Here is a 107,410-nt window from a genome sequence, read left to right on the forward strand (position 1 = left end):
CCATAGGAAAATCACCCACACCTAATCGCCCCACTACTTCAAAAACTCGTCCAACTTTCTAAAAAAAGGACCCACTATTGTTTACCAATTCGCCCCACTTATGAAAATTGCAAATAGGTATGATAACATGTCCTCTTATGAAAAGGGCTAAATCCTGCTGAAATACGGTCTGTCAACTGGCCCCACTCATGATAAATACATAAAAAAGATGCAACCCCGTTGTATATCTTTGTTCCTGCCCACGTCAAAACCTTTGAAAACCTAAGCGAAGTGCTATTGAATCAAATTGCTGTTAAAAACTTGCAATAAAGTTATATATAACAGTGGCGGATCCAGAAATTTTCATATTAAGTGGGGGCCCACTGACTGACCTAAGAGGAGGCCCGCTCCAGTCACGCTTCAGTGATTCCCTATATAAGCAACCATTTTTTTTCCCAAAAAGCCCCCCCCCCTAAATCCACCTCTGTATAAATGTTAATCACGCATCAATTGTATGATTAACTTATGATAATAAATAATAATAATAAATAAGCTTTACTTAGAGTCGGCATGGTATATAAAACATAGACAAACATAAGCTCTAATGAGCTTTTAACCGACATATGAGACATTATTTAAGAATTTTAACCGACATATGAGACATTATTTAAGAATTGAATGCTTCTTTTTGTAAATTTATTGGGGTGTAAAGGGGTTGACCGAAGTACATTTTGTATGAAACGCGGTCAACCGGCTTTTACAACCCTATAAAGTTACAAAAAGAAGCATTCAATGCTTATAATTACATTTTTTAGCTAGGATTATAAAAACACGATTTTCATGAAGTTAAATTTTTAAATTCACCTGTGCACTTTGTTGTGGGACCTCGTGTCATCATAAATGAAATGTTATTGTCTCATGCAACTGCTTACGGAATAACATGTGATGTGCAATTAGCCAATCAGAATAACGTATTATAATGAAACATACATCTAATGTAATTATTTAACAATACAACATTTATAACAATACAACATATAATATATTACACATGCAATAAATATCGCAGCACAAAAATGAAGCACTGAAAGCAGAATATAAGCATAAGCTAGGTATTAAGGCTAAAAGCATATAAGTGTAAACTAGGCATAAAAGCTGGTAAAAATGCATAGCATAAAATTTGAAAAAATGGGATATGATCTAGATGGTAAATATTTGCATAATATACAAACTAAAAGTCTGCACAAACTGTGCACTTACAGTCATTTCCATTCCATGACTTTAAAATATTTTTGAACTGACTAAAATTAGCATTTTTTTTCTAAAATCATCAGGTAGATCATTCCATATCCGGACCCTAGGTATATCTACAATATTAGAATATCTAAAATTATATTTACAGTCTTTCAATACAACTAAATCATGTAAGCATGGTGGTGACAATTTATATAGAATTTTAAAACACTCAATAGCCATGTTACGCATACGTCTTATGTTCAGTGATGGAACCTTTGCTCGTAAAAGTAGTTCATCATATGAACTAACATAGTCTTCATATATAAATCGTAAAGCCCTTTCATGAATTTTTTCCAATTTGGTGGTGTTATTTTTGTTGCAAGAATGCCATGCCAAAGGACAAAAATTAAAATTAGATAAAATAAATTTGTGGAAAATGGTCAATTTATTCAATTTAGTAACCGAAGGTAGCAGCCAATGCGCTTTAAAACATTCAGTTGTTGGGATGCTTTACGACAAATATGTTTAATGTGGTGATTAAAATTAAGTTGATAGTCAATATCAATACAGAAATTTAAAGTTTGACAATTTCATCACAGGATATTTGCTGACTGTATATTAAAAACAGGCTTTTTTCAAATGTTTTATGATACAATTAACAGGTTTCTTTTTAATTGTTATACAAATAACTAAGCTTACAAGTATAAAGTTATTCTCCAATAATAATACGAAAATGTATTTGCAATTATATTTTAAGAATGTTAAAAAAGTTTAATAAATTTCGGGGTTTTTTTGTATTCTGTGTACATGGTGTAGATCAGGTAGATTACATAAATCAAATATTTCATTTAAGTGCGGCTAGTTGGTAGACCTGAAAATTGTATATAGGAGTAGATTTTTTTCCTTTTTTCAATAAATGGGGCGAGATGGCAGGGGAAAAAAATAACTGGATTTAACCCTTTTCACAAGTGAGGCGATTTTTTTTTAAAAATGGGGCGAGATGACAGGGGAAAAATTAACTGAATTTAACCCTTTTCACAAGTGAGACGATTTTTTTTTAAAGTGGGGCGAGTTGGTTAACCAGGTTGGGGCGATTTTTTTATTTTTTTAATAGAGGGGCGAGTTTGTGAAAAGAGGGGGGATTTGGTGTGGGTCGATTTGTCCTCCTTCCGTACAAAACGAAAACTTAGGGCAATTTTTGTACATAAATAATACCGTTTGTTTTGTAGTTTGAATTGTTTTACATTGTCATTTCGGGGCCTTTTATAGCTGACTATGCGGTATTGGCTTTACGCTTTGCTCATTAATGAAAGCCGTACGGTGACCTTTATAAATAGTTGTTAATTTCTGTGTCATTTGGTCTCTTGTGGAGAATTGTCTCATTGGTAATCATACCACATATTTTTTTTATACATACATTAATTTCTGTTGAACATTGCACGTTCGAAAACGGGACAACAAATTTCTTATCAAACAAACTTGTTTTTCGACTGATATAAAGAGCTAAAGCCGGTTTTGGAGAACGTTGGAACGTGAAACGAGCTAGGACCATAAAAATTCATGAAAACCAGACAAACTTTAATATCAATCTATAGTCTATCTGAGACTACTATAACACACTACTACTAACTACTATGTTATAGTAGTCTCAGAGTCTATGGAGCCAAAAATATTATGACGCGTATAAAATTATAATCCTGGTACTTTTGATAACTATTTACACCACTGGGTCGATGCCACTGCTGGTGGACGTTTACGGTCCCCGAGGGTATCACCAACCGTGCCAGTAGTCAGCACTTCGGACATGAATATCAATTATATGGTCATTTTTATAAATTTTCTGTTTACAAGACTTTGAATTTTTCGAAAAACTAAGGATTTTCTTACCCCAGGAGTAGATTACCTTAGCCGTGTTTGGCACAACTTTTTGGAATTTTGGGTCCTCAATGCTCCTCGACTTTGTATTTGTTTTGGCTGTTTAACTATTTTGATCTGAGCGTCACTGATTAGTCTTATGTAGACGAAACGCGCGTCTGGCGTATAAAATTATAATCCTGGTACTTTTGATAACTATTATGAAATAAATAAACAAATATTGCACACACGATGCATAGAAATCTAGCTATTGATAGCATCTATTCTGTGAATGTTGAATATATATTGAAACGTATATATTATATGCAAATTTTTCAAAAGTGATGCCGACATTAAAGAATCAAGTGTTATATTCGAACATAATTATGTAGACTTTTTAAGAGAAATATATATTTTGAACCTTATTTGGCTATAGGTAATAGGAATCTGAGAATTCAGATGACAAAATTCAGAATTAGTAATCATGATTTAGAAATAGAGAGAGGCAGATACAGGGGACTTCAGGCAATGGATAGAATTTGTAATCTTTGTAAAAAAAGAAGTGGAAGATGAACTCCATTTTTTACTTAAATGTTCATCTTTGGAATTTGAGAGAGTTTCCATTATTTCCAACACAGTTAAAAGTTACAAAAACTTTCACAATTTAGACTATCAATCACAATTTATTTGGCTAATGTATTGTAATAGAAAAATGTAGTTTATTTTATTTCATATGGTTTATTAGTTAATGTATGCGGGTTCTACTTTGTAAACTATTTTACATAAAATTATTGTTTAAATGTTCTATACATTTTTCAAGCGTAGGATACTTCAAATATGTCAAATAAGCACTTTTATAAACTATCGAACTTGTCTGGACAATGAGACTTCAGCAGTTACCAAATTATATATATGTCTAGTAAAGTTATAAAGAACATCTTAAAAGTTCGGACAACGGTCAAGCGACGTCAGCAACTTTATTTGTGTATTATACATTTTGTCGATAACTCATAAACCATACATTCTTTTGTTTGTTACAGTCAGTTAACGGTTACTAGGACATTCAGAACTTAGTATATAAACTGATCAAGCCGCTATAATATCAATAGCGTGTTTCTTGATATTCTAGGTGTCAGTCGATCCCGGTCTGCCTCTATATCGGCAGCAATGCCATGTACCATCCTTGGCATTGTCACAGCTAGTTTCCCCCCACATCATGTAAAGACCCAGAACCAGCTCTCACAGATGTAGTTCGTCTGTTGAGAGTCTGTCGGGAATCAACACAACGGCTAATTCCACAATTTAGGAAATATCCATATACCATTCACATGGATAGTAATGTCTTCCAATTTCTTGTTATAATATATGGTGGAGGACCCGGGCATATATAAACAATCCATATTCCATTCACATCGTTGTAATGAGACAAATACTTTTTGTTATAATAAATGTCCAATGAAGATAGTCACATTTTTAATCAAGTAAGCAATTTAATTAATAATTTAAATGTTGTTCGAAAACAACTACTAGAAACTTAGTTAGTTCATATATTTTACTGTAAAAAGACAGAGGCATAATTTAAAAATTTAGATATATATAAAGCTTCTCATTTTAAATGTAGGATCATGAAAGCACCAGGGGAAAAACCAGAATATTTAGATTTAGTTTCCTATATTCATTTTTTTTAGGATCGCTGTATTTGTCAAGTTGAAACATGATACATTTTATGAATACACATTAGTGTGTCTTTCTAGTCTTTTAGTTGTAATCATTGATTTAATTGTATTCAAATAATTGTAATCATTTTGTAATCATTGTACCAAATTTAACTTGTGATTATTCTGCCTGTAATGGGCGTCTTTAATTGACACTAAAAATATTTGATTTGATTTATATTCAGTTCATGTCTGCAGTGGCAGCACCTTTCTGGTCACCAAAAAGCAAGGCACTGGTTTCGGAACGCTCGTTAACCAGTATACGTTGTTGGGTGTTACTTTTTGTTTCAAAACTGATAGGATATATTTTTTTTAATTTTAATCAGAAGGTCGATTTTTTTTATGGTTTCGTATGCTTTCAATTGCTAATGTGTATTATATAATTGTTTAAAGAATTTGTTTTATCAATATATATATATTTATTCTCGTAAACCAAAGTACAATGGTACAGAGACATATACAAATAAATTAACATAGTATAAATTTTAAATACAAATGTAAAAATAGAGACATAAAGTGATTACCCAGGAGATTCTAGGCATTTAATAATAATTCTTCTAAACTTGCACAAATTATTTAGTTCAGACGGGTTGCTACTATTCATGAGACCTTGAAATTTTAGAATATTTGGTCTGTTTATAAAAGGTTTCTTTAGTAGCAATTGTCTACTATCGTCTATTGCTGAGCATTCTAAAATGTAATGGAACTCGTCGCCAATATCACCGTTATTGCACAAAGTACAAATACGATTTTCTCTCTGAATGTTTTGCCATCTACCAATTTCGATAGGATTTTTTGTGTTCAAAGTTCTAAATCTACAAAAAGAAGCAATGTTTTTGTCATCTAAAATATCAAAGTAAGTTTCGAAATTTAAACTATTTTTGAATAACTTATAATTTAGAGCTTTTGGAGAATTCTGTACAGTAGCATACCATGTCTGTCTGAACTGGTCAGTTAGTCTTAATTTAACAGTATCATACAACCAGTTTTTACTTATAAAATATTTAGTGTTCCATATATTTGATAGTCCACAATTATCAAGCACAGATTTTACATTCTTGAACCAAGCTATATTTCCATTATAACTACCAGTAACAAGATTGTATAGAATAACAGGAAGTTTCTTATTTTCCCCAGTTACAAGCTTTTCCCAATAACTTATAGTACGTAATTTAATAAAAATATCCAATGGGAATCGGCCAAGTTCCCCATATATCATAAAATCAGGCGTGGACTTTTTAAGATTAAGCAGTAATTTACAAAATTTTAGATGAACACGTTCTATAACAGAGGTGTTACCCATTCCCCAGACTTCACACCCGTATAATAATATAGGCTTAACTACTTTATCAAATAGTTCTAGCTGGCTTTTATTATCTAAATTATGTAATCTCCCCTTTTTCAGAATATCGTACATAGCCCTTGTTGCTTTATCAGCTTGTGCCTTTTTTGCTTTTGTGAAACTTCCTGTTCTAGAAAATAATACACCAAGATATGTAAATTCTTCAACAATTTCTAACACAATATCAGCATATTTAAAACTAACATTTTGTAGTGGTCTACCTTTTGAAAAAATTACTATTTTGCTTTTTGGGATATTGACTTTTAATTTCCATGTATCACAATATTCCTTTAAAGCGTCTAATTGTTTTTGTAGATCTGCTTGTGTTTCTGACATAAGTACAGTGTCGTCTGCGTACAATACAACAAACAGTTTTAAATACATATTTAGCTCATTCTCTATCTGATCTGATAAAGATTTCAAACCGCTTATATTTTTGTTCTGAAAAAAGCTTTCTAAATCATTTAGATAAATAGAAAAAAGTATGGGAGATAAATTTTCTCCCTGTCTTACACCTACATTACATGGAAAGTAGTCTGAATATTCTCCATCACTGAAAATTCGTGATTTCACATTTTTATACATATTAAATATAGTGTTATACATCTTCCCATTCACTGTATGTAAAATGAGTTTTGACCAAAGACCAGATCTCCAAACTGTATCGAAAGCTTTAGCAAAATCAATAAAAGCACAAAAAAGTTTTTTCTTTTTTTGTCTCAGTAATTCAAATAAAATATGCAGAGTAAATATGCTGTCTATAGTGGAATAACCCTTTCTGAAACCAAACTGGTTTTCATTTAACAACAAATATTCTTCCAAAAAATTACTCAATCTTAAATTCAAAATTGACGTAAAAAGTTTACCCATACAGCTTAATATAGTTATAGGTCTGTAGTTTTGGGGATCTGACTGGTCACCTTTGTTTTTATAAAAAGGTATAACATTACCAACAAGCCAAAGTTCAGGCACTTTTCCAGTATCAATTACAATATTGAACAGTTTAACATAGATTGGCATGAAAATCTGAGAGGTGCTCTTGATATATTCATTTATGATGAAGTCATCGCCACAAGCTTTGCCATTTTTAAGATTTTTGATGCATTTAAAAATTTTCATTTTCCGTAATAGAACTGTTTAATAACGAATTAAGTTCGTTATTTTCATCTATAATAGTTTCTTCACCAGCGTCAGGATCTGACGAATTTAAATTTTTGAAAAATTCGAAAAGTATATCAACAGGAATATTATTCCTTTTTTTCTCTTTAAACGAGTTCAATATCTTCCAAAATTCTTTAGAATTACTATTTTTTAAAACATTCATCTTTTTTCTCATGGCTTTTTTATGCTTATTAATAGAAATGTTCATTTGCCTCTTATATTCACGTTCTGTATTCTTCATCTCCTCTCTTTTTAAACATGTTTTATTGCATTTATATCTTCTTTTTGCTATTCGAAAGCACCGCCTTTTTTCCCAACATATTTTGCCAAACCAAGGTTTAATAACTTTTTTTCGACATTTCTTTTCATGTCGTTTATATGTAAAAGATCCAAACACCTTTTCGGCTGAATCAAGCATTAAACCATTTACAGATTCAACTATTTTATTAATATTTTCTTGAGCCAGTATACTGGTATTCAACATAGTTAAATCATTATTTAATTGATCGATTTTATTTCTATCGATATTTCTCAAAAATTCGGCTTCTTTTTCACAATCCCATTTTTTGAAGCCCTTTCTTTCATGGCATGTAAAATCGTTTATTAAAATGTCATCGCATTCGACGATGTTATCAATCGACTTTGAAGACTAGCTTACAGTTCAGAGGCGAATGAACATCGGAAAAAAGAGCAGAAAAATCAAGTACAGACATATTTACAATACATGATAACAAATTATATGTACAAATAAAATAGTCAACCACACTTGACTGGCGACATGTAAATAAGCCTTCTTTATCACCTTCAACCCTACCGTTTAAAATAAACAGATTGTTATTTCTACACATTTCTAAAAGTAGATTGCCATAGTGGTTTTTTGTCTTGTCGCAACTATTTCTAAAACGTGACATATGAAACTTGTGTAAATTATTTGAAAAATCAATATTAAAATTATCTGATGTGTCATGATTGGTATTTGTTATTTCATAGAAGTCTAAATTGGCAGCAGTTCTGCTGTTAAAATCACCAGTAAGCAAAATAGACTCATGGTTTGCTGAAAATTTTAGAAATTCTTGTTCAAGTATATTTATTGAATCTGGTACCTTATAGGTAGAATTTTCGGGTGGTATGTACACTGTACCAATCATAACATCTTGTTCTGTTTTTAAAAAATGTTTTAAAGACGTTTTTTAGCGACTGTAAAAGATTAATCAATTTTAATATGCACGTTTTATATAAATGGATTAAAGAAGACATATTTGAGATTTCTTATTTAAGTGCATGCATGTTTCCATATTTGTTCTATTCTAATTTTGCTCTTAATTACGGCCGGCAAAATAGCAAAACTCTTTATGATTCGCTATTTTTTCCGGAGCCGGCAAAATAGCCCCTAAGAGGCTATTTTGTCAGAGCCGGCAAAAAAGCCACTACCTTTTTTAATATTAGTCTCTAATTCGTATAAGTCAGGAAAACTCGAAAAGAATTTTTGAAAGCAAAGCCAAAAAGCTACCAGATACGTTTTTTGAAGGGAATATCCATTTGATTTTCTTGAATGGCGGATATGTAAACAATACTTTTTTTACCCCAATGTCACGGTCCACATAAAAAATTATATCATAGTGCGAGTAGGGTATCCGTGTACTACGGACATTAGGTTTAGTATCAACTTTACTAAATACTATTTCTAGGCTTATCAATAAATACTAAAATACTATATATAGCCGATAGCCCAGCAATACTGGTCGACCCCGTATTTTATTAAAGTATAAATATAACATATATATACACAATATACATGAAGCATAAGTATCAATGCACTATGAATAAACTTTCATAAGGAATTCATTAGAAAAAACAGTAAATTGTGTTAAAAAATATGGGTTAGATGTCATCAACGATCCCGCCGGCCAGGAAAAACCAACAAAAACGAGTTACCTCGGTTCAAACTCAATTTAAACTGCAGTCAAAAGACAACATTTTAAATAAAGTGGAAAATTTTGGAAACCTGTGTCCAAACCCAAATGCTCGGAAGACCGTCTCGAGAGGTTCACTTGGACTGTATATAACTGATAATAAATCAAGTAACTTTATAGTAAAATATAAATCCCTACTAAATACAAATTAGAATAACAATTCAATTGAAAATGAAATTAATTTCACTGTTGTCCAGTCTGATGCTTGGCTAGAAGTGACCAACAAGGGAAAATATTCCCGCTAAATATCAGTATCACGTGATACATGTATGTATATACGTGTACATAAGTACCCGTATCAATAGTATTCACTAGTACCGTTATTACAATAATTTCCTACTATACTATCGAACCGTTGGAAATTATAATTATTATTTTGTACAATCAATTAGGTATCTAAAACAAAGACTTTCCTATATTCTAAAAACTTTATTTTAATGGACGAATTGAAGTATTCAGAAAATATATCATCACATTTAACATGTTTAATTACTAACAAAACAGAAATGGCTTGATTCATTCTTTTTTATTTTCACATTTTTTTACATATCCAAGATTGGGGTCAAAACTCTAAGAGGTCGGATAATTTCCCCTGTAATTTATCAAAGAAGGGACAATTTGTGCTGTAAAAATAAAATTTACGATCAAAACAAGAAATATAAATGTTGTCGTTCAAAACATTTTTTTTTATATATGTGGAAAGAGGGAAGGGGGGGGGGGGTTTGTCTGGAAAATTAGTTTATTTTGATGTTGTAATTTATATAACTTTTTTCCTTAGAAAATAAATTTTAATATACCAAGTGAAACATCACTAAATTGTATCTATAAAAGTGCTTAAAAGCCACATTTATTCTCAAAGTCACCTTGGCTCCAGTGGAGCGAAGACTGACTGTTAAAGAGAGATTATTTTAAAGAAAGTCTTCAAATCTCATGCATATTTTCGCACTGACTGTCTGACGGATTGACGGATTGACGGAGGAATGGACTGATGATTTGACGGAATAATTGAGATTGATTGATTGATTGATTGATTGATTGATTGACTCCGTAGAGCTTTTTGTCGACATTCATTAACAATTACAATATCAGAACATCGGATTTAAATGAGATTGTAACAATAACAACACAACATGTCGCATATAAGACATACAAACTTTAAATACTTTCCCCCTTTCTGTTCTAAATTTTATTCGTTTTGTGCGCTCTAAACAAAGAAATTCGTAATTTGGTTCAAGAGGGAGTCATTATTTTACATATAAGTAAATAAGCTTTAAAATGACTATTCAAATCGTTCATACACTTTTGAGAAACTAATATGAATCAAATACTATTTATAAATCATCATATATAGTTTTTTGGATTAGTTACTGTGAGTTAACTTGAAAAACGCACACACAGTTAATCGATATGAACACAGCTCCCTTTACAAACAATTTACGTCACTACGAACGTCACTCATTCATAAACATAAGCAGGTGCGTGAGAGTAAACATTCACTTTGACAGATAAAAAAAACATCTGCTTTCAGCTACATTTTTAAATACATACAAGAACAGAGAAAGTTTTTTATTGTGATATGGTAAATATTGTACATTTGTTGGTGTTTATACCAGCAATATGTTACGGCGGAACTCAAGTTTCAAAACCGTTCTCATTTTTTGAATTTGGAAATCATGACTTTCACAGCCTTCGACGTGTACTAAAGGCAGCGCACGAAAATGCTCCGGACATAAGCAAAGAATACAGTTTAAAGAAAAAATCTGTGAACGGGTTAGACCTTGCAGTTATAGAATTTTCCAAAACCCCAGGAAAACATATACCAGGTAAGATTATATTTATATATTTATAGTAATGAGGGTGGTAATGGGGATACCTTCAAGACAAACAACTATAAAAGAATTGGCAAATGATGTTAATGGTAATTTTTGTTACATGGCAAATTATAAAATGTACACTTTCTTTTCGTCATATAAAAACCAATAGACCACTTTCGAGTTCATCCGTCACCGGAAAAAACTCGTCAATTATACGCGCCTTTATCACCATCATTTGTGCGTTTAGGGGCATCGTCACTTCCCTTCAATGTTGAGCGAGTGGTTGGAAAACTATAATTCTATATTGTACGAATTATTCGGCAAATTGAATTCTCGAAATTGACAATCAACACTGCTGTCATTAGGGAATTGTCAGTAAGTACCTACAGAGCAACCATTATTTCTAGTTTATCCTGCACAAAGACGATCACTAACACGCTTGTTGAACGTAAATAGTGCAGGGATACAGGCGACCCCCTCTATCTGGTAAATGACGTCATAAAGGTGTGCATAATTGACGAGTTTTTGCCGGTGACGGATGAACTCGAAAGTGGTCTATTGATATTGACGAATCATGTTAATTTGTTGCCAAAAAAATAAGTAACAATAATTATTTGATACCTCTGATGAACCAAGTTAAGGATATTTTGACGAATCACAGTAAAATCTTAACCAATTTGGCGCTAATGGTTACGTAGCTGAAAATGACTGTTTGACGGGAAAGAGCACTTAATTAATAGTTACCCTCAGTGATTTGTATGAATATGCTGTGGACATAAATGAACTCTTGCTTTAACAACAACAGTAGAGAGAACTCCATTGAGTAATTGACTGTGCACAAGAGTATACATATCTTTTACAAAAAATCATCCTACAACAGTTCACAAGCTATATACTAGTTTGCCCGCAATTTTGCGGGTGTGTTCTAGTAATCATTGATAATCATTATTACAGAGCAGAATGTTGCTACACAGAAATGGAAAGTTGTCAATTAGAAAATTTAAATCATCTAAAGCTTAATACTCTATGAAGCCTCATTTTCAATTTCTAGCTGTAATCTGAGACTACTCAGCTGTAAATCAAGATAAATTGACTTCACTGCATGGTATATCATTTATTTTAAGCTCAATTGGATACATGTAGATATCCCTGTGATCAATATACATGAAGTCTCCAAACTTTAAAGTAAAAGGATCTCATCTTATAAGGGTAACAAACATGTTGTTAAAGTTAGAAGCAAGCTTCTTTAAATTTTTAAAATCTCCGGTATAATAGATATAAGTAGATGTGTTATGAATGTTAATGAGAGAACTCTCCATCCAAGTGACAATTTGTATAAGTTATCAGTAACAATTCTACATGTAGATCAAAAACGATCTTCAACACAGAGACTTCGCTCACACCCAAGAATGAAGTCTGCTTCATAAAAATAAAGAAACAAGTTAGCAACAATAGGAATAGTTTGTTTCTGTAGGAATGTTGATTGCCTGTTGGAAATTAAAACATATCATAAAAAAATATCGTGTCTTTCCCTTTAGCTGAAAACCTCTATCTTCCAACGTTAAAATCTTATATATAATCAGTTTTTAAGAAAAAAATTAACCAAAAGTTATCTTTTTTCAACAATTTTTTGTCCCAAAATATATCCCTCATCAGTCATGTCAGTATTTGGTAAATAAATTGAATACAGAAAGTGTAAGCTATTATGTAAGAGCACAGTTGAAGATGAACTACATTTTCTTTTAAAATGTCCTGTTTTAAAAGATGCAAGATCTTAACATCTGTTTATCTTAAATTCAAATTAAAAAAATTTCAAGGTTTTATATTTGATAAAATGAAAATTATTTGAATTCTTTCATCTGAAGATTTGTTAACTACTTCAAACTTATCTAAATTGTTGCACTCCCTTTTTGAAGAACAAAAGAATCTTCTAAAAAATCTCAATTTAGCTTGAAAATAAATAGAAACAATTGATCAGGAGTTGTTTCTTACATAAGGTTAGTTCTATAAATTGAGTGACATGATTAATAAATGTATACAGTTCACAGTGGCTTCCAAAATCACTTAATGTTTTGTCAATGACATTGTTTATTACAATATTACTTCAATGTTGAAATGTGTATACATTGTACATGTTTTTGTTTAAATGTGTATACATTGTACATGTTTTTGTTTAAATGTGTATACATTGTACATGTTTTTGTTTAAATGTGTATACATTGTACATGTTTTTGTTGAGATGTGTATACATTGTATTTGTTTTTGTTTAAATGTGTATACATTGTACATGTTTTTGTTTAAATGTGTATACATTGTACATGTTTTTGTTTAGATGTGTATACATTGTACATGGTTTTTTTTTAAATGTGTATACATTGTACATGTTTTTGTTTAAATGTGTAAACATTGTACATGTTTTTGTTTAAATGTTCTTTAATCACTGAAACTAATCATTCTAATCATTATTGCTTTATTTTGTAATTCCTTTGATTGTATATAGTTTAAATTTTGGTCACCATGATTGGTTGATAAAAGACATGTATTTCGTATATTTTTTTGTAACATGCATGTACATCATTTTACATGTCTGTATAATACTGATGATATTGTAAAATTATTTCTTCATGTACTCACTTGTCTCAGTGTGTATATATGTTTTTTGATAAATCAAGCAAATTAGCCAAACAAACATGTATTTTTGTCCCATCTGATGAGTTAAGCCTTTTTTAACTGATTGTTATAGTTCGTTCTTATGTTGTACTGTTATACCACTGTCCCAGGTTAGGGGAGGGTTGGGATCCCACTAACATGTTTAACCCTGCCACATTATTTATGTATGTACCTGTCCCAAGTCAGGAGCCTGTAATTCAGTGGTTGTCTTTTGTTTATGTGTCACATATTTGTTTTTCTTTCATTTTTTTACATAAATAAGGCCGTTAGTTTTCTCGTTTGAAATGTGTTACATTGTCTTATGGGGGCCTTTTATACCTGACTATGTGGTATGGGCTTTGCTCATTGTTGAAGGCCGTACGGTGACCTATAGTTGTTAATGTTTGTCATTTTGGTCTTTTGTGGATTATTTAAGTTGTCTCATTGGCAATCATACCACATCTTCTTTTTTATACATGTATGAATAGGAATTTGACGGCCCCATGTATTTCAGGCAACTTATTACAGTTTTTTGACATACATGTATATATCCCATATCTCATTTTATTCATACATTTGCATTCACAAGAAGTATTACATGTACTACTCTTGGTAGAATAACTGAATACAGGGTTTAATTTTGTTGCTATTTTGTAGGGGTACCAGAGTTTAAGTATGTTGGTAATATGCATGGAAATGAAGTGGTTGGGCGAGAAGTATTACTTGCCTTGGTATCATTACTGAGTGAGAACAAAGACAATGATCCTAGAATTAGTTGGCTAATTGAACATACTCGTATTCATATCATGCCTTCAATGAACCCAGATGGTTACGAGACAGCCAATGGGTTGGAAAGAGATGAGGTAAATATAAAATTAATTAATATTATCACAGGATATGGTAAAATAGGTTGCATTTAAGTGTTGGACATTGGACATTGCAAAGCAAATTTATTTTTGAATAGCCAGGCTTTTATATATGACTATACACCATAGGTTTTGCTCATTGTTAAAACCCATACTGTAACCAATTAACTAGGATTGCCCAAGTCTATGTCATTTGAACTCTGATTATCAGATACATGGTAGTCTATGGCAATCAAACCAAATCAGTTGTTAAAGAGTTTGCTTTTCAGATTGACACTAATCACAATAAAATCACCTTACAAAGGACAAAACATACATCTTTTGATACATGTACATTGTATTAAGTGTTGTGTCTGTCTCTGAACTTTTGGATGTCTTTAACAACATGTATGATACAGATACTTGGTAAAATAATGATAATATTTGCCTATTTCTGGTTCGGCTAATGTAACATGTAGATAATTTGGTTTGTCTGTTTCAAAGTTCAATGTCAAGTTTTCAATCTGAGATGAAATCAATATACATGTACCCCATACTTAATGACACAAATGTTTAAACACCCTGTCTGGTCTGGTAGCTATTGAAAAAGGCAAATGAATATATGCTGATTCATTTTGTATGTTTTAACTTGGAATAAAAGATGATATTGTTTAAATGTCTGTGAGACAGCAACCTACCAATACAAAAGCATGTTTGGGATATATTGTATACATGTATATATATATATATATAATATGTGTAAACATTACGCTTGCCATAGTATGAATAAAAAGATGATGATGTAGAAATAAACATTGGAACAGTCATTATATATAAGTCACAACACAAGTTTATCAAAATATAGTCATGTACAGGTCATATTGACCTCAATGCTGGACAACGTCACAAGTCTTGAGTACTTGTTTTTGCTACGTAAATGTTAGATAAGAGAAATATAGTATATGTTGTCTAGCTAATCAAGAGAAAACCTTTCAACTACATGCTATGTCTTTGTGTAGGCATATAGTAGATTATTTTAAGCCATGGCACTAATATATCGTCATTAAATTAAATGTACCAAAGACATTAGATGGCAGTAAAGTTCAATTATCCCTAACCAAATAATAACATTGTATCATTTTAATAGCAAAGAAATTTAATGGTAATTGATTATAACCTAAAGATCATAGAACATGTAGAGAGAGAAAGATGGTAAATCATTATATATTGTGTATTTTAAAAAAAAAGTACATAAAGATACTTCCCTACTGTGACAGAAATGTCAATAAACATCACCAGAGCAGTCTAAAACATCAATGTGTAAAATTGTAAACGCCTCAATCATATCTATTTTAAGAGCAAATTGTTGTTGAAAATAAATTTTTAATAAAGAGCTGTTTTCGAAGCTATTGTAAGGGTGAAGCAATATTTTAGATTTTAGGTTTTAAGAGGACAAATTTTTCATTTATAATACAGTTTTCATATTCCTATCCTTTTGAACTGGCCAAAAAAAAAATCAACCGCAACATTTTTGTCAAATAATAACAAATTTGTTATGCCTGCCTCGATGTCTGAATCCTACATAATCTAAAACTAGAATTGTGTCTGTCAAGTCATCTGATATATTTTATATGGAAGAGAAAGCTGCATAGTAATGTAATTTGATCATATACTCACAGATACTCACAGATCCTCTTCTGACTGTAGGATTCCTGAGGAGTCCTTTTCTGTCAGCTCCTTGTCTAAACTTTTTTTACTTAGGTCTTGTCCGGTCGTGTGTATTTTTTCACTATAATTATATTTTTGTGTTTGATTTTCCCAGTAACGGTCTAATCTGGCTTCAAAACATGGTATTGTTGGTGCTGATACTACTTTTTCTGGTAGACTGTTCCAAATTTCTACTGCTCTTTGTGTAAATGTATATTTTCTTACATCTAGTCTAGATCTTGTTTTATACAATTTGAGATGGTGTCCTCAAGTGTTGGAGTCAGTACACGGTGATATAAAGTCTGATACATCATCATCATATTTTCCTGATAGTATTTTGTACATTTCTATCATGTCACCTCGAGATCTTCTGTAGGCTAATGTTGGAAGTTTTAGTTTTCCAAGTCTTTCTTCATATGTTAATGTTGATAGTCCAGGTATTTGTTTAGTTGCTCTTCTTTGGACATTTTCAATGGCTTCAATTTGTTTCTTCAAATGTGGACACCATACCTGGTTGGCATATTCAAGATGTGGTCGTACTAAAGCTGTGTATAATAATTTAAATGTATTCATATCCATGTATTCCATTGTTCTTCTTAGTATTCCCATGATTGAATTTGCTTTGTTTATCTTTTCATGCATATGTTGTTCAAATGATAATTTGGTGTCAATGGTAACTCCTATATCTTTCTCAGATTCTACATATTCCATCGGTGTTATTCCTTCCTTCAATGTGTAAGCTTTCTGTTCTACTTTAGATCGTCCAATTCTCATCACCTTACATTTGTCTGGATGGAAGCATAGGAGCCATTTTTCTGACCATTCATGAAGTGTATGAATGTCTTCTTGCAGGTGTTCACAATCAGACTGTTGAAATATACCTCTAAATGCTTTGGTGTCATCTGCAAAAAGGTATGTGTCTGTGCCAATACTGGTGACTTCAGGCATATCATTTATATATAGTACGAATAAAATTGGGCCTAGCACTGAACCTTGAGGTATTCCGCTCGTGACATCTTTCCATTCGGATTTCTCCCCATTAACTATAACTCTTTGTTTTCGTCCTAATAAGAATTATCTAATCCATGTGTTGTATTGTCCTGTAATTTGGCATTTATCAAGTTTGTGTAGCAATCTTAGGTGCGGCACCTTGTCAAATGCTTTCATAAAGTCACAGTATACGACATCCACACATCCTCCTCTGTCTAAAATTTCAGTCCATTTATCCATAACTTGTAATAGTTGGAGTACTGTTGAACGACCGCTTATAAATCCGAACTGTCGTTTACTGAAAAGTTTGTGCCGTTTCATGTGTTCTATTATAGTGGAGCGGCGAATGTTGAAAAAGTCGCTTAGTTAACGATTTTAAATTACCTAAATACCTCATGGAATTTTAAGGTCTTAAAATGTTTATCGATTATTCAGCTTTAGAAAAATATTTGTCGTCAATATCAAATGTGGTACAAATGACGTTAAAAATAGCCTTTACTGACGTTACTCAACTTGCATCGAATACCCCACTGCCGTTTCGGTAGTCAAATTTCACAACAAACCCGTTCTAAAAAATAATTTTTGAATGAAATTGGTAAATATAGTGATTCGTGAACTTCATACAATGTAAGGGCATTTCCAAATAGTCCTAAATTTAATGCTTAATGCATCTGAAAATGGTTGAAAATAACGCTGTAAAAATCATCGTTTTTCATCTAGCATTATTTGCACGTGCAGTATATGTGTATTTTAAAGGCACAACAGTGAAGCCGCCGTATAATACTTTAATCGACCCGATTTACTTTTTGAAGTAAATTCCTAATAATATAAATATTTGACTAAATATCTGCTTTTTATCCAGATTTCAGGTACGAATATTTGTCACAGATTTACCGACATTGTTGTGGTTTCTAGTTATAGTCACACATTCATCGATTTAGCGAAGGTCATTTGTAGTCATTTTTAAGCATATTTCTTGTTCATTTTATAATTTCCAAAGCCTTGTGATTAATTTATGTTGTTTGGTATAGTTGTATACTCGTTTTTGTTGAATTGAACTGGGAAAGTAAATTTGATTTTAGGGTTCGTTTGGTTTTCAGGTGTGTTTGATTTGTTTTTTTATTCAATCACATGGACAATTTAACAATCTCGTTAAAACTGGTCCCGCTAGATGCCCCCAAAAAAGGAAAGTGGAAGTTTGTGTTGACAAATGCATTATCTGCGATTCTGTTGTTGATGAAATATTTATAACATCAACAGAATCTGGAAGAAAAAGTCTGATTACTGCTGCAGCAAAGAGACGTGATGATTTGTTCAGTTATTTGAACGAATTCTGCAATGAAACAGAATGTAAATTACCCGTGTTTAGGTATCATAGGTTATGTTATAAAAGCTACACAAGTAAGCAGAATTTAAAATCAGTATCAGCTGAAAAGGAATCACCAGATATAGGTTCCGATTTATCTATAATGAATTGTTTGGTGCATGAAAAAAAAATGATCACAATACATAAAAGTGTATTATTTGCAAAAAAAAAAATCTCAAAAAAGGGTGAAAACATTACATACAATTTCATCTGCTGAAAGGTTAGTCAATCTTATAGATGCTGCTTTTCGAGCATGCAACGGTGAAATGATTAATCGAATTTAGCAAGAAAATTTGCTCAATAATGCAGTGTATCACGCAGCATGTCTGACCACAAACTTGGCATGTAGACCAAAATCCACTGATCAATCTGCGTACGATATGGCATTTAGCATAGTTTAAATTATAGACAGAGATCTTATTCTTGACAAAAAGTCTCTTGTTTTATCATAACTTTTGACAAGGTTTCAGTCATTTTTACCTGATAAAATAAGTAAGACATACTGTAATTCCTCTAAACATAAGGCTAAACTTGAGAGGTACTACAGGGATGCCATTGCCTTTTTTGCTCAACAAGGACAATATAAATCTAGCATTGTATTTCCTAGCGATATTTCCATTGGAGAAGTTGTTAAGACAGCGAATAACATCAAAGCATAATTTAAAATGGTTGAGATAAAAGCCGACTTAAGTACATGTAGCTCCATCAAAACCAACGAACAAATCGGTATGCAAGTACTTTATGAAGCAGCCTCAATTTTATGACAAAACATGGAAAATGTTTATATATCTAGGGATTATTATCGTGCAAATAACCAAGTACAAATGCATATCATTGGAAATATCAGAAGAAATGTTGTCAACCTGTTTGATAAGTTTTGTTACTTGTCTCTTGAAAAAGTCTTTTGAAACATTTTCTTCAGTATCTATGAATATTTCGCATGACATTCGGAGAAAATGTGCTACTCTCGCAGAATGCCTGGTGTCAAATTGTAATAACATAATTACTCCATTTAAAGTCTAATTATGCCGGTCGTTCATGCTCTAGGTGGGTGTGACTTCACTTCAAGTTTTTTTTGGAATCGGTTAAAAGTCGGTATTTAACCTCTTTAGGACAAAATCAAACCGTTTCGGTAATCTTGTAGCATTAGGTCACCTTATGGCCTTCAACAATGAGCAAAACCCAAATGGCCATACCGCAGTCAGCTATAAAAGGACCCGATAAGACAGTGTAAAACAATTCAAATGAAAAGCTTTCGGCATGTGAATTCGTATTTAAGCATCAAGTACTACGTACAATGTGGCAAAGCCAAGTTTGGTTGTCGGCAAATCTAGCCAACCGAAGTAATGGCTCCCCATGTGCCTTTGTTGGAAAACTGCGCAACATGACAAGTTAGAGCCAGTTTTCTTTGAGGGACAAATGGTATCGGACTTTCTACAAGATAAAATTAGTTCATGTAAGGGGAAAAACATACTAGGCAGCACGTGTTTGCAAGTAGCAGGGTCTTGAATCATGTATATTTTGATTTTATTGATTAAATAACCAGTACATTTAATATTTTGTACATAAAATTTTCCAGCTAAAACGCTGAAAACCGTTTTCCGCCCTGAACCCCCTACCTGGACCTACTGGGGGCCTTAAGCGGTCCCAGACCCCCTGCCGATTGGTGCCTACAGTTGACAAATATCCTAGCTACGCCCCTGTCTTCCTTGCACTGATTTATGTTTTTGTCAAAATGTAGGTAGTTGTAATGAAATATCATGAAAATAGTTCTTGTAATATTTGGTAACTTTATTTTAATTTGCTCCATGTTTTCGACGTTTCATTTGGTATGAAAATAAACTCATCATAGATACCATAACGGTCATGTCTCAATTTTAGGAATTTGTTCTACAACACGCTTGCACTAATTGAGTAACATATCAAACTCCAATAACTATATTATATAAACAGGTATCTTGTATTGAGATAGTTTGAATTCATTTTCAGAAAAGTCAGTATCACGTCGAATCCTTGAAAACTGAAACGAATTTTTTCATGGCGGCATATTTAATTTGATTTATTAACTATGCATTTCAGATACTCTTTGAAAACTTTTTAACTATTAAAGTATTCAAGAAATGCTATTTGTCGATTTCAATTATCAATGTTTATATTAGTATGTTCCTGTTTTTCATTAGGCATTACAATTTGTATGTACCATGGACTACCTTCAAAAAAGTTAAATAAAACGTTTTTCTGACGTCATGTGCAATATGAAAAAGGTTTTGTATGAACTAACGTTTTTCTACATAATACTACTCTTATAAGTTATTGAATAGATTATTAATTTTGAAAAATATCAATGGTATTGTGTCTCTAGATGAAAGTAGGATTTTTTTAAGTGATGACCTTTGACCTTGATTTTCGATATTATTGTACCAGATTTGATATTGACGACACATATTTTCAAAAAGTACAGGATTTCAGCTTTCCAATGAGCTATTAAAATCCCATGAGGTATTTAGGTAATTTAAATTTCTAAAATTGTCCTCTCCGCCGCTCCACTATTATTTCTTCCCTCACCAAAGATTCCATCAATTTGAATATGATGCTAGTTAAACTAACGGGTCTATAATTACCAGCTACCTTTTTATTACCTTTCTTAAACAATGCTGTGATATTTGCACATTTCCAGTCTTCAGGAAGTTCTCCGGTAGAAATAGATGTTTGAAATATAATGGCTATTGGAGTAGATATGGTGCTACTTATTTCTCTTAGTACCCTTGGATGTATTCCATCTGGTCCCGGTGATTTGGATATATTCATCTTGTCTAGTTTTTTCTTTATTTTCTCTACATTTATTTTTATAGTTTCTAATGGTGGAACCTTAACTTTCTCTACTTTTGGCATCTCAGTGTCCGTTTCATTTGTAAATACTGATGTAAAGAATTCAGCTAGTACATCTGCTTTCTCCTTATCAGTTGTTGTTGATTCTTTTTGGCTAGCATCCTTAAATAAATCTGGAATACTTGATTTTGTCTTTGTTTTGGACCGTGCATATTTCCAGAATTTCTTCGGGTTTTCTTTTACCTGTTGCGCTATTTGTTTCTTGTATTCTTTTGTGATTTTTCTGGTAATAGCCCGGACTTGGTTTCTTATCTTACAATACTCAGAATATACTTGTCCATCCCTTGTATTTAAATATCTAGTCCATAATCTTTCTTTCCTTTTTATTTTTGATAATGCTTTGCGGTTAAGTGGTACTGGATGGTTGTCATCCTTTTTTCTTTTCCCATTCTGGTTTATTACTTTCTTCGGGATCGCCTCCTCCATTGCCTTCTCTAAAATTTCTCTAAATTTATTCCATTGTTCGTGAACATTACATTTTTCAAATTCCTTTTCCCAGTTTAAATCCAGCATTTCCTTCAATTTTTCATAGTCTCCCTTATCATATTTAAACCTAGTTTTCTTAGTAACGCTAGTCTCCTCGCTAATTTTACATATTATTCAATAACTGAGTGATCACTTTTACCTAGTGGAGGGTTGATTGTTATATCACTTATAAATTCTTCTTCACTTGTAAATACTAAGTCTATTAAACTTGGCTTATCTGATCCTCTACCCCGTGTTGGTGCAGTTATGTGTTGGTACAAATAACAGTCTCGTATTGTCTCTATAAATCTAAATTCCTTACTGTCTATTGTGCCATTCGTACTGCAAGTGTCCCATGTTATGTTTGGAAAATTTAAATCACCAAATAATATAACTTCTGAAAAACGTTTCTTTACAGATTCTGTGAATAATTCGCAAAGTTGAGTAAAGTTCTCTTCTGATCCATTTGGGCTCCTATATAGTGATCCGACTAAAATTTTCTCATTGTTACCGACTTGAATTTCGCAAAGTAGATTCTCTTCGAAAGTTGAATTACTTATATTATAAGGTGAATACTTGAGCGAGTCCTTTATGTACATCAACATACCACGGCCCGGTGAACTTTTGCTTAAATTTGCAGATAAAATTTCATATCCATCTATGTTAAATTCAGATATTTGAATATCTCGTTTATAGTTCTTCGGTTTTACTTCTGAAATGGCTATAATTGATGGATTGCTGTCTTCAATTCTTAATTTGAGCTCCTGTAATTTTTATTTCGTAAAAGTGTCTGAATTTGTTAACAAAATTTTAAAACTATTTACACTGTACATCTTATCTTTTATTACATGGCCGCTGTTTTTTGGGAGATTTCCTCTTCTAGCTCCTCGTTCTTTTCTTTTTATTCGAATTTTCTGAATATGCCGGATTTTCTGAATATGCCTCTCCCATGGCATTCCCCTGACCACGTAAATAAAATTTCCATTTTCCTCTTCAACTGTTTTTACTTTAGCCTCTTCTCTAAGTGTTTTATCTTGCTGTCTTTCTTCTTGTGTCATATCATGTTTAATACACATATTACGGTACGGATCATCTGCGTTTCTAAGTTTATGCGCATTTTTCATAATCTTGTGCTTTGAGTTTTCATTCAATGTTATAAATAATGGTCTTGGGACTTGCTTTTCTTCTCCCTTAATAATCCTAGTCTGATATTTTTTACCAATTCGTCTCATGTTTATAATATCATCAGTGCTTATACATTTTATGACTCATATACATAAAAGTTTCTGAATCCTCACCTTGGGCTATGTTCTTAAGGTTACTCTCACTTTCTGGTACATTGAAAATAAGTACATTGTTCCTTCTATCTACCCTTGACTGTACCTCTTTGGTTGCTTGGTTTATTAAAATACCAGGGTCGCATGTAGCTGAAGGGGGTACATGTATCATTTCATTTTTAATTTCTCTTATATTTTCATGACCTGTTTTGATTTCATTCAAGATTTCTGTCTTAAATTGTGTTACTTCTGACCTATATGATTCAAGATTAGTTTCTACCTTCTCAATTTTATTTGTAATTTTCTTTTCAAAGTCTTTCATGACCTCATTGCACCTGTCCTCAATGCTTATCACTTCTTTCAAGCACATTAAAGTTTTTCCTAGACAATTGTTACAAAACCATGGAAAATCTTGTCTGCCACTTAGACCCTTGTAACATGCTGCGGGTATGCCTAAGCATTTGATACACCTATGTGTGTTGCAGTACTCACATTCCAAAACTTTACTCTGGTCTGATTGAAAAATATTTGAGCAGGTATCACAAGTCCAACTCGATTCATTTCTTTCAGTACTATTATTCCTAGAGTTTGCTGCTGAATTGTTATTACTAGAAATAGAACCCTTTCTAGATTGCCTACCCCTAAGTTTTGGTTGGGAATTGGGAACTTGATCATCGTCATTTAAAGAGCCGCCATTTTGTTTGTTGTCACTCATTGACTCAATACAATTTTTATCATTCTGGGACATCATGGTGTGAATAAATCACTAATTGTTTTTATCTCTGTTGGTTTAACCACCTTTTCTTACAAATGTTTATATTTTCTACTTGATAATTCTGGTTTACAATGTTGAAATTATCAACTTTGTCTGGAGCCTGTCAAATACACGACCGGACATGTTCGTGACCTTGACCTTCTAGGATTGAAAAGTGTTAGTTTTTGACAGTTTGGTTTCTTTTTTCTTCAGATTTCATATTAAATACCCTATAGGAGATTTGGTTTAGCTTTTTCAGTTTCTGAAATAATAGATATAAAAGGGACTAAATAAGACTGCTGACCCAAATATTTTCAGTTTGATTTTTTCCTTTGAAATACTGAGAAGTATTTGCTCTGAACGTTTTGTGTGAACCTATTACCATCATATATATGCCGTGTACAAGTTGTGATTTTGTACAGGTTATAACATGTACAAAAATATTGTACATGTTATAACTTGTATAATGCAAAAATACAAGTTATAACATGTACAAAAGTACCTCACACATGTTATAACTTGTACAAAATATTGCTTAAAAATGGTTTTAACTTGTACAAAATTTAAGATAAATCTTAATGCAGTAAAATATACATTTAAATTCACCAATATATAAAGAACAACAATAAATAGGCCAAAACGTGTCTTTTTCTGTAGAGGAAAGATTCAGAAATATATGTTTCATGACTTATGTTGGCAAAATGTGTTTTCATGTAATTGGATGTTTTATGCAGTTCGTCATGGCTTTAATAAGTGTGACACTATTTACTAAAAGCGTCCATTCCCTCAATGACAATTACATTAGATGCTAGTAACTAAATTCTTCCAAAAATTTAAAAAAAGATGCCTAATAAATTTGGGTAATACTCCTCCCTCTTGTTTTATAGCATGCAAAGACTAAAACAATGTATAATATGCTTACTCTGTAAAAGCAAAAGAGAAAACTGAAATAGTTTCATTGGACCACGCTTCATTATCAATATCTTTGGATCTACTCTTCAACATTTTGGCATTCAGCATGACTTATGTAAATTTATGACTCATTTTTTTTATAAACTATAAGATCATTGCATGAGTCGAATGTCATTTTGATGTTTTAAATATATGTTCCTACTTTGAAAGTATGTATTTGTGGCCTTTGGATGTTGTGTGCTCTATGGGCGGGTTGTATTCTTTTAAACACATACCCCATTTCCATTCCCAATTTTATTTGTAGAACCATCTATCCTGGATATCCTCTTATGTCTTTTTAGTGACAACTTGTATTTTACTATGCCTTTAAAGTGGACACTCACGATAGTTCATCAAATAAAGATTTGTCCATAGATAGTCATAAGAGGATCATAAGACATGTCCTAAGATATATCTTATGTCAGGTCTTAAGAATGATCCCTAATACCGACACCTGGACATTAAGTGTATCAAAAAAGGACAAAACACCCTAATAAAGTTACATGATGGAATAATAAAAAAGTTATGAAAATATTATTTAGGTCAATAACATCTGTTGCAATAATAGAAACATATCTTTATTTTTCGATTTTGTACAAGTTAAAACCATTTTAAAGCAATATTTTGTACAGGTTATAACATGTACGAGGTACTTTTGTACATGTTATAACTTGTATTTTTGCATTATACAAGTTATAACATGTACAATATTTTTGTACATGTTATAACCTGTACAAAACCGCAACTTGTACACGACATATACATGTATTAGGGACTATTTATTATATAACTGTTTCAAGAACATTACTCTATAAATCACAAGTACAAGTGTCTTTGATAGACAGGGAAATATTTTCCACTCTTATGTACACTTAGGATATGACTTCCATGAATGTGTTACGTTGTATACATAGGAAGATTTCCCTTTCATTAAAGGTTACGTAAAATTAATATATCTGTATCAGACATATATCAGCATGTTTAATTTACCAATATGTGATCTTCTTATAATATTAAAGATTTAAGGTTATGTAGTTCTCAGAATAGTGGATTTATATTGATAATTAAAGAAACCTTTCAATAACTTGTACAATGACAGATTCTCGGATGCTAAAGTCGATGAAGTGGGTGGAAATCAATAGCCTGATCTAGTTTGTAAAGAATAATAATTATAATCATTGGGAAAATATTGAAGTCAGTCATATGTCAAAGGTTCTGTTCACACCCTATATGATCATATATGATAAGTGGATCAATTCTTAATCTTTCATGTTCAAACATTTGTATTTGATGGACATAATTTATAAGGATATTTTGAATTATGCATTAAGTACTGTAAATTCAGAAAACATTGTGTGCATTATTATTGTGATTTTAATTTTTGCAATATTGAGAAAAATGCTGTTTAATTAACAAAATTTCAAAATGCGAGTTTAATTCATCGCGATTATAACCCTGTCACATTTTCGCAATAATAAAAACATTGCAATAATTTCTGAATTAAATACTATATTTTACAGCACTTCAAAAATAGAATCAAAGTAAGCATTTCTGTAATAAAAAGTAATCCTTATGAGCTTTTTGAAAACGGGGTAACAAATTGTAATACAATTATTACAGACTAGGGTATTACAGTGATATGCAGTGAAGTTTAGCATTTGATAGTTCATTGATAACATTCTGGTGTATCATAAACAAACAACTTGTAACGTCTCATTTCATTGGCCGAAAGATTTAAATACAACAGCAATGTAGTCAGTTTGCACGTGAATTGACACAGGTGACAGGCAATGGAATTTACTATATGTTACTACGAACGTAAAAACAATGATTTGTATAGTTTACAAACCTTTGGCCAAATTATTTAAATAAATGTTTTGTTAACTGCAAATAGTGTGGTTGAAATAGTAGACTGATATTCTAAGTTCTTTATGCATGCAGCAACTCAATTATCTTGTACCCGGCATGATGAGAAATATAAGGATAAAATAAAATACATGTGCCGCTTTTATAGGGATGAATAAATGAACCACTTTTAATTTCTTTCATACCTACTATAGGTTATAATCCTTACAATGTCGTAGTCACTTATAAAGTATTTCATAATACTGATCCCGCTTTACAATAATTAATGATGGGTTGCACTGACATTCCTCTTTTATTATTTTCATGCTAAAAACACACACATTAGCTACCATAAAAGGAGGAAGTTGTCCCCCAAAGATAGAAACAAAATAACTCTAATCGTATCATTTGTGCACCTGAATGAATTCAGTGAAGATTATTTCTTTCGCATGTTTGGAACTAAATAAATATTAACACTTGTGAGAAATCCAGATGTCGTAGTTTATAAGGAACAACTCCCGTTTGAATTGTTTTACATTGTTATTTTGGGGCCTTTTAAAGCTGACTATGCGGTATGGGCTTTGCTCATTATTGAAAGCCGTACGGTGACCTATAGTTGTTAATTTCTGTGTCATTGTGGTCTCTTGTGGAGTTGTCTCATAGGCAATCATACCACATCTTCTTTTTTTACATATATTAAATGTACTGTTTTCGATTATGAATGGGTGAATACTTATTTTTTAAATTTATACTGTAAGAAAAGAGTTGCATAACATTGTTGAACAATCCGCTAATGTATATGTAGTATGTATTCGTATTTAAAATAAAATACAAAACAAAACGTGTATGATAAACTGATAAAAAAAATATCAAGAAATTAAGGATGACTAAATGTATGTACAAGGTGAAACTCACCTTTTTATAAATACATTTAAATGATTTAATGAATACAGACATTGTTTGTTTCTATTTACATAGATATAGGAAGCTGTGGTGTGAGTGCCAATAAGACAACTCTCCATCCAAATAACAATTTATAAAAGTAAACCATTATAGGTCAATGTACGGCCTTCAATACGGAGCCTTGGCTCACACTGAACAACAAGCTATAAAGGGCCCCAAAATTACCAGTGTAAAACCATTCAAACGGGAAAACCAACGGTTTAATATCTACAATATATAATTTACGTTCGTTTTTCAACCGAGAATAGTAAAACCTCATGAATTATATCGTTTGTAATAACTATTAATTATCCGCTGTGCCATGATTGGCCATCTCCATTTTTTCTTAACAAAGCGTGTTACATGTTATGAATTTACTTACAATTTTGGGATTTAATTTTTTTCTTCAAGTTAATGGAATCAGAAAAAAAATCACTATTCTATGAAGAATACCTAAAACTTGGCAAATAATATGAAAAGTGTGTGTAGTAAAGTATACACGGTTTCATTTTTCAAGTACAACGTTAATTCATCGAGTCCATTGAGTAAAAGACAAGGCAGGATAAGCAACTTGGGTGTGTCAATGAAAAAAAAAATGTGAATTGAGCTTTTTTTTTTATCCTACATCAAACTTTTGATGTCGTCCCTTGATTAAGAGGAGATATTTAAATTTAATATTTTAACTGTTAAGATTTTAAAGTTTAAACTTTACTACCAATTAATTGCAGAAAATTAAAAAAACAAATGAATTTCACATGCACTGCACATTTATAAAGCTAGAATTGTGATTAGAATCATGTATGCGAATACGACGATAGAAGCTTTAGACGACCTTGACCAGCTACGTGAATATTAATCAGTCCATTCAACGTTAAAGTACGTGTGTTCTATTTTTGCAGGTGTGAGGTCGAAGGTTTGAATTGACCAATGAAAACGATCGTTCCTTTGAGAGTTAATCTAATAAAGTTTGTTTGTCTGATTATGTCGCACGACCCTTCGCGAAGCTTGGCCGCAGTTGGGTATAGCCCTGGTAGCATGGATGGAAGCGATTTCATATGGACACATAATACACATCAGCTTCCATTTCTACATTTTAATCAGACAAAGATGACGTCCCAAACATAAATACTGTCAAAAGGGGAACAACTCTCTCTTACAAACAGAAACATAATCTGACTATACATACTGATACAAAAGTCATGTATAACACAATATATTAAATTGAAAATGAAGTTTTAAAAGAGTACTTTATATTACTTGTAGTGGAGGTATGGGGGAAATAACAGTTCATACAAGTAAAAGATTGTCATTCTATTATTTAGCATTTCCTAGACAACCTTTCATGTAAAAAGACATTTTTACATCCATTTGAATTATATTATAATTAATGCACTCTGTAGGTTTTATCAACTTGAACAATAATGGCAATATACAAAAATGTCCCTATTTTAACTAGATTTAAATAGATTTCAGATTGTTGAAGGTTAAAAATAAGAATCAAATAATGGTTACACACATTAAACCGTGCTGTAAACACACAATATTCTTATTTCAACCTTTGCTGAGCCCTGATCTGGTCTATAAATCTGAAGGGTCTTTATCCCTGGTGCCAATAAATTATTTTAAAATTGTCATTTCAACTTTAAGCATTCATTTATTTGAATCATTATATAATGTCAACCTTAGAAGTGTGTATAACTTTTCAAACAATCCATTCTTGTCTCACATCTTATAGTGAGATGACAATTAATTATAATCAAAAATACATTATTTGATGCACTTAATCACAAAGGCTATGAATAGATTGTAAGTAGGTGGGTTGGGGAAATGGGACTATCTTTTATTTTTTATTCATCTGACTGACATTTTAACCAGCATACACAGTTGAAAGTATTGCACAAGATTGGGTTCGAAGCACTATTGTGTATTTACATTTTAGCACCTCTTATTTGTGGTTTACCATCTTTGCCCCAAGTTTGTTGTTTTCTATTTGGTAGTAAATAATTACATTTGATGTATGTTTCATTATAATACTTTATTCTGATTGGCTAACTGCACATCACATGTTATTCCTCAAGCAATTGCATCACTCAATAAAACTTTTCATTCATGTTAACACGTGGTCCCACAATAAAGTGCACAGGTGAATTGAATAAAAAAGTTATAAAATTTGTGTTTTTATGATCATAGCTAAAAAATGTAATTATAAGTATTGAATGCTTCTTTTTGTAACTTCATAGGGTTGTAAAAGCGTTGACCGTGCGCACATTTTTGGAATGTACTTTGGTCAACCCTTGTACACTCTTATGAATTTACAAAAAGAAGCATTCAATTCTTAAATAAAGATCCACTTTTTTACATCTTGGGGTGATCAATTTATTTGGCATTCGTCAATGGCAGTCAGCAGGGTTTTAGAACATCAGTTGTTCGACCTGTTAGTCAAAAGCCTGTTGTTAAAATATACTTTTTTCACTTTTTTTGTCTTTTGGAAAATGTTGTTTTTGCTGTATTTAGACCCCTCTACAACAAAATTTGTTTTACATGCACACAAAAAAAAATTGTGGTTTTTATCCAATTCAATCATAGGTTTGAACACTGTTTTCAATTTAGAATTGTTTACATGCACTGTGATATAAATGAACTGGATTAACTATTAATAATTTTAAGCACTGTGATATTTATATGTCACAAGAAATCTTATAGAAATTCTATTTTTGGTCTGATCAAAACAATGTCTGAACTTCTGCAGACATTTACAGTTTATATTTATGGTTTTACATGCACTAATAATAAATGGGAGTTTTATGTTTTTAATGGTTTTTGAAAAGAAGTAATTTTAAATTGACCAAATGACTGATACATTTTTTTGCAACTTGCATCTTTTGCCTTTTATGTTAAAAGACCTATAAATAACCTTGTTATAACTGATCATGTTTTGTGGCCTCTCCTAGTAGAATTAATTTGTATTGCTTTGAATATAAAAGATATTACCTGAAGGACCATATATATTAAATGTATTTTATGTCATAAATGTTGAAAAGGCAAATTGATACATTAATTTGCATGTAGAAAATCTAATTGAAAAGTCGTATTTGATAAGCTTCAGGAGGGACATATTATAAATGTAAATATTCCTGTTTGCCTGTTTTTCATTATGTTTTTAAACTAAAATTCTATACAGTTTACATATTAAAGTATGCAAGAAAACTTGACATAAACCATATGCAGTTATTTTGATGCCTAAGAAGCTAGGCAATGTGCATGATAAGTCTTTACCTTTGACCGTCTTTCCTTATCATTTCTGTTTATATATTCATGACCACCCTCTTTATAGACTAGAGGTTACAGTACACAGTAACCAATTCATATACACCTAAGAGCTATATGCATGTATGCAAGTAGTTATAACTAGTATTTTATAGTAACTTCAGTTACATCAATGTTATCAATACTGTCAAACAATGAAAGGACGTCACAAAATATATCATAATCATATGTTTCAAAATATGTTATACAATTATTTCTTTTTCTTTTTCAGAATGGAAATAAAAATTGGTTACAAGGTAGAGCTAATGCCAATAATGTAGATTTAAATCGTAACTTCCCAAAGCTTAATGCCATCGCTTACGAAAATGAGAGAACTGGAGGAAAGAACAATCACATGGAACCATATCAAGTAGCACTGGACACACCAGGGGTAAACATATATTTCTCAATCATAGTTGTACAACTATAAGACACTTAATCAAAGTGTATGTCAAAGTTGAGTTAAAAAGACAGGCAATTTTCTTCAATTAGTTTTAACAAAGAAACAATCTGAGGGTTTATTTCTATCAAGGCAATCATTTAATAGACCACTTTCGAGTTCATCCGTCACCGGAAAAAACTCGTCAATTATACGCGCCTTTATTACCGTTATCTGTGCGTTTAGGGGCGTCGTCACTTCCCTTCCAATGTTGAGCGAGTGGTTGGAAAATTATAATTCTATATTGTACGAATTATTCGGCAAATTGAATTCTGAAAATAGACAATCAACACTGCTGTCATTAGGGAATTGTCAGTAAGTACCTACAGAGCAACCATTATTTCTAGTTTATCCTGCACAAAGACGATCACTAAGACGCTTGATGAACGTAAATAGTGCAGGGATACAGGCGAGCCCCTCTATCTGGTAAATGACGTCATAAAGGCGTGCATAATTGACGAGTTTTTGCCGGTGGCGGATGAACTCGAAAGTGGTCTATTAGCCAAATATCCAGAAAACTTAGAGCTAAGATATCCTCATTGGAATTACCTTTAGATTGAATATCAGTTTTAACATTCTATCATGTGACATTTTCTATGAAATAAATTTGAGGTAAATGAAATATTCAAACAAAACACTAAATATTGTGTTTAGTTAGCAATATGTAAGTTATGTAAAAATATATACAGAGAGATCATGATTTTGCTTTATATTCTTCATATATATTAGATGGAAAATAATACAAAAATATCACAACTCAATGACTGAAGACAGGGTTTTATTTATTTGATGGTTTGTGCTTCTTTATAATTGTTGCTTTCCTTTGACTTTTAAAGTACAGCTGTTTCAAATAAAAAATCAATGAATGATAAATATGAAAATAATGTGATACTTTACCTGTTTACAGCTGCAACCTGAAACTAAGGCTGTGATGATCTGGTTACATGAGATTCCATTTGTACTCTCATCTAACTTACATGGTGGTGATTTAGTGGCTAACTATCCATATGATGCCACCAAAGACAAATCTGCACATCATTATACTAAAACTCCAGATGATGAAACTTTCAGGTAAAGTTTGCTATTGTTTGTTTACAAATGTAAATCTTTTATTGGTTTCTTCAATACTATTTAGTCATATGTCTAGTGTGAGGTTTAACATAAAAATTAGTCCACTCTCAATAGCCTAAAGTATTTTATAAGAACTTGAAATATAGTCTTTGCAGCATATTAGAGAATCTGATACTCTGCCATTGGCAAGGATGAGGGTAATTTGTGTTCCAAGATTAAAGGTATAGGTATCAGATGGGTATGAAATGAGGATGCATCAAAATCGGGACAAAATTACATCAACATCAAAGTCTGCAAATTTGAGCAAAACTACTATTAAATGATGTACATGTACAAGTAAAAGATGCAATTATATCATAAATAAAGTCAAATATTTTCGCACTGCAAATACCTATCATCTGTGTTGATCTTTTCACAATTTTAGATTATGGTACATGTATTTATATGCATACCCCTGTATTGATGTATATTTCTTATTCAGAATTCTACATTTTATATATTTAAGTAATATATGTTCGGTTTTACAGTATGACTCTAGAATTTAACTTACAACACTGATCTATTCCTTGCAGGTTTTTAGCAGAATCTTATTCTCTGTATCACACAGAAATGGCCAAGAAGAATCGTACACCATGTGATATGTCAGGTGATGATTTGTTCCCAGAAGGAATTACTAATGGAGCTAACTGGTACTCAGTCCCTGGAGGTAAGAAGACTTTTTTTCTCTGCATCAATCTGTTTTGTATTGGTATCTCTAATGGAAATACTTTAACATGCACATATTTTCTACAGGCATTTTAAAAATATTATGTCTAGTAAAAAGTGGATGTAAATGTTGGATTGATTAAAAGAATAAATCAGTTGTTTAAAATACTGACCATGTTAAACAATCTCCTTTATGTATACTAGAAGATGTGGATTGATAGCCAATGAGACAACTATCCACCAAATTTCAAATAAGATGGATGTTAGCAATTATAGTTTATCATTCAGCATTCAACAATGATAAAACCTACTGTTCGGTCATGTTTATCTACAATTAAATTTTTTATGCCCCAGCAGTAGGAGAGGGGGCATTAATTTTTACCCTTGTCTGTCCATACCAATGTCTTTAAGTTGGTTTCCATTCTCTATCTTTAGTTTGCCTCAAGCAAATGTTATGAAAATTATACACAATGCTTATTACCACAAAACACAGTTCAAATTTTAATTTTGGTGGCTTCACTTCAACAGTCTAGAGATATGCCCCTTTTGTAAAGGAAAAAAATCACACCAAACAGCAAGCTATAAAGGGCCCCAAAAATTACTAGTTTAAAACCATTCAAACAAGAAAACTAACAGTCTAATCTATAATCTGATCTAACTTTAGTTTGCCTCGATCGTTCTGATCATGCATGAAATATTTGGCAACCAACAATCAATCAATCAATCAATAGTTGACCTCAACTAAATGTAATGAAACTTATACACAATGCTTATTACCACAAAACACAGATCAAGTTTGAATTCTGATTGTGTCACTTTAACTGTCCTAGAGTTGTGCCCCTTTACAAATGAAAAATTGCTGAATTTTTCTTTTTTGTTCCCTAACTTTAGTTTGCCTCAACTAAATGTAATGAAACTTATACACAATGCTTATAACCAAACAAGACAAATCAAGTTTGAATTTTGGTGGTGTCACTTTACCATTTTAGAGTTATACCCTTTACAAATGGCAAAAAATCAGTAATTTTTTGTTTCCGTTCTCTTACTTATACACAATACTTAATAATTACATATTACCAAAAAACTCCAAATTTAGAAAGCGTCATTTTCACAGCTCATCAGTTATGTCCCTATATAACTTTATATTATATGTAAGCAGGGGCATTATCTGTTCCCCATTCTCCATTTATTTAGAAATAAACTAGCTGTTGTAATTAGTTCGAGATAACAATCACTGTTTAACATTTTGATTTTGTTTTTTTTTAGGAATGCAAGATTACAATCTCCTTGAGACAAATTGTTTTGAGATCACATTAGAGTTAGGCTGTGACAAGTTCCCAGAACCTGAGAAGGAGGAAGAATACTGGCATCAAAACAAAGAGGCACTTATCAACTACATGCTTCAGGTACAAACTTATCTTTCTTTGGGTACTTGAATAACCATTTGTTACCTAAATATTATAAACAACAATTTTAATCTAGTGAGTATTTAAACAGTTGATTTAGAGTAATAAATATAAAACTAAGGAGATGTGGTTCCAATGAGACAACTATCCACTAAATGAATTTGATGTAAGCTATAATAGTCAACTGTAAAGCTTTCAACACTGAAAAACAAACCTACTGTAGAGACAACTTTTAAAATCCAGAACATGAAAAATGTGAAACAATTCAAGTGCTAAAATGGCCTAATGTATAAGAATACAATTTTCAGAAGAAAACAATATGACTGAAATACAGGCTTCTATTAACTTAGGAAGGCACATGCAGTGTTAAACATATTTGTTTAGCTTTCTTGAACTCAGCCTTATCATAAATTCTTAAAAAAAAATTCAGTTTCTAATTGTGTTGGCCAAGTTTTAATTCTTTTTTTAAATGTAGGTGCATGATGGAGTGAAAGGTATTGTTACAGATGCAGAGACTGGTGAACCAATCAGAAATGCCTCAGTGAAGGTGTACAAAGTGGCCAGTGGAGGGGATGATTTCAAGTACATCAATCATGATATTACTACTAGTAAGTGCGATTATAAATAGCTCAACATAGTAAACAGAAATTGCAATTTGCTGCTTTTACCTTAAGCAAAAGCATGTATATGTAAGGCTATTAGTGGGGATAGTGTGTTTAGGTTGAGTGACACGATTTCTTGCAGACTTTTTTATATGACAATTGGACAACCAATGTCTAATCTTTAGTTTCTCCTTCTTGTATCTCTGAAGTTAAAATCCCGAAAATTTTGGATTTGATTTACAAAGTTTAACAACATTGCTTGGGTTGTTGAGTCTTCAATATGTTCATAGATTTTGACCTAAACCCTTTACCCTATCTAATGATTTGATTTGATTCTCTTTATCAGACAAGGATGGTGACTACTACAGACTATTGATTGATGGAAAGTATAGACTGGAGGTAGTAAAGGAGGGTTATCTCCCCATGGAAGAATTTGTTGAAGTTCAAAATAAGCCAATGACTGAAGCTGTAGTTAGGGACTTTCAACTGACACCAGATAATGGAAACATGGAGCCAAAAATCCAAGGTGGTGATGCTGCATTTGATAACAGGGTAAGTGTATGCAGTCAAGGTAGGCTGTTATTAAGCACTTCAAATAATTAACTTATGATATGGTAATACATCTAAGGAGTCTGGCAGCTTCTTATAAAGAACTAGAACACACCCGTGATCTCACGGGTCCGTGACTGAATTAAAGTATATAACTATGCGCAAGCCTTATTTTAGTATTAGTATTGTCATCTGATAAAGTCATGTCGATTATAAGATACACGGCAGTTTTCTCTGCTTTCAAATCTTTCTGTTTGAACCCGTCGAACTGGAACTTATCAATTATTGGTAATATTTATTATTTGGAAAACAATAGGTCCTGGAATGGAGTCAACAGCATTGTCCTATATTAGTTATAAATAAAGTTAAATTCTTTGTTTCACAGTTTTACGTCATGCCCACTAACAAATGGAAAACTGTACCTATTTTAAGTCCAGATTTTTAGTATTCGTATTGTTATCTTAGAAAGTCTTACTGATTAAAATACTACAATAGGTAACAATTTGACAATTTAGTAGTGTCAACCTTGTGATTATGACCCGTATATATAGCATATTAATCCTGAAAACACCGTTTGGTGGTGCGCCTGTCAGATGCGGAACGTACAGATAAGGTAATAAGTAACAGGTGATACTATTGGTATCGGTATCGGACTCGACCCGGAACTTCTTAATTATTGGCAATTTTAATTACGTGGAAAACAAAAGGGCCTGGAGTGGTGTAATTTTTAATCTACACCTTTGTACTATATTAGTTATATATAAAGTTGAATTCTGTGATTCGTCGTTTTAACGTGATGACGGCTGATAAATTGGACCTCGTAATTTTAGTATTATAGATATGTCAATTTCACACAACATTGACTTGGTTAATTTAGCATGAGATCTTTGATATATTTAGTAAGTATATTATTGATTTTGACATAGGCTGACTGCTTCAAACTTAACGTAGGTCCCATTAAAAACTTGCTTCATTGATTATTGTAAAGCTTCTAATAAAAAAATTCCGTTTGTAGTTGTTTAGTTTTTTACTTTCATAATACTGTATTTCATTGTTATAAAGAAACCTTTTGATGAAACACAATATTTTTAAGGCTTGTATGCAAAACATTCTGCTCAGTGAATATAAACTCTTTAAGAAGGGAATATCATATAATATACCCTGTTTGAGACCAGAATATCATATAATTTTCATTTATTTTTCTTAATAATTATGGAATAAATTTACTGATAAACCATTGTCTTTACTGACATAGAAAATTTCTAAAATACACTTAGACAAGAAAATATTTAAGATTTGCATTTGATATTGTAGGCTTACTATGGAGAGTATCCAGCTGAGGAGTATGATGTGGACAGGTTACGAGAGCTAATACTCAGGTACTTCGGAAGACGATACCAATAAACCTGCAGATGGAAATCCATACTGAAAAGATATACTCTTTGGGATAATGGTGTATTCTATTAGATCTAATAAGTTCAAAAAACTTTCTTGTTACATTTTGATTGTTCAAAATGTCTGTTATTTAACAGCATAGAAAATGGAAGAAACTTTTAAAAGAAATAATAATAATCATGTATGTTACTATAAAATAGGTAGTCATGCACCAGGAATAATTTCTCAACTTTTTAAATTGATATTAGAACATCAAGAATGAATAATTGAATATTTAAACAAACAGAGTTTAATTTAAACATTAAAAGTATCTAAAGAAAGTATTAGATCGTTTACTGCTACCTTTATAATTTTATTTTTTTAAATTCACCAAAAATGGCCAAAATATGTCAGATGATTTAATTTTTTGACATTGTTTTAATCATATCCTAATAAAAAATTTGATATTTAGTTTAATGCATGCATAAATTATATTGAAAAAATATTATGTCTCATTTAAGGGGGCTCCTGGGTATAAATGATTTTTTTTTTCTAATATAGGATTTCGCTATATTTTTTCATAAATGAACTTTATCATATACTTAAAAGAAAAATGAAATAAAAAAATGGAGTCACCGTTCATTTAAGCTAAAATCTGCCTCTGGAAAAAGCATACATTTTTGTTAATGTCCTTTTTTTCTGTTGAACTAATAGGAGAAAAAGAGGAAATATCGAAAAAAAAAAAATAACCTAATATAAGAAATCGCTTAAATTTTACATTAATTTAGTTTATGTACAGCTTATTTGAAAACAATAATAAAAAATATAGGTTTAAAAGTTATCTGGGGCCAAACCAAATCATTTTTGTTGGTTGTTTTTTTGTAGCATATCATAAAGTAACAACTAATAGTGTAATAAATAAAATTTGTAATGAAAAAGTAAAGGTTTAATTTTTTGCTAAAATTTTTGTACCCAGGAGCCTCCTTAATACAGAAACAAAATAATAGTTGTACTCGTATTATCTTACTGAAATTTTAAATCTCTTTGTATGTGACTTAATCCTCAGGGTAAATAACAAGCAGAATATTTTCCCCTTCAAAATATGTTATTCTTTTATAAAGCAAATTTAATCTAAAAATTATTTACTTTTGTGTTTTAGAAATTCCCAAATATTAGAATGTGTATTTTTCCCTTACATTCCATCAAAAGGTTAGATAACTCTTTTTAAACTCTTGATAGTCATAGTTATAATTTTTTTAGGTGAAATGAACTGCAATTGTTAAGACTACTAAATTTTTCCCCTTATAAAATTGAACCTGTATTGGTCATAATTACAGTTTAACTGATTGGATTTTTACATAAAATGGTGAAATGAAAACTACGTTATTATGAAAATTGTCACAAATTCCTTGAAAAGAATACACAATTAAATTTGTGTGCAATAATTATTTGATGAAGGTTTTGACACTTTGATTATGAATTGTAACTTAACTAGAAATCCATGTCAACCTGAAAGAATAGGTTGTAGAATATATTTTAACAACATTTTCAATTTTATATTATTATCATTATTTGCTCTTTTCTTTACAAACAAAATTGTTTTGTTCTTGTCTCATAAGGCCATGTGGGCCTCTAGTTTATCAAAGAATTCCATTGTTAGTGCAATATGAGGTTGTTATTATATTTTTTTATATACTCATTCTTTTTTTGAGTTGTAAAGTACTACACAATGAATTATACATTTACATTTATACACAAATGATTGAAAGATTACACACGAAAATTAGTGTTCAAATTGTAAGAATTATCACATTTATGCAGGTAGTATAAATTTGTAAATTGGCCTAAACCCTATCTTCAATAAAACATCTCAATTTGTCAACTGTTTTTTGTACAAAATGTAAGCAGTGAATTTAAAGAAATTACCAGGTAAGAGAATTTTCATAATTCAGAAAACAATCCTCAACTTGAGTTGTTTTATGAAGATTGAAGCCAAAATTAATGTTAGCATTCCATTATAAGGGACTAGTTGTAACGTATCAACTAAGTTTAATGGGTTGGTATATACTAATGGTATTCATACCAAATTCTCAAAGATTTAAAAAATGGGACAAAAATATAAAATGCACTAGTTTATGTAATTTCTATTATCATGTACTCTTTTGTTCATCCATTGACAAAAAAAAAAGGCATAAATATGTGCATGATATGTCTTATCTGTTCAACTAGCCACGTTTTGATGAAAATATATAGCAAAAGCTTTTTGTGGAGAATTTAAAAAAAAAAACTGATATTCAATAAAGCTAGGTGATAATGAAATAATTAAAAGAAATAATAAGGTATATATTGATTGAATCGATATCAATTTAACTTAGTAAAATATAGTCGACCAATTCTTATTTATAATTAGATAATTTGTGAAGTTTAACAATATATAAAATTTCTAAAACTCATCAGAACTTGGCATATCACCTGTATTGGCAGCATGGATTATGAAAATGTTAAAATTACAAAAAATGCTGTAAAAATCTTTTTTGACCAGGTGTAAATTCACAATCCAGTTCATTTGGTCTTGCGAAAAATAATGATGGTTAAGATTTATGAACCAGGGTAAGACTCAAAACATGATATATTTTTATAATCCATGCAATATATGTTAAATGTTAGTTAGGTAACATCTTGGTTCCTTTAATTTTTTTATTACTTTCTTAAATGCAAATACAATATAAAATCTTTTATTTTAATGCACACTTTAATCCATCATGGGATCTTCCAAGTCTTTCCTTTAATCTTAAATTGATTTTTCTGTGATATGGGTGAAGCGAACAATATTTTTAACATTCCAAGTTTGGCGGTGAATAAAATGTAGCATGTGATCAAAATCTCCCTAACGTACTTATTATACCTTCCTCAAATCTTCTAGAAACTAAAGATTATTGATGAAAAAATCATAATGTGAAAAACTTTTTATACTTAATATTTCTGAATACAACTTTGTTTCAGAAGCTTAAAAAGGTTTGCTAACTTAAAATCTGTGAACTTTAGCCAGAAAAGAGGCATGTTATAGGACCTATGTTGCCTCAAATTCTTACATCTTTTACACTTATGCATTTTCTTTTGATTCATTTCTATTTAAATAGTGATCTGTTACTGTATTCTTTTCTGAACTTAATCAAGTCACTCAGTTCTGATTTTCAGTTGAATCTCATTTATATGTATTGTATTTACATTCAATGCAAAGCTAACAAACAATTTGCTTAGTTAAGTTTTTGTTTTAAAATTTTTAAATATGTTGAAAAACACACACAAAAATTAATGAGAGAAAAACTGGCTCAAGAAACATTTTCATTCAGTTGTTTAAACAGAGAAATTATAATATTTTCTTTCACTGTCAAGTAGTAGGTGTACTGAATTTTTTTTCTGAGTTCTGAACTGGACAACATTACCCACCTTTTTTATCTTTTGAAACAAATATACTTTAAAACAATTATGACTTTTTACTTACATTTATACTTTTTTCATTATAATTCCTGCAGTGTCAAGTAAAACTTTGAGAATCTTCAAAGTAAAGTTAATATTTTTTTTCAAAAATTTATATTGAATCTCTCTCACAAATGATGTTAAAATTCACTACAAATCTGCAAAATGCAAGTGATAAAAAAAAATCAAATCCAATGTTAACATTAATGCTTTATTCTTAAAGTTAAGAATACACATTTTAATATTGTGAAATGTCAACTTGCCAATGTTTTTAACATGAGAACCAAAATATAGATTTTGTTTTAATTGAAACTGCAGGAATTATGGTTTAATTCTTTATACTTCTACAAACTGTTAAATCCCACCTGTTGTTGTGTTTGTCAATAAAATATTTCTTGCAATTTTGTTTTCATTTTATTTTACTGTAAAAATATCTGCCTCAGAGTGTTTGAATTGTTATAGTTATTCTGTCTCTACTGCTGGTGCCCCTAGTCAGTAAAAAGTACACAGGTATGAAATGACTCTTAATTATTGATTCAGAGGTCATGGTAACAGTTTTATTGCTGGTTCTCCCAGTCAGCAAGAAGTACAAAGGTATACAGCTATGAAATGACTCTCTCAGGTCATGGTAACAGTTTTATTGCTGGTTCCCCCAGTCAGTAAGAAGAACACAGGTATACAGCAATGAAATTACTCTTTCAGTTGTTGATCCAGAGGTCATGGTAACAGTTTTTGAAAACAAGAGTGCACACACTGAAATGTCTCAACTATTTTACTGACCATTGATATTATGTTGGTCTTAAAAAAGGTATTACTACAACTATCACATATACTTCAACATTTTTAAAGATCAATGACAATAAGGTCAAGGTTAGATAAATTCTGTCAAGACGGACATGCACACCTCACATTTATTACATACATCAAATATAGTTGCCATATTGATTATGGAATTATAAAAAAAACAGATCAAAACACACAAACTTATATTTGACTAATTTAACCATGAAGATGAAATCAAGGTCAGATTATACTGGCCAGAAAGACATGTACTCCTTACAATTATTCCTACATGAAATAATGCTGACCTATTGCTATATATATTTGAAAAAACAGACCAATACACAATAACTTATCATTTACCAATGAACCATTTATGAGGTAAAGGTCTATTGAAACCAGCCAGACAGACCTGCAACCCTTACAATCATTCAATACACCAGGTATAGTTGACCTACTGCTTATAGAATCTGAGAAATGGACCGTATGCCATAACTTAAACCTTGATAATTGAAATCGAGGGTGAGGTCACATGAATCCTGTTGACAGAAAGACATTATAAGGTCATTGTCTGCATAAAGGCAAAGTTTATATGGTCAATGTATTTTCTATTCATAAAAAGCACGATTCTAGCCTAATTTGTTTGTACATGTACATTGTAACAACTTGTTATATCAATATTAAAGGTAACTTTGCCTTCAGGTATAGTTAAAACTGCTTACATAAATCATCAAAAAACAAGAGTGCACACACTGAAATGTCTTCTGCTTTACTGACCGTTGATTTTATGTTGATAGTCCTAAATATAGAGCTTTACTACAACTATCGCATAAGCTTAACAAGATCCAAGAAAATGAGGTCAAGGTCAGATAAACCAAACTGGAAATACATGTACACCTTGCAAGCATATAGTTGGCATATTGCTTTATAAAGTACAAGAAAAACAGACTAAAAAAATTGAGCAATGAACCTAAAAATTAGGTCCAGGTCGAATAAAACATGCCAAACAGACATGTACATCGTAAAATATGTTCATACACCAAATATAGTTTATTATATAGCATACAGTATTAGAAAACAGACCAAAAACACAATAACTTACATTATCGCTATTTTGTGTATTTTTCTTTTGATCTTTTTTTGTGATAATTTTCATATCATGCTTCTCGCTTGATATGGAATAATTATCACTAGAAACTAAGGAGGCCACGTGGTTGCTAACGAAATTGACATGAAATTGACACCTTGTCATAGGTAAAATAGCGATAAATAGATTATCATTGGTCATCTCAACTCGATTGCTTTTCTCACTTTCGCTGTACCAGCTCAAGCGAGAAAATCAATCTCGTTGAGATGATCAACGATAATCTTTAATTAACCACTGAACCATGAAAATGATATCAAGGTCAGATGACACCTACCAGTTAGACATGTACATCTGACAATCATTTCATACACCAAATATGGTAGACCTATTGCATACAGTATTAGAAAAAAGGACCAAAGCTCAAAAACTTAACTATAACCACTGATCAGTGAAAATGCGGTCAAAGTCAGATGCCATCTGGAAGTTGGACATGTACACCTCAGAATCATTCCATACACCAAATTTAGTACACCTATTGCTTATAGTATCATGGAAATGGACTTGACCACCAAAACTTAACCATGTTCACTGATCCATGAAATGAAGTCGAGGTCAAGTGAAAACTATCTGACAGGCATTAGGACATTGCAAGGTATGCACATACCAAACATAGCTATCCTATTACTCATATTAAGGGAGAAATTAAGAATTCTTAAATTCTTAATTTTTTTTGCAAGCAGTCACTGAATTATGAAAACGAGGTCAAGGACAATGGGCATGTGACAGACGAAAACTTCATCACATAACTATCTATATATACAAAGTAGGAAGGATCCATGTCTTCTACCACCTGAAATATTAAACTTTTTAAAATAAGTTAAAGCTCATGCCACCACAACCAAACAATAGATACAACCCCTTATTTCACTTGCTAAACTAAAAAACAAAAGATTGTATCAGAGTAAATAGATTCACCTAAAACAAGGCAAGAAAATAATCAGTGTTATGTTTGTCGCAAAAAAAAAATTAATATTCAAAGAAAACAATGAAAAAAACAATATTGAAATATTGTACTTTTAAAGTGTCTGTGATACAGATTTGTATGAAATGATGTCTTGTTTAGCAAAAGATATATGACAAAACAACACATATTACTTTATTACCTAACAAGTAATTAAGGAGTTAAAATAGCCCAGAACCAAAATAAATTTACGATAAATCAACAGATACTCATATAGGCATTAGCGGGGATGAATGAATAAAAACATTACAAAATTCCTAAATCAAATTGATTAACTATTTTTAGTTTTTTTATTCATAGAAAGGTGTTTATTTTTTTCATGAATATATCTAAAGTGCTTGAAGATCAAACCCATGTACTACCTGAAACTATTATACTAACTTTACTATTAGTATAATAGTCCCAGTCACTTCTAAGTATTTAACAACCTTGACTATAATAATTGTTTACATGATCGACCAAATCCTTTACTTACAAAGATCATATTGTTTAAACTAAAAATAACATGAAGTTTACTTTAGATACAGATCCGGAAGAAGAAAAAAAACATCATTCATAAACAACAATAATGGCGTTTTCTAAGTCTGTTATAAGAAGTCAATCCCTAACCAGATGTGGAGTATATGAAACTGACCAAACAATAAAATGGAATTGTCCAGAGTGAGACTGTGGTAGTTTATTGTGCAATAACTGCAGAGATGAAGTCTGTTCAGAATTCCAAAATGCCAAGGATCATCAGGTAGAAAATATCAAAGATGTAGGACAACCTACTGTTGTAGAAATAAATATAAACAAACAATATCAGACTGATCTTTTTCGAGTAGGTTGTATGATTTACAGTAATGATGATTTTCTGTGGATAAGTAGTGGAACAGATGGAGTATTACAGAGAGTAAAACCTGAAGGAACCAAACTGAACATACTATCAAGCTTTAATATCAGTGTTTATGGCATGGCTATTACTCAATCAAATAATCTACTTGTTTCTACAGGGGATTCAAGATTAAAACAATTCAGTAAAAATACAGGGACACTTTCAGACACAGTATATATTGTGTCACCATTCCGTTCTACAGACTTCTATATCACAAGGGACAATAAAGTTCTAGCAGGATGTGTCAATGAAGACTTCCCTAAACAAGGTAGAAGAGTTATAATGCTAATGGATCAGAATGGAGAATGTGAAAGTGTGTATGAACATGATCAACATAAACAACCTATATTCACCTATCCTTGGAGTATAACACATACTAGTAATGGGAATATTCATGTGGTGGATCGTGTAAGTGACAAAGGAGGCAGAGTAGAAGTGTTAGGACAGGATGGAGCTTTAATTAATATCTACACGGGAGATACAGAGATCAACAAAGGCAGACAATTCTATCCAACAGACATAGTAACAACCCCTAGAGACAATGTAATTGTTGCTGACATAAATACGGACACACTTCATATCTTAAACAATGCTGGCCTGCTCATTACTTATTATAATACAAGTAACATAAACATAATGCTACCGTATTCTCTTGCATTCTCTCCAACAGGACAACTATACATAGGATGTACCAGAACAAAAGGCAACACAACCAAGGAGAACAGGATATATGAAGTTACCATATCAAGATGTTAATGTAAATAAGAAACACATTCTAAACATGTTGCATAAAGCTATAATCTTTCATAAAGGAGTGTTCAGTAAGCCCCCTTTTTGGCCCCAAAATATAGCAGTTTTAGAAAATTGTGAAAATGAAATCTTTACACTCTATTTTGGAAAGTAAAATGCTTCTGCTACATAAAAGGAGCTGTTTTTGACAATACAATGCACAAATATCGCATTCTAGCATCATTGAGTCACGCTTAATTACTGAAATCTTTAAAATATTAGCATTTTGGTCAATTTTTAGACAGTTTCTGTCTAAAATGAAAGTGGCCGCATTCATGTTCATTCATAATATTGAAATGTAATTTGTATTTGATGATAATACAAAACATATATAAAAGTTGAGGATGAACACGGATGTTGCCACTTTCATTTTTGACAAAAACCATCTGAAAAGTGACATTTTTTAGCATATTTGATAGATTTTTTATATTTAAGCTTGAATCAGACTAAATGACTAAATCAGTTAAAATCTTTCACATAAACTAATCGAATCAATTGAAATAGACACTTCAGTGTTTAAAAAGTGTCAAAAAACTTTCGATAGATGAACCTGAAATTTGAGGCAAAAAATCAGCACTTACCGGACAAACGCCTTTAAAGTTTTACAAAAAAAATGTAAACCATTATAAAGTTATTATCTAGGCATATATTTTCAAGGTACAATATAAAAAATTTGGAATATATATGTCCTGCCAAATCTATACTTATTGCTCTCATCACTATAAAAAAAAATATTGTAGTTTATTTAAAATATTATACTGTAGCCTCTGATATATTCCTATAAGTGTTGACTCTAATGATAAATTACAATGAAGTATTTTTGAACAACTAGAAAATGCTGATACTAAAATTTGATGATGAAGTACTGTGAGGTATATTGAGATAAAGAAGATATGATGTAAATGTTAATGAAACATCAACCCAACAACTTGATTGTTTTTGACTGATGTCTTGGTAAAACAGGATTTTTATTTCTTATTAGTAATAATTGACTTTGAACTAGCTTTCAGTAACTGCCAGTACTTATAGAATGTTACTATTTTTAGGGACCAGCAGAAACCTAACTCAGGCCGCAGTGTTTTAACCATGTTGAAGATCCATGGGTAACTTTGGGCTGTTTTCTGCTCTCTGGTCAGGTTCTTGTCAATTTGACACATTGCCAATTTTCATTCACAATTGTATCATTATTACATAAAAGAGAATTAATATTTCAAGGTATTAAGGGCATACGATAGTTTTGATCCCGTATTTACATGTTTATACACTTTACAAATTTCCATATAGACTATTTTCTACCTGATTAAATCAAAAATGTAATAAAAAACATACCTTCATGTGCTACTTTTGTATATTTGCTCAAAATTCGGATTTGTGGCCTTATTTTCCCTTTCCAAAGAAAACCATAACTTTTTTGTTTTAAAAGATAAACACAAATTGTTTTTTGTTAAATAATTTGTAATTTCTGTATTTTATAAATATTTGAAAAATTTAAACATTTTTTATTCAGAAATGACGCATATTTATCAAATGTTCATGAATGTAGAAAAAATCATCATTTATCAAATTTAAAAAAATTGCACTATTTACGTTTTCATGAAAATTGGCATAAATAATCTTCTCGCGTAATCAAACCAAATGGCATTTTAAAAAACTCGTTTTCAGTATAAATCAGTTTGAATGATAAAAATCTGCCGAAAACTGATTCTTTTCCTGATAAGTCATAGTTTGACATTGTGAAAACAACAATTTACGTTAGCAACATCATTACCTCCCCTGTAACTGTATCGTATGCCCTTAATAAAGACTTAAACCAACTTCATTTGTTTCCACCTGTCCCAAGTCCCGATCCTGTTGTTCAGTGGTTGTTACAGTTTGTTGATGTGGTTAATAAGTGTTTCTCATTTCTCGACATTTATATATGTATATATATATATATATATTAGACTTTTGTTTTTTCTGATTAAATTGTATTACACTAGTCATTTTGCGGCCCTTTATAGCTTGCTGTTCAGTGTGAGCCAAGGCTCTGTGTTGAAGGCTTTGACCTATAACTGTTTACTTTAAACACATTGTGACTTGGATGGAAAGTTGTATCATTGACAATCATACCACATCTTCTCATTTCTATTGTATGCATTCAAAACATGGACTTACTTGCTAGTAAAAAGGATTTTATTTTTTTCATGAAGCTACTGTTTTTAAATATATATGGATCTGAATATAAACTGAAATAAAAATGAGAATGGAAGCTTTTTCATATCATCTATTGTGGATTCATTTTTATTTGTGGGATACCAATTTTCAAGAATTTGTTGGTAAGGGGTCATCCATAATTGTCAACCATTTTCCAAAGTGTACAAAATGTTCACTTGGGGGAGGGGTTAAAAAATCAACATTTTTACTGTACGCTAATTTTTTATTTTTTTCGTTTACGCATTATTACAGCAACGGAGCCATTTATCAACTATGCATTTGAAAATAACTTGAAATTGTTTCTAATTGGATGACAGAAAGTGCAGAACTCTGAATCTCCTTGTCTGTAACTAAGGAAGCCAACATTTTGAATTGCAGAATGTGTTGACATGTAAGTTCTACAATAATAAACAAAAAAACACACATGTTGCCCCTAGAAATATTCTATTAATCAAATTTTATTACATTTTTGAGGCGGCAAAGAACCTAGAAAACGCCCAGTGTTTATGTTTACACCCAAGCATAACTATAATGTTAAATGGATTAAGGACCAAAGAAGATAACACTGAAAATTTTACAATAAAATAATGTTTGAAATTGAATTATTTACTTGTTTTGCATTAGAATAGAGATAACTGTATTGTTTTTGAAGTTTTGCTGATGTCCATTGGTAGTTTACTGTGGCAAATACCTGTTTATCTGTCTCCGCAACACATCGCCAGGTAACCCTAAATTTGTGACAGTAAAAATCTTCCCCTTTTAAGTAGTCACTGAACCATGGAAATTAGGTCTGACAAGGACATTGGACATATGAAATTCATGTACCTCCAAAACTGTAGGATGAGATAGTTGGACAAACTATGTATTCTTATCTGAACGGACAGACAAATAAAAGGACAAACAGACAGATGAACAGGGGTAAATTAATATAACCCTCTACATTTTGTCGCTGGGGGCATAACCAGGGGCATACAAATCTTTTGTCATTAAATAATGAAAATGAGGTCAAAGACAATGAAACAATGACAAAAAAAACTTCATAAAACTTCAATGCCAAATCTTAATTCATAACATAAGGCAACTATATACAAAGAATGAAATATCCAGGTCTTCTACCTTCTAAAATAATAAGCTTTTATAAAGAAGAAAGTTAATGCCACCACCACAACTATTCGCTATTCCTATGTCTCACTTTAAGCTTTTAAATATCTTATATTCTATTGTAATCCAAGCAAGTGTTAAATTTATCAAAGCAGATAACAAACACTAATCATGAAAATTCATTTATTTCCACTACCGATTTCATTTTATAATAGTAAACAATTTTTACAATATAGATATCAATGCAATTTATTTCATAATTAAAACTAGATGCTGCAATTTCCTGAGAGAAATTTCTCGAATTTGCCATCATATAACGATGACAAATCATTTCTCAAAAATGATCAAAATATTTTCTGTACTTAATGCCATTTGTAGCTATTCTGTCTAGAAATTGATAGTGTGACCACAACTATAAGTCTGAACACATTTGGTATATCACATGAAGGAACTCTATGTTAAACTTTGAAAGTCTGAGTTTTAAATAAGTCTAAGGTAACACTACTTAAGAATGCTGGTATTGATTTGTGTTTAGACAGATATAAGTCTATAGCTTCTTCTAAATTCTCTGTAAAATCTGTAGATAATAGCTGCATATCATTTTTCTCACCTTGCTGAAAATAAAAAAAAATTATGATTGAAATCTGGGTTTATAGCTGGTTATTAAATCTAATAAATTAAACTTTTATCACAGACATATGTCTTTCTTTTTGTAATTTTGATTATGCAAATGTTGAAATTAAAATAGCAATACTTTACATGTTACATAACTTAACCAAAACACAAACATTAACTTGTAAACTATGTAAAAGTGTCAAAGTCAATGAACCATCAAATACTGTAAACCAACTTATTTTCGCAGATACTTTATTTCGCGTTCCTCTCTTTCTTGACCACTTGATGGCTATTTTATTTTGCGATTTTCTTATTTACTTGAAGGAAAGATCTAAGTTTTACATGTTCAAGACGATTTATATTCGCGTTATTTTTCTACTCGCGAAAGTTGTGAAAAATAAAACGCTCGCGAAAATAAGTTGGTTTACAGTATCATTGACTTAACATTAGCATTTCATCTTTAACTGATATAATCACAAACTAATACATGTAAACTAAGCATAAGTTTCAAAGTCAATAGACCATGACTGAGAGGGCTGGGGCTGGGCAAAATATTCACAATGGAAATGAGATGCATTAATGCTTATTCAACTGAATACCAATTAATATTGGCCTACCACTAATTGTTGCTCTTCAACTCATCTAATCACAAACTAATACATGTTAACTAAGTCAAAATCAATAGACCATGAGTAAGGAGATGGAGACAAATAAACTCCATTAAAACAAGTGAAACAAAGAGCTACTGCTCACTGATGATACCCCCGCCGCAAGTGGATAATATTAATAGTGTAAAAATATGCAAGTGTTCGGTAAACAGGAAGTTGTCGAGTGATGAATCTGAAAACGCATCACACTGTATAGCTGATTTATATAAATCCTGAAACCAAATTTCAGAAATCCTTGTTTTGTAGTTCCTGAGAAAAATGTGACGAAAATTTGTTCAACTTGGCTATCATGTGTAAAATCATACAAGTGTTGGGTAAACAGGAAGTTGTCAAGTGATCAATCTGAAAACGCATCACACGGTATAGCTGACTAAGATAAACCCTGAAACAAAATTTCAGAAATCCTTGTATTGTAGTTCCTGAGAAAAATGCGATGAAAAATATTCATGGGATGGACGGACTGACGGAAGGACAGACAGAGGTAAAACAGTATACCCCCCTTTTTTTAAAGCAGGGGTATAATGAGATATGCCATGGCTCATACAACTGCATACCATAAAATGTACCTTAATCTATCCTATTGAAATTTTACCTGAAAAACAAAGAAATCTTCCCTTGATTCAGCATACATACTGGTTACTTTGTATTGATTTGTATAATGGAAGTCTATTTTATATCCCGTTAACTGATAACACACTTCACGGAATTCCTGACTTTTCTTGGAAAATGCTTCCATTAACCTTTTGTTCTTTAATTCTTCTTTTGTTAGCTGAGCTTTCATTTCTACAAAAATTTAAATAAATGATATCATAACTAAATGAGAGAAAAAAACTTAATTATATATGATGCACACATCTCGCAGATAATATAACATTTTCCATTTAGATTTTTTTTGTTATTTTGTTGGTTGCAACATTTTGTGGAACTCTTTGATGTTGAAGAGCACAAAAATAGTTATTTTGCAACATTTTGTGGAACTCTTTGATATTGAAGAACACAAAAAGTGTTCTCTTATATGTCAGTGATAACCCTATAAAACTAGGTTTAATCCACCATTTTTTACATAAGAAAATGCCTGTACCAAGTCAGGAATATGACAGTTGTTATCCAGTAGTTTGATGAGTTTTGCCATTTGCTAGGGGCCTTTCCGTCAAAATTTTCCTCAGAGTTTGGTATTTTTGTTATTATACTTTTCACAGCTTTCATTTTGGTACATTTGTATTAATGTTTCCTTATTAAACATGTGGATTTAAAACATAAACAAGAACCATACCATCAACCTCTTTGCTACTAGACGGTTCTTGTAATCTTTTTTGAACTTGTTCTGTAACGTCCATTGCTTGACCTCCTGATTCTTCAAGGACTCTTATTCTTTCTTTCAATGTTTCGTTTTCTTCTCTTAATCTTTGTAATTCTGCAGCTCTTTGTTTTGCTGCCATAGCAACTGGATTCATTTCAAAATGTATGACTTTTGTTTTGGTTGGATCATAGTCTCCCTATAATTAAGGTTAAAATGTCAATAATGAATTGAAACTGAAATAAAATTTACTAGTCAAGGTTTGAAAGCTGTTCTTGTGCAGAGAAGGCACTTTAAAAAAGGAGTAACCAGCTGTAAAGGTGATTTTAAAAAGATTTTTTTTACACTTGCATCGCAAACTAACAGCCACACATCCATGAGATTTAAAAGTGCTTTCCATGGGAATGTTTTTTTTGAACAGCGCTAAGCTGACACAGTAACCAAAGGAATAACATTTCAGTATAATCAAAGCTAACTATCTCTGTACTTTTTGTATCAGTAAAGAGGGCATATGAGATCCAAATTGAATATTAATCAAGCTTCTATTTGCTTTAAAATTTAAAAAAAAATGTAAGTGTTACAAAATAACAATTATATTCAGTCACAAAAACAGCCTGTATTGTCCAATTAGATTTTGAATTAAAGAATGTAGTTGCAATATTTGCTTGGCTTGGCTCACTATGAGATGATGCTTTGATATTATATTTAGATGATACATGTGATAACTTAGCGATAATTTACCTGTAAGTGTCTTTGTTCAATTCTTGTTTCTAATATATATCTCTGTTCTTCACTTTTTTCAAGTTCTTTTTCTAAAACTGATATTCTTTCTCTAAATATAGAATGAAACATACAAATGGGTTAACAGTAATCATTACTAATCAAGGTAAACGGTAAATTCAATCATTATTTTGAATTTTGATGTCCCAAATTAATTGTGATTCATACAATTGATTAAGAATTAATCTATGGGAAGCATATCAAATTTCTATTTAATGTGGTACGTAACACTACAGGGAGATAACTCTGTAAAATCAGCAGAACCTTTTAATGATGTTGTGTTGTTAAGGGAATATAAAGCTTTTCAATGATCAAAATAAGTGTTCGTCAAACTGCTATATAACCAGTGTATTTTTTCTGATTTGGTTGGTTTAAATTTTTGGAAAATTTTATATTTTTGTCAAAGGATCAAAGTGAATATTTTGTCAAAATTTGAAGAAAAATAAACAAACCAAATTAATTTTAGTTAAAGTGTTGGGTACCACCTTAAGTGAGGTACAAAATTTACATCAGATATACCTTTGTGGACTAAAAAGGTGCAAATAATACATTAGATACTTATTTGTCATTATGCTCTGGTTTGGACTTAACTAAAACAATTCTGGTGCTGCTGCACTTTTCATTAACATTGCCGACTTTGTAATGAAGTACATCAGAGTCGGGGAATTATTAATCTGTCTCTGTTTTGTAGTTTATGATAAAACCATTTTTCCTTTCAAACAAAAAAACTAAAACCAGATGATATCAATAAAAGCATACCTAAGTTTTAGGATAGTTTTCTTATCAACTTCTGACTGGGCTGGAACAACTGGAACATACGTCTGGAAGAAAAAGAAAAGATTAGGATCTTTATATTTATATACTGTGATTTCTATTATTTATGGGTGGGGTATGGATTTCATGGGTAAAGGTAAGCCATGAATTCAAAGGTATGAAACGTCTGTAGGCTAGGGAGCACATTTGGATAAACCATCATAACAAATTTGCCTGTAAAATCCATTTTTTCCCCTCAAATCAACAAAAATTAAAACCTTAAAAAAAATAAAAGATTCCACAGTTAACAAACTACTACAAAAACATAGTATATTAAGTGGCTTTCCAAATTGTGACAATTGTAAATGAACTGTATACAACCTACCATATACAAAATTTGTAAACCAATAAGATTAGTTGTTTTACACTGAAACAAATCAATGCATGGACCAATTATTCATAATCATTATTGACTAGTACTAAAAACTTATTGTAAGATAAAATTAGTTGAACAACTTTTTAATCTACAATCTTTAACTTACCTGTGGATTATCCATCCTTTGAGCTCCATTTTGTGAGTAGGCTTTCTGAAGATCCCCTTCTAATTGATCAACCTGTTTCCTATAATTGTCTATCGTATCCTCTAAATGTTGTATCCTGGATGTAGCATGTTTGGCAACATTCACTGTCATTTCACTCTCATAAGAATCTAAAATATTCTTAAAACCATCTCTTTCCTACAATTAAAAATTAAAACAAATTACAATATCTACTAATAAACAGCAATATGCTGACTGTACAAGTATGGGTTTTGGTCATTGTCGAAGGCTGACCTGTATCCTAGATGTAGCATGTTTGGCTATGTTCACTGTCATGTTGTTGTTAGTCTTCTTTGAATGACTATTTTCTTAGTGATTGGTGTGCTCTGATAAAAGGTCAAATATTTTTTGGAAATTTCTTTTTAAATACTGATTTTGTTTTGATGTTTTTATTTAAGATCAACCATAAATTCCTCTTTTTAATCCAAAGAAGTATTTTTTAAGTTCTACCCAACCCCATTTTTTCTACCACTAATTATCAGATCAAATTATCCTAAAGTTAAAAATATCATTTTTTTAATCTATGAAGTACAAAGTTAAAAACTGTTAACCATCTATGAAAAGTACAAAGTTATTACTTTTTTTCTCCTATTAGTTCAACAGAAAATATGCACCCTAACAAAAATGCATGCTTCTTTCCAAGGCAGATTGCAAGCTTAAATGAACAGTGACCCTATATCTTTATTCTATATTCCTGCTAAGTATAGGTTAGAGTTTATTTATAGAAAAAAAATAGTGAAATCCTATATCTTAAAGAAAAAAATATTTATACCTGCAAGCCCCCTTCATTACCTTAGTAACAAATAAAAGTTTTCTCTGTAATCGTTTGATCAAATCTGCATTCTGCTCCACTTTAGACTTTTCTTTCTGTAATTCACTTATAGTTGTTTCTAATTTCTGTTGACTACTATTCAAATGTTCTTCTAAACTGTGAATCCTGTAAACATTTATGTAATATATATAATATTTTTCATATGTTTGTTCATTCTTATGATTTGTGCTTTGTTTTCCTATTAAAGAGATGAACATATTATTATATTTTTAATCTTACATCAAGAAAAAACAATATTTTTGGTTATATTGCTGTTTACCTGTATTCATTAGAATGTATTAACAATTGGTTTGAAATTAAATATTAAGGATTAATATAATTTCTTGTTTTTGGTCCAAGTTACAAAGTCACATGTAATTCGTTATTAAAAATATGTCTCATTTCCCAATCTGTGGTCTTTTCTTTTTATTGAATAATAATTATTCAAACTGTTATAAAAGTGATAATTTAATTTCTAACAAATAAGGTCTGAAATTTTCGTTCATGCATTTTTATTTAGGGGCCAAGCTGAGGCACACCTCCAGGTGCAGGATTTTCTTGCTGCATTGAAGACCCAAAAGGTGGAAAATCTTCAATTTCAATATAAACACATGTGGACACAAACATGAAGGTAGTCTCACATATCAACAAGAATGTGTTCAAAGTATCCAGATGACCCACTCAATCATTTTCCATGTTCCATGGACCATGAAATAGGGTAAAAATCTAATTTGGCATAAAAATTAGAAAGATTATACTATAGGGAACATGTGTTCTAAGTTTCAAATTTCATCAAAAACTACCTTAACATTTTCTATGTTCAGTGGACCGTGAAATTGGGGTCAAGTCTAATTTGGCTTCAAAATTAGAAAGATCATATCATAAGCAACAAATGTACTTAGTTTCAAGTTGATTGGACTTCAGCTTCATCAAAAACTACCTTGACCAAAAACTTTAACCTGAAGCGGAATGAACGAACGGACGAACGGAGCTAATGACCAGAAAACATAATGTCACTCTACTATCGTAAGTGGGGCATAAAAAATCAGCTCAATATCTGGAGGGGTATAGAGAAAAAAGTCTGTATAACTGTGATTTTCAACAATTTCTCTAAGTCCAAAGCCCGTGATTTCAGCAAAAAATTAGTGGAGCGGAACGAAACTTAAACTGGATCTGTAAATCATCATAGTTTATTCACATACAGTACGGGTAGGGACTTATTTTTATGGATGTCTTAATCCCTCTAGTCGAATATGAATAATCGGACATTTTTATGGTAGGTAGTATGGTCATTAATCAACAGATCCAGGTGTGATTGGCAATATATTTGTCCTTTCATCTTAATCCGTGCTGCTAGAATTACGGTTCACTGATTTCAGAATCAGGTTACCTGTAATTTTAACCTCTCAGTCACTTTATTGATTACATCGTATTTGACATAAAATATTTTTTTACAGGTGAAGTACTGGAGAAATTTGTTTTAATAAAAAGAGCCTATTTTTAAATTATGGTTTTTATATTTCAACTGCTATTTATTTTCTAGTTTGTACCGTGAAATTATTTTTATTCTATGTTCCTTGTTGTTTATTTTTTTGTTTTTTTTTGTGTATCTTTTTCTAATTTTTTGCATAAAATTTCAAACATAAATATTTTTACATGTATTCTATTTCTATGCTGTCTCAAGTGTTAGTTTGACGCGGTGACATGTAAATACTTTTTACTGTAAACAAATTTGTCCGTAACTTCAAAGTTGGAGATGCATAAGTAAAATAGAACGCAAATAATAACACTAGAAGAAGATATTGATTCTTCCCGGGCATAAGTTTATTTTAAGATTTCCGTGTTTGTTCATTATGCTGAATTAATCAAATTGATCTGCATTTGGGGGTAGGGGGTTAATAGGGTCCGCATCTCGCAATCCCGGGCTTAAAAACACAAAGTCCCAAGGTCCCGAATTTAAATTAATCTAAATCCTGACATCCCGACATCGCGAAAAAAGAATTCTAAGATCCCGAAAGTGTTAATCTCGTAATCCTGAACTTAATTGCATAATATGAATTTACGCACAATCCATGTAAAAAAGGAAACTTGTATGTTATATATTTTTAACAGCAATTTATAAAGAAAAATTTGCCGTGAAAAGACAATTCCATGATACACATATTAGTGATCAACAGCGTGAGCACGTGGTTGAACTTTAACTTGAACCCACTCACAATGATATTGAATGCTATTAAAAGATATTAAAGATCGATTTTATCCACTGCACGAGATTTTTATATGGCGGGAAATGTCGTAACAGTAAACTCAGGTGACCTTACTGAACAACCGTGGGAAAATCCATTCATGATTAAATTTGATGTGGAATGATTGACAGTATTGTGCGTTAGTTTTAAGGCTCTTGATCGATTGACCAGAATAGAAATTTAATCGATTTACAAAACAAGATTTAGTCTTCTTTAACTAATTTTTGTTTATTTTTATCAGTCATTTCCCTGATAAAATTCGTAAAATATATCTATAATAAAAACACCGGCGATTTTCATAAAATATTTGAGACATGAAAATAGAAACATGTTTTTGTAAAATAAAAATTAGGAATCGAAATATGATCACAGCGTTATAAATATTGTATTTAAAGAACCCAATTGTTTGACTTTCGAAGAGATTAACGGGAAGTATGTCAAAATAGAAAGCACGAGTGATCTGTCTGACCAAAATGTTTTACTTACGAGAAATGATTGACAGGTGTGAATTGATGTAGAGGCTCAGACGGGGAAAGTTGTATCAAAAGGAAAATAACTTTAATCACAATGCCTATACATATTTTATAAATACGATATGTTGGCCTTATACTTAAAATTGTGTTTCTAATAATAACATATAAAGGAACAGGACGTTAAAAAGGGGAAATAATATAACCATCAACAAAAACTCGTATAATTTACGGGATTGATGTCTCAACAATTTGATTTAAACTTCGATTGAAAACAGGCTTGGTTGTTATTATGCATATTATTTTGCATCAGATGAAATATAAATGCAAATACAAAATAGTTTATTGGCACAAAACTATTGTAATAATTGGCAACACAATATATTGTTAAAAATCGTCTTTATTTCATTTTCAAATTATAAGAAAAAAAAATCCCACATTCATGATATTTAATTTAAATTTAAATTCTTATATTTAATTTTAATTTAAATTCTTATATTAAATTTTAATTTCAATTCTTTCTCTTTGAATACAAAGCAATATTTTACATTTATCTATTCTCCATAAATACTAATATATCTGTACAGGTAAAATTTAATTCTAATCAAGCTGGTACAGATTGATTTACGACCTTCCACTTGGATATTGCACAGCAGGTGTTTATTACACTGGGACAACTGTCCGACCAGTCTGACATCTAGACGGATTAAGGCATCCATAAAAATAAGTCCCTACCCGTACTGTACCAAAAATCAGTCCATTATCTGAAGGCTTTTAGAAAAAAAGTCAGTATAACTGTGATTTTCAACAATTTCTCAAAGTTCAAAGCCTGTATATTTGGCAAAAATTAGTGGAGTGGAACGAAACTTAAACCTGATCAGTAACTCATCCTGGTTAACTTACATACCAAAAAAAAAGCCCAATATCTGAAGGCATTTTGAAAAAAACTCTGTATAATGGTTTGTTGTGGAATGACGGAATGACAGAAAGACGGAATTTCGGACAAGGGTAAAACTATATGGCACCAACAAATTCATTGCGGTGCCATAAAAATAATTCTATAATTTAAAACATTTTTTAAAATTCCAAGCATGTTTAAGTCAAATTCTTAATGGAAATAAAATATGAAATTTCAGTCCTATTAAACCTCTTTGTGGAAAAGGGATAAGAATCTCATAATGGCTTAATATTATCTCACCTGCTCTGAAGCTGTCCTTGTCTTTCTAACATAACAGCCTCAGATTCCTGCAAACATGTCAGTCTCTTTGCTAACTGTGATGGTGATCTAAAAATAACAGGCATATCTTTATAGAATGTATCTTTATTCTGTGTGAGTGTTACATAATGTGGGGATTGCTTACATAGGCTAAATCACACCTACCACATGCGAGATTCAAACTCACAATGTCAGGCTAGTTTTACAGTAGTTCGACTACTTATATTACACTGCCCCCTTACACTTATAATGACAACAACGAAATTATAAAGCAATGAGTACAGCAAATCACGACTAAGCAAATTAAAAATCGGATAAGTTCAATAACTTCTTTGCTAACTTTTGCTGCATGTGTATGGTAATAATCACTAAACATATCTATGATATTTTACCTGCATGATAAAATGTAGCATTGAAATTTACGTAAACTGGTTCTGTTTTGCAACTTTCCAATTTAAAAAATGTCTATTTCTCACAAATTTTCCAATGAAGGTTATATGAAGAAGTCACATACAGTTTTTTTTTTGTCTTAATGAATTAAGTCTAAGTAACTTACTTGCCATCTTTTTCCACCTGTTCCCATTTCTGTAGTTTTGATTTCAGTGCCTTAAATACAAAACAATTAGCTGTGGATAACAAACATTATTTATATGTAGTATTAAAGCAGAATAACTATAAAGTGAAAATTCAAAAAAATTACTGGTAATAATGCTCATTTGTTATATCCTCAATAAAATGATAAATATATATTCAAGTTCAAAACTAGCTGACACAATCAATGAGGTAATCATATACTGTGGATTCATTATTATTCGTTGGATACCAATTTATGTGGATTTCGTGGGTACAGTTGAACCACAAAATTAAATATTTAACGAATAACACATTTTCGTATGGCTTGTATGCAGACTTTGGCAAAACCATGAAGTCATATATCCACGAACATGCAAGTTTTCCTCAATCCATGAAAATTGGTACCCACAAAAATAAATGAATCCACAGTATGTTAACATTTTAAAGGGACATAACTCTGAATGATAATGTTACCTTCATTTAACAGTTTGGGACCACTACCTTATATGGAAATGCATAAATAAGCATACTTATGTTCTCGCACATGTAATTGTTTATTTACATGTGATGCAATTTATTTTTACCTAGGTTTTTGACCAATCCACTAAATGAGTCACAATGCATGATGGACTACTACGTGTTTACAATCAACCAAGAACACGTGTTATTTACTGAAATACAACACATTTTTTCGTGCAATGCGGGATTCACAATTTCGCTTAGTTTTTCATTTTGTGTATCCTTATTTATAGTTCGTGATATAAAGTATTACTTCCATGCTCAGATTAACGAAGAGTTGTTTTTCTGCGAAGCAAAAGGGTTTGATGATTACCCGATATATAGCCATCAACATGTTTGATGATGGCACAGAGATTTCATGTATTTATCCACCAGACAGCAACGAAACAACAGCGAAAAAACACAATTATTCATGAGACAAACTTACTACGGTAGTGTAAAATAAGCTGTCGATAACAGCCGGTGCTGATATTCACGAGTACAGCAATGTTCGTATAGATAATTAAATAAAAGGCAAATATGGGATTCTTGAATTTTGTGTTCGTTTAAAAGGCGAAGAAATATTTACATACATGGCAGTCTATAAGGCAGCAACCATTTGATTTTCTGGGGGGGGCTATGGTTTTTTTTGGAAAAAAAAAGTTTGTTTCCAGTTTTTGGTGAAAAAAAAAAATTGTTTTGGACCCTGAGAAAAAAAAAATTGTTTGTTTCACCCTCAGCTGCCACTATATGTAATGCTAAAATTGAAAGAAAAAAATTGTTTTTGGTTTGTCGCTAAAAAAATAGATTGTTCTTCGCCGAAGGCGAAAAAAAGTTTGTACAGAAAATCAAATGGTTGCTGCCTAAGTATTTTTTTTGTCACATTTCAGTATATGACACTTCCAAACTGTTCCCTTTGTTTTAAAGGAAGTGAGCATGCAAATTGAGGATTACGTTATATATTTTACATTAAATATATTTGCAGAAAAAAAACTTTGGTAATGAGAGTCCCAGACAACATATTAGTTGACTGTTTTCCCACTAATTCCACGTGTTTTAAGTAGTAGTTTACTTGTAGTAGCCCTCAATGCATTGTAGTTCATTGAGTCGATAGGTCAGTTTTTCAAGGCCATATTGGCCTTGTGTTTTGGAAATTACTATGCAAATATATTCTGACGTCAGAAAATCTAGAGTTCTCGACCTGTTTAATGGTAGGTAGTTATTACGGAAAGTTATAAGGTACTACTCAATAGCCATTTAATTTACCTTTTAGAGGCTATTTAGTGAGAGTGAGGAAAATCAGTCTAAGTATTCTACAGCTTTATGGAAACATTTTTTGTGGATTGAGAACAAATTGAAATTTTCTGGATATTCAAATACCTATTTAACCTTTAGGCCAGACTTTTTTTATTATCTGTTTAACGAGATCAGCCGACTCCACATTGTCCGATTTCAGAATAAAAATAAAAGTAGTGCTTCCTACTTTTATTTTTATTTTTTCCGCTGACTGTTACAAAATCCTCAAAAAAAATAAAAGTACGAGTTCGGGTCTGCGATTATTAATTTATCTTTTGTCACATGGTCAACAAAACGGCGACTTCCGGGAAGGGACTGTTTTTTACATTAAACTTTAAGTCCGATCACTAGAGAGAAGTTCGTGTTCACTCAAATTTGTTTAGTGTAATAGAGATGAGACGATCAGGGTCATGTTGTCCAATGAGTTACCGGAAGATGTTGGCATCAGCCGCGTTATAACCAAGGAGGCAGATGTTGAACCTGTTTTGGAAGAGTTTGGGTTTTTATTTTTCCTCTGAAGTAGTATCTTAGTATGCATATTAAAATAGTATCAAAGATATCAATTAAAATCAATAATGCTTTTTGAATTTTGTGTATGGATGGGACCAAATTATTTGAAAAACCACTTTTTCTTATTCACATTCACCCCCTTTCACTTTCGCACCCTACAGTACACGTTTGCACCCTACACAGGGATAAAACTTAGGAAACTCAAGCTGGTAGCCCAGACCAAATTATTCCTAAATGATGTTTGTATTTTGAACTAAATTTTTATCAAATTTTAGTAGCCCAGCTCAAAATCTAGAGGTCTGTTTTCTTCCATTGTTCTTGTATTTTCATAAATTCTTAAAAAAAAAGAAAAAAAAAGGGTCACTTAGATTGGTTTTATTTTTATTTTTAGTGTCGACTGGACCAATTTTGCACTTTTATTTATTTATTTTTTTCGTCCCCTCGACCCTATTTTTTTACAAATTTTCTCGTTAAACAGATAATAAAAAAAGTCTGGCCTTACCAAGGAAATCTCATAAAATTAGTCCCACAAATAAGTACTAATGAATTTACAGTATTTGAAAACAAACCAGATTCTCCGTATCTAAATGAGCAGCATCAGTGTATATCTTCTCAGCTCTTTCTAACTTTCTTTCTAAACTTTCAGCTTTCTCTTTTAACAACATATTGTTCTCTTGAATCTCCCTAAAAATCAAAGCAATACAATATCAATTCCATTTATCTCACAATATTAAAACATGAAGTTACATGCAATTTGTGCAAAGTATACTTCTACTTCTAAAGAATCACAAAGTGGATGTAGTTCACATATCAAAAATATTTTGTTTAAATGACATTGAGAAAGAACACAAAACATCAAAAGACATCTTGAGGTCCACATATCATAATCTGACACCTAGTTATATTGTCTAATGTTAATTATTTTAAAATAATTGTAGACTTTTAATAAACATTTATAAGTCTCATTTAGCATGTTTAGTGTACAAAAATCTGTTACTAAAATACAAAATGCAATTAAACTTCCTTAACTAGCTTCTACTAATTTCAAATCATTTCCAGATATGTACATTCAATTAAAGCCAGGAAAAGCCTTGCTCAAATGAAGTTCAAGCAATATTGTTTGACCCAAAATCCAAGAGAAGGTCTGACATGGCATCTGTGATCAAATCAAAATGTACCTTAATTGAGCATTCTGTTCTCTCAATTTCTTCACTTCTTTTTCTATATCTGGAAACAATGTCAGCTGACTTTTCATTGCCTTTGTAACAATGGTATCCTCTTCCATGCGGGTACATTTTGTGTCTAATTCCTGAAATATTGAAAATAAAACTTGCACTTGTTCTTTTACTAAAATATGTTGAAAGAAGAATGTGTCCATAATGCATGGATGTCCCACTCACACTATCATTTATGTTCAGTAGACCAGGAAATTGTTGTTAAAATAGAAAAAATATATCATATTGAGCATGTGTACTTAGTATCAAGTTGATTGGACTTCAACTTTATCAAAAACTTTGACCTGAAGTCCGACCAACATACAAACAGACGGTCGAAGGAACAGACAGATGCAAAAACTGAAAAAAACATAATGACCCTAGGTGGAGCATAAAATATTTGCTTGCCAAGAAAAGGAATCCAACTTGTATTCTATTGTATTTTTAAATTATTGTAGTAAATTATCTATACCTTTAATTGCTGTTCTAAAAGGTTAGCTCGGGTTCTGTGCTCTTCTAACTCAGATATTTCTGTGATTAATTCTGAAACTCTCCTGTAAAATTACCCAATACTGTTATATTCTTACAAATCATTATTTATTGATAACATTTCTTCATAAGGCTTCTTGATAAAGAGTACATAGTAATTCCAAAGAAGAGGCATTACAACAAGTAAAATTTTGCTTATAGACTAATCCATTAACTGAGATTATTTATCCTTCAAATTGATTTTCCTTTGATTGCAACATAAACATGATAATTTAATCTAGTTTCTATACAAAACTATGCATATATGCATTATGGAATAGCTTGATTTATGTTAAATTTTGCAAATGATGAGCTTTATAGAGATTTTTAACATACCCAAGTGACTGTGTCTATCTAAACATATTTTTCATGCAATATCAGAAAGCTACCTTCGTTGTAATTTTTGAAGATAAATTCTGTTGCTTTGTCTGATTAAAACACTACCTTTGTTGAAGTTTTAGCTGAGTCTGACTTTCCTCTAGATCATTTATATTTCTCTGTAAACTTGACTGGGATTTCAACAACTCACTTCTAAATTCTGTAGTCTTTTCTGATAATGTCTGTCTTGTCTGAAAGAAAAATAGAAAGTGTTAATATAGTTTACCTTGTCTATATATAAATAAAAGAAGTTGCTGTATGATTGCCAAATAGACAACTCTCCACCAGACTGACCAGAGATAAAATGAGATAGAAATAAGTTTTTTAATACAAGCCCATGGAGTTTAGGTTAATAAAGGTTAATAAAATGTGTAATTGGTGTTTTTATTCTTATAACATGTGAAGCTGCTAAAACATGGCAATGCTCTCAATCCCCCCCCCAAAAAAAAACCCAAAAAGAACAAAAAAACATTGCATATGTAGCAACTGATAACTTTCACTGTAGATTTGGTATTTTGACAACAATTACAATTAAGTTCATAACAATTCTCTGCACCAGAAGAAGAATTTCTGTTGACGGGAATAAATGTGAATTTATCACCATACTTAATAACATATAAACAAGAATTGCATTCATGATTATGTTGTTGCTATAGGCACCAGACACCTTTACACACATTTCTCCTGCTGTACATTTTTCAAATAATACATTAAAATAATTATATACCTTTTGAACTTCATCTTGTAGTTTCATATTTCCCTTTTTTAGTTCCATGATTTTGGTTTCATAATCAGATCTGGAATTGTCTTTCATTTTTTTATATTCCTCTAGATCTTCCCTAGCATATTTTTCACGACTAGATAGAAATTGGATCTGTGACTTTAACTCTTTTATTTTGTCACTCTCCCTCTGAAAATAGAAATACACTTATATTTGCAATCAACTGAGATTTTGACCTGCATTAAGGATTTACAGGGAATTCAAGATGAAGAGTAAACCCTTTTTTGATAATGACCAATAATCAATGTTGTACAGTTATTACATATGTACAAGAATTTCAACATCATAAGTGGCAAGTGCAAATAATCTGAGATGAAATTTGACAAATATAGTAGCTGTTTATGATGTTGCTGCATCCGTTCTTACAAGAAGATCAACAACCAATATTAGAGTGAAGTAATAGGCTTGGTTTCAGTAACAACAAGCAGACTTTGATATTGTTATACATTGTATCACTATAAAAATAGTATACATGTAGTACTGTTATTTTACTGCACATGTGATTTTATTATCTATTGGACTTTATTTTAGTGTAAGAAGTTCTTCCTTTGATAACAGTTTGGTCTATTTTCTTTTGTGTAAAGTCCAATGTTGAGATCAGAAAGGGGGAGGGTTGAGATATCAGAAAACTTGCTTCAGAGTATATTCAAGTGCTTGTTCCTAGTCAGGAACATAGTAAGTGGTTGCATTGAATTGCCTTTTGTCATATTTAAGTATTTTTTTATTTTAATTTAAGTTTTTTGGGGTTGGTCCTTTGGTTTCTGTGTGTCAATAGGTTGCCGTTTCATTGGTGTATGCTATAATTTTTAATCTTCAAAAAAGTATGTGTCTGAAAATGACATGTATCATTCCTGTATAATGTCATCTTTTTCATCAAATATTGTTGTAACTGTAACACTGGTTATAAACTATCTTACTAAAAGCATCATATAAAAAAATAATTAAAAATAAAACCATACATCTTTTCCATCTTTAAAGCAACCCAAATCTTTTTCAAATTCTATTCTTGCTCTCTTGTTTGATGTTTTAAGTGTAGATATTTCAGCCTCAAGTTTTGCTATAGTTCCTCTTGCTGCAGATAATTCAGCATCCTTTAACATACTGTCCTTTTCTTTTTCTGAAATGGCAAAATTTCAAAAAGTTATACAAGATCTTTTACATGTAACAATATTCGAACCTGTCAATGAACCATGACTGAGAGGAAAGGGGCCAAATAACCTCCATGAAATGAAACATGCAAATCATGAAATGCTAATACAACTGCATACTAAATATCTTTGAATCAACATACATGTACATTGTTCATCATGACCTAATCAGTAAATTTAACACTTGAACTCACCAAAAGTTTTAAAAACAATAGACCCTGAATGAGTGGAAGCTTAGGGGTCAAATAATCTACATAGATCATAGGTGGGCAAATTTAAATACATCTGCATATCAAATAACATAAATTTTCTGTTAAAGTGACTAGTAAACTGACTTCTTAATCTGACCTCAGCATCTTCTACATGTACAAGTTGAGAAAAAAATTGCAAATATGAAAATTCTTTGGTCATTTGTCCACCTGTCATCCCTGTATGTTACCACAATTCAATTTACAGACCATTAAAATTTTACCAATTTCTTTCAGATAATCATCTGATGAGATAAGTTACCTGGTACTGACATGACACTTACCCAGCATAGATTTAACTGATAATGCTGTGCCAGATGTTATGTTCATGAAGCTGCTATCATCTGACCCCACACTCTGACTCAGATCAAGTCTACCAGACTGTCCACTGATGAACTTGTCAAAATCTCTCTTCATCCTGATCACTGCTGTGTTGTCGTTCATTTTTATTTCTTCTGTAAAAACAAAAGAAAAAAATTACATCAACAATACAAAATTTTTATAACAACATTGAACAATATTTTTCATATATATATATATTTTCCAAGGTTTACGCATCCAACAAAATGTGCAAAATAAAAATGGGATAAATCAACAAGGCGACTTGTATTCACTTTTGAGGGTCAGGAAAATCAAAGTAACAGAAGGGAAAGTGATTGTTCACCCTAGTCACCTAGAAGCGTGAGCCCTGATGAATATATGTTTTGAAAAACAGTTTGTCTTGTGGTTTCACAACTAATTTAATAGTAATTTCATAAAAAAAAAAACAGATATATATCAGGATTTTTTTTTAAATTTGAATAATCCTGTATTGCTTCTCTTACATCTGACCACTGCATAATGATAACATCTTTTATACAATATTACAAAAGCATCATCCATATAGATCCATTTCATGATTTGCCAGTGGAATGACCTCCTCCTTTCCAGTAATAATACCCATGCCATTGAAAAATGATATGAAGGATTATTTATATTTTGGCATAAAAATATAGTATATACCAATACACATAATTAACAGCGCCTGGTGATGTTTGATAGCCTGACCGGTTTCGGTCCATAAAGGACCTTCATCAGAGGCAGAATGGTGGATTAATGTTTGCACCCTATTTATATAGATATGGTAACCGGCGGTTGAGTTAACCGGCGGTTGCATTAACCAGCGGTTGCGTTAACCGGCGGTTGCGTTAACTGGCGGTTGAGTTTACCGGCGGTTGAGTTAACCGGTGAAAAATCCCAGTGGGATTTTCCATGGTTACAATTATCTATATTATATATATATATAGATAATTGTAACCATGGAAACCGCCGGTTAATGCAACCGCCGGTTAACGCAACCGCTGGTTAACGCAACCGCCGGTTAACGCAATTGCCGGTTAATGCAACCGCCGGTTAACTCAACCGCCGGTTAACTCAACCGCCGGTTACCATATCTATATAAATAGGGTGCAAACATTAATCCACCATTCTGCCTCTGATGAAGGTCCTTTTTGGACCGAAACCGGTCAGGCTATCAAACATCACCAGGCGCTGTTAATTATGTGTATTGGTATATACTATATTTTTATGCTTTTACATTTTTCTCACTGATACACATAGTTAATATGGCTTCTACTAACGAAAGCTCCATGGAGCTAATGTGTTTAGAAGACTACTTATGTCAGTACACTTTTCCTATATTGCCGATTATTTATATTTTGCTTAAGTAATCCTTCAAATTATGTCCATTCACCTTAATCTTTTAACTTTGCAGGCTGAAGAGGAGGTCTTTTTGAATGCTAGTCATTTCGTACCTGGTCAATCCATAACTACATTGATTTGTAACTTAGACGTTTCATACTTTGTGTAAATATATATGGTTATAAAGTCTTTGCTTTAATTAATTTGTTATAGAAAATATATATTAATCAAGGTGTCTAACATCCATTTATAAGTCTTTGTATTATTTCTAATAGAAACATTTTTTCATTGTTTTGATAAATTGCATGCTTATATTGGTGATTTTGAATCTGTTCAAAAGTTTTGATTTTTCTACCCTGTATACCACATTGCTTCACATTCTCATTAAGAAAAAATTCACACACCTAATTAAATGGGCATTTAGAAAATCAGAATGTGAATATATATGTTCAAACTCTTTCAGGTCATTTTTTAGTAGCAATAAACAAAAAACTATGTTAATTGGACATGCTTTGATACTATATATGCCCTTGAATTTTTACTAGATAACATTTTTGTTCGCTTTGGGGATTCCGTATATCGTCAGATTATCGGAATTCCAATGGGGACTAACTGTGCACCACTTATTGCAGACCTGTTTTTGTATTGTTATGAGTTACAATTTATGACAAAAATAAGCAAAGACCCATTGAAACAACATCTGATAAACAAATTTAATAATACTTTTAGATATTTGGATGATATTTTGGCTCTCAATAATGACGACTTCAGTATGTATATTAATGAAATTTATCCTGTTGAACTTACTTTAAATAAAGCTAATACTGACAATGACCACTGCCCTTTCCTCGATTTTGATATCTTTATCACTAACAGAAAGCTGAATACTAAAATTTATGATAAAAGGGATGATTTTTCATTTCCCATCGTTAATTATCCATTTTTAGATAGTGACGTTCCCTTGTCACCATCCTAAGGTGTTTATATATCTCAACTTGTACGATTCGCTCATGTACATGTATGTAACAATGTTTTAGATTTTAAAGAGAGAAATTTATGTATTACTGAAAAATTATTACACCAGGGTTTTCGATATCACAAACTAGTCAAAACATTTACTAGATTTTATCATCGGTATAAGGACATCATTCGTAAATATAGCTCAACATGCAGACTTCTTATACGTTCAGGTATTTCACATCCAATTTTTTATGGAAATATTCTCTATAAATCAAAGGTGTCAGTATTCACCTCAGAAACTAACAAAACCTTTGAATAGACTTATTAAGAAGGGATATAATTACGATACTGTTGTCAAGTCATTAAAGATTGCATATTTTGGCGTTAATATTGAGTCACTGATAAGGTCTTTGCATCGGAACTAAACACATTTATTCTTAAAACAGTTGTTGGCATGACACAGGTTATGTTCTTCTTATATATGTTATGATGGTATGATACTAAACCCCTAACCGGAAGGATTGTGCCTGATGTTCATATGATGAAATCATAATCTTTCAGTCAGTTTAATTGAAGTCTGGAGCTGGCATGTCAGTTAACTGCTAGTAGTCTGTTGTTATTTATGTATTATTGTCATTTTGTTTATTTTCGTTGGTTACATCTTTTGACATCAGACTCAGACTTCTCTTGAACTGAATTTTAATGTGCGTATTGTTATACGTTTACTTTTCTACATTGGTTAGAGGTATAGGGGGAGGGTTGAGATCTCACAAACATGTTTAACCCCGTCCCATTTTTGCGCCTGTCCCAAGTCAGGAGCCTCTGGCCTTTGTTAGTCTTGTATCATTTTAATTTTAGTTTCTTGTGTACAATTTGGAAATAAGCATGGAGTTCATTATCACTGAACTAGTATATATTTGTTGAGGGGCTAGCTGAAGGACGCCTCCGGGTGCGGGAATTTCTCGCTAAATTGAAGACCTGTTGGTGACCTTCTGCTGTTGTTTTTTTATTTGGTCAGTTGTTGTCACTTTGACACATTCCCAATTTCCATTCTCAATTTTATTTCCCTTACCTATAACTCTTATAATCATATTGTGATAAGGTTAGAAATGCCTCAGTTGGCAAACAACCTATTTAGTTACGAATCTACTAGTCCGAGATTACTCTGACGTCCGACAGCTGTTTTGCCAGACAAGCTGGGGCCGTAGGACCAGCTTGTCTGGCAAAACAGCCGTCGGACGTCAGAGTAATCTGGGACTACGAATCTACTAGATATGAAATGACCAGGTTACATTACAAAACAACCTACACACGTCTTTTTAAGGATATAAACCTATTTACACTTTTGGAATTTAGCTGTATCTTGCCTCTGAATGACCTTAGATCGACACCGAATCACCTTTAGACTCAAGCAACAATCACTTTTAAATTGTGATGTGAAATATTTTAAAGTATGATGTCAAAGTTTACGGGAAACTGTGGGATTTTACGTAATGGCGGACAAATTAGCATACAAGTCAGTGTAATTTGTAAATAGTCTATTCTCGCTTGTCCTCTTACATCATGTCTGGAACACTGCATTATTTAATGACTTGAATTGAGTCTTTTGTTCTCAAAAGATTTAAATTTTGACATTTGTTTAATTAGGAACTTTCTGTTGGAATTTCCATCTCACATCTGACTTCGGTAATTATATAATAAGAATTTCTTCATGTTTTTAATATTTTACTTTTCAAAATAAATAACATCATTTGTGTTTACACTATAACTTCAATGTCCCATTCGCTTACCCTGTTATGGTGCTTTTCTTTTATCTGTTGTAAAAAAAAAGGACAGTATCAATATTGCCGCTGGACAAAAGCAGGGGAACATTTATTTATTTAAGTTTGTTAAAAAAAAAACAAAGTGCGCCTTACGTAAGGGAGATAACCGCATTATTTTCTTTTATTTTTCGAACCGTAAACGGACTACCAGTGAAAGGATTCCGGAATTTGAAAAAAAACCGTGAAAATTATCTGCTACAAATCATGATTAATGTTAAGACATGGTGTTATAACTATCAGTGAACACGCAATCCATAAGACTAAAAATGAAAAATGATAACAACAAAAATCTTTTTGTATTTACATGCGAGGGGACGGTGAGGGGGTAAAAGTGTTCATAGCATCTATTTGTCATAATCATAAGCTATATCTGAATCTATTTGTCATAATCATAAGCTATATTTGAATCTATTTGTCATAATCATAAGCTATATTTGAATCTATTTGTCATAAGCATAAGCTACAAAAATTATAAAATGAAAAAAAATGAAAGGAAACCCAGCACCGATTGATTAATTGATTAATTGATTAATTGATTAATTGATTAATTGATTAATTGATTAATTGATTAATTGATTAATTGATTAATTGATTAATTGATTAATAGATTAATAGATTAATTGATTAATTGATCGGGAAGTCAAATGATGATGATGATGAGGAGGAGGAGGAGGAGGACGACGACGACGACAATCATGACGATATTCCTAACTCGAAGAGAGTCCAAAAAAAAAAGAGATACATATATTTCACAAAAATACGGGGATAATATAAGGTGCTCTTGAAGGTAATTTATATTCTGGCACCTCTATATCAAAATACGTCTAATTCGGGTCTTATTGAGGGGTGTAAACAGAAATGAAGATTTGAACACGATGTTTTGGCTACCTAAACTGGAACATGTCCGGTCCATTCTGAGTCCCAGGTGAAGACATTTGATTGCGGTGAAACAAATCATAGTGACGCTAATAAGCTGTGTGGTATACATGATTTTTGGTGTTTTAAAAACACTCCCTGAATCACACTCGACTACATCGCAGCAGTCACCTATTACTGGCGGAGGAAGTCGGTTTACCAAGAGAGAACCCACGTTAGCACAACCTTCGACAGGACAACTGATAGGAATAATATTAGATATCTGTATTCGCTTGCTAGCTGAACCATGAAGTCATTTTTAAAAAGTTACTAGGTTAAAAGGCTACCCTCCTTTAGGATACGTGTATTCTAGGTCGGCAGATAACCTTTCAATCTGTTTATAGGTTAAGACTCGCATTTTACTGTAGACTGTTTGATTAATTGATCTTTGTTGTTAAACGTCATTTTTAGCATCAATGGCTATATCGGCGCGTGGCGGTCAGTTTTTATTGAAAAAAGGGGGGGGGGGCAATATCTTTTGATGTTCACCTGTTTTGATCTTTTTCAAGCCGGTGTTGTTAACCGTGTTATCTGAGATCAATCTAAACTGTTAACTGTTTTCAATCCACTGTGTTAACTGTTATCAGCATTTTTTCATTTGTTGTTAACTGTTTTTGCCATAATCGAGGCGTTGTTAATATGGTAACGGACACCGTATTGTCCCCCCTCTTTATTGGTGGAAAAATATGGGAGAGAATCACCAACTTTCGGTAGGAAACTGACTGTCGATCTTAATCTTAGTCAACTAAGATTGGAGTCGAACAACGCTCATTCCAATTCAGAGTTGACAGCCAGATTAGTGATACAATTTTATCCTTTTATATAAAATATATTTTTTTATATTTTTTATATATAACACTCTGCGACTGCATGGGAATCTATACTATTAAACGAGAAGACCTCATTTTGGGTGTCGCTTCTCTTCTTTCCACAATAAATTAATCATCATGCCTCTGTGTCCTATGGGTACAGTGCATAATCGTATTTGTCATCCATTCATATGATTATTCAGATTGAGTTATTTTGGGTGAAAAACGAGAAAAAAGACGTCCGGATATGTTTCCGTCATTGGGCGAAATTTTAAGTCAGATTAGACTTCCGGTTTACGTTTTTCTGTATACTTTGAACATACATCATTAATACTACGAATACAGTGTATTTTCTGTCTTATATCCGTCATTGGACAAAATTTAAGTCAGATTAGACCTCCGATTTGCGTTTTTCTTTTTATTTTGAAACAAATACATATACTACGAAAACAGTGTATTTTCTGTCTGATATCATTTTCAAGTTTACTATCAAAGGCTGAGAATTGGCCTTTAAAAAGAAAATACACTATCGGGATGTTTTGAACGGGTGTTTTTAAGATCGAAATTTCAATATTGACCATTTCGGGATGCAGGATTTCTTTTTTCGAATTTCGGTCTGAATAATATATCAATGACCGCTGTGGATCAATTATTAAACTGAGAATTGACTGTGAAAAGAAAATACACGTTCGGGACGTCTGGAACGGGTGTTTTTAAGATCGAAATTTCAGGATTGACCATTTCGGGATCCGGGATTTCATTTTTCGAATTTCGGGATGTCGAGATATTTAATTTGTATATTAAATTTAGAACCTCGGGATTTCATGTTTTTAAGCCCGGCATATTGGGATCAGGGTCCCTCCGCAGTGGCGGATCCAGAAATTTTCATACGCAGGGGCCCGTTGACTGCCTAAGAGGGGTCAGCTCCGGTCATGCTTCAGTGATTCCCTATATAAGCAACCAATTATTTTCCAGAAAAGGGGGGCGGGCCCCAATAATCCGCCTCTGCCCCGACCCCCCCTTTAATGAATGTTCATAATATACAGATAAGCGCTAAAATTATTCATGTGTCATTAAAATTAATAGAATACAAACAAACAAAAAAAAAGGATTTTTTGGTGGAAAAAGGAGGAGCCGGGCTAGAAAACCAATTATCCTGTCCCAAATTACCTATGACTTTTGATACCTTTTCTGAAATTCTCAAGTCACTAAATGTTTTACAAAAAAAGGAAGAGGTGGTATGAATGCCAATGAGACAGCTCTCCACAAGAGACCAAAATGACACCGAAATTAACATTTAAAGGTCACCTTGCGGCCTTCAACAATAAGCAAAATCCGATACTGCATAGTATGATATAAAAGGCCCCGAAATGACAATGTAAAACAATTCAAATGAGAAAACTAACAGCCTTATTAATGTACAAAAAATGAACGAAAAACAAATATCACTGAACCACTGTATTACAGGCTCCTGACTGGAATGTTCATAATACATGTACACTAAATGTATGTTCATAATGAAAATAATAGAAAACAAAAAATGGGAATTTTTGGAAATAAAGGAGGAGGGTAAAAAAAACACCATTTTCCTGTTCCCAAGTACCTATGACTTTTGATACTTTTCCTGAAATTCTCAAGTCATTAAATCTTTTACAAAATTCTTCCTACAACACTTTACATCCTTTCAAATACGCTATGAATGCCCGCGATTTCGCGGGTGTGTTCTAGTTTACTTTAAGTGATATTAGTAAGATGATATTGTGGGCACCCACCACAATAACTGTCTACTTTAGTAACCATCTTTAACCATGATCTTCACAGAAATGTTGCATCTGGTTATTGTTTGTGTTTCCGAGCTTCAATGTATATCAGTCAACCGAAAATAATTTATTTCACTTGTTTTAGGTTCTTTTACTTTGGTCATGTTTTGAAGTTTCTTAAGTTTCGGCAAATTGTGTACATACGGTAAAAGGTCATACTGTAAGAATTATAACTCCCAGTAGTCAACATTTCGGTGTTGACATGAATATCAATCATGTGGTCATTTTTATAAATTTCCTGTTTACAAAACTTTGGATTTTCGAAAAACTAAGGATTTTCTTATTCCAGGCAAAGATTTCCTTAGCCGTATTTGGCACAACTTTTTGAGAATTTTGGATCCTCAATGCTCTTCAACTTTGAACTTGTTTGGCTTTTTAAATATTTCGATCATTTGAGCGTCACTGATGAGTCTTAAGTAGACGTACTAAATTATAGTCCTGGTACTTTTGATAACTATTTAAACCACTGGGTCGATGCCAGGCCACTGCTGGTGGACATTTACTGGAGAAAAAAACAGACAAGTTCGTTCGTATTGTTTTATTTGTTTAACTTATCTTCATGTGTATTATCGTATATTTGATGGAAACTATAAAAGACAGAAAGAAATGTAAACCGCAAACTAGTTAAAGCCAAATATGCTAGCAAAATTCGTAAAATAAACCCATTTTAAAGGGCACATGAAGATTTTAGTATTGCAAACGTATCTGTAGATAATAGATTTTACCTATCTAGATGATATTTGATCAAATTAATCTACCATCTGAGTCCTACTTAAATGCGCCCGGGTGAAGAAAAAGCGCCCGATGAATAGAAAAAGCGACCGAGGGAGAAAAAATAGCGCCCGGGAAAAAGAAAAAGCGCCCGGGAAAAGAAAAGGCACGTTGATTTTTTTTAATTATAGACAAGTAATTTGCAAATTAGGACATTTGTAATAAAACACAAAAACAAGTATAAATGTTTCAATTTTAACAATAATATATGAATAGGCCTACTATTTCGAAAGACATTTAATAATGGATCACAGTTTATGCGGAAGATTTATAAAATCGGTAAGACATCAAAATACATGTTTTTAAAAAACGATATAAAAATGGAAACTGTAAAAAACAACTTACAGATAAATATCAATTTAATCAGAATTAAAAGAGTTACACATAATAAATCAGCAAATAAAGCAGTACTATTCATGTACCGTAGTTAAAACAAGGGGATAAAAAGCAGGAGTTTAGTTTCAATTTAAAACTAAGCATTAAAACCCTGATAAGCATTGCCATTAAAACAGTTGTAGTTTTATAAAAAGATATCATATATCTTTATCAGCATCTGGCCATCTGCATAAAAAAAAAGTGTTCATGCAGTTGCTAAAATATTAGACCTCAGGCACTGATATTTTTAAGTAACAAAATATACGTTTTGATCGAGGATAATATCGTTCATGATTCTTCTATATAGTTTACTCTCATTTATATTTATTTACTTATCTATATGCAATTTTGAAATCTAAAATGCAAAAGTGCAACAACCTGCACTTTTAGATGTAGCATTGTACATGATATCCCAATTTAAATTAAGGGAAAACAAGCAATGATTTTATTTATGGAAAATATTAAGATATTACAATAATACATACACCATATTACATAAGATATCTGAGAGTTTTGCACAACTTGTAAGGTGAAAAAAAATCCGATGATCTCTACTTCTTATTATATTTTTTTTTTAAACTTGATTGAAACTATATTTTGCCAAATTTATATTAAAAAAATTAAGTTATGGCTTCTATATCCCCTTCCACCTAAATTGACAATGTCAGATTTCTAGGTTCAAGTTGTTTTGTTTTTTTAAGTTAACGGACGACAGACGACGAACGCCAAGTGAAGAGAATATAAAGAGAAAAGAACGTTGTTCTCGGTCATATGTCTGATTGGTTTTTGGTTTGATCGTAACAACAGGTGTTTTTTTCAAACTCTTATGCGGCCCATCGACCTAATACACAGTCACGTGATTATCTTCCATTATGATAAGTCGAAGGCAATTTTTTGCGAAATTTGATAAAATTTAGGGCCCAAGGGTAATAAAATGCCCGGGCCAGTCGAAAGATGGTTAGAGACATTTATGTGTAAACAATATGCTGATACATTTGAAGCCTATGGATTCAAAACTCTTCAGTCTGTAAGTAACACCACAAATAATTTGCAAAATGGCTTCCTCAAGGCAAATCTTTTGAAATGTGGTTCTGACACTATTGTTATGTTTACAGGTATGCCAGCTTCAACAGCCACAGCTGCAGGCCATGGGAGTTGCACAAGAACATGTTGACAAAATACTGGAGAGTGTCCACATCCTCAGACAGAGTATGTTTGGTAAGTACAGTTGACACACATGTAGGCTATTACTTGCATTATAAAATAACACAGTAGTGATTGAGAAGAAATCTAAAGAAAATTGGTATGTGACAGTATTATGAGGTTTTCATTTCACAAAATTATTGTTTCCTTGGGAATTTCATTTGCTATTATTGCAAACTCATCTGCTAAGACTCATATTGGTTTTGTTTTGCTTTTATCTTGTTTTAAGACTGATACTGATATGTAACTTGCCAATTATTTCCATAAACCCATTGTTTTAGATTAATTGAAATTAGGGTTAATTGCATGTGGTACCTGTTGAGCTGTTGATCATCAATTAATTGCATAATGATTACACAGATAGTGATTACATAACAAAAGTGACAGGTATTTATTAACTGGTTCAGTGACCTCAGTTATTGTTTGACCAGATCACCATGCTTGTGGCCAAATTATTATTTTGGAAATAAGTTTAAGCCAAAAAGATATTCACTTTATATAATTATTGACTAGCAACTTTAGAGGATGAAAAATATTCACATGTCTGTTATAAAAAATATACATGTGGAGTTATTTCCCTTTACAATCAGTGGTATCTGACACATATATACATGTATATCCATGAAATCTATTGGAGATGGACATTACAATTGTCAAATATTCTTATCTTGTATATACATTGTATATTCATCAGCAAAACTTTATATTTACACCAGGAGTACCAAACATTTATGCTTTACCAAAATAATTCAATCACATACAGCTTTAAGAAATCATACATAAGATTTTTAGTACAAATGTAGTTATATTTTAAGTTTTGCATTTGGATATTGTGATTTAAGATCATAACAATAGAAGTTTTAAATCATCATGAACCAGATATCAATTCCTTTGTAATACCTGTTATTCAAATGTAGCCTTGTTAAGATATAAATTTACTGGCTTCTTGCATTGTTTCTTCATTTACAACTAAAAAATAAAATTGTATTCCATGTCAGTCCTCTTCTTGTCATCACATCTTATTTGAAACTGCACAACACTAATAGATAATAAAGACATACTATGCAGATGTGCATAATGACAGGAAACTACAATTCATTTTTTATACGACCGTCTTTTAGACGGGACATATTATGGTATACTGTTGTCCGTCCGTCCGTCCGTTGTCCACACTTTGGACAATAACTCAAAAACGCTTTCACCAATTTCCATGAAACTTAAGTGAATTGTGTATATCTATTGACATGAGCTTGCTTTCGTTTTTTTTATTTCAGATTTTAAGTTTGGGATTTATGGGGCTTTATTCATAAAAAGGGGGGATTTTCAACACTTCGGACAATAACTCAAAAAGGCTTTCACCAATGTCCATGAAACTTTAGTGAATTGTTTATATCTATTGACATAAGCTCCCTTTTGTTTTTTTTAAATTTCAGATTTTAAGTTTTGATTTATGGGGCTTTATTCATAAAAAATTTGTAAGGGTTCCGCGGAACCCAGTGTCTCGCCTACTTTTGCTGTAAATCGCAGGCTCAACAAAAATGAGGCAAAAAATCAATAAAAATATTCCTCTTGATGCTATCCTATGATTGTAAGAAGGTTTTGTCCAAGTTTGGTAAAAATCTAGGACAGTTAATGAATCTAATAAATGTGTTGAAAACTATAACTGCAGACTATGTAATGTTAACTGGAAGAAAATCTAAGTCAATTTAAAAGTAAAATACAGAAAAAATGAAGTTATCTTTATACAAAATTTACTAACTTATGATCATAAATAAGCTTCTGTCCAAGTTTGGTACAAATTAACCCAGGATAGTTTAAGAAAGTTATTCAAATTTTAAAAACTTTTACCACAGAGTGAATGTAATGTTTCCCTGCAGAAAAACTAAGTCCATTTAAAGGTAAAATACGGAATAAATGGATTTGTTATTTATATAAATTTTGCCTCTGGATACTATCTTATGATCATAAACAAGCAACTGTCCAAGTTTGGTAGAAATCCAGTATAGTTTAAGAAAGTTATTAAAATTCTAAAAACTTTAACCACAGAGTGAATGTAATGTTTCCCTCCAGAAAAAACTAAGTCCATTTAAAAGAAAAAATACGGAAAAAATGGATTTATTTTTTTATAAAATTTGCTTCTGGATACTATCTTATGATCATAAACAAGCGTCTGTTCAAGTTTGGTACAAACCTAGGATAGTTTAAGAAAGTTATTAAAATTCTAAAAACTTTAACCACAGTGTGAATGTAATGTTTCCCCGCAGAAAAAACTAAGTCCATTTACAAGTTAAATACGGAAAAAATGGAATTTTATTTTTACAAAATTTACTTCTGGATACTATCTTATGATCATAAACAAGCTTCTGTCCATGTTTGGTAGAAATCCAGTACAGTTTAAGAAAGTTATTAAAATTTCAAAAAGTTTAACCACAGAGTGAATATTTGTGGACACCACCGACGACAACGCCGACGATGGAATGTAGGATCGCTTAGTCTAGCTTTTTCGACTAAAGTCGAAGGCTCGACAAAAAGGGGTGATTTTCAACACTTCGGACAATAACTCAAAAAGGCTTTCACCAATGTCCATGAAACTTTGGTGAATTGTTTATATCTATTGATGTAAGCTCCCTTTCAATTTTTATAAACTTCAGATTTTACATTTCCGTGTTATGAATTTTTATGCTGAAAAAAGGGGGGATTTTCCAATAAAAGACAAGTTAAAAGAGCAACAGGCGTATCATGCGTATTCTAGGAGGTTTGCCCTTTAATTTAAAATTTGGTCAAAATATATACTACTGCAATAGTTTGTCATTGCAACTCTTTGAATCCAGACAACAGGATTTCATGAAACTTTGTTAGGACATACTATGTAATTTTCATCTAGTTGTCTTTTGTAGAGTTATACAAGTCTTCGAATTGTTGTCTCTTTGACACATTCCCCATTTCCATTCTCAATTTTATTTGAACTTGTATTTATTTTATTGTCCAGTGACAATGTGGGGGTGTGGGTATGTGATCATGCTCACAAAGGTTCTTTAATTGCAATTGCATTTCAATTTCCATATGTCTCAAAAGACCATTTTAATTTCAATATTTCTTATACCATCACATTTTTCGTAATTTGGCATTTGAACATATTTTTGTCATCCATGTATTTGATATAACTTTAGATCAAAAATTTTCAACCATTTCGTTTAAAAAGATAGTGCCCTAATGTTTTACCTTTTATACGACCTCAAAATTTGAAAAAATTTTGTCGTATATTGCTATCACGTTTGCGTCGTCGTCGTCGTCCGAATACTTTTAGTTTTCGCACTCCAACTTAAGTAAAAGAGAATAGAAATCTATGAAATTTTAACACAAGGTTTATGACCACAAAAGGAAGGTTGGGATTGATTTTGGGAGTTTTGATCCCAACATTTTAGGAATAAGGGGCCAAAAAGGGCCCAAATAAGCATTTTCTTGTTTTTCGCACAGTTACTTTAGTAAAAGTAAATAGAAATCTATGAAATTTTGACACAAGGTTTGTGACCACAAAAGGAAGGTTAGAATTGAATTTGGGAGTTTAGGTTCTAATAGTTTAGGAATCAGGGGCCAAAAAGGGGTCCAAATAAGCATTTTCTTGGTTTTCGCACCATGACTTTAGTATGAGTTAATAGAAATCTATGATATTTAAACACAAGGTTTTTGACCACATAAGGAAGGTTGGTATTGATTTTGGAAGTTTTGGTGCTAAAAGTTTAGGAATTAGGGGCCAAAAAGGGGTCCAAATTAGCATTTTTGTCGAGCCTTCGACTTTAGACGAAAAAGCAAGACTAAGCGATCCTACATTCTGGCGTTGTCGGCGGCGTCAACAAATATTCACTCTGTGGTTAAAGCTTTTGAAATTTCAATAACTTTCTTAAACTATACTGGATTTCTACCAAACTTGGACAGAAGCTTGTTTATGATCATAAGATAGTATCCAGAAGTAAATTTTGTAAAAATAAAATTCCATTTTTTTCGTATTTTACTATAAATGGACTTAGTTTTTTCTGCGGGAAAAAAAACCATTCACTCTGTGGTTAAAGTTTTTAGAATTTTAATAACTTTCTCAAACTATCCTGGGTTTGTACCAAACTTGGACAGAAGCTTGTTTATGATGAAGTAAATTTTGTAAATAAATAAATCTATTTTTTCCATATTTTACTTTTAAATGGACTTAGTTTTTCTGCGGGGAAACATTACATTCACTCTGTGGTTAAAGTTTTTGAAATTTAAATAACTTTCTTAAACTATCCTGGGTTTGTACCAAAATTGGACAGAAGCTTATTTATGTTCATAAGATTGTATCCAGAAGTAAAGTTTGTAAAAAGATTACTCCCTTTTTTTCTGTAATTTACTTTTAAATGGACTTAGATTTTCTTACAACCATAAAAAAGTAACAAAAGGAATATTTTTATTGATTTTTTTCCTCATTGTTGTTGAGCCTGTGATTTACAGCAAAAATAGGCGAGACACTGGGTTCCACGGAACCCTTACAAATTTTTCTTGGTTTTCACACCATAACTAGTATAAATTAATAGAAATCTATGAAATTTAAACACAAGGTTTATGACCATAAAAGGAAGGTCGGTATCGATTTTGGGAGTTTTGGTCCAAACAGTTTAGGAATAAGGGGCCCAAAGGGTCCAAAATTTAACTTTGTTTGATTTCATCAAGAATCGAATAATTGGGGTTCTTTGATATGCTGAATCTAACTGTTGGATGGAGAGTTGTCTCATTGGCACTCACACCACATCTTCCTATATCTATGTAGATTCTAAATTTTTGGTTAAGTTCTCCAATTGGTCTACATAAAGGTCCAAAGGGTCCAAAATTAAAATTGGTTTGATTTTGACAAAAATTGAATCCTTGGGGTCAGGGCTTCCAAAATTTTTCTGAGCCAGCCGGACATTTTATATCTGATCCGAATTTTAATCCCCAAGACTAAGTCACAAAAGGCAATCAGATGGCCATCCCAATGATTGACATTAGATTAAAAACGATATTAAACTTTACTTTGATAAAAATTTGATGTTCTGTCATAAACTGTTAAAATTGGCATTGCATCATTCAAAGTGTGCACATCAGCGTGGTCATATCTACATAAGACTTTTTATTTGTGCAAATTGACGTTGTCTAGAACTTTATTTTCCTTTTTAAAGTCACATTTTTCAAAACCGGATGTTGACTTGACAATGGTAAAACATGGACCATAAACGGATACGTAAAATCCGTGTACGTTTACATAGCACGACTGTATGCGACTGAGCGAAAGAGCTCTTTCCAGGTTATTTCTTCAACAAAATACTTGAAATGAACGTTAGGTACAGGTATCAATGATAGTTTTAGAATTTTGAAGAAATGTAGGATGCATAATTGAATTTCCCACCTGTGCACATGCGCACACGTGTTCTTCTTCATACAACGTAGTTCTGTCGATTTTTTCATGTAAAACCTTTTTAAATGTTTCATCAAATCAAGTTTATAAATGTATTTATTATAAATTTGATCTTTTGGACTAAATCAATAAGATACAAACCGCTGAAATGTATGAAAGTAATTGTGAATGGAACGATTAAATATATACGATGTCCGGTACTGAAATTAGTTTACCTGTCACCTGAACAGGTATAGTTTTCAGCTGTCCAACAACTAATTAGCCTTGATTAAAATTAGAAAGTATTGAAGTAAGGGTTGTTTTGATAGTAATTAATCAACATGTCACTTTTATGACCGGAAATGTATGGCTGTTAAAGGCAAAATGTTGGGTCAAAAAGATCGTGAATTATATTAAAATGACCGAAAAAGCCTTGAAAACTAAAAAAATTATGACCGTTTCATGCTTTTCCCAGCCGGTCTTTTACCGGACATTATACAAATGACCGGAATATATGACCGTTTTGGAAGCCCTGCTTGGGGTTCTTTGATATACTGAATCCAAAATGTAATTCGATTTTTTATTATTGGCCCAGTTTTCAAGTTGGTCCAAATAGGGGTCCAAAATCTTTATACGACCGCAAATTTTGAAAAAATTTTCGTCGTATATTGCTATCACGTTGGCGTCGTCGTCGTCGTCCGAATACTTTTAGTTTTCGCACTCTAACTTTAGTAAAAGTGAATAGAAATCTATGAAATTTTAACACAAGGTTTATGACCATAAAAGGAAGGCTGGTATTGATTTTGGGAGTTTTGGTCCCAATATTTTAGGAATTAGGGGCCAAAAAGGGCCCAAATAAGCATTTTCTTGGTTTTCGCACTATAACTTTAGTTTAAGTGAATAGAAATCTTTGAAATTTTGACACAAGGTTTATGACCACAAAAGAAAGGTTGTGATTGATTTTGGGAGTTTTGGTTTCAACAGTTTAGGAATTAGGGGCCAAAAAAGGGCCCAAATAAGCATTATTCTTGGTTTTCGCACAATAACTTTAGTTAAAGTAAATAGAAATCAATGAAATTTAAACACAATGTTTATGACCACAAAAGGAAGGTTGGTATTGATTTTGAGAGTTTCGGTCCCAACAGTTTAGGAATTAGGGGCCAAAAAGGGACCCAAATAAGAATTTTTCTTGGTTTTCCCACCATAGCGTTAGTATAAGTGAATAGAAATCTATGAAATTTAAACACAAGGTTTATGACCATAAAAGGAAGGTTGGTATTGATTTTGGGAGTTTTGGTCCCAACAGTTAAGGAAAAAGGGGCCCAATGGGTCCAAAATTAAACTTTGTTTGATTTCATCAAAATTATAAAATTGGGGTTCTTTAATATGCCGAATCTAACTGTGTATGTAGATTCTTAATTTTTGGTCCTGTTTTCAAATTGGTCTACATTTAGGTCCAAAGGGTCCAAAATTAAACTTAGTTTGATTTTAACAAAAATTGATACCTTGGGGTTCTTTGATATGCTGAATCTAAAAATGTACTTAGATTTTTGATTATTGGCCCAGTTTTCAAGTTGGCCCAAATCGAGGTCCAAAATTAAACATTGTTTGATTTCATCAAAAATTGAATAATTGGGTTCTTTGATATGCCAAATCTAACTGTGTATGTAGATTCTTAATTTTTGGTCCAGTTTTAAAATTGGTCTAAATTAAAGTGCAAAGGGTCCAAAATTAAACTAAGTTTGATTTTAACAAAAATCAAATTCTTGGGCCTCTTTGATATGCTGAATCTAAACATGTACTTAGATTTTTGATTATGGGCCCAGTTTTCAAGTTGGTCCAAATCAGGATCTAAAATTATTATATTAAGTATTGTGCAATAGCAAGTCTTTTCAATTGCACAGTATTGTGCAATGGCAAGAAATATCTAATTTCACAATATTGTGAAATAGCAAATTTTTTTTTAATTAAGAGTTATCTTTCTTTGTCCAGTAAAGTAAGCAAGAAATATCTGCAAGAATTTTTTTTTTTAATTGGAGTTATCTTTCTTTGTCCAGAATCAACTTAAATCTTTGTTATATACAATATACAGTGTATATTCACTTTTTACTACCAACTGATAAATTTAAATAATCTTTACCATTCAGTGATAACAAGCAGTTTTTTTACATCTTAATATTTTATGATGTATTTAAATGAGTAGTAATTGTTGCAAACTCCATTAGAATATTTTAATTGAAATTAGTTTTGGAATAAGGGAAAGGGGGATGTGATTAAAAAATTGGGTTCAATTTTTCTCATTTGAAATTTCATAAATAAAAAGAAAATTTCTTCAAACATTATTTTGAGAGGATTAATATTCAACAGCATAGTGAATTGCTCTAAGAGAAAACAAAAATTTTAAGTTCATTTGAATACATTCATTCTGTGTCAGAAACCTATGCTGTGTCAACTATTTAATCACAATCCAAATTTAGAGCGGAATCCAGCTTGAATGTTGTGTCCATACTTGCCCCAACTGTTCAGGGTTCAACCTCTGCGGTCGTATAAAGCTACGCCCTGCGGAGCATCTGGTTTATTATTGGCCCAGTTTTCAAGTTGGCCCAAATCGGGGTCCAAAATTAAACTTTTTTGATTTCATCAAAAATTGAATAAATGGGGTTCTTTGATATGCCAAATCTAACTGTGTATGTAGATTCTTCATTTTTGGTCCTGTTTTCAAATTGGCCTACATTAAGGTCCAAAGAGTCAAAAATTAAACTAAGTTTGATTTTAACAAAAATTAAATTCTTGGGCCTCTTTGATATGCTGAATCTAAACATGTACTTAGATTTTTGATTATGGGCCCAGTTTTCAAGTTGGTCCAAATCAGGATCTAAAATTATTATATTAAGTATTGTGGAATAGCAAGTCTTTTCAATTGCACAGTATTGTGCAATGGCAAGAAATATCTAATTTCACAATATTGTGAAATAGCAAATTTTTTTTTAATTAGAGTTATCTTTCTTTGTCCAAAATAGTAAGCAAGAAATATCTTATTGCAAGATTTTTTTTTAATTGGAGTTATCTTTCTTTGTCCGGAATCAACTTAAATCTTTGTTATATACATTATACAATGTATATTCACTTTTTACTACCAACTGATAAATTTAAATAATCTTTACCATTCAGTGATAACAAGCAGTTTTTTTACATTTTATTTACAGTTTATTTTATGATGTATTTAAATGAGTAGTTATTGTTGCAAACTCCATTAGAATATTTTAATTGAGATTAGTTTTGGAATAAGGGAAAGGGGGATGTGATTAAAAAATTGGGTTAAATTTTTCTCATTTGAAATTTCATAAATAAAAAGAAAATTTCTTCAAACATTATTTTGAGAGGATTAATATTGAACAGCATAGTGAATTGCTCTAAGAGAAAACAAAAATTTTAAGTTCATTAGAACACATTCATTCTGTGTCAGAAACCTATGCTGTGTCAACTATTTAATCACAATCCAAATTTAGAGCTGAATCCAGCTTGAATGTTGTGTCCATACTTGCCCCAACCGTTCAGGGTTCAACCTCTGCGGTCGTATAAAGCTACGCCCTGCGAAGCATCTGGTTCTCATTTGAAATTTCATAAATAAAAAGAAAATTTCTTCAAACATTTTTTTGAGAGGATTAATATTCAACAGTATAGTGAATTGCTCTAAGAGAAAACAAAAATTTTAAGTTCATTAGAACACATTCATTCTGTGTCAGAAACCTATGCTGTGTCAACTATTTAATCACAATCCAAATTTAGAGCTGGATTCAGCTTGAATGTTGTGTCCATACTTGCCCCAACCGTTCAGGGTTCAACCTCTGCGGTCGTATAAAGCTGCGCCCTGCGGAGCATCTGGTTAAAGGATACACTGTCAGCAAATATAAACCATTTATACAGTACAGGTAATCATATTTATGCATTGTTTCCAATTGTTTTGCCTTTAATTCCCAGTGATTTCATATACCTTGCATTGTTTGACTTGAATGCTTTGAGATACAAAAACTAAACAGATTATAAATACAAGGACAAAACATTGTCTTGCTGGCTTGTTGACACTTGTCTTGTTCCTTATAATCAAGGTTTGATTGAAGATTAGAAATATGGTTTATACTTCTCCTTTTAGGCAGTTAGACCTCTGCTGCAAGCTAAGTATGTCTGTTTGGCTGAAAGAAATGTTAAAATACACAGCTACATACACATGTATGTATGACTGGAATGAGGATAACATTCTGCAATCAACCCGGGGCCCCTTGTAATAGGAAAATTTCTTACAAAACACCTTTTAGTGGTTTAATTTGAAGTGAGCTCTTGAAAACTTAAATTCTTAACCCTTATCAATTTCCTTTTTTCTAATGGCTGTTCCAATTACTCATCAATTTTACGGACTTATTGACTTATTTGGTCCTGCATAGGGGGAGGGGGTTTGTGTTGCCCTATGGAGATCAGTCTGTCTGTTTGTTCACCCTACTTCTTGAGGTCCGTTATAATTCCATTCATTATACTTTCTTCTGCACAAATTTTTATATAGAGATATTGAGTTCTAAGGACCAATTAACCCCTTAAAATGTTGTTTATGTACATGTGTTATAAGGGATCTCTTAAAATTGTTAAAGAATAAAATATTCAATGTAGATGTTGAGTTGGTGTTACATTTCTTTTGAAGCCTCTAGCTGTTAGTTAATGTACATAATGTTAATAAAGCTGCTTTTGATCTTATTTACCAGCTGTGTATTCAGACAGACAATGTTAGTGTTACATAACTAAAACAATAAGAAATTGTATTTAAAGTGCAAAAGTATCAACAGTAAATGTATGATTATATTAAAGTAGCAGCTATAGTCAGCTACATTATTAGTAAAATATAGATACATGTATATCAATATAAATAAACAAGTCTAAATTGAAAACCACGTTCAAACCTAAGGCTATGATTGTGTTGGATAAAAAACACAATTTTTATACCTGTGCATGTAACAAATTTCATTGTAGAAGGGTCTAAATACAGCACAAACAACATTTTCCAAAAGACCAAAAGAGTGAACAAATAGATTTTATCAAAACATATATAAATTTATCATATGTTATCATCAAAGAACTAAAGAAAGTTTTTCTATCTAGTAGACTTGTTGGTTCTGGTATATAAGACACAGTCATAGGTCAAAAATTGTCCCCCTTGAATGACAATACTGCTAAGGAAAAATATTTGCATATGTAAAAATGCTGTCTTATGATTGTTTAGTTGAATTCAAAATGTAAAAGTACATAAATTTGTGTATACATGTATAGAGGTATGAATTGGGGGGAAATGGATTTGTTTTAATACTTATTACATGTGTTCTTTAATAGAGGAAAACACATGCTTTAATCAGATACACAATAACTTTGATATTTATAGTTTGATAAAAAAAAGAAGTAAAGAGCATCCTGATTTTTTATTTTGCTTGATCTTGAATTTACGTGTAAGTTTAATTATTTCACTCTGGGAATTAATACATTTTAAAAGTCATCTCATGGCAAGCAACACTGAAATCAGGTGAAATTTGAAACATATTTGTCTATTTATAGATAGTCTGAGAAAGTGTATTATTCATTATTGTTTGAGCTAATAATTACAGTATATGTACTAAGTTTTTAATTAAGGAAAAATGTATGATATTTCCATGTATTTATTGTACTGGTGTATATATATTAATTTAATACAAGTGTGATACCAATAAAAATTGTTATGATATTAATTAATCAATGCTTTGAGTAAAAAAGTTAAAGACATCAAACATAGGTGTTTTACAGTCATGACTGTTCGAGAAATTATTCATTATTAGGGCCAAGCCTTTAGGCGGGTCGCCCTATAGTGATCAGTCTGTCCGTCCGTAACACTTTAACTTTGTGTCCGCTCCATATTTAGAGAACCATTATGATTTCATACTTTATACTTTACATGTTTATTAACCACCACCAGAGGGCGTGTCATGATGTATGTACAACTTCCTAGGTCAAAGGTCAAGGTCGAAAACTTTGGTTTCAGTTGACAACCCCGTGTCCTGTGGTGAAGATCTTGTCCGCTCCATATCTAGATAACCCTTATGATTTTATACTTAATACTTAACATGTTTATTAACCAACACCAGAGGGTGTGTCATGATGTTTGTACAACTTCCTAGGTCACAGGTCAAGGTCAAAAACTTTGGTTTCAGTTGACAACCCTGTGTCCTGTGGTGAAGATCGTGTCCGCTCCATATCTAGATAACTGTTATGATTTAATTAGCATTCTTTTTTGGAGGGTCATAATATATTGAAGGCATAATTCTAAAAATATGTGACAAATAGCTAATGAGCAACACTAGATTATTATTACTGTTTGCAAGATCTCCTTACAGTGATCATTTCCAAGTTTTTGCTGATCTTCAATTGTAAACTAATTAAGCAATATTGTGTATTAGTTTTTTTACAAATTTTATTCCACAATTTTGCTGATAGAAATAATTTGCTTCTTTGTGTTATATTTTTCTTAAAGTAAAATCCATATTTTTCAAAAAGGTGAAGTCTCAGCAATTTTTCATTTTTTAACATTTAATTGGCATTCTTTTTTGGTGGGTCATAATATATTGAAGGCATAATTCTAAAAATATGTGACAAATATCAATTGGGCAGCACCTTTAAACATATTGTTCAAACATCAATCCATATATCCAGAAGTCACCTTAGTGTAGTCAACAACGAGTTCACATCATGCAGTCATATCACTATTATACTATGAAAGTAAGGTGAGAATATTTATCAGTTTTAACTTAAAATCTTAGAATAAAGTCACACATGAGACTATGTAATAACTTCAAATAATGCTTCATATCAGATTATCCATACAACTTATTTGCCCCACGTTATTGACAGCGGGGCCCACAGAGATGGCTCCCATCTCAATGGTATCTAGTTTAAAATAGTTTCCTTCTAAAACTTCTGATTCAGTTGCCAGTTAGCTTGTATATATATATACATAATATGTATGTATGTATACATGTAGTATTATCAGAAGATGCAAATATCTATTTTGATAGAACCCAATTGCAACATCACAATTAAATGTAAAACATAAAAGAGGACATTCATTGTTAATATATTGAGTTTACACATATTTTCCTAGTAAAATAACACTGGTTGCATTGGCATTCCGCCATTTCCCAACTATGATTGATTTTAGATTTAACTTGACTAAATTGCATTCTTTCTCAGGAAAATATAGTTTTAACATCAATCTAATAATGATTCAAGCCTCCATTGGTTTTTATATCACTAGGGCCAGCTATTGTCGTCTGCATCACTTTGTCATCACTTTGTATTAAATTTGTTATCATCATAAACATTTTCAATTTTTTTTTCATAAATCCACTGGACCAATAATAGTAAATCAACTTATAAATGAGTTATTGCCCTTGAAAAATAATGTTTTTATACCCCACTTACGATAGTAGAGGAATATCATGTTTTCTGGTCTAGATCCCTTCGTATGTCAGTCCATCTTGTCCCTCTTCAGGTTGTGGTTTTTGTTATGCCCCACCTACGATAGTCGAGGGGCATTTTATTTTCTGGTCTGTGGAGACCACGTTGGTTCATCCGTTCGTCTGTCCAGCTTTCAGGTTAAATTTTTGGGTCAAGGTAGTTTTTGATGAAGTTGAAGTCCAATCAACTTCAAACTTAGTACATATGTTTACTATGATATGCTCTTTCAAATTTAATAGCCTAATTAGATTTTTACCCCAATTTCACGGTCTACTAAACATAGAAAATAATAGTGCAAGTGGGGCATCTATATACTATGGACACATTCTTGTTTCTTATTTTCTTGATATTTATTATAGATATTTTCCTTATTAAACTTTTCCTGTTAAAAAGTTGTCACCTAGCTATGCATAGTATGATCCCGAGGTTTTCACCAGCCCAGTAGTCAATACTTCAGTGTTGACATGAATATCAATAAGGTGGTCATCTATATAAATTTCCTGTTTACAAAACTTTGAATTTATTGAAAAACTAAGGATTTTCTTATCCCAGGCATAGATTACCTTAGCCCTATTTGGTACTATTTTTTGGAAATTTGGATCCTCGATGCTCTTCAACTTTGTACTTGTTTGGCTTTTTAAATATTTTGATATGAGCATCACAGATTCACTGATGAGTCTTGTGTAGACCAAACGTGCCTCTGACGTACTAAATTATAATCCTGGTACCTTTGATAACTATTGATACTTTTTGGTCATGGATACTGTATCTTTGAATTGATATGAATCAAGAACCCAAGTTTGTCTAGTCATACCATCATAAAAATTGTTCAATAAAAATTTGACCAATGCTTAACAGGGTGGAGTCGAAGACGCAATGAGTTCTCTGAAGTATTATTCATAAATCTCATTGAATTAGAGTATTTGTATTGAAATTGGGATCAGCTGAATACCAGTGAAATCATTTGAAAAGATACAGATATCAAATGATTTATTGATTGTGCCTGTCCCTTTACATTGGAATATTTTGTGAATATCATTTTGTCAGTGCTGGCCATTTTATGTCTTGATAGCTTGAACATTGTAGAAAGAACTTCAAAGTACATGTACATACCACATGTATAACTTTTCTTTCTTGTTAAAAGACTGCTCAATATTTTTGCTTTGTACTTATAATCAAAACACTGTCCAGAGTGGATATGCATGTAATATCTGTAATGATTCATAAAACAGGCATGACAGGTCTTACTTAGTATTAAGAATTGATTTACTCATGTTGTTAGAGATGTAAGACCACATTCATAAAAAGTATTTTATGAAATGTTCAAAAAGAAAGTACTTTTATATTAATAGACAATTTTGTATTGACTCATCATTGATTGATTCTATTACAGGTGGAATGAATCATTACAAAGATGAAGGGTATGGTGGTCAATCTAATGTTAGAATGCAACATACAGGGTATATCCAAGCTCCACAAGCCCACAATGTGGTGAGTAAACATGTAACGGTCTAAATGATACAATCATATATCATACAAGGTTAATATGTACCATCAAACATGTCTGAAATAACTCTACCATTTTAGTTACCTCAGACAGCCTCGGACAGCCTTTCAATAATTGTTGGAATCATGGGACTTCATAGCACTGTCTGAATAGGAAACATGAAAATTAGTGACCAATATTTGTGGCGACATCTGTTTCTTAAAAGGTGTGTGGTTGATCATTGCCTGCTCAACGTTCAAAATAAGAAAAACCTATATGTATAGATCTTTGAAAATAGAAAAGAATCATATTTGCATGAGAGGAGTACTGTAGCTGCCATTCGGATAATTGATGTCAAGGTCAGAGGATAGTCAGAATGTATGGAGTAACCCTTAAGTAGGGCATTTCACTATTGTGGTTTCTGCACTTTTAAGATATTAAGAGGATTATTATCAGTTGGTAATTTGAGCTACTTGTTATTTGCTACTTGAATTTATGACAGAGACAAGCATACAATTACTTCACATTCTGAAAATCTAACTATTCTTTCTTTTAAGGCTCAAGGTGCTAAAACATGAACATTTGTTTGAATAAGAATGTATCTCCTTTTCAAAGCTTTTACGGCCTACTCACTCAGTGTGTATAACCGGGAATATTGATTTTGCAAATTAAAGTAAAAGATAATCTTTGGAATTCTACAATCTTTGCCTCTGAAGGGCTTTATAATAACACATGAATGGTACAAAAATAGTGCATTGATTTTTTTACTGCTGAAGTTATGATGACTGAATGTGTAAGGAAGTCAGGCATTCAATAATGGTGGTTTTCATATTTTGTACTGTATTGTCATCTAAGGCTGACAGAAATTAGATATGATACGACACATCTTTTTATTGGGAGCATAATTGTTTCTATGCATTTATGACATCCTTGATAAACATATGAATCAACAAAAATATTAAAAGATTCTAATGTTTCTGTAATGTCTCAATGATCATTTAAACCTTATGATCAGTATTAAACTACAACATGTGCATTTCTATATAATGATTTGTTGTTTACCCATGATATTCAATATTTTTTCCAATCAAGTACAATTCCTATTTATAGTACATTGTATCACTGTCTATTTGAGTTTTGGCACAAGGGATATATAAAAAAGATGTTGTATAATTGAAAATAAGACAACTCTTCACCAGAGACCATGCAAAATGACACAGAAATTAACAACTAAAGGTCACCTTCCGGCCTTCAACAATGATGTTTATTAATAACTTGATTCAGTTTCAGCAATTTGTCTCTGTATGACATTTCAGGGGTAAAATGTCTTCAGCTACAACAGATAACATATTTTGATATGTATACTAATTAATGAAATGAAACGCATAAGCAGGCCTGTACTCTGTTTAGAGTTTTATGCAATAAAAACCTTGACATATGACCTTAGTAGAGATGTAACCTTACAATTCCTGTTAATCAAGGTTCCACTGTCATATAAGGTTGACAGTTACATCATGATTTGCCATGTTTAAATGGTTTATCCTGAAGAATTAACATGTGGTTTACATTTGTTTGTGTACTTTGTATTGTCAATCTGGTTTGTTCAAGGTTTAAAACCGGTTTTATTTTAAATCATTCTACTTTGCTCAATTTACTTTAAAACAGATTTTTAAAAAGTTGTCTGGATAATCAATTTACAAATGTTAGCAATTTACAATTACCATGATTACTGGTAGTTAGTCAATGCATATAACTGAAGTACAAATCCTGAAAGATTTCTGCCTACAATATATGATTTAGATTTCTATAAAGCTGCTTTCCATGTTTTGTTTTGTTGACTTGAATTATAATTATCAACCTTTTCAAATTCAAATTTTGATTCCAATGAGTTAGTCTCACTTTAACTGACATGTAGTTTGTGATTGGGTCAAGTTATGGGAACCACGAGTGGTAGGTCATTAATATTTGATATGCATTGGCCCATCTCATTCTTCTGGAGATTATTTGACCCTGCTTCATCAGTTGTGATCTATTAGCCTTGAGAGTTTAAATTAGTTTACATGTATGGACTGAATTTGAATATTTTGCACACTTTGCATGTGGAAATATGTCTATTTTAAAATTTTAATTCCTAAATTTGCATTTTACTATCAAATAACTAAAAGGCAAGACATATATCTCTGATATACCAAGTTATATTATGTAAAAATAAAGTTCAGTTTATCAGCTTCTATTAAGTTTTTGTTGTATTGTCTACTAGCCTGAGTGAGCTAATTTTTACTAGTCACTGGGTTCAGTCAGACACGTGGTTTTTGTTACCGACTGGTCTATGGAGTCTTTGTATTTGTAAGGTGTGCATTTATCTTTTTCCAAACAATATTAGAAGCCTTTCCATGTACATGATGTAGAAATTAAGTTAAAAATTCAGAAAAATTGTACATCAAACTTGGCATTTGTTGAAAAGAAGATTAAGTAGATGTCTTAGTATTTGATGCTCATTCACACAATATTAAAAGGTACAATATAAAATATGAAGTAGGGAAGCATTTAAATTGATTATACAGGAAAGTATGCAGGAAATTATACAATTATACAAGGTTGAAAATAAGATTGAATATAAAATTACATCATCTTAATTCATTCTTATAATGATTAAATCACACCATGTCATGTATGATGATCAGTTGTGGACAAAATGTTCTTTTATTAAAATTTCACAAGTGGTTTGTCTCCCATTATCCAACTGACTGAAATGTCTAACATTTGTCTAATTATGAGGATGTCTTATTATTGTACTAACTGAAAGTGCTCTTGAACCACATATTATTTTTAGAATGCTATGAATTATGTCTTTAAACATTGTAAAAATATCTGCATTTCTTTTAACCTGAGTGACACTAATTTTTGTGCTGACTCAATTAGTTTTTGCTAAGTTTAGATGTGTTGAATATGTTTTATTATATGGCTCAAATTTTAACTGGTTGTTAGAGGAAATACAAAATTATTTTCACTTTTTTTTTTAAATTGGACTGAAAGGAACATTGCACTACTGCATAAATAAAATATTGTATAAAAATCTTCTAACTGATATATTTATAATCATGTTTAAAACTTATATTTATTTTTGGGATTTTTCCAGAAAAGACATAAATGAGAATACTCATCCAGTTACATTATTTGCATTTAAATAAAGGCAACAGTAGTATACCGCTGTTCAAAACTCATAAATCCATGGACAAAAAACAAAATCGGGGTAACAAACCAAAACCGAGCGAAACGCATTAAATATAAGAGGAGAACAACGACACAACACCGAAACGCAACACACACAGAAACAGACCAATCATCAGACAAAACACCACGAGAATAACAAATGTAACATGAAAACCAAATACATGAATTTGGGATAGACAAGTACCGTGCCAAGTCTTATCTCAATAACTCAAAAATAAGAGAAAACACAAACGACTCAACGTTAAAATGCAACACAAAGAGAAACAAACAATATTATAACAATGACCATCTTCCTGACTTGGTACAAGACACTTTTAAAGGGGAATAAAAGTGGTGGGTTGAGTCTGGTTTTAAGGCATGCCAAACCTCGCACTTTAATGGCAAAGTTAAATATAACATTGAAATGACAACATAATATTACAGGACTACAATACAAATAAATAGGAGAACATATTAGACACAGAAAAACATGATTAATAGATAACAAAAAGCCTCAGGTTTAAAATTCAATACGCCAAAAACGAGCCTTGTCCACACAAGACTCACCAGTGACGCCCAGATATATAAAAGATCGAAAGTGAAAAAAGTACAAAGTTGTACAGCACTGAAGATCAAAAGTTGAAAAGGTCTCGCAAAGTACGGCATTGTTTTTATGCCCGGGATAAGAACATTCTTATCATATAGAACAATTCATGCTATTGCAAACAGTAAATTTTATCAAATGAATATGAAAGAGATATACACAAAGAAACTAAAGTATTAACTAATTACAGAAAACTAAACCTGAATACATAACGCCTAGATATAAAAGATCGAACGTGAAAAAGGTACAAAGTTGTACAACACTGAAGATCAAAAGTTGAAAAGGTTTTGACAAATACGGCATTGTTTTTATGCACGGGATAAGAACATCCTTATTATATAGAATACTTAATGCTATTGCAAACAGTAAATTTTAACAAATGAATATGAAAGAGATATACATAATGAAACTGAAATATTAACTAATTACAGAAAACTAAACCCAAGTTTATCACAAAATAGACACACATCCGAATCAGTCCGGCGTCAACGTAATTAAAAAAATTGTGACGTCACATACGATGGCGAAAAGGCAGAAACGTTATGCCACATTTGAATTTATGAAATTTAGAAACAGCATGACGTCACATATGAAAAACTATCATTCAAAAATGAAATAGAATTAGGATTGATTTAGAACTGACTATTAAAAAAATTAATTTTTTTTTTTTTTTTTTTTATAAAAACCTCACAATAATTTGTGAATTTACAGAAGAATTTCTCAAATATATTCTTTTTACAGCCTTATATTAAGAAGGTGGTAAAAACAATTATTATACTGAACACAGAAACACATGAAATAAAAATCACAATAATGTTGAACAAAAAAATGAATTAGACATGAAGACCCTGCATCACCTTATAGTGTTCACCAGTTGCATCTGACTTTGGAAAAAAAAATCTTAGTAATTTGATGGACTTCATTGCATACCAGGCATATGCAATAGAATGGCAACAAAGTCAATACACATAAAGTTCTATATGATTACACAAGTTTCAGAACTTATTATACCACACAGACTTTGAATTAGTCCTGTTTTACTTTTAAATCAAATGCAGGAAAAACTAAGAGCACTGATACGAAACACAGAAAATGAATAAGGGAAACATGTGAATACAAGAAATAAAACGTCAAAACACGAAGCATGTGAAATAAAATTTCTGAAAAATGTTGCATGAAAATAAACATTTACCATGTGACCCCCTTCTTAGGTGTTCCATATTACCTCTAAACTTTCTATCTGTATTCAATGTGTATATTTTAATGATGATAAACCCTGCAATAACAGTTATATAAATGTTTATTTTTTTGTTTCAGAGTGGAATGAATCCTAATTATAGCATGGCCCAAGTTGGATACAATAACAACAACAACCAGGGAAACATTATGACATCACACCGTGGACACATGATGGACAGTATTTACCAACAACAACAGCAACAACAACAACAACCTCAGCCTCAATCTCAGCAGTATCCATCGTCACCGTACCAAAACCAGGGACCTTATCACATGGGACAGTACAACCAACAAAATAGTACATATGGTCCTATGATGAATTATAATAACCAAAACAGAACTCAAGTTCGCCAACCTACTACTGCTACTTCACATGTACATTCTCGTCACCAGAATCCACAGGAAGTAGCTAACAATATCCTCCAGATGGCAGCATCATATCAACCAAGTCAAACTGTTCAGGTGCCTTTGTCAAAAAATCGACAAGCACCTTATCACGTGCCTGTCTCTGCTCATTATAACATGCCTAATCATATGAATAATACAGAACAAATGAATCGGCAGTTTAATTATCCAAATCCATCTCAGCATAACACCCATGCAGCAAGGACTTCTCCTGTAAGTCCAGGGTCAATGTACATGCATAGTCCAGCCTCACAACACAGCAGTCACAGTATGCCAAATTCCAGTCCACGATCTATTCATAGTCCATCTGGTTGTGGGAATATAAGATCACCTGTTCCCTCGCCTGCTGGTAGTATGAGATCCCCTTGTCACATGCAGTCACCAGTTAATACACCAATCAACCAACAGCTGCATGTAACCACTGGTCAACAAATGGTACAATCTCCACCTCAACATCAAATGGGCTTCTCACCTAAAAATAATCCGTTAAGTCCTCAAGGAATTCAGTCACCGCATTATAAACAACAAAATCAGAAAAGTTATCTGAATGAAAATGTGGCTGCAGCTAATTTTACTGCTAATAACCCATTGCAGTCTTTACAAAAGCTGTGTATGTTACCTGATAGGCAGGTAGTGGATCCCAAAAGTATTGTTAATGATTCTTCCCCTTCACCTAATCAGACCCAAAAAAACGTGAGTAGCGATGTCGACTGGAATTCAACCATCAGTGAGGCGGCATCGGTAAATAATTGCACTGATGGAAAAAATTGTGATGAAATGGACAATAATTCAGGTATACAAACTAATCTGTGTACAAGTTCTGAAAATAGCTGTGCAGTCCAAAAGACAGCATTAAACACAGTTGTTGATAGCTATGCTGATGATGCAGTGAAAAAGTCATCTGAAAATACTATCAAAACTAATGTTGATTTTGAACATCAAAAACTGAAATATTTAGGGCAACCATGTAATACAGAAACAGATAAACAACCACCTTTAGAACGTGTTCAAGGAACAAATTGTGAATTTTCGGAACGAGTAACAAATTTTGAGTCTTCAAAAAATGTTCCCGAAACACATAAGAAATCTGAAACATCAGAAAATTCTTTTAATAATTTGCAAGCCAGTATTGAAACAAAAGAGGTATCAGACTCAATTGTTCATGCAACTGTTGTTAGTGAACAAATAAATGGTATTCCAAAGTCTACTGATCACATAGATTGTATACCAAAGTCTTCAGATAAGTTACACAATTCTGAACTTGCAGATAATTTACATAAAGAACAGAAAATACAAGAAAAATCTGTATGTGAAAGTGAAACGAATAGATTAGAACAGACTGTAGTAAAGTCACATGATAGAGAACAAAAGTCATGTGACTTAACAGACAGTATAGAAAGGTTACAAGATGACCAGGTATCGAGACTGGAGTCAGAATCTGTTGAAAATATCTGTGATAAGTCTATAGTCAATGGTTGTGATAATACACACTGTGATGACCAGTCTAAACCTGATATCAGTTCAGAATGTCGGAAAGATGAAGTTAAAAGTATGGTTAATGGTATTGACGATTCAGAAGATAATAGTAGTGATCTTGAACTGAACAAAAAAGATTTGTTTATCAAAAGTGAACCAAATATAGAAATTCTAGAAATGGATTCTGATTCTCTTCTCAATCATAAAACAGATCAGAGACATAAAAATGATGAAAAAGCTGATAATAAGCGGCATTTGAGAGAGATTCCGCCCAGAGTGGCAAGTGCCTCACCATTTTATGTTGATGATTCAGATAGTGGTGATGAGGGAATTCTCATGGTTCGTAAGGATGTGAAGTATACTTATAGTAGGTACAGTAAAATTCATCGTGATATCAATTCACATGTATCTGTATCAGATAACGATACTTTTGATATCTCTGATGAAGAAAGTCTTGATAGGAATAGTTTAGATAGTGACATGAGTAAAGGATTTGACTGTGATATTATACAGTCTATTCCTAAAACTGTAAATGGCCCTAGTTCAAACCCAGGACATAGAAAGAAAAATACAGGATCTAAGCCATTTAAAAACAGATGCAGTAGAAATGTCATTTCTGATACTCTTGGACAAGGATCGAAAGATAAGTCTGAAAACCAAAAAGGAAATGGTCGTTCTAAAAGAAGAAGAACTGCAACTTCTAAATATGGAGATGAAATGTATTTAGGGGATGATTTTGCACTAGATTCTGAAGAAGAAACTAAGATTGAAAGGAAAAGCAAAAGGAAGCGTAAACCTAGTGGTGATACATCATGTATAAAGGCAAACACAAAAGTCAAATCGGAAGATGTTAATCTCGATTCAGATGATGTAGAAGAAAATGACAAAAAATGTAAGAAAAATGAAAAAACTGAGGCAAAATTTAACTGCATTATCAAATCAGAAGAAATTATTTTAGATTCAGATGAAGAAGAAGAAACTGGCAAAATAGATCAAGGTAAACAAAAAATAAGTGTTGATAAAAAGTTGCCAACTAAAACTAAGATAGAACCTGAGATATTAGTGTCTGTTGAAGAACCTGAAGTTGAAAAGACTATAGTTACTAGAAGAAAAAGTAAATTAAGTGGTGATATCAAATCAAAGGTGCAAATCAAAGAAGAAAATGAAGACTCACAAATGGATTCCTTAGATTCAAAGGAAATCTGTATAGATATAATAGACAGTTCTGATAACTTAGGTGATGGTTCTGATATTATAACATTTAAGCCTATAACTAAACAATCCTCCTCATTTCTTCCAGTGGCTTCAACCTCAAAATCTCAGTGTGAAAATAAACCTTTAGTGCAAAAAGCTAAACCTCGAACTAAATCGAAACTAAAAGTTTCAAAAGCTGGTAAATCAAAGTCTCGTGGAAAATTGCTAGATGACTCAATTAAAAATATGAAATTAAAAAAAACAATGAACTTGATGAAACAGAACGGAAAAAAGAAGCCTGAGGTGCCAGTTAAAGAAAAGGGTCCTATTTTAAGGATTAAAGATTCTGGGACACCAAAAGAAAAGTGTTCAGTTGTCAATCAGCTCATAGAGGAGAATAGTGATAAAACTGCCAAAAATAAGAGGTCAACTGTGAGGGTTTCAACTGTACAAGTGTCTAAATTACCTTCTGAAAAGTCTGTTCATGTGCCTGCTTCACTTGCAGGAGAGAACACTTCATGGGTTTGTGCTTTATGTAAGAAGCATAGTAGTTACAAATTTTTAGGAGATTTATTTGGACCATATTATACGGAAGGTAATTTACCGGAGGATGAGGGCAGTAGTTCTAATGACAAAAAAGGTAAACAAAAAAGACAAAGTGTTAGTGTTGATTCAAAGTCTAATTCCAAAGGCAGGCGAAAAAGTAAGGACTCCATGAAACCTAACGAGATCTGGGTTCATGAAGACTGTGCTGCATGGGCTGATGGGGTCCTGTTGATTGGTGCCAAAATGTATGGGTTACAGGAAGCCACAGATATAGCTTCTTCTACAGTGAGTATATTTATTCAGTTATCTGGGACTTGGGCGTTTTCTTTATTCAAGCTACCAGTTGTTATAAATTTAACTATTTTGGTTTGCAGTATGATTAACCTTAGAAATAAAAAAACAATAAAAAAAATCATTATGAATAATATGAAAACAAAAAATGATACCAAAAAAATCATTATATCAAAAGATGAAAATATGTTTCATCTATCCTAGTATAAATGAAATAGGCTGAAACATTAAAGAGAATTGATTATGAGATAGGAACCCAATAAAAATAGTCAACAAAAATATTGGTAGGTCAATATGTCAGGGTGTATTGAATTGTTAATGCATGCCCGTAACTGCATTTGAAACTCCCTGTTAGGATTTTGTTTTTGTTGATTATGTATGAGATCGATTTAATGTCTGGTTAAAATCATCAAGAATATTTAATTAAATGTAGTAGATGTAAACTGACTGCTTTAAACATCTCTCCTATGCTGAATTAATACAATTAAACTACAGTCTAACAAAAACATTTTGGAGACTTAATAATTAATGTTATAGTTTTGAATAATATCTTTTTGACACACATACATGTGTCTTTTCTGTAACAAATACATGTTGTTTTGACATGTTGTATGACGGTTGACCTGAACATTATAATCACTCCAGTTGTAATGTTAATGTATAAGATAAGATTTGTTCCTCAGTAACTAACAATAATTGATAGTCAACAATATATGTATAGATTTACGTAAGGAGACATGCATTAGAATATTTATAAAATGTATATATGGCCTTAACCTTTGTTTCAGAGTTCATTCACTTTAAAGAAAATATTGAAGACTATGCATTTAGTGTGGCAGCTCTTGTTTTTATAAACAGTTCAAGGTTTTTGTTAGCAGTAAATAAAACTGCTGAGAATAAAACAAGGAAGCTTCGACACAAAACTTAAAAAAAAAAAAAAAAAAAAAGAAAAGAGAAGGATATTTTACGGGTTCAGCTATCACCTTTTCAAAAAAATCTCCTTTTGCATAAAGAAGATAAAATTATTTCTGGTATAGTTACATCACAATCAGACTGTTCATGAATATTAGTACTTTTAATATTAGAAAGAAAACTCTGGTTTTAATTAAACAATTTTATTCTTATAAAAACATGATAAAAAACAAACTAATTTGATTGACAATTTACAAAGTTCAGGGGACTATATAGAACAATGCATGATAAATGAAAATTAATATAAAATCTGAAATACAATGAATGGTGTATATACATGTAACATGATTTAATTTGCAGGTTTGTACATATTGTAAAGAAACTGGTGCTATGGTAGGCTGTCTACATAAAGGTTGTTCCCAAAAATTCCATTATTACTGTGGCATTGAATCAGGTAAAGTAAACATGGTCAAGTCCATTCTGCATTACTGCAAATAGGTTATTATATTGTCAAATGAAATATTATATCAAAGGAATTCTTCTTTATCATGAAACTTGAGGCTTTCTTTTCTGTTTATGATTTTCACAGTATCTTTTATTTACTCTTTGATTTACATGTTTTAATATAAGATTAGAGAAAAGAAACTTCATTCTTTGAATAAGAAGAGATGTAGGTATAAGTCAATGAGACAGCAACTCGATAACATACAAAAAGCAACAACTAAAAAACATTTATTAGCCATTATATGGTCTTACACAAAAAACTGGTGTCTGTTCTAGAAATCAAGCTTTTAACGGTGGAAGGATCTTAGAAGTTGCAATAGATTTAACAGAACTAAAATCTACTATCATGATTACCATTTGGTTAATTATAATTTGATCAGCAATGAAGTTAAAAGAGAACATTATTTTTTTTTCTTAATTTTTAACATAGTCAAGATAGTAATGACAAACCAACTGCCAATTATCTGAATTTAAGAAGATTACAACAGAGAAAAGATATTTTACAGAATGAAAAAGACTCATATAATAGAGGGTTCAATGTAAATAAATGTTTATGTTAGTATAATTTATTCCAAGAATTCAAATTTGGTGTTTAATTAATAATAATTATATATTTATATTTTTTAGGTTGTTTCTTAGATGAGGAAAATTATTCCCTTCTATGTCCAAAACATAGAGTAAGTAAACTTGTACAATAATTACTTATCCAAATTAGATTTGAATTAACAGATAATTTAATAAAGTATTTCAAAACAATAATAACACCCTAAAGTTTGGGGAGGAAGTCTGTCTTTGTCTGAACATTTGTCCTTACTAACATAACGTTAATTAATCCTGTCTTTAATTTTAACTAACTTCAAATTTAGGATTTTTTTTCTCCATTAACTTTTTCTAAAATGGTGCACTCAATTATAGAATTTTATACTATTGAATCTGTGGACAAAACAAGTGATTCATGCTTGCAGTCTCATCAGATGACTTGAAACTTTGTACATTGCAAGATCAAAACATGATCTATGCTCATGTTAGAAGGACATCCAAATTCTTTGACAAGTCCATTTCTATACCACAGCTAAACACTTTGCCCTTGATTTTTTTTTATATTCAGTATGTTCAACTTGTGAGAGGATCTTCTCATAATACTCATATATGAAACTTAGCACATGGTTAGAACTTTACAAGAAGTTGTACATATGAGTAGGACATCCAAGTTTTTTGACAAGTCCTAGAGTTATTCCCCTTTGCACATAGAAATTTGTGATACTTTGACCGTGCAGAATTTTAAGAGTATGCTATTTGGAACTCATTAAATTCTTACAGGAAACTTTTCTTTTTTATCTATTGTTTTGATATTTTACCATGAAACATTAATGAAACATTCATTATCCATCATTATATCTATATATTTCATAAAAAACAATATGAATGACTAACAAAATAGTGAGCCAGGGGGTTACCTGGTATATGTCCTGCTCTGCAGATAGTTATACAATGTAGTTCCTCCCTGTTAGTCAACTAGGTAGATACATGTGAGCAACATTTTTTTTGATAATTAAATTTCAGTAAAGTGTTGTTTTGAGTAAGGCTATTGCTTATATCCAAAAAGCTTTTGAAATAGTACAATTTTACAGTTCTCAATTAATTGCATCAAGTAAAAGGCCTGGAGAAAATATTTACAATTAAGTCTACATATTTTAGATATGTGTTTTTCTCTAGGCTGAAACATATGTCATGCATTGTATAATATATTGATGAATATGAGTTACCATTTTTAAAGTGTTTAATTTTTATCTAACCTAAGCTAGGGTAAACGATTGGTAAATTCATTGAAATTGATCCTTTTTGTTTGTTATTTATCTTTCAAGTCCTTGTTTTTGAGATACAATCAATTTTCATCTTAATTTTTCATTCAGTATAGTTTTTATTATACAGATATATGCATATACCTTATAAGGCTTAATCCATTGGGAAGATGTTGTTAATCAATTAAAATTTATGAAAAGCACATTTAAGACTAATTTCTATAAAGAAAATCAAGATTAATATGAGATGGTTGAAAAAAATTGTGCTGGGCCGTGGGGAATACAAAATATGATGAGGGCTTTTAAATTTGTCAAATGCAAATCATGTGTAATTTGTTAGTATAACATTTTTCTCTGAAAAAAAATGGAATGATTTTCAATTTCATTATGTTTAAGGGTAGTTGATTATAAAAGAAGTCGATTTAGAATTTTTTTTTTTTTTTTTTTGCAGGATAAAAGATTGAAATCAGCAGAAGCAAAGTCCTTCAAGACTTGAACCAGACTTGTAAGTGTTTAAATTAAGCTAAGTGTCAGTAAAATCTATTTTCATCACTCAGAAAGTCATGATTTCATGCTTTAATAAGACTTTTAAAAGTTGAATATAATATTTTAAGCAAAAATATGCCCAATTCTGTGCATGTCACAAATCTGATGGCAAGTGGTATTTATTAAAGCAGCAATTTTTAAAACTATCGTTTTCCAGGGCTTTTAGAAATTAGTCCAGCTGATAATGAATCAATTCTCCCACACACAACCAAGTTTTTACTTTACACCAAGTTTAATTAGTAAAATCAAGAGTTTTAGGTGATATTTAGTTTAACTTTTATACATGGAATTTATAACAAAGAAAATACAAAATGTATTAATTAGCAGGATGTAAAAAAATTGAAACACAATACTATTTTACTGTTACCAATGTTGAATCAGGTGTCATTGAAATATTTTTCAGGTAACCTCAGCTGGTAAAATTATAGAACTGATGGTCACTATACCATTTGATCTGTCAAGGGAGACAACTAAAGACAACAGATGAGAACGGAGAACAGAATAACACGGAATTATGGCGTCTCTGCAGAAGACAGAAGAAGACCAAATTTTATGTTTCGTTTTACATTGTGTCTTTCAAACTGTTTGTCATTTAAACTGGTTGTTTTAAAATAGATTATTTGTTTGGAGTATGTGACACCAGCATGCTTTGTGAATAGAGCTTCCACAGACTGTTAAGACACTGTTTTGTCTTTGTAATGCATTCAGTAATTGACATTTTATTAGCTTTTATGATCTTAGGAGAGTAGGGCTTGTAAGGTATCCTCCTCACTCAGTAAACATCAGTACAAGTTTCAATCAAATTTAGATCAAATTTTTTTTCACGGTCTTTTAAAATTAATAAGCTTCAAATTAAAAACTTTATATCTTTTTTGGAAAACATCAACTGAATTTTATTTGAATTAAGGTTAAGTAATATACATCTACTAGAATATTATTAAAACAAATAGCTTTACCATACTTTAAAATGTTTGAATGCATTCATTTACAAATATAGTAGTGAGTAGTCCGTATAAAAAACTTAATAGGCAATAAGGGTTCATTTATCTTTTCTTTGATTTAAGGAAAATTGCACTTAAGGGAACCTATATGATATATTTTACATTTTCTTCTTCGATCACAAACATCCAGTTCATAAATTATTTTTATAATTCATGGTTATTTCTTATCTACTTAAACTCTTAAAAATGATTAGTTTATCATGGCTATATGAATATATATTTCCAACTTGAACTCTGTAATATGTAAATGGTTCATGTTTAGTATAAATGTATGTCAGAGAAACATATTGATTTGTTTTAAGGTCATGAAGGTTGATTTTTTTTACTATTAAAACTAATAAGAAATTGAATTAAATTGATGTCACATGAAATTTTTTTTTACATTTAAAAGCTATGATAGATTTTGGAATGTCTTTTTTGAGGGTATGTTTAAAATATGATTTGAATAGATGAATACATTGTATACTGTTGTAAAAATTTTACCTTGAAGATTTTTTTTCTTTTTTAATACAAAGATTAAATTATCCAGTGAAAATATAGAAGAATGTTTTGGATGAAACCTGCTGTGTAATACAATATAAGGTCAATGTATGTAAATTATTAACTTTTTGGCGTGAGGCTTAGGAAATGGGGAACAGCAGGTTTACTGAACTATTCAACGATCCCCATGCTTAATACAAGATAGTTATATTATCTGACATTGACCTGATAGTGTTTTCACTCTGCAATTAAAATGACAACAATTTTAGTTATGAAGTTGTTAATACAGAAATAAAACTTATTTTCTATCCCTAAACAAGCCCCAAATTATGACGAAAGGTCATGTGATATGAAATCAATGTTGCACAAAATATCACTTATACTATATCTAGTTGTTTAAGAAAAGAGGAAGTGTTCTAGCTATAGTATTTCTTAAATGATAAAAAGTGATACAAATTTATTGACTGTAATAAGCAATATGTATGTAGGATTTCATACATCTCCTACAATTTTAACAGTATTCAAAATTGGTAACCAGTTATAGTTTAGGTTACCAATATTAAATGAAGGTTTATTTGGTCTTTCATTTATTTAACATACATTCCCTTCTTTTTCTATTAATATTCTGAGATACACTTGATATTCTATCCAACTTACACAAAGAAGTTCAGTTATATGAAAAAGTCATGTAGTATATTTTGTAAAATATATTTGGCACATACATATAGTATCGGTAAACATACAAATATGCATGCATACTGTTAAAGATAATATCATTATATTCATTTATTAGCATTGTTGAGGCACAGTTTATTACACCAAACTAAACTCATGAGAATTTATTGAAACTCAAGTTTTAGATCTCTGTTTTTGTTACTTAAATGGGTACAATGACTTAAAATATATTCTCCCTGACTTTTAACCTTGTTAGTACTTCTAAAATTATCTAGAATGGTCATCATACGTTTTTTACACACTATGTAACAATGCCTTGATTATTATATAATTTTTAACGAATATGGAAATGCTTCGGCATGATTATAAGGCATTATGAGTTTTGGTTTTAGATCTTTTGTAGTTTCATATACGTGCCATAAAGCTTAATACTAGTACAGTTTTGTTTCATTTTCACATTATCTTAATAAGTTCTGCCAATTGTGTATTCTTTGCTGTATGAGTATGACCTGGTGTCTTATGACTGATAAACTGTTTGAAACAGAGATTAACAGTGCTTTCATATAGAAATGTCACAAAATGTTTAAGCTTTATCTTCTCATTTTACAGAGACATATTATTTTGTCTTGTATGTTTAAGTCTATTTATGTACAAACTTCTTAATAAAATAAGAAAATTCATTAATATTAGTGTCTTTTATAATTTACATTATTAAACCTGAAGGAAAAAGGAAAGTGTGATAAAAGAAGTAAGGAATTCCCTAATTTGCTGATTTTGGTAACATTTAGGTTATGAATATATGAAGACATGGTAGGATTACCAATGGGAAATCTCCATTAGAGACCAAATGACATTGAAGTTAACAACTATAGATCACTGTATGACCTTCAACATTGATCTCTAAAAAAACCTTACTAATATATAAGGTTATACACCACAGGTTAGTTTACATTTGGAAATAAAAAAGGCAAGTTACTGTAGATGAAACTATAACACCTCTTAAAACTGTATATTGATCCAGTTTTACAGTTATTGGCATATTTAATTTGAAGTTGTTATTGTTTTAACTTTCTGAAACATATGCCAGAAACTTTTAACTGTTTTAAAAGTGATTTTCAGGTTTATGCAGTTAATTGCCATTCATCACAAAGTGATATGCTCTTACAGCAAGTAGAAAACATGTCAACCTTCACATGTTTTCTACCTCATGTCAACCTTCACATGTGTTCTACCTCATGTCAACCTTCACATGTTTTCTTCCTTTTTCCTCAAACTTGATGAAAGTCTTATGACCAAAAATTTGGGAAGCAACCTTAAACAGTGTAGGTGAAATCAAATACACTTGTTTAAGTTTCCCTGATATGGTTAGGATGTACGATGACCATTATCTCTTATTGAAATAAATTATGCATTTTTTATCAAATAACTAGGTGAGATATTTTATGTGTGCACCTGCATGCATGTAAAATTTTGTACCATAAGATGATGAAATTGCTGGTGTGACCATCTTCAAGAGTTGTTATTGGTTACATTTATCCTTCCATCTTTTCACTCATAAGATACTAGTTTTTAAAGCTACACTTAAAACAAAGTGCACACACTGAAATGTATTGTTTTCTTTACTGACCATTGATTTTATGTTGATAGTCCTAAATATAAAGCTGTACTACAAGTATCACACAAGATAAACATGATCCAAGAAAATGAGGTCAAGGTCAGATAAAATAAACAGGAAATACATGTATTCCTTACAATCAGTCAACACCCCAAATATAGTTGACCAATTGCATACAGTATTTAGAAACACTCAACATGAACCAGAAAAACTAAACATTCACCAATGAACCATTAAAATAAGGTCAAGGTCAGATAAAACTTGCAGGCAGTTATATACACCTTACAATCCTTTTATATAAGAAATGTAGTAGACATATTGCTTAAAATTAAAGAAAAACAGACCACAATACAAAAATTAACACTGAGCAATGAACGATGGAAATGATGTCAAAGTCAAATAAAACGTGTGAGGCAGACATGTAGAACATAAAATATTGCCATACACCAAATATAGTTAAAAAAATCCCCAAAAACTTAACTTTGACCACTGAACCATGAAAATGAGGTCAAGGTCGGAGTACACCTTCCAGATGGACATATACACCTTACTATCATTTCATACACCAAATATAGTAGACCTATTGCTAATAGTATCTTGAAATATGCACTTGACCACACAAACTTTAACTTGTTCACAGATCTATGAAATGAGGTAGAGGTCAGATGAAAGTTGTCTGACTGGTATGAGGACCTTGAAAAGGCACGCATATATATACTAAATATAGTTATCCTATTGTTCATAGTAAAAAAGAAATTAACATTACAAAAGTCTTAATGTTTGTATGTTATCACTGAACCATGCAAAATGAGGTCATGGGCAATATTATAGACATATGGCAAACGGCACGGAAACTTCTTAACATAATGCATCTATATTCAAAGTATGAGACACCTTCTTAGAATATAAAGCTTTTTTAAAATAAGTGAGTTAACGGCCGCCACCGACGGATCATTATCCCTATGTCGAGCTTTCTG

The 107,410-nt window shown here is 31.5% G+C and overlaps 4 protein-coding genes across 6 annotated transcripts; 3 read left to right on the top strand and 1 right to left on the bottom strand.

The window, feature by feature from the left end:
• The first annotated feature begins 10,685 nt into the window (after positions 1–10,685).
• On the top strand, positions 10,686–37,580 carry LOC134725314 (carboxypeptidase D-like). The gene is made up of 9 exons (XM_063589029.1): positions 10,686–11,083; positions 14,381–14,586; positions 31,293–31,451; positions 32,407–32,570; positions 33,143–33,276; positions 34,542–34,681; positions 35,157–35,289; positions 35,630–35,835; positions 37,147–37,580. Exons 1-9 carry the CDS (start codon positions 10,837–10,839, stop codon positions 37,234–37,236), a joined length of 1,479 nt encoding a protein of 492 aa, XP_063445099.1. The 5' UTR covers positions 10,686–10,836; the 3' UTR covers positions 37,237–37,580.
• Positions 37,581–39,793: 2,213 nt separating this feature from the next.
• Positions 39,794–45,204, top strand: LOC134726527 (uncharacterized). The gene is made up of 3 exons (XM_063590932.1): positions 39,794–39,816; positions 41,227–41,280; positions 44,271–45,204. Exons 1-3 carry the CDS (start codon positions 39,794–39,796, stop codon positions 45,202–45,204), a joined length of 1,011 nt encoding a protein of 336 aa, XP_063447002.1.
• Positions 45,205–48,699: 3,495 nt separating this feature from the next.
• Positions 48,700–75,874, bottom strand: LOC134725316 (mitotic spindle assembly checkpoint protein MAD1-like). 3 transcript variants are annotated; one of them, XM_063589032.1, is made up of 17 exons: positions 75,832–75,874; positions 65,445–65,615; positions 64,724–64,881; positions 63,711–63,893; positions 63,050–63,174; positions 62,550–62,631; positions 62,042–62,172; positions 61,433–61,547; positions 58,543–58,592; positions 57,969–58,055; positions 54,036–54,180; positions 53,187–53,381; positions 52,651–52,712; positions 51,853–51,943; positions 51,088–51,310; positions 50,407–50,597; positions 48,700–49,145 (listed from the first exon to the last, which is right to left on the bottom strand). In XM_063589032.1, the coding sequence occupies exons 1-17, from the start codon at positions 75,848–75,850 to the stop codon at positions 48,990–48,992; spliced, it is 2,184 nt and encodes a 727-aa protein (XP_063445102.1). In that variant the 5' UTR covers positions 75,851–75,874; the 3' UTR covers positions 48,700–48,989. The 3 variants fall into 3 exon arrangements, with proteins under 3 accessions (XP_063445102.1, XP_063445101.1, XP_063445103.1); XM_063589031.1 differs by lacking the exon at positions 75,832–75,874 and adding an exon at positions 69,717–69,742; XM_063589033.1 differs by lacking the exon at positions 75,832–75,874 and adding an exon at positions 69,591–69,725.
• LOC134725315 (uncharacterized) lies at positions 75,131–105,502 on the top strand. Its single transcript, XM_063589030.1, has 8 exons — positions 75,131–75,340; positions 75,429–75,531; positions 89,838–89,935; positions 95,065–98,892; positions 100,171–100,264; positions 100,942–100,991; positions 102,568–102,621; positions 103,066–105,502. Exons 1-7 carry the CDS (start codon positions 75,248–75,250, stop codon positions 102,610–102,612), a joined length of 4,311 nt encoding a protein of 1,436 aa, XP_063445100.1. The 5' UTR covers positions 75,131–75,247; the 3' UTR covers positions 102,613–102,621; positions 103,066–105,502.
• The last annotated feature ends 1,908 nt before the right edge of the window (positions 105,503–107,410 follow it).

The sequence above is a fragment of the Mytilus trossulus genome, chromosome 7, assembly GCF_036588685.1.
Source record: "Mytilus trossulus isolate FHL-02 chromosome 7, PNRI_Mtr1.1.1.hap1, whole genome shotgun sequence".
Taxonomy (NCBI): Eukaryota; Metazoa; Mollusca; class Bivalvia; order Mytilida; family Mytilidae; genus Mytilus; species Mytilus trossulus.

What these genes read in the sequence shown, in the direction of transcription:
- LOC134726527 (XM_063590932.1), top strand. Translation starts at nt 39,794, where the DNA reads ATGGTTAAGATTTATGAACCAGG. An exon ending in GTTAAGATTTATGAACCAGG is followed by an intron (nt 39,817 to 41,226) that starts GTAAGACTCAAA and finishes TTATTGATTCAG; the next exon opens with AGGTCATGGTAACAGTTTTA. An exon ending in AGTCAGCAAGAAGTACAAAG is followed by an intron (nt 41,281 to 44,270) that starts GTATACAGCTAT and finishes CAATAACTGCAG; the next exon opens with AGATGAAGTCTGTTCAGAAT.
- LOC134725314 (XM_063589029.1), top strand. Translation starts at nt 10,837, where the DNA reads ATGGTAAATATTGTACATTTGTTGGTGTTTATACCAGCAATATGTTAC. An exon ending in CCCAGGAAAACATATACCAG is followed by an intron (nt 11,084 to 14,380) that starts GTAAGATTATAT and finishes GCTATTTTGTAG; the next exon opens with GGGTACCAGAGTTTAAGTAT. An exon ending in ATGGGTTGGAAAGAGATGAG is followed by an intron (nt 14,587 to 31,292) that starts GTAAATATAAAA and finishes TTTCTTTTTCAG; the next exon opens with AATGGAAATAAAAATTGGTT.
- LOC134725316 (XM_063589032.1), bottom strand. An exon ending in GCTTTAAAGATGGAAAAGAT is followed by an intron (nt 63,894 to 64,723) that starts GTATGGTTTTAT and finishes TTCTATTTTCAG; the next exon opens with AGGGAGAGTGACAAAATAAA. An exon ending in TACAAGATGAAGTTCAAAAG is followed by an intron (nt 63,175 to 63,710) that starts GTATATAATTAT and finishes TTTTTCTTTCAG; the next exon opens with ACAAGACAGACATTATCAGA.
- LOC134725315 (XM_063589030.1), top strand. Translation starts at nt 75,248, where the DNA reads ATGCCCGGGCCAGTCGAAAGATGGTTAGAGACATTTATGTGTAAACAA. An exon ending in GATTCAAAACTCTTCAGTCT is followed by an intron (nt 75,341 to 75,428) that starts GTAAGTAACACC and finishes TTATGTTTACAG; the next exon opens with GTATGCCAGCTTCAACAGCC. An exon ending in CTCCACAAGCCCACAATGTG is followed by an intron (nt 89,936 to 95,064) that starts GTGAGTAAACAT and finishes TTTTTGTTTCAG; the next exon opens with AGTGGAATGAATCCTAATTA.